We start from the raw sequence: 140,720 nt of genomic DNA, 5'->3' as shown, positions 1-140,720 counted from the left end.
TCCTGGTATTCCTCATTGTCTATGTCACCACCATCATGGGAAACCTCCTTGTCATGGTCACTGTGACTTTTGACTCCCGATTCCACACACCCATGTATTTTCTGCTCCGAAATCTGGCTGTCATAGACCTCTGCTATTCCACGGTCACTTCCCCAAAGATTCTGGTGGACTTCTTTCACGAGCCCAAGATTATCTCCTACCAGGGCTGCATGGCCCAGATCTTCTTCCACCTCTTGGGAGGCGCAGCTGTCTTCTTCCTCTCGGTCATGGCCTATGACCACTACATAGCCATCTCCAGGCCCCTCCACTATGTCACCTTCATGAACACTAGGTTGTGTGTGGGACTGGTGGTAGCTGCCTGGGTAGGGGGCTTTGTCCACTCCAAAGTCCAGCTGGCTCTGCTGCTCCCACTGCCATTTTGTGGCCCCAACATCCTGGATAACTTCTACTGTGATGTTCCACAAGTGCTGAGACTCGCCTGCACAGACACCTCTCTCCTGGAGCTCCTCATGATTTCCAACAGTGGCATGCTGGTCCTCATCTGGTTCATACTGCTTCTGCTCTCCTACTCTGTCATCCTGGTGATGCTCAGGGCACACTCAGGGCAGGCCAGGAGGAAGGTGGCTTCCACATGTACCACCCATATCATCATGGTGTCGATGATCTTCATTCCCTGTATTTATATCTACTCCCGGCCCTTCACCCCCCTCCCCATGGACAAGGCTGTGTCCATCAGCTACACAGTCATGACCCCCATGTTCAACCCCATGATCTACACCCTGCGGAACCAGGAGATGCAGGCAACCGTGAAGAGGCTAGGCAAGAACCTAGTTGTTTGGGGCATGGCGTGAACGCCAAGTAGGTCCACTGTAAATGAAAAATCTTTGTGAATTTTTGTTTTCTCATATGAAAAGTGGAGGAATTATCTTTATCATGTGTGGATGATTGAGGTTCAACTAATATTTTTGCAAACCAACTCCCATATCAGGTACTGTGTTAAGCATTTTCACACTTCTATCTTTTTCTCATAAATCTGGATATATATTATAAAATTGAATAGTTTTACAAACTATTCAAGCAAACTTAGAGATGAAAAACAAGTGCCAGAGCTTGGAGAGGAAGCTGGCTCCTGACTCTTGCTTACCTAGCAATAACAGCAGGGTAGGGTTGTGAGCATGAAATAAGGGGACAAAAATACCTCCACCCATTTTAAACCAGATTTTTTCACAAGTTGTGTTTCAGCACGCAGGCCCAAAAGAGCGTTCACTGTCCTCCAGGTGACCTCTTATTGCCTAGACTGAAAATAAGCCCTGGAAGATAGCATGAAGATGCCTGGCTCGTTGTCAAATGGACATGCAGACACGAGGGGTGCTTGTTTTTATTGCACTGGGGGACCCAGATTCAAGTCACACCAAGATTCAGCAGAAAGCAATCAATCAACTCTACCAACTTGCATTATTTATTTATTTATGTATTAAAAAGATTTATTTATTTATGCATACAAGAACTGGGGTACAGGCCAGAAGTGTGATGGGTGAGAGGATTCACCAGAGACACAGAGGGGAGCAGAACAGGCAGATCTAGAGAAATACAGTGCTGGGGGGGAGCAGCAGGCAAGACAGGAGAGGTCTACAGTGCCATGCGGGTAGCTCCCTGGCCAGGGATTGAACTCGTGTTGCAGTGGCTGCAGATAGCTTCATAATGCTTCATCTTAACCCCTTGTGACACTAGGGAGGCCCCAACTTGCCATTTTTAAATGATGTCAACTCAACTCCCCAAATCAATGTAGCCCCTTCCCCTATGTATGGGGTTGTGCAGGGGTGGGAGGTGGTGCGGGTGCAGATTTTAAGGGTTTTTTTTCCATGTCTCCTTTTTTGTCCATCTGCAATAAACTTTCCCTGCTCTAATGCCAGTGTTTCAGCATTCTGGGTTAGCTGCATATTATATACACAAACCTGAGTTAGTAAGTTTGGTATCAATTTGGTTATTCGAGGACTTCTGCAGAGTCAAAGAAATTTTGGGTAGGAGTGTTACAGGGCAGGGAGAGGGGCAGCCCAGACCCCGCAAACCTGCCTGCTTAAAATAGGTTCTGCCGTCTACCGCATCAACAGAAAACATGAGACTTTAATGAAAAGGAACTTTAATACAATTAGTATACAATACAGGAAAGGCAAAGAATATAGTTTCTAAATCAAGCACCCAAAGTTACCCGTTCCCTCGTGGGTAAAACTCCATCCAAATGGGATTGGCCCAGAGCAAGGCCCCAAAGCCTGCCACAAGTCTAAAGCATCTTCCAGTGGGGACCCACAGAAAAGGATTAGAAACAACCAGACAAGTCTGGGAGGAAAAGAGCAAAATCAAAATTGAGACAAAAACCGCCATTGTCACCTCCCCACGGGTCTCTCACCCACATCTGTTTCAACCAGACCACGACCAAAAGGCAAGCGCAGTTTCTTCACATGTCTCTCGGCTCCATGTGCCTCCTCCAGGTCTCCTTCTGGCTCCATCCTGCTTCCTCCCTTCCTCAGTCTCCTCTGCAGCTGCTTCTCCTCCCTGCTCAGCTCCACCCTTCTTTTGGGTGGGGCAGGGAACCTGGAACCTCCCCTTTTCCTGGGGACCACCCTGTTACAGGAGTACAGTTAATACATCTATCTGATGCTATCTATGCATGGAGGAAAATAAAGAGGGCTGTCCAAATTTACTCTGTTTATGCAGAGACTTATCTCTGGGAACTGGTAGTTTAGTTTCAGCATTGCCAGAAACCCATAAGTCCATCTTTTTTTGAGGTTACTGATTTGCCTGGAGGCAGCAGTCAGGCAGCTTCCCTGTGAATGCAGCCTCTTCACGGGACCCTGTAAGCTGGGTTCTGACTCTCGGCTTATGCCCCTTGGTTGAGCCCAAGGAGAGGGATAACTTTTTTTTTTAAGATTTATTTATTTATGCATACAAGAGCTGGGGTGCAGGCCAAAGGTGTGGGGGGGGGTGAGAGGATTCACCAGAGACAGAGTGGGGAACAGAACAGGCAGGTTGACCGAAGTACACTGCTGAAGGGAGCAGCAGATGAGTCAGGAGAGGTCTGCTGTACCATGTGGGTTGCTCCCTGGCCTGCGGGGATCAAACTTGTGCTTCGGAGGCTGCGGACAGTTTCATAGGTTGTGTCTTGACCCCTTGCGCCATCAGGGAAGACCCAAAGGGTAATTTCTTAATTGATTTTAGTTAACAGTTGTAGCAATAGTTACGTTTGACAATTTTTTTTAATTAAAAACATTTTATTGAAGTAACATTGGTTTTCAAACACTTTCTAAGTTTTAGGTGTGCAGCATTATAATTCAACATTGGTGTATATTACACCACAATTGTAACAGGGTAGTGCCCACAAAAAGGGGAAGTTCCAGGTTCCCTGCCCCACCCAAGGGAGAGTGGAGCTGAGCCAGGGAGGGGAAGAAGCTGGAGAGGAGACTGGAGAAGGAAAGAAGCAGAATGGAGAGCCAGAAGGAGATCTGGAGGAGGCACATGGAGCAGAGACATGTGAAGAAACTGCACTTGCTTCTTGGTCCTGGGCTGGGTGAAACAGATGTGGGTGAGAGACCCTTGGGGAGGTTAACAATGGCAGGTTTGTTTATTTGTTTTTTAAAGGTTTATTTATTTATGCATACAAGAACTGGGGTTCAGGTCAGAGGTGCAGTGAGCGAGAGTCTTCACCAGAGACAGAGTGGGGAACAGAACAGGCAGATTGACTGAAACACACTGCTGAGGGGAGCAGCAGGGGAGTCAGGAGAGGTCTGCTGTGCCATGTGGATCACCTCTCTGGCTGAGGGTCAAACTCATGCTGCAGTGGCTGCGGATAGCTTCATAGTGCTGATGCTTAACCCCTTGTGCCACTAGGGAGGCCCAACAATGGCAGTTCTTATCTAGATTTTGATTTTGCTCTTTTCCTCCCAGACATGTCTGTCTATGTCTGACCCTTTTCCATGGATACCCGCTGGAAGGTGCTTTAGACTTTTGGCAGTTTTTTGGGCCTTGCTCAGGGCCAATCCCATTTGGCTGAATCTTTACCCAGGAGGGGATGGGTAACTTCAGGTGCTTAATTTAGAAACTGTATTCTTTGTCTTTTTTGTACTGTTTACTAATTGTATGAAAGTTCCTTTCCCTTGAAGGTGTTGTGTGTTTTGTCTTGATGCTGCAGATGCAAGAACCTATTTACAGCATGCAGGTTTGGGGGTTCTGGAGTGCCCCTCTCCCTGCCCAGTAACACAATCAACACCAGCACCTAGTTCCATTCCTCCATCAGACAATGGACCCCTTTACCTGTTTCACCTACTCCCAGCCCTCTTCTGCTTTCTGGCAATCTGTTCTCTGTATCTAAGAGTTTTGTTATGATTGTTCACTTGCTTTCTTTTTTTATATTCCACATTATAAGTGAGGTTATACAGTGTTTGACTTTCTCCATCTGACTTAGTTCACTGAGCTAATACCCTCTGTAGGGTAAGGTAAAATATATCAGGCTTTTCTGCCCTCCCGCCATTAGGATAGATGACGGAACCCTACGGTCCTGAATGCATGCCTGATGGAGGGCACCTGGAGTAGGGTGTGGGCATAGGTTGATGGGATTCACCTGGGCTGAGACTGGGCTTTTAAGGGTGGCATCACGGGGACACCAGTAGAAGCCGAAAGAGAAGCCAAGAAAGAAGCAGCAGAAGCCGAGAGAGAAGCAGAGAAGGCCGGAGAGCCTGGATAGAGTGAAGACTTGCTGGGGGTTGGGAGGCCTGCCAGCCTCTCGGCCCCCCAGCACTCCTGCCTGCCATATGCCTGGTGAACCCAAATAAAAGACCTGCAAAAGCCACTAAGGACTCTGACTCCTCTGCCCAGTCTGCTGGATCATAGAAAACCTGTACTGTGTCTATTCCTGCCCCTATACCTTTCCATCCACCTTCTTGCAAATGGCAAGAGTTCCTCTTTTTTTGTTATAGCTGGCTAGCATTCCTTTGTATTCAGATATACCATATGTTCCTTATCCATTAATCCATCCATCAGTGATTTAAGTTGTTTCCAATTTTGGGCTATGGAAAATGATGCTTAATGAACACAGTGGTTCAGTGTGTGGTCCTTGGAACAAGAGCATTGTCATTGTCTGGGAACTAGTTAAGAATGCAAATTCTTGGCCTTACCATTACCAACTCAATGAGAAAGGCCGGTGCTGAGGCAGCTAACCTTTTTATTTTATTTTATTTTTTTTAATTTTTTTATTTTATTTTTTTTTATAAATTTTATTGTTATATTCCCCATACAATTGCAAACGCCCCATTCTGACCCCAATCCCTCCCCTCCCACCCCCCTAAAAGTGTCTCTGGTTCATAGTTTTTTGTTGATTTTGATTTTCACTTTCTTATATTCATTTTCCTGGTCCCTTATTTAAGTTTTCTAGATTCCTGCTATGAGTGAGACCATCCGGTATTTTTCTTTTTCTTTTTGGCTTATTTCGCTGAGCATGATCCCTTCCAGCGCCATCCATGTTGCTGCAAATTGCATGTGTTTATCTTTTTTGAATGCTGAGTAATATTCCATGGTTCCATGGTTTATATGTACCACATCTTCTTGATCCAGTCATCTATTTTTGGGCATTTGGGTTGTTTCCAAAGCTTAGCTATTGTAAACAGTGCTGCTATAAACATAGGGGTGCAGGTGCTCTTTGGAATTGATGATTCTGTGTTCTTTGGGTAAATACCTAGGAGTGGAATTGCTGGATCATATGGAAGCTCTATGTTTAGTAGGTCCAGAAATCTCCACACAGCTCTCCATAGTGGTTGGACCAGTTTGCACTCCCACCAACAGTGCAGAAGAGTTCCTTTTTCTCCACACCCTCGCCAACATTTGTTGTTGCTAGTTTTTTTAATATGTGCCATTCTCACCGGTAAGACCTTTTTTTTTTTTTTTTTTTTTTAAAAATAGAGGCATGCTTTATTTATTTAGTTTGTTTGTTTGTTTTATACATGCACTGGGTACAGTCAGAAGCGCGGGAGGGTGAGAGAATTCACCAGAGCCAGAGCAGGGAGCAGAACAGGCAGAAGGACCGAAGTACACTGCTGAGGGGAGCAGCGGGCGGCAGGAGAGGTCTGCGCACCATGTGGGACCCTCCTCCGGTGGCCGGGGAGCAGCCGGGGATCGAACCGGCGCCGCAGAGGCCGCGGGCAGCTTCGCAACCCAGCGCTCAACCACTGCGCCACCGGGGAGGCCCTGGTAAGACCTTTTTAAAAGAAGCCCTCCAGGTGATTCTCTCAAGGGTAAAGGTCACTGGTCTAAGAAATGGCTTCTTCTAAAACTCCCAGGGAATCTGTTTCTCTTGAAGAGACTCTTGTTCTTTTGTTAGAGGGAAAGGATGTTCTGAGCTAATTCCATACAGGCTTTGTGGACCCCACCCCCACTCCAGGCCGAAGCCATCAAGACATTGGGAAAGACAAATCCCGTCACTACCAAAGGGAAGGTTGCTGGGACCTGAGGGTGGAGTTAAGCAGCCAGGTTTGGTATGAAAACCAAACACGTGCGCCTTGTGGTCTCTTGCTTGCCTCTTGGGTTCAAGGTTGGTGGCTGGCGGCCAGATCTCAGAGTGCCATTTGGGATTCTAGATCGGCGAATCAGGTAGGAAACATTTAAAACTTTATCTCCCACTTTTCTCCCTGAGTTGTACATTTCCTCATTTTCCCTTCCATTGTAAATAAACCCTTTATTAACCTTTCGCATGTGCCTGCAGTAGAGTATTAATAAGTCCTTTTAAGCACGCGGATGAGGACCCACAGTCAGGCAACCCATTTTGTATCGGGGCTGCCCTGTAACACTTTTGGATCTTGATCTGAGAATCTCACACTTTACAAATCTCTCAAATTCTCATTGTCCTTGGTAAATTTGGCCCCCAAGGAGGACCTTCAAAGAAGATATGTTTTTTGAGATTGAGAAACTTTTTAACAAATCCCATTGCTCTCAGGCCCCCAGTGGTAATCAGCCCAGCTCTGCTTCCTGAGCCCAGACCCATAGTTTCTCCCTAAGGATAACCCTGGTCCCCTAGGGTCATCATAACTGAGTTTACGTCGTGTGTGGGCAGCGGCCAGGAAAATGTAGTTGCCCGAAAAAGGATCTCCAAGAAGATGTAAGACCTGAAACTCCTTCCTCTATGAGCTAGAGGTCGGGGTTTCCTTGTCTGCAGATAGATCAACTGTAAGAAGGATCCAGAAACATTTGCCAGAAGGTGGAAAGAGTAAACAAGTGACACAGGTTTGATGGTAGTTAAGTCTAGAATGTGCAGAGCAGGGGGAAGGTGATGTTGAAAGAAGAGGCCTTGGGTTGCATTGGAAACCCAGGCTTTTAACAACCAAATGAAGAATTGGACCTTTGGTTTAGAGGGAATATGCTGAGAGCAAAGGATTAGCAAATACACTGTAAAATTCTCCACATAATCACATAAAAGAAGCTCACACAATTGCTTATTAATAGTAAGCATTTTTTTTTATTTTAGCAACTGCTAAATCAGAGTTGCTGTTAAATGCGCTGAAGCTACTAAGTTATTGAATTTATGATCTAGTTAATAGGGACTACTGAAAAATGATAAATGCTGTAACAGAGGCACTTAAAAAATGCTATTGGAATCCAGAAAAATGATAGGTTAATTCTGCATGGGAGAAATGGCTAAGGAGTCACTAAGAAGTGAGATTTGAGTACTTTTAGGCTGAGAAGGTCATGAAAGGTATTTCAGGAAACAGAATTTATTACCAAAGCTACAGAAATAACTGGACATAAAACATGGTAGATGTGAGAAGGTTTAAATTCCTCGAGTAGCTGTCAGATCCTGAGTGTGGAGATACTGATTAGGATGGTAGGTGGAGGCTACATTTTGCAGCTTTTTATGACATGTTAAGAAGGAGTTGCATCTACATATGTAAGAATGTTCTTCTGCCTGAATTGATTCACAAAGCATAGTAGGTAGCTTCTAAGAGTGTGAGAGTTTTAAGCTGAGGACACTAGATAATCATTAAATGAGTTTAGTAAGGGAGAAAAATGACCAGATTAGAAAGGTTTCATTGAAAGTTGGATAGAAGAGGGACAGGAATGGAAGCAGAAGGATGAGATTAAAATGATCTTTAATGGATAATAGACTGCAGTAGGTCTGGTGAGAAAAGATAAGAGGTTGAGACAAGCAGGGGAGTGGGGAGGTGACATCACCCCTAACCCTGATACCCTGTGTCTCCCTCTCCACCTCCGGTTCCCTTCTCTCCTCAATTCCACCACCTTTCCATTCCCTTCCTTCGCTCACTCTATTCCTTCATCTCTCTGCCTCTTAATCTTTTTCTTTATTCCTTTGTCTATTATATTTCTCTTATTTCAGTATTTTCCTTTCTGTTCTGCCCTTGTATTCGGTAACATCTAAGTCTTGTTCTTTGCAGAAGAGCTCTGAGTCCTCTTCATTCAACAGTCTATTCCTTCATCCACAGATTCTCTCTGTCCTTCTCTGCCATGTCTCAGCACATACAACACCTGGGTCCAATCCTCAGTCAGTAAGGGGCCTCTGGATCTGCAAGGGCTGGGGGACACACTCTACAGCTATTCACCTGCACAACCGTCAACACTACATGTTTTTTCAGTACTGACTATGAGCATGGATGGGCGCTGCTGGGTGCAAAAATATTATAAGATTCAGATCTATGCTTTTGGGAGCTTAAAGTTGAATAATGGAAGAAAAACAGATGTGAAAATCTGTTAAACTTATAATGTGTTCATTTGTGCATGAAGAATGATTGGTAAAAGGGCCTCCTCTGGTGGCGCAGCGGTTGAGCGCTGGGTTGCAAGGCTGCCCGCAACCTCTGCAGCGCCAGTTCGATCCCTGGCCACTGGCGAGGGTCCCACAAAAAAAAAAAAAAAAATTATTAAAAAAAAAAAAGAATGATTGGTAAAAAACATTTATTTGAGACTGAGAGGGAGGATGTCTTTAGACACAGAAGAGAGTGAAAACCAGTTATATTGTAGGCACTGTTCGCGGAAGTTTACAAGTATCATTATACTTATGACCTCAGAAAATATTATAAAGAAAATACTTTTAGTCCCAGCTCATTGATGTGAAAACTGAGACCCAAAGAGATCAAGTAATGTATTCTAGTTCTGATCTCAAGAAAATGGAAAAACTGAAATTTGACTTGGGTCTGTTGGATTCTCAGTATTTTCCCAACACTACACAGTATTCCATTGACTATTGTTATGATCATTACTGGTTTACAACACTGTATGTGATTTAGGGGAAACAGGTTCACATATCCTCAGATGTCTGTCACCACACTCACCACCAAAGAACCCATAGTCTTTTACCACAGACCATTGGGCCCCCCTTCTCCCTTTGTCTCCACCCCAACTTTCTCCCCTGCTCTAGAAGCCTCAATTGAGCAGCCATAGCTAGGGTTCAATTTGGTTTAGTTTTGTACACTGACACTTTGAAAGGCAGGCTGCTTATGTCTCTGGGTGACATTAAGGTAGCTCGTGAGTGTAATTCCCCAGACAGAAGGCCACTGAATCAGCAGCTTTGCCATGGACCACACATGAGGTGTCCACCCTATGCACTGAGACAATTCGGTTCTGAGGTTCCGAGTTCTAGAAGGACTAGTAGTGGCTTTATGTATCTATGTCTGTGGTTCGTTTTCTTTAGGTGTATGGAGAGGATGCTATGGAGCCAGGGAACCTCACCTGGGTATCAGAGTTTATCTTCCTGGGTCTCTCACAGACTCCAGAGCTCCAGGTTTTCCTGTTAGTGGTGTTCCTGTTTGTTTACACCACCACTGTGGTGGGAAATCTCCTAATAGTGATCACAGTGACCTTGGACTCCAAGCTCCAGACACCCATGTACTTTTTGCTGAGAAACCTGGCTCTCTTAGACTTCTGTTTCTCCTCAGTCACTGCCCCAAAGATGCTGGTGGACTTCCTCTCTGAGAAGAAGACAATCTCCTACCAGGGCTGCATGGCCCAGCTCTTCTTCTTCCACTTTCTGGGAGGTGCCATGGTCTTCTTCCTTTCAGTGATGGCTAATGACCGCCTGGTCGCCATCTCCCGGCCCCTCCACTATGTCACCATCATGAACACTCAGCTCTGTGTGGGACTGGTGGTGACAGCCTGGATGGTAGGTTTCGTCCACTCCATCAGTCAACTGGTGCTGCTGCTCCCACTGCCATTTTGTGGCCCCAACATCCTGGATAACTTCTACTGTGATGTTCCACAAGTGCTGAGACTCGCCTGCACAGACACTTCCGTCCTGGAGTTCCTCATGATCTGCAACAGTGGCATGCTGGATGTCATCTGGTTCTTCCTCCTTCTGGTCTCCTACTCCGTCATCCTGGTGATGCTCAGGGCACACTCAGAGCAGGCCAGGAGGAAGGCGGCTTCCACCTGTACCACCCACAACATCGTGGTGTCGTTGATGTTCATCCCAAGCATTTACCTCTATGCCCGGCCTTTTGTCTCCTTCTCCATGGACAAGGCTGTGTCCCTCTGCCACACAGTCATGACCCCCATGCTCAACCCCATGATCTACACCCTGCGGAACCAGGAGATGCAGGTGGCACTGAAGAGGCTAGGGAGGCGCAGGCTGGTTTGTAGAAGTGAGTGACACGGGTATGTTCCTGCCCTTCGGCTATTTCCCATCTGTCAAGGGAAGAGAGAGTCGCTGTATCTGGTCACCTCCTGTCTTAGTTACATTCTGTGCGGGTTCTTATAGAAGTGAGTGGTTTTTTTTTAAAGATTTATTTGTTTATGCATACAAGAACTGGGGTACAGGCCAGAGGTGCAGGGGCTGAGAGGATTCTCCAGAGTGGGGAACAGAACAGGCAGATTGACTGAAATACACTGCTGAGGGGAGCAGCAGGTGAGTCAGGAGAGGTGTGCTGCACCTAGTGGGTAGCTTGATGGCCGGGGATGAAACTCGTGCTGCAGTGGCTGGGGATAGCTTCATAGGTTGAGTCTTAACCCCTTGCGCCACCAGGGAGGCCCATGAGTATGTTTTGAAATGAAGCAACTTACTCAGATTTTAAGGAAAAGAGAAAATATCCTTATTTTTGTTTATAATGGATGAATGGAACAATAAGCTATGCTCTCATGGCCCCTCGAAAGCTACCTCCTGTTTTCTGCGTTTTTGATGGGCAGTTTCCCGGTATGATGACAGCATCATAAAAATGGTCAATTTTTATGATTTTGACCTCTTTTCAGAATACCCTGTTTTGGTGTGAGTCTGGGTGTTTGAAAACAGCACCAGATGCAGAGTGTGAGCCTGAAATTAGAGGCACTGACCCATCACCTACTAGACTGATGGCCTTAGATGGGGCAGCGGCTCCTCTTGGCCTCAGGGCTTCTTCCTCAACAAACTTACTTAGTATCTGACCCTCAAGCCTCCAAGATTTATATTCAGAATCAAATTTTTAAAAATTGTGTGAGAAAGCATCGGGTAAACAACAGAACTAAATTTTTTTCCTGTTAGTCTTTTGGATAATTTCAAATTTGAAATTAATCATTTTTTCTCTTTATGTTTTCAAGGTCATATAATGGTTACAAAAATTATGTGTGAAACACATGTAAGTTATAAAATTTATATTAATATGTTTGAATACTCAATTCAAGAACCAGAAGTTACCAATAACTTATCCTTTCCATGGGGTTCTTTCCATCACGTTCATACTCAAATGAAACCTCCCCGAATGAAACCACATCCTTGGATTTTGTATTTATTACTCCATTACTTGTAAAAGCAGTTTTATCACATTTTACATGTTCAGTATGTTATTTGGTTTGTTTTTTGAGCTTATAAAATACACTGTACATACATTCTAAGATTTGTTTTTATTTACTCAGTATGTTTCTAAGCTCCACATTTTTTCCTGTTCCACTATACTTTATTCATTTGCACTGCTGTACAATTTCCACTGGGAGAATAAGCTTGGGTTGTATCTATTTTCTTACTACAAATGCAACTGTGTTATTTTGAATATTCTCTCCTTGCCTCCAGTTGTTATGTTGAGGCGCTATGGGTTATATACCCTGAAGTGGAACTGCTAAGTCTTGAGATCTTTAAAGATTTAACTTTACAGGGCCTCCCTGGTGGTACAGGGGTTAAAGACACAGCACTATCAAGCTGTTGCCAGCTACTGCAGCAGGAGTTTGATTCTCCACTGGCCAGGGAGCTAACCCACAAGGCACAGCAGACTTCTCCTGTCTCCCCTACTGGTCCCCTCAGCAGTGTATTTCAGTCAATCTGCCTGTTCTGCTCCCCACTCTGTCTCTGGTGAATCCTCTGCTTTTGCAGAGAAGATAAACAGATGACCAACAGATATGTAAAAGGATGGTTATCATCATGTCTTATTAAGGAAATGAAGATAAAAACAACAATGAGGTATTATTTCATGCCTGTGAGAATAGCTGACATCAGAAAGACCACTAGCAACAGGTTTTGTTGAGGATGAAGAGTAAGAAGCATCCTTTACCCTGGTGGTGGGAATGTAAATTGGGTCAGCCATTTTGGAAAATGGTATGACCTTCCTTAAAAATTAAATAAGTTTTTCCTTAAAAAACAAAGTAATGCTGCTTTTAGGTAGCTATCAAAAGGGTACCAAAGCATCAACTTAAAGAATTATACACACCACGATGTTTATTGTACCACTATTGCCCACTGAGAGATGATTGAATAGAAAGGGTGTGCAGTGTCCACAGTGGAATATTATTCCACTATAAGGATGAAATTTTGCCATTTGCAGCACAGTGGAGGGAACTTGGGGGGATAAATTAGATAAATGTAAAAAACAATAATAACAAAGTAAAGGACATTGATAACTGAACTGAGATTACCTGAGGGGAACAGGGTGGTAGGTAAGAGTAAGGGTGGAAGGGGTATAATGGATAGTGGTGGGTGTTCTATTTTTTTTTCTCTTTTTTAATTTTCTTAAAATTGAAAAAAATTCCTTTGAAAACTTCTAAATTCAATTTACAGAAAATACAAGGGACAGAGAAACACATTAAATACCACCACAAGAATGCAGTTGACAGAATTCAGGCTGCAGGAAACTCTTTGGGACAACGTGGTTTCTTAAAAAAAAAAATTGCAAGTGAGAAATGTAAGGGAAACATATAGATTAAAATGAATGTCAATCACTATCTGGAATTTATTTGGATCTTGATTCAAACAAACTGTGGGGGGGGAATAGAAATTAGATAGTTTTAATCAATTATTATGGATTAATTCTTTCATGAATCACTCCTTGATATTTAAAGTGTCATAAACAAACCCAAGGTCGTCTAAATCTTTTCTATGTTATCTTCTAGTTTTATTATTTTATGCTTTACATGTAGTTACATAATCCATTTTGAGTTAATTTTTGTGAAAGAGGTTCAGTCTTTTATAACTTCACTTTCTTTCAATGTGGACATCCAGTTGTTCTCCATTGTTGAAAACACAATCTCTTCTCCTTTGTATTGACTCTGTTTCTGTTGAGAGCATATTTATATGGGTCTATTTCTGGACTCTGTTCTGTTTCATTGATTTATTTGTATTCTTTTGTCAACAAAGTCTTGATCACTCTTGTTTTGTAGTAAGTCTTGAAATTAGATAGTGTTAGTCCTCCAACTTTGTTCTTCTCCTTCAGTATTTAGTTGGCTATTCTGAGTCTTTTGCCTCTATATAAATTTGAGACTCAGTTTGTTAATACTTACAAAATAACTTGCTGGGATTTTAACTGGGGCTATATTGAATCTATATAAGAAGTAAGGAAGAACTGACACCAACACTATATTGACCCATCCTATCCATGATCATGGATTATTTCTCCACTTATCTAATCCTTGGATTTTGCTCATCAGAGTGTTAGTTTTCCTCATAGATATAATGCATGGATTTGTTAGATTTATAATTAAGTATTTCATTTTACGCAATATAAATGGAAATAGTGTGTGTTTTTTATTTCAAATTGCATCTGAATTGTAATTGCATTTGTTTGTTCTACTACATAGGAAAGCAATTGAATTTTGTAGGTTAGCCCTGTATCCAGCAATCATGCATATTAGTTTAAGGAGGGTTTTTTGGTCAATTCTTTCAGATTTTCTACAAAGATAGTTTAATTTCTTTCTTTCCAATCTGTATGCCTTTCCTTTCCTTTTCTTGTCTTATATTAAACAAGAATCCTGTTATCGGACAGCCCTGATATTGAATGGGTTGCCTGGCTGTGGGTCCTCACCAACGCGCTTAAAAGGGACTTATTAATACTCCACTACAGGCACACACAAAAGGTTAATAAAAGGTTTATCTACAAGGGAAAAGGAAATAAGGAAAATGTACAACTCAGGGAGAAAATAGGGAAATAAAGTATTTAATGTGTCCTACCCGATCCGACGACCTGGAAACCCAAAGGCACTCTCAGAGCTGGCCCAACGCTGCTAGCTAGCGGAGAGCCAAAATGGGGGGGCCCCCCCAAAGCCCACGTGTCTGGCTTTATACCAACTTGGCTGCTTAACCCCACCCTCAGGTCCCAGTCACCTTCCCTTTGGTGGTGATGGGATTTGGAGTTCCCAGTGTCTTTGGCTTTGGCCTGGGGTGGGGGTGGAGTCCACAAAGCCTGTATGGAATTAGCTTTAGGACATCCTTTTCCTCCTAACACTTCCAGTACAATGTTGAAAATGAGACTTGTTCCTGATCTTAATCAGAAAGCTTCAAAATTTTCACCATTAATTATCACGTTAGGTATGCTTTTTGTAGATACTATTTTTTAAGAGACTTCAGAGGAGAAAGAGATAAGTAGAATATACAAGAGATTTCTTGAGAGCGAAATCAGAATCATAAGAAATAAATCCAGGTAATTTACTCTTTTTTTTTTTTTTTAATAGAGGCATGTTTTCTTTGTTTGTTTGTTTGTTTGTTTGTTTATACATGCACTGGGTACAGTCAGAAGCGCGGGAGGGTGAGAGAATTCACCAGAGGCAGAGCGGGGAGCAGAGCAGGCAGAAGGACCGAAGTACACTGCTGAGGGGAGCAGCGGGTGGCAGGAGAGGTCTGCGCGGCATATGGGACCCTCCTCAGGTGGCCGGGGAGCAGCCGGGGATTGAACCGGCACCGCAGAGGCCGCGGGCAGCTTCGCAACCCAGCGCTCAACCGCTGCGCCACCAGGGAGGCCCCAGGTAATTTACTCTTAATAAAGTTACAGTTAGTGACATCTGATAGTCAATGAGATTGATAAGACCTATTTCCTTTCCCCCTGTCAAACCAGGCTAATTTAAACCAGGGTTTTAAAATAGGCTAAAACTTTAAATTTTGGGAAGAATTCATATTTTAAAATCAACATCTCCTGTATGTGTGAAAGAACACAGTGTTTTTACATGCCAGAAAACTTTATTTAAATAATTGCAACACAAGAACTAGGATCCACCTGAAAATCTCATGTAGAACCAAGATCTCTGTCTAAGAAATCACAGATTCTGCAGCATATCAAGGTTATAAAGTCAGTTAATTCTAATTCTAAACAGTTTATCATAAAAGAAAATACATGTGCTCCTTGTACTAGTCCTTACATGAAAAGAACTTTATCCTGTAACAATTCATGTATAGAGTAGTAGATTCATCTGTAATGGTAGTGGAATTGGATATGGATGGGGCAAATCAACCGTGGGTCTGAGTGATGCAAGTGCCTGCCCTACCAGATACAAAAGGGAGCATTCCTATCTCCTGCATTTAACAAGCTTGTTTGCTTAACAAGTTTGTCTTCCTGCATTCTAAGGAAAAGAAAGAACATTCCTAAGCAGATAGCATGGACATTCAACACCAGGGGGTTAGCAAAGCAGAGTTGGTGCTGACTCTCACCAATCTGCACATGTCTGCATCAAAAGGCTGTGCTGAATCTTGCTCATTTCCCCTTATTTTAAAACTCCCTTGTATAAATCCCCCTACACTCTGCCAAAGAGCAAGACAGTGGTTTTTCAGACGCGAGACTGCTGCCCTCCTCAGTTTGTCGACAAAATGAACTACTTTCCTTCTCAAACTCTTGTTTCCTTTTATTGGCTGGGGGAAACTGAGGCAGGCATTCAGTATCATGGTTGCAAAATAAAAGACTTAACAGGGTTTTGGTTTCCAATGTAGTATACAAACATTTGCCCATGTATGATATTGCCCAAGTTGAGATCAATTAAATTTTTATGTAAGATATCAAAGTGTTATAGAGCAACCCCGATATTAAACGGGTTCCTGGCTGTGGGTCCTCACCCACGCGCTTTAAGGGACTTATGAATGTAACAGGGTGGTCCCAGGAAAGGGGGAGGTTCCCTGCCCCACCCAAGGGAGGGTGGAGCTGAGCAGGAAGAGGAGAAGCTGCAGAAGAGACTGAGGAAGGAAACAGGATGGAGCCAGGAGACCTGGAGGAGCCTAGAGACACGTAAAGAAACTGCGCTTGTCTTTTGGTCGTGGACTGGGTGACACAGATGTGGGTGAGACCTGTGGGGAGGTGACAATGGCAGCTTTTATCTGGATGTTGATTTTGCTCTTTTCCTTCCGGGCTTGTCCGGTTGTTTGTGACCCTTTTCTGTGGGTCCCCACTGGAAGATGCTTTAGACTTGAGGCAGGCTTTGGGGCCTTGCTCTGGGCCAATCCCATTTGGATGGACTTTTACCCACGAGGGGACGGGTAACTCTGGGTGCTTCACTTAGAAACTAGACTCTTTGCCTTACCTGTATTGTTTCCTAGTTTTATTAAAGTTCCTTCCCATTAAAGTCTCCTATGTTTTGTGTTGATGCGGCGGATGGCAGAACCCATTTAGAATAGGCAGGTTTGCGGGGTTTGGGCTGCCCCTCTCCCTGTCCTATAACATGAATACTCTACTACAGACACACGCAAAAGGGTTAATAAAAGGTTTATTTACAAGAGAAAAGGAAATAAGGAAAATGTACAACTCAGGGAGAAAATAGGGAAATAAAGTCTTTAATGCGTCCTACCCGATCCGACGACCTGGAAACCCAAAGGCACTCCCAGAGCGCGGAGAGCCAAAATGGAGAGAGAGACCCCCAAAGCCCACTGTCTGCCTTTTGTATCCACCTGGCTGCTTAACCTCACCCTCAGGTCCCAGCCACCTTCCCTTTGGTGGTGATGGGATTTGGAGTTCCCAGTGTCTTTGGCTTTGACCTGGGGTGGGGGTGGAGTCCACAAAGCCTATATGGAATTTGCTTTGGGACATCCTTTTCCCCCTAACAAAATTGTTTGATGATACTGAGAGAGAGAATTGTCACGTCAACAGAGAACTGTGAAATTTGAAGTCAGTGGTTCAAATTTCTAACATTTGCTAGAAATGCGAATTCTCAACCTCTATCTAAGACCTATTACTTCAAAAAATACTGTGTGTAGGGCCTCCCTGGTGGCTCAAGCACCGCATTATGAAGCAATTCGCAGCCTCTGCAGCATGAGTTCAATCCCTGGCCCGCCAGAGGGAAACCCACAAGGCAAAGCAGACCTCTCCCGCTGCTCCCCTCAGCAGTGTATTTCAGTCATTCTGCCTTCTCTGTTCCCCACTCTGTCTCTGGTGAATCCTCTCACACCCCACACCCCCCGCATCTCTGGCCTGTACCCCAGCTCTTGTATGCATAAATAAATAAATCTTTAAAAAAATACTGTGTGTAGTTTTTGAATTTTAACATGTCCTCCAGGTAATGTAAAGTGAACCATTGTAAGAAATGGGGCTTTCTAAAAATCCCAGAACACTCTCTAACCTGCTAATCCTATATTTCTTATCTCTACAGTTCTCAATGTCCTTGGTGGGGGTTTGCCCCCAAGGCAGACCTCTCAACACTAAGTATTTTGGGCAGACTTGGAAACTTTTTAACAACTCCCACTGCTCCCTTACCCCCAGTGGGGACCAGCTGCTTCCTAAGCCCAGACCAGTAATTTCTCCTTGAGGATATCTCCTGGGCCCCAGGGCCACGCTGTGAGCAGCGTGAGTGAGGTGCGGGCAAGCACCAGGACACCGTGAGGCTGTCTGGAGAAGACCCCCAGCAGGATGTAAGACCTGGACTCTTCTCTCCCACTCAAGCTGAAGAAGGTGAGTTTCCATCCTGCTGGCAGGTCAGCTGGAGCTAAGTGGTTGGAAACACCTACTGGAAGGTGGGGGCATTCACAGAGACCGCCTTGGTGGGGGTCGATCCAGAATGTGAGGAGAGCACTGGGAAATATTCAAGGGGAATGTGCGGTTGAAAACTGCTTCTTTACCTTGCGTGTGAAAACCAGTAATTTTAGCAACCGAGCACAGAACTTGCCTTGTGGCATAGGGAACATGGGATGAGGAAAGCCCCTAAAATTTCTCCCCCGAGTGAAGGCCATATGATCCATTACCTTCTCAACACACTAATTTGATACCATTTATTGAGCGTGTGCCATGTCAAAGTTGCTGTTGAAGTTCTGGGGTTACTGCAGATGGGAAATTGAGATGTTTGGTTGAGGAGAGAAGCTGGTGCAGATGAATGTAACACTGAGGCCAGTGTGCGCTGTTCACTTAGCCCTTGAACCACCACAGGTTCTTGTCCCACGAAGCCGTAAAAAAAGGAAATCGCAGACATGTTAGATTAGTAAGTAGAGAGAAACAAACTTAGAAAGGAAAGAAAAAGTTTATTTAAAGGAAGAAAGTAAAGACTCCCAGGTACACTGTACTTGGGAGGGACAAGGAAGCCTGTTGTGGGCCTGTGTCTAGCAGGATTTAATCCTTTGTTTTCCTCTCTTCTAAAATCTCATCTTCATATTTTGTGTTGGCTCTTCCTCCTAGTGGCTATACTCCGGGCAGATGTGCCCATTTTCCCAGCTCTTGTCTTAGAGTTCCTCTTTTTACCTTCCCTGTCCAAGGTCTGCTAAAATTTACTGTCTCAAATTTTAACCTTAAAATTTACTGCCCTCATTAGCCCTCCTGAATTTCTCTGCCCTTATCTCAGAGGCATCCCTTAATTCTCCCGAAGTCTCTGCTGTTCCTGAAGCTGCCTGTGTAACCCTAACTTGCCCTGGACTCAACACTATAACAACAGCATTTTCAAATTATTAGGAGAACTCAGAGAAATAAAGAATTCTTTCTGCTTAGCAGAAATACTGAAAGGAGTAGCAGAGTGGGTGACTATAAAGATTCTGGTCACCAAATCCAATGCTATGTGGGGGTGAGAGGGTGGAGGTAGGACGAAGGTGGTTCTCCTCACCTCCTAGGATTTCTCTGTGACACCAGCTGGATGTCCTACAACTCAACCGCTCAGTGTAATTCTGACTCTGTTTCCCGGAAGATAGCCTCAGACACCACGGGTTTAAAGCTCATTCCTGCAAGGCTGCCTCCCTCCCTCACTCCAGATGCCAATCACCTGCCACCTCTTTGGGCTTGTTCAATTTGCTAGAATGGTTCTGAGAAACATTCTACTTGTGAGATCACTGGTTTATTATAACATTCAGATGAAGAGAGGCACAGTCAGATGAAGAAAACAGTCAGATGAAGAGAGGCACAGAGCAAGGCATGGGAAAGGGGCCTGGCGCGCTGAGCATGCCACCCCCCAATACAGGAATACAAGTGAAAGAGGAACATGATCTTGATCAGATGAGCTTAGAGAGGGCTCCAGGACAGGTCTCCAGCACAGCTGAGTAGAAGGCAGACTGGAGCTGAAGCAAATGGAAGAGAAAGACAAGAAGAGAATGGTTTTCGGCAACAATAGTGTAGGGTAAAGAAAATGTCAGGCTTTTCTGCCCTTCCGCCATCAGGATAGATGATGGATCCTTGTCCTGAATGCATGCCTGATGGCGGGCACCTGGAATAGGGTGTGGGCATAGGTAGATGGGATTCAGCTGAGTTAAGACTGTGCTTTTAAGGGCGGCGTCACGGGGGGGACGCCAGCAGCCCCAGCCAGCAGCAGCAGCAGCAGTAGCAGCAGTAGAAGCCGAAGCGGAAAAGCAGCAGAAAGAACGCCAGAGAGCCCAGATAGAGTAAAGACTTGATGGGGGCTGGGAGGCCTGCCAGCCTCCCAGCCCCCCAGCCAGCACCCCTGCCTGCCATATGCCTGGTGAACCCCAAATAAAAGACCTGCAAAACCACTGAAGACTGACTCCTCCTTTACCCGGTCTGCATGGGATCAGAAAACCTGCACCTGTGCCCAGTCCGGCCCTTACAAATAGATTGCAGTAGGTCGCGTGAGAGAACATGAGAAATCCAGTCAGGGCAGGGGAGTGGGAGAAGATCAGCCCCTGTCATCTCCTACCTCCTTCACCTTGGGCTGCTCTCCCCCTACTCCCACTTTCCATCCCCTTCTCTGTCTTGTTCTATTTTCCCACCTCCCTTCCTTATCATGTCCCTTTAAATTCCTCATCTCTTTTCCTCAGTATTTTCCCTTCTCTCCCACCCTTGGGTTCAAAATCATATTCTAAAATTGCTGTTCTTTCAGAAGAGCTCACAGTCTCCTGCAAACAATATATTCATCTCTATTTCTTAATCTGATGAAATAGTCTTAAGCCCTCACGTATGCTCTGGAGGGCCTCAACCAGTAAGAGGCTACCTTCATGGAGGGGCGGGGAGAAACAGCATGTTCTGGGTACCAGCTGTGGCAAGGGCTCCTCTGGTGGATTTGTGAGCCCTGGAACTGTTCACCTACCCAGCAGGTCACGCCAGGGGTTAGTAAGCACTGAGCAAGAGCAAGCTCGGGCGCTGAGGGCACAGACATTGTACTTCCAGATACGTGCTTCTGGGACCGGCAGCTGAATTACAGAGGAGGCACAGATACGTGAAAGCTCATGATGTGTTAATGTGGCATGAAGAATGATTGGTAGAAAAATTTATTGGAGACTGAGAAGGGAGGGTGTCTTTCGAGCAGGAGAGGACACAGATGAGCGTGATAATGGTTTCTACTGTAGGCTCTGTCCACAGAAACTAACATGTGTCATTTTCCTTAAGTGCTCAGAAAGTGTTGTAAAGAAAATGTTTTTATTTCCACCTTATAGATGTGGAAGCTGGCATTCAAAGAGATTGAGTGACTTATTCAAAGTCTAAGCTCAAGGAAATGGAAGATCTGAAATTTGACTCAGGGTGTCCTAGACTCCAAGTGTTTTGTCAGACTATGCAGTGTTCCACTGACTCTTTGAAAGGCAGGCTGCTTGTCTCTGGATGACATTAACGTAGCTCACAACTGTAATTCCCCCGAGAGAGGGCCTCTGAATAAGCAGCTCTGCCATGGACCACACATGAGGATGTCCATCCTAGGTACCTGGACAACTTGGTTCTGAGGTCCAGAGTTCTAGAAGGGCTAGTAGTGACTTCATGCATTTAAGTCTGTGGTTCATTTTCTTTAGGTGTATGGAGAGGACACCATGGAGCCAGGGAACCTCACCCAGGTATCAGAGTTTGTTTTCCTGGGGTTCTCACAAATGTGGGAGCTCCAGATTTTCCTGTTTGTTGTGTTCCTGTTTGTCTACACCACCACTGTGGTGGGAAATCTCCTAATAGTGATCACAGTGACCTTGGACTCCAAGCTCCACACGCCCATGTACTTTTTGCTGAGAAACCTGGCTCTCTTAGACTTCTGTTTCTCCTCGGTCACAGCCCCAAAGATGCTGGTGGACTTCCTCTCTGAGAAGAAGACAATCTCCTACCAGGGCTGCATGGCCCAGCTCTTCTTCTTCCACTTTCTGGGAGGTGCCATGGTCTTCTTCCTTTCAGTGATGGCTTATGACCGCCTGGTCGCCATCTCCCGGCCCCTCCACTATGTCACCATCATGAACACTCAGCTCTGTGTGGGACTGGTGGTGACAGCCTGGATGGTAGGTTTCGTCCACTCCATCAGTCAACTGGTGCTGCTGCTCCCACTGCCATTTTGTGGCCCCAACATCCTGGATAACTTCTACTGTGATGTTCCACAAGTGCTGAGACTCGCCTGCACAGACACTTCCGTCCTGGAGTTCCTCATGATCTGCAACAGTGGCATGCTGGATGTCATCTGGTTCTTCCTCCTCCTGGTCTCCTACTCAGTCATCCTGGTGATGCTCAGGGCACACTCAGAGCAGGCCAGGAGGAAGGCGGCTTCCACCTGTACCACCCACATCATTGTGGTGTCGATGGTCTTCATTCCAAGCATTTACCTCTATGCCCGGCCTTTTGTCTCCTTCTCCATGGACAAGGCTGTGTCCATCAGCCACACAGTCATGACTCCCATGCTCAACCCCATGATCTACACCCTGCGGAACCAGGAGATGCAGGCGGCACTGAAGAGGCTAGGGAGGCGCCGGCTGATTTGTAGAAGCGAGTGACATGGGTTTGTTCCTGCCCTTCGGCTGTTTCCCATCTGTCAAGGGAAGAAAGAGTCGCTGTATCTGGTCTTCTCCTGTCTTAATTACACTCTGTGCGGGTTGCTGTAGAAGTGAGTGTGTTTTGAAAAGTAGCAACTTACTCAGATTTTAAGGAAAAGGAAAAATATCCTTATATTTATAATGATTGAATGGAACACGTCTATGACAATAAGCTATGCTCTCACGGCCCCTCGAAAGCCACCCCCTCTTTTTTGCCTTTTTTTAAAGATTAATTTATTTATACATACAAGAACTGGGGTACAGGCCAGAGGTGCGGGGGGTGAGAGGATTCACCAGAGACAGAGCTGGGAAAAGAACAGGCAGATCTGCCGAAATACACTGCTGAGGGTGAAAGAATTACTGCTGTGGAGGCTGAGAATAGCTTCATAGGGCTGTGCTTAACCCTTGCACTACCAGGGAGGCCCCAGTGTGAATTTTCTACACAGGTACTTTCCTACAGTCCCGCCACACTCTCTTCGAAATGGGTACAATCACAATACATTGCTGGATTTTTCAGACCTTATCCAAGTTTTGCCAAATGTCCCAAAAAGTCTTACAGGAAGAGAATCTGGTTCACAATCATGTATTACACTTTATTGTCATGTCTTTTTACACCTTTTAATCCATAAGATTAATCTGCCAGTACTTTAAAAGATTACAGGCCAGTTATTTTGTAGAATGTCCCCTGATCTGAATGTGTATGATGTTTAGACTTGGGTGATGCATCTTTGTTGCTTTGCCAGTAATATCCCAGAAGCCACGCTGTGTTCTTACTGCATCCAGTGAGATGTGTGTGATTTTGTGTGGTCCTGTTACTGATGTTCCTTTGCTTTGATAGCTTAGCTAAGGAGCTGTTCATCAGGCTTCTCACCTAGTTATTCATTTTCCCTTGGAAATTGATAAATATTTTGTGGGGAGTTACTTTGAGACTATCCAGATATTTTAATGTCTGGTTCCTTATCAAACATCTGATTTATTCATTAATTTATTTATATCTCTGTATATCTGTATTTTCTCTCCTCTATTCATTCAGTTATAATCCATTGCTATGATTACTTATTTTGATGTGCAATTTGTCATATTTGGCCAGTTGGGGTCACTTCAAGCTGTCCTCTGCGTTTTTTCATTCTTTGAGCACGTTATTTTCTGGCACAATGAAATACTTTATGCTGATCTTGTACTCTTTCAGCTCCAACTCTGGAAGCAGCTATTTCTTGAAATAATCCTGCTGTCTTCTAAGGGATAGTAGTATTTAGAAGTCAATATATGAACGCTGATTGTGTTCATTGTTATATATATCATGCTTATAATAACATATAAATGGTTTGTACATAACATTCCATCTATCTACCTATTTATGTGTCTAAAACCAAAAATTTGCTATTTATTTTCTATATGTCATCTCTTTTTATCCAATTTTTCCATTAATGCCTTCTTTTATGTTTTAAATATTTTTAGAGTATACAACTTTGATTCCGTTCTTAGTTCTTTTATTTATCATTTTATTTATTACAGTAGTGGAGATACATGTATGTATATGTGTATGTGTGTATATATATAGGATATAGGATAAAGGTGGATGTAATTTATTATACTAGAATGCAGTATTATATAACTATATAATAAATAATTACTAAGTTAGTAATATATTAAATTATTAAAATAATATTTGCTGTATAGTAATATTGAGCAGAAAATACAGAGACTTCCCATTTATTCCCGGCACCTGGAAAGATATCTCATATTCATGCTTAGAAAGAATCAACTTATTCAAAATAACCACCTTACCAAAAGCAATATACAGATTTAATGCACTTGAAATTTCACTACTTTGCAAGGAAACAGAACAACAAATACTAAAATTTATGTGGAATTACAAAAGACCACAAATAGCTAAAGCTATGTTAAGAAGAAAATTGAGTCATCATGTTACTTGTTTTAAACTATATTATAAAACAACAACAGTTAAACAATAGAGTTCTGAAATAAAAATAGACACACAGATCAGTGGAATAAAATAAAAATCCCAGAAATAAATCCATGCATATATTAAAACCTATCTTATGACAAAGGAGGCTACAATCATACAATGGAGAGAGGGAAAATCTCTTCACAGATGATGTTTGGAAAACTGGACTTGTGAAAGAATGAAACTGGATCACTCTCTACCTTCATACACAAAAATAAATTCAAACTGAATTAAAGATTTGAAAATAAGACCCAAGACTATAAAACACATAGAAGAAAACATAGTGATACATCCCATGACATCAATGAAAAAGATGTCCTTGGGGATTCAACCCCAGTCACAGGGGAAGTAAAGGCAAAAATGAAAAATTGGGACTGCATCGAATTGAGAATTTTTGCACCACAGAATTAAATATCAGCAGTTTAAAATGGCTGGCTACTGAGGAGATAACACTTGCATGTTGCACATTTGATAAAGGATTGACATCCAGGGTATATAAAGAACATATCCAAATTAACAGCAGAAAAGCCAGCAACCCAATTAAGAAATGAATGGTTGCTTCCCTGGTGACAAGGGGTTAAGTGTCAGCACAATAAAGCAGTCCACAGCAGCCACTGCAGCAGGAGTTCAATCTCCAGCCAGGGAGGTGACCCACATGGTGCATCAGACCTCTCCTGTCATGCCCACTGCTCCCCTCAGCAGTGTATTTCAGTGGATCTGCCTGTTCTGCTCCCCATTCTGTCTCTGGTGAATCCTCTCAACCCCTGCACCTCTGGCCTACATCCCAGCTCTTGTATGCATAAATAAATAAATAAATCTTTAAAAGAAAAAAAGAGGGCCTCCCCGGTGGCGCAGCGGTAGAACGCTGGGTTGCGAAGCTGCCCGCAGCCTCTGCAGTGCTGGTTCGATCCCCGGCTGCTCCCTGGCCACGGGAGGAAGGTCCCGCCTGGCTCGCAGACCTCTCCTGCCGTCCGCTGCTCTCCTCAGCAGTGTACTTCGGTCCTTCGGCCTGCTCTGCTCCCTGCTCTGGCTCTGGTGGATTCTCTCACTCTCCAGTGCTTCTGACTGTACCCAGTGCTTGTATAAATAATCAAATAAATCTTAAAAAAAAAAAAGAAGAAAAAAGAAAGGAGTGGAGGATCTGTGTAGTTGCTTTTGCAGAGAAGATAAACAGATGACCAACAGACATGTAAAAGGATGTTTATCATCATGTTTTATTAAGGAAATGAAGGTAAAAATGTTTTGGCCAACACAAATGTAAATAGTATTGTATTTTGAATTTCAAATTGCATCTGAATTGTAATTGCATTTGTTGTTCTAGTCCATAGGAAAGCAATTGAATTTTGTAGGTTAGCCTTGTGTCCAGAAACCATGCTTATTAGTTTCAGGAGGGTTGGGTTTTTTTTTTTTTTTTTTTTTGGTCAATTCTTTCAGATTTTCCACAAAGATAGTTTAATTTCTTTCTTTCCAATCTGTATGCCTTTCCTTTCCTTTCCTTTCCTTGTATTAAGCAGGACTTCCAGTAAGATGTTGAAAATGAGACTTGTTCCTCATCTTAATCAGAAAATTTCAAAATTTTCACCATTAAGTATCGTGTTAGCTATGCTTTATGGATATTATTTTTTTAAAAAGATTTACTTATTTTTACATAAGAGCCGGGGTACAGACCAGATGTGTGGGAGGGTGAGAGGATTCACCAGAGACAGAGTGGGAACAGAACAGGCAGACTGACAAAATAAACTGCTGAGGGGAGCAGCAGGCGAGACAGGAGAGGTCTGCTGGGCCATGTGGGATTCTCACCCGGCTGGCCGGGATCGAACCCGCGCTGCAGAGGCTGTGGACAGCTTCACAGTGCGGCACTCAACTGCCTGCGCCACCAGGGAGGCCCTTGTAGATAATATTTTTTGAGAGACTTGAGAGGAGAAAAATACAAGCTAGAATATGATGTTGTCTTTTGAGTCTGTGGGTTTGGAGTGCAGGGTCCTTGGGTTCACTCTGGGAAAGGTTTTGTTATAGGACAGCCCCGATATTGAACAGGACATCCTTTCCCCCTAACAGTTTCACCAGAGCTCCTGTTTCAGCGGCACGCAGCGAGTTTCCCTGGCGAGTTTCTTCACAAGACAGAGACGCTGGTTATATTTAAAGAGCAGGTTTATTAGGGAAAGGGATGGAAGAGTAAAAGACACTTGCATAGACACAAGCGGGCAGGAAGAGCTACCCCAGAAGGGACAGATGTGCTGAGAGAGGCCTGCATGGTTGCGGGGGTGTGGGGGTGGGGGGGGCCTTGAGGAGAGCTGCCTCTGCTGAGGAAGGTCAGTGAAGAGAAGTCCTGGCAGGTACAGGTCACGGGCAGGCAGGAAGGTGCTGCCCTGGGGAGGGAGAGAGTTGGTGAAAGTGTTATAGGGCAGCTCCGATATTGAACGGGTTGCCTGGCTGTGGGTCAAAGTGTAACAGGGTGGTCCCCAGGAAAGGGGGAGGTGCCCTGCCCCACCCAAGGGAGGGTGGAGCTGAGCAGGAAGAGAAGAAGCTGCAGAAGAAGAGACTGAGGAAGGAAGCAGGATGGAGCTTAGAGACACGTGAAGAAGCTGTGCTTGTCTTTTGGTCGTGGACTGGGTGACACAGATATGGGTGAGACCCATGGGGAGGTGACCATGGCAGCTTTTATCTTGATGTTGATTTTGCTCTTTTCCTTCCGGGCTTGTCTGGTTGTTTCTGACTCTTTTCTGTGGGTCCCCACTGGAAGATGCTTTAGACTTGTGGCAGGCTTTGGGGCCTTGCTCTGGGCCGATCCCATATGGATGGACTTTTACCCACGAGGGGATGGGTAACTTTGGGTGCTTCATTTAGAAACTAGACTCTTTGTCTTACCTGTATTGTTTCCTAGTTTTATTAAAGTTCCTTCCCATTAAAGTCTCATATGTTTTGTGTTGATGCGGCGGATGGCAGAACCCATTTAGAATAGGCAGGGTTGCGGGGTTTTGGGCTGCCCCTCTCCCTGTCCTATAACGGATTTGGCGTCCAACGTGATTTAGGATAGAGCCATCCGTGGTTAGTCAGCCCCATGGGGAAATTGGGCTTCCCTGTGGCGCTGGCTACCATAAGCGCAAATGTGATTTTTGGTTTCTCCGGTGTGTTTGTTTCATATGTCGTTTTGCTGTTAAAAAACTGGCTTGGACTTTGTGAAGAGTCTGTGTGTTTGTGTGTAATTTGTTTGTAGTGACTTGCTAAGAGATTTTAATTTGTGGAAATTGTTCTGTGCCAGTTTTACTCAAAAGATAAGGCAGTACATTGGACCATGTGGCCAGATCAAAGATGGCGTCTGAGGGCACTTGGCGTGCTCTTGTAAAATTCAAAGGTTCTTGTTGCTAGGACTTTGGAACTTTTTTTTCTTTCTTTTTGTAATCTCTGCTGTCTCATTAGCATTTCTAAAGGCAATAATGTTTCTTCAGTGGTATGTTGCTTTGTCTTTGGCTACTTCCTTCTCTCTGCCTGATGGATTTTGCAAGCCAATTGTGGAGCAGTGGTGTTTAAATTAGCAAATGTATGCCTGGGTGTTAAGTAAAGAGTAGCCTTAAGCAGTAACTGATAATTGCTGGTAGCCTTGATGGATTCTTGGAGATAACTTGAATTTTTGCAAAGTCTGGATCAGAAAAATTAACAAGATTTTGTCTGAGTCTGAAAGGATTTGCTGCTGTGAGTTTTGTCTACACAATTTGTTTTGGGCATGTTTGCCATTTTGAATCGTGGATTTGTTCAATTGCTGGCATAAGACAAGATTCTAAGTTTCTGCTTCCTACTGAGGAAGGTCTGTTATGGAAAGCACTCTTTAGGGTGCATCATATAACTGTACCAGGTTTTCATACCTGTGTTGTTGTTGTCCCTCCCTAGTGTGGGGGAGGTGTAATCTGTGCTTAGATGTTTAATCTGCTCTTTCAGCTTCTGTCCCAGAGTGGCTAACAGAAATAAGGAGATGACTCCTTTTAATTGAAAGTTAATTACCGATAATTTGATTTTGCTTTTTCAGGTTCTATTCCAGGAAACCCAAGGAGTGCCTGCTTGGTGGCTAACAAGAGATGACTCCTTTTGCTTAAAAGTTAACTGTTACTTTTATTCTTTCAGTTGCTGTACAGAATACCCCAGGATTGACTTCTAACAAAAAGTCTTCAACACTGAAAACCCTAAGGTGATAAACAAGGTCATGTAACTCTTGTGATTAATAAAACTTTTCCTTCCTATTTCCAAAGTCTTAGGTTTGTAGGATGATAACTGAAAATTTTTCTGCCAGCAACACTCCACATTTTTTTTTTGGACTTTGACATTTTTTTTCTGAGCCTATGGAGTAAAACTGCAGTTACATAACATATTCTACGTGACATAACTAAGAAAAAAACTGTCTTTGTCTATATGTTGTATGTCTGTATGTCCTTGTGTCTAACTGTCTTGACCTCCAGTGATTGACAAATTGGTATACATGGTGCCCATAGACATTAAAAAAAAAAAAGAGTCTCCAGTTATGAGAAAAACTAAAGGTTATGCTTTCATTGTCAACATTGTACTACTGAACTAAGCCGGTGCCTTCATAGACATTGAACATTGTTGTTTCTGTTAATTTTCTGATATTTATGGCAAAGCTTCCCAGAAATCTAAATTCAAGTACAAATTTGGTAGCCTGTCATTTGACTGATGCAAGGAAATTTTGTGGAACCTCAGTAGAGCTCCTGAGACACTCCACGAAGTTTCTCCTTTTCCTCCTGGGAAAGCATTACATGAATTTGTTCTATTTGGCTTTTACCTAATGAAGTAAAACTGGAAGGGAAGCATTGCCACTTGGGAAAATGGTAAAACTTTGGTATGTACAATATGTTAACAGTAGTATCGGGTATGTATGTAAATTGTCAAATGGTGATTGTCACCTTGTAATATTGTATAATTCAATTGTTTCACATCTATAGAAATTGTTTCTGGAAATATAGGGAGAAAAGGTCTCAACAGATTCTTATTGATGGAACTGTTGAGAGTAAAAAACTTTCCTACAAAGGACTCAATAGACCTGGAAATACACCTGACATTTACTAAGGTTTCTTTGACATACTGGAACTTTTTTTTTATGCATTTCTGTCCTGACTCCACGAAGTTTTTTTTTTTGTTTTGTTTTGTTTTGTTTTGTTTTGTTTTGAGTAACCAGGATCTGCAGAAAGGTTGCAATTTTTTTCCCAGCAAAGCTAACTTGTCACATTTTCTCTCCCCTTGATACCAACACGGCATACAAATAGTGGTAGTAATTTTGCTACTTATCTTAGAGTCTGTTTTTGCATAACTTACATAGGGATTTTGCCTGTTTTAACAAAAAAATTGGATGTGAGTTTGATTGTGTGGCTTTGTGTGGAGTTCTTCCAAAAAGTTGAAAAAGAGCTGAACCAAGAAGAGGAGAACCTGTTTGCCTTGTTTGTAGGGTTCCAGAGACCTCCAAAGAAGGTGAGGAAGCTTGCCTCCATTGGCAGGACTGGACAACCCGGCCAACGAAAATGCCCTGGTACCCTCGAGAAGAGGAAAGCCCAGGTGGAGTCTGATGAGACCAACTTCATACCTAAAGCCTACATCGACTGGATGCCACCAGTTCGCTCTGATCCTGTGTGGAGTATTTCAACAAAGCCAGCTAAAAATTGCTGTTAGTTATTTTCTGCCCTGTGATTTTATGCAAAAATAGGAAAAATGGTTTAAAAGTAAATTTAATTTGCAAATTTTTGCTATGCTGTTAAAGTTTGGGATCAAGGTTGAGAGAATTCGTTTTTGCATAAGTTGAACCATTTTAACATTTTTTTCCCTGTGATTTTGATATATTTGCTATCTTGTTTTAGCCAATGCTCCAACTTTTTTTCTTTTGGCTTGGATAATGGACTATTTTTAAGTAATGAAACTGTCATACTGGACATTCATGGACAATGCTGCTGACTAATTGTTGCTTCTCTTACACACATTGGAACCCTGAAAAAAGACTGTCTCCTAAGATTACACCCTGAGATCTGTGCCACCATAGATATGGTGGAATAAAAATTAAAAGGGGGGATTGTAACAGGGTGGTCCCCAGGAAAGGGGGAGGTGCCCTGCCCCACCCAAGGGAGGGTGGAGCTGAGCAGGAAGAGAAGAAGCTGCAGAAGAAGAGACTGAGGAAGGAAGCAGGATGGAGCTTAGAGACACGTGAAGAAGCTGTGCTTGTCTTTTGGTCGTGGACTGGGTGACACAGATATGGGTGAGACCCATGGGGAGGTGACCATGGCAGCTTTTATCTTGATGTTGATTTTGCTCTTTTCCTTCCGGGCTTGTCTGGTTGTTTCTGACTCTTTTCTGTGGGTCCCCACTGGAAGATGCTTTAGACTTGTGGCAGGCTTTGGGGCCTTGCTCTGGGCCGATCCCATATGGATGGACTTTTACCCACGAGGGGATGGGTAACTTTGGGTGCTTCATTTAGAAACTAGACTCTTTGTCTTACCTGTATTGTTTCCTAGTTTTATTAAAGTTCCTTCCCATTAAAGTCTCATATGTTTTGTGTTGATGCGGCGGATGGCAGAACCCATTTAGAATAGGCAGGGTTGCGGGGTTTTGGGCTGCCCCTCTCCCTGTCCTATAACAAAAGGAAGCACCTGCATAGTCACAGGTGGGCAGAGGGGGTGGTGTCCTGAGCCTGTGCAGAGGCTGCAGGGATATAGTCTTCCTCTGCTTGGGAGGGGCTCATTCCTTGTGAGCCTTCCAGTTAGTTGCTGATTTTGGATAACTAGAATCTGAAAGGGACCAAATCGGAGATTCCACAATGGGCTCAATTTCATATCTTTACCTTTGGGGTCTGTTGGGCTCAATCTCTGCATCTTTACCCTTGGGTCTGTGCTCTAGACACTCCCTAAAGCAGTCGGATACCTGCTTGGATCTCATGCTTTGTAATCTAAGCGTTGGCACATAAGCATCTTGGTTTCCATAGCTGTGTCAATGGCTATGCTAATCCCTTCTGCCCCCACCTCCAGCACCTGGAATTTTGTGAGCCAGATTTCTGGTCCTGCGCTCACCTCCTTTTCGGTTTTTCTATTCTGTCCTCCATCAGAATATACAAGAAATCTCTTAAGAGTGAAGTCAGAATCATAAGAAATTAATCCAGGTAATTTACTCTTAATAACGTTACAGTTAGTAACATCTGATAGTCAATGAGATTGATAAGATCTATTTTTCCTTCCCGGCCACCCCCCACCCCCACCCCCCGTCAAACCAGACTAATTTAACAACCAGCTGGGCTTTAAAATCAGCTAAAACTTTAAATATTGGGAAGAATTCATATTTTAAAATCTACGTCTCTTGTATGTGTGAAAGAACACAGTGTTTTTACATGCCAGAAAACTTTATTTAAATAATTGCAACACGAGAACTAGGATCCACCTGAAAATCTCATATAGAACCAAGATCTCTGTCTAAGAAATCTTGGATTTTGTAGTACATCAAGGTTATAAAGACTGCTAATTCTAATTCTAAACAGTTTATCATAAAAGAAAATACATGCGCTTCCTATATGAAAAGAAGGATTTTATCCAGTAACAATTCATGTTTAAAGAGTACTAGATTCATCTGTAATGGTAGTGGAATTGGATATGGATGGGGCAAATCAACCATAGGTCTTAGTGATGCCAGTGCCTGTTCTACCAGATACAAAAGCAAGCATTCCTTTCTCTTGCATTTAACAAGCTTGTTTGCTTAACAAGTTTGTCTTCCTGCATTCTAAGGAAAAGAAGGAACATTCCTAAGCAGTTAGCATGGAAATTCAACACCAGGGGGTTAACAAAGCAGAGATGGTGCTGACCCTCGCCAATCTGCATATGACTGCATCAAAATGCCAAGCCGGCCCTTGCTCTTTTCCCCTTATTTTAAAACTCCCTTGTATAAATCCCCCTACATTGTGCCAAAGAGCAGGATGGTGGTCTTTCAGACATGAGACTGCTGCCCTCCTCACTATGTCAACAGATTAAACTACTTTCCTTCTCAAACTCTGTTTCCTTTTATTGGCTGGGGGAAACTGAGGCAGGCATTCGGTATCATGATTGCAAAATAAAAGACTTAACAGGGTTTTGGTTTCCAATGTAGTATACAAACATTTGCTCATGTATGATATTATCCAAGTTGAGATCAATTAATTTTTTATAAAAGATTTGTTTTACTTATACAGGAACTGGGGTACAGGCTAGAGGCATGGGAGGGTGAGAGGATTCACCAGAGACAGAGCAGAGAGCAGAACAGGCAGATGGGCCAAAAACACTGCTGAGGGGAGCAGCAGGCAAGACAGGAGAGGTCTGCCCTGCCATGTGGGTATCTCCCTGGCTGACTGGGAATCGAACCCATGCTGCAGAGGCTGTGGACAGCTTCACAGTGCAGCATTAACCTGCTGCACCACTGGGGAAGTCTGAGATCAATTAATTTTTTAATGTAAGATATCAAAGCAGTTGTTTGATGATGCTAAGAGAGAGAACTGTCATGTTGACAGAGAACAGTGAAATTTGATGTCAGTGGTTCAAATTTCTAGCATTTAATAAAAATGCAAATTCCTGGGCTCTATCCATGACCTATTACTTCAAAAAATGCAGTGGGTAGTTTTTAAAATTTAACATGTCCTCCAGGTAATGCAAAGTGAACCATTGTTGTAAGAAATGGGGCTTTTGGACGCAGCTCTATGAGGCTGTCAGCAGCCACCGCAGCATGAGTTCAATGCCGGCCAGGGGGGTGACCCACATGGCACAGCAGACACAGCCCACTGCTCCCCTCAGCAGTATATTTCAGTCAATATGCCTGTTTTGTTCCCCACTTGGTCTCTGGTGAATCCTCTCACCTCCCCGCACCTCTGGCCTGTACCCCAGTTCTTTAAAAAAAAAAAAAAAAGGAGGGGGAAGAAATGGGGCTTTCTAAAACTCCCAGGAGACTCTCTGACCTGCTAATCCTATATTTCTTTTTTTTTTAAAGATTTATTTATTTATCTATTTATTTATTATTCATTTATTTATACAAGCACTGGGTACAGTCAGAAGCGCAGGAGGGCGAGAGAATTCACCAGAGCCAGAGCGGGGAGCAGAGCAGGCAGAAGGACCGAAGTACACTGCTGAGGGGAGCAGCGGGCAGCAGGAGAGGTCTGCGTGCCATGTGGGACCCTCCTCCGGTGGCCGGGGAGCAGCCGGGGATCGAACCAGCACTGCAGAGGCTGCGGGCAGCTTTGCAACCCAGCATTCAACCACTGCGCCACCGGGGCGGCCCCTAATCCTATATTTCTTATCTCTACAGTTCTCAATGTCCTTGGTGGGGGTTTGCCCCCAAGGCAGACCTCTCATCACTAAGTATTTTGGGCAGACTTGGAAACTTTTTAACAACTCCCACTGCTCCCTTACCCCCAGTGGGGACCAGCTGCTTCCTAAGCCCAGACCAGTAATTTCTCCCTGAGGATATCTCCTGGGCCCCAGGGCCACGCGGTGAGCAGCGTGAGTGAGGTGCGGGCAAGCACCAGGACACCGTGAGGCTGTCTGGAGAAGACCCCCAGCAGGATGTAAGACCTGGACTCTTCTCTCCCACTCAAGCTGAAGAAGGTGAGTTTCCATCCTGCTGGCAGGTCAGCTGGAGCTAAGTTGTTGGAAACACCTACTGGAAGGTGGGGGCATTCACAGAGACCGCCTTAGTGGGGGTCGATCCAGAATGTGAGGAGAGCACTGGGAAATATTCAAGGGGAATGTGCGGTTGAAAACTGCTTCTTTACCTTGCGTGTGAAAACCAGTAATTTTAGCAACCGAGCACAGAACTTGCCTTGTGGCATAGGGAACATGGGATGAGGAAAGCCCCTAAAATTTCTCCCCCGAGTGAAGGCCATATGATCCATTACCTTCTCAACACACTAATTTGATACCATTTATTGAGCGTGTGCCATGTCAAAGTTGCTGTTGAAGTTCTGGGGTTACTGCAGATGGGAAATTGAGATGTTTGGTTGAGGAGAGAAGCTGGTACAGATGAATGTAACACTGAGGCCTGTGTGCGCTGTTCACTTAGCCCTTCTCTCCTACCCTTGGATTCAAAATCATATTCTAAAATTGTTGTTCTTTCAGAAGAGTTCACAGTCTCCTGAAAACAATATATTCACCTCCATTTCTTAATTTAATGAAATAGTCTGTCCCCTTTTCATATACTCTGGGGGGCCTCAACCAGTAAGAGGCTACCTTCATGGAGGGGCGGGGAGAAACAGCATGTTCTGGGTACCAGCTGTGGCAAGGGCTCCTCTGGTGGATTTGTGAGCCCTGGAACTGTTCACCTACCCAGCAGGTCACGCCAGGGGTTAGTAAGCACTGAGCAAGAGCAAGCTCGGGCGCTGAGGGCACAGACATTGTACTTCCAGATACGTGCTTCTGGGACCGGCAGCTGAATTACAGAGGAGGCACAGATACGTGAAAGCTCATGATGTGTTAATGTGGCATGAAGAATGATTGGTAGAAAAATTTATTGGAGACTGAGAAGGGAGGGTGTCTTTCGAGCAGGAGAGGACACAGATGAGCGTGATAATGGTTTCTACTGTAGGCTCTGTCCACAGAAACTAACATGTGTCATTTTCCTTAAGTGCTCAGAAAGTGTTGTAAAGAAAATGTTTTTATTTCTACCTTATAGATGTGGAAGCTGGCATTCAAAGAGATTGAGTGACTTATTCAAAGTCTAAGCTCAAGGAAATGGAAGATCTGAAATTTGGCTCAGGGTGTCCTAGACTCCAAGTGTTTTGTCAGACTATGCAGTGTTCCACTGACTCTTTGAAAGGCAGGCTGCTTGTCTCTGGATGACATTAACGTAGCTCACAACTGTAATTCCCCCGAGAGAGGGCCTCTGAATAAGCAGCTCTGCCATGGACCACACATGAGGGTGTCCATTCTAGGTACCTGGACAACTTGGTTCTGAGGTCCAGAGTTCTAGAAGGGCTAGTAGTGACTTCATGCATTTAAGTCTGTGGTTCATTTTCTTTAGGTGTATGGAGAGGACACCATGGAGCCAGGGAACCTCACTTGGGTATCAGAATTTGTCTTCCTGGGTCTCTCACAGACTCCAGAGCTCCAGGTTTTCCTGTTTGTTGTGTTCCTGTTTGTCTACACCACCACTGTCGTGGGAAATCTCCTAATAGTGATCACAGTGACCTTGGACTCCAAGCTCCACACGCCCATGTACTTTCTGCTGAGAAACCTGGCTATCATAGACTTCTGTTTCTCCTCGGTCACAGCCCCAAAGATGCTGGTGGACTTCCTCTCTGGGAAGAAGACAATCTCCTACCAGGGCTGCATGGCCCAGCTCTTCTTCTTCCACTTTCTGGGAGGTGCCATGGTCTTCTTCCTCTCAGTGATGGCTTATGACCGCCTGGTCGCCATCTCCCGGCCCCTCCACTATGTCACCATCATGAACACTCAGCTCTGTGTGGGGCTGGTGGTGGCTGGGTGGGTGGGGGGCTTCATCCACTCCATCAGTCAACTGGTGCTGCTGCTCCCACTGCCATTTTGTGGCCCCAACATCCTAGATAACTTCTACTGTGATGTTCCACAAGTGCTGAAACTTGCCTGCACAGACACTTCCATCCTGGAGTTCCTCATAATTTCCAACAGTGGCATGCTGGATGTCATCTGGTTCTTCCTCCTCCTGGTCTCCTACTCCGTCATCCTGGTGATGCTCAGGGCACACTCAGAGCAGGCCAGGAGGAAGGCAGTTTCCACCTGTACTTCCCATATCATTGTGGTGTCAATGATCTTCATTCCAAGCATTTACCTCTATGCCCGGCCCTTCACCCCCTTCTCCATGGACAAGGCTGTGTCCCTCTGCCACACAGTCATGACCCCCATGCTCAACCCCATGATCTACACCCTGCGGAACCAGGAGATGCAGGCGGCATTGAAGAGACTAGGGAGGCGTCGGCTGGCTTGTAGAAGTGAGTGACTGTGGCTCCTTTTTTCATTTGTGAAGTGAAGAGACACTGCATCTGTTTATCGGTACGTTGTGAGGGTCATTGTAGAAGTGAATGAGTGTTGAAATTAAGCAACTTATTCTGACTTTTAGGAAACAAGAACCGGTCCTCCCAGTGGCTCAGGTTTTTGATAAAGTGCTCTAAACTCCACAACAATGAGAAGTTTTCAGGGCTGTGGAAACCATGTTCTTCCCTCTCCTGGTGGACAAGCCACCTGTGAGGAGGGAGAGTTTTTTTTTTCCAGCAAGAGCAATTCTATTTTACGTGGGTTTTTTTTGTTTGCTTTTTAAAAATGATTTATTTAATTTACACATACAAGAGCTGGGGTGTAGGTCCGAGGTGTGGGGTGGGGTGGGGGTGAGAGAATTCACCAGAGACGGAGTGGGGAAACAGAACAGGAGGATTGACTGAAATACGCCACTGAAGGGAGCAGTTGGTGAGACAGGAGAGGTCTGATGTGCCATGTGGGTAGCTCCCTGGCTAGGGATCAAACTCATGCTGCAGTGACTGTGGATAGGTGCATCAGGCTGAGACTTAACCCCTTGAACCACCAGGGAGGCCCTATTTTAGGTGTTGTGACTTCTCTCCCAGGCACCCCTTTTGGTCTTCATTCAAAGTGTGAGACCTACCCCCCAAATTGTGAGCCCTTGATCTGTAACTTATCAACCTGATGACCCTGGATGAGCCACCTGGTCTCACTTGGTCTCACGGATCTTCCTCACCCACCTGGCATGAAGCAATATGTCCCAATAATCTCACACATTTTTAAAAGATTCAAATTAATGCTGTGTAAGAATATTTTGCAAAGCACAAAGCTGATGTAAGGATATTGGTATTACTATTCCTGACATTTTTCTTTCATCACTTGAGTTTGGTTTACAAGTAGGGTAGAAATTCCTAAGTGCAGTGAGAGAAATATGGAGAGAGTGAGGACTAAACTCTAGGGGTACCATGACGTGCACCCACAGGTGACACAAATAGCAGAGTGACCCTAAAAATTGGGTCATATCTCTAAGACTCTGACTCTGACTGCTATTTGCTTCCCACTCCCATTTTCAGACTCATTCCTCTTGCAAACAGGAATGGAAATATCCATTTATTTATTTTTTTTGCTCATTCATATTTGTAAATATGCATTCGGTTCCTAATGCAGTCTTTCATGCATAGAAAGTGATCTATAACAGTTTGTTAACTTCGTTACCATCGTATCTGCTTTCCCCTGTCTCTCCCAACATTGATTTCTGCCAATTTAGTCTTTATATTCATCAGAGCTATTTTTTGTTTTTTACCCAAGTGACTGATGAGCTTTGCTCTCCCTCTGTCTGGGCATCTTTGCCATTTACCCATTTTATGTTTCCACAACTATCAAACTGGGGCTTTGGGGTCAGGTTGTGTGGTCGAGTGGAAGAGAAGAAATTGGCTGTGATTAGAGTGGCTATGACCCCAACAAGCTTAAAAAAAATAGGGGTTGATTTTATGGACATAAGTCTCCCTAAAGTTAGGTAGAGCTGGGTATCATGGGAATGAGTCAGTGCAGGGAATGACACAGATGATGTCCCTCTCTCCCCCTGTCCCTCCCTGCTGATGAAGTCCCCCTGCATGTCTTGAATGGGGACCTCCAGCCCCAGACCTGACCCTTCCATTCTGCTTTCCGTAGTCAGCTCTCTGTCTTTCAGAGACAAAGTCCTGTGATTGGCTGAGGGTAGACCATGTGTCCCAGGTAGCTGAGGGCTACACAGGTCATGTCACCTGACTGTTCAGGTCCATCTCTTCAGCAGGAGTTGTGGATGTTTCTTCCCAGAGAAGGAGCATGTGAGTACACAGACTTGCTAGACCTGTCCTCCAAGTAAGGAACAAGCAGGACACCCAATATGTGGCACTAGACAAGGAACTGCCCATCAGTTATAGGAAGATGTTGAGGGTTTAATTCATTCACTAATCAAGTAACCATTGAGTATCTGCACTCCACTCTTCCTATTCTAATTTGTCTTCTTTAGTCCTAGGTTCTCAGGGAAACTGACTTTGTTTTGGCTCAACCACAGAAAGAGAGGCCAGGAGGCTGAGGACAAAGCGGCTGATCAGCAGGGGCCCGGGCGATTGCTGTGGGAGCTGGGGTGCTGAGACCAAAAGCTGGAGGGAAGAGAACTGGAGCACCCCAGGACGATGCCCGCCGGGTACCCACCTCCAGCCACATCTACAGCTCATGGGTGCAGGAGCTTAGCTGTGACAGGGCGGGGGGGTGCATACACACCACAAGGAGGTTCTTTCTCTGTGGAGAATTTAGAAACAATAGCAAAAGTGACTAGCCGTGCTTTTTACTAGTGCCATGCCTGGGCCACTCTAAACCACGTGACCGCTAAAATCCTCCTTCCTGCCAGGCAGATTGCCCCCGTTACCCTGGCCTCTGCAGGCCTGTTATGTGTGTGGGGGGGGACAGGGGATGTATGTTAGAGAGGGGATCCTGAGAAAGTGAGGGAGAATTAGCATTGGAGACAGGAGAAGACTCAGGTTCCCTGTGAGGGAGGAGGATGTGAGCAGTTAGAAAAAGAGCCCTGCGTGCTCTCCCTGAGTCTGCACAGGCAGCAGTAACACAGCAGCGCGACTGTGGGGTGATCCCTGAGGTAAAGGCCAGTGGGGGGGGGCAGGAGGCTGAGCTGGAGTTCCATCTTCCAGGACAGAATGTGGCAGGGAGGCCCTGTACACCCACACAAGAGCCTGCAAACGGGGACCTTGAACCACAGACTCCGGGCACAAGTGTGGCTGTTGATGTAGTATCGTGTGGGTGCCTGGGTGCTAACTGGTGTCTCCATGTGGCCTGACATCCTCGCCGCATGGCAGCTGGATTCCTGCACAAGCATCCTGAGGGTCAGTGAAGTTGACTCCTTCCTGCATCCAGCCTCAGAAGGCAGTGGCCTCACTTCTACCAGATTCTATCAGTCAGAAGCAAGCTATGACGTTTGGCCCACTTTCAAGGGAGAGGAATTAAGCTCCATTTTTTGAATGAAGATTGTCAAAGGATTTGTGGACATGCTTCTAAATTGCCATTGATGTAGATAGGAGCCAGAAAATTAGAGAGTTTGAATTTTAATCTAAGCGTCATCAGAGTCTTTGGGAGAGTCTAGGTGGAGATGGGGATGGTGACAGAATCTAATTTATTCTTTAAAAAGGTCATGTTGGAGGGCCTCCCCGGTGGCGCAGCGGTTGAGCGCTGGGTTGCGAAGCTGCCCGCGGCCTCTGCGGCGCCGGTTCGATCCCCGGCCGCTCCCCAGCCACCGGAGGAGGGTCCCACATGGCGCGCAGACCTCTCCTGCCGCCCACTGCTCCCCTCAGCAGTGTACTTCGGTCCTTCTGCCTACTCTGCTCCCCGCTCTGGCTCTGGTGAATTCTCTCACCCTCCCGCACTTCCGACTGTACCCAGTGCATGTATAAACAAAAAAGGTCATGTTGGATAGCTAAGCTTTGGAAACAACCCAAATGCCCAAAAATAGATGACTGGATCAAGAAGATGTGGTACATATATACCATGGAATATTACTCAGCATTCAAAAAAGATAAACTCATGCAATTTGCAGCAACATGGAAGGAGCTGGAAGGGATCATGCTCAGCAAAATAAGCCAGAAAGAAAAAGAAAAATACTGGATGGTCTCACTCACAGCAGGAATCTAGAGAACTTAAATAAAGGACCAGGAAAATGAATAACTATAAGAAAGTGAAAATCAAAATCAACAAAAAAACTATGAACCAGAGATACTCTATGGGGGGTGGGGGGCGGGGAGGGGAGGGATTGGGGTCAAAATAAGGGGGTTGCAATTGTATGGGGAATATAAAAATAAAATTTATTGAAAAAAAAAATCATGCCCATAAAATGCAACCCAGTTTAAAAAAAAAAAAAAAAAAAAGGTCATGGCTGCTAGGCTGAGGATGAGTTATGGAGGTAAAACCTGGTGCCCTGGGTTAAGAATGTGACTTGGAGCAAGGTGATCTGGATTCAAGTTGAAGTTTCTGCACTCACTAGCTATTACCTTGGGCAAGTCTCCTAATAGTAGAAGGCGTAGAATTTCCCTTTTGCAATTATGAAAGGATCTACCTGGGGTTTTGTCCACCTGCAGACCTGCAGAGGACTGTGTGTTGTGTCTTTTCACTGTTGGATACCTGGTTTTGTGACTACCATAACCCTAATGCCCAGTACTCTTTCTAGATGTATTGAGATGCCAGGATACAAAATGGGTCAATGTGGGCCCTTTCCCGTGGTGAGAATGTGCAGTCCAAGGGGGCCGATGTGGGGTAGATGCTTCCCTCTCAGGGACCCAGCCCTTACCCCTTATTCTGCTCCTCCCTGCACCCTGTCCTCCAGGGTGGCTTCCATCTTCCCCTCCAATGGGGCAACCACCATGGAAGACTCACCAGGAGAGGTTGGGGGGTGCAGTCAGAGCAGTCCATGTGGCCTAGCAGACTCCCCTCAAGTCCCACTTAGGGGCCATCAGCGTGGCCTGCTCAGGCCATGGCACATTTCCAGCTTCAGGCTACATCCATGCCCTTGGAGATTGGGGCAGGGCCCTGTGGGAATCTTGCCCCAGTGAGCCCTCTTATTCATTATGTCTCTGACTCAGTCTGCTTCACCCATAAGCCCTTGATCTGCCTCCCCCTGCCCCCTGCCCTGGGAGTTCTCAGTCTGATGGAGGAGTAAAGCTAGAGGCTAGTAGAAGCGGACCCAGGCTGAGATCTTCTTGGCCCTGGGACTGTGACATATTGTTTTCTCTCTACATCAAATCAAAACAGGTCCCAGGTGGCAGGTCCTGCCTTATAAGTTTGTTGCGAAGACTCAGGTGAGTGTAGTAAAACACAGAACGTGGCAGGGGACTGGCAAATGCCAAGAATAAATCACCCCGCCAGCTGCAGCCCTCTCACTGGAACCGGCCCCAGAGGGCTGCTGTTACCCCACGAGGGGCAGTGCCCTGTGGGTATCTTTCCCCACTGAGCCCTCTTACTCATGTCTCTGACTCGGTCTGCTTTGCCTATAAGCCCTTGATCTGTCTCTCTCTGGCCCCTACCCTGGGAGTTCTCAGTCTGATGGAGGAGTGAAGCGCAGGTGAAGACAAAGGAGAGGGAAGGGGATGGGCACTTGCCTCAGTGGACCTGCTAGCCTGGACCTGTGTGTCTCTCAAGAGCTCACCAGAGCCCCTTCCTGCCTGGGAGGAAGAGCAGGCCCTCAGCTCTGCTCCACGGGGGCCGTTGGAGTCCTGCAGATAAAGAGATCCAATCAGGCCTGTGGCCAGTGTCCCCACCATGGCTGACGGACGGTTCTTGTGAAAGTGGTTGCAGAATCTTGAGGTTTTGAGATGGCCAGGGGAGGGCAGAAAGGAGGGGTCTTGGGTTTGCCTCTCAATGATCCCAGGGAGGGAAGACTCCTTCAGGGTCCAGGCACTGGGCCTCGGTCTGGCAGGGTCAGGTCTGCAAGGATATTCACTGATCGGGGCTGACCAGACATCCCTGGTAGGTAAAACAATGCCCAGGTCAAGAGCACCAGGTCCTGACAGATGTGCAGTTATAAAAATGAGGAGCAGGAAGACCCAGACACCCAAGTTGTGGCCAGGGGGTGCAGGTGAGGAAAGGCTCTGGAGGTCAGTAGTTGATTCTTGGATCATCGAGGCACAAAGTGCCTTCGTGGTTGAGACCCAGAGCAGGTAAGGCTAGCCCCATTTTAGGAGGGTGAAAGCCAGCGGGTTTAGAGGGCAGTTGAGGAGAGACGAAGAGGGGAGATAGACAGGAGCCAGCCTTTTTGAGCTCCACGAGTTCCTTTCCCTAGGAGAAGCTGCAGGGAAGTTTGAGTCAGCAAAGGGGATGGCCTGAAAGGCCGGTAGCAACAAGTCCTCCAAGCCTCGTATCCCCAGCTCAACAAGGAGGGAGAGAGAGCTGCTGAGGGCCAGGCCTGGCAGGGGCGTATTCCCTGTGGATGCCTCCTCCTACCTCTGGCCCTTCTATTCCCAGTCTCTGAGCAGCCCCCTCTCCTCCTGTCACCCCAAGATTGGGGTGATAGATCTCATTATAAATCTTTTCCTCCTGTGTGGCTCAGTCTTGGACTTTTCTTTTGCTCATTTCCTTTTCAGGTGGAAGAGCCCTCCTGCATGACACCCCATCTCTGGGGTCCAGCCAGGTCCCAGACCTGTAAGGGGCTCAATTCACCCTCAGCAGCAGCTTGGACTCCACCTACGCAGGGAAGAGCTCACACAGGCCTTGTAGGGAGCTGACCTTCCCAAGCACCCTACCAGAGGGGCATCCCTCTCCGATGTCCCCAGCGGAAGCCTCCATTCTCAGTAGACTGTCCATCCTCAAGACCTTGGGTGGCACCCACTCCTGCCTTCTTAGCCTTGCATGGCAATGGCTAAGGGGTGCACATAGAGCCCACCCTAAGGCTCTATGCCATCGTGGCCCCCCAACCCCTGCCTCACCCCATCTTTTAACACTGAAATTTTTTCTTCTATTTTTATTTTTTACTGTGTAACTAAAATTTGAAACTAAAAAATGAAACAAGAAATTACAATAAAATTAAATATATTAAAGCCACCAATATATAGGCAGTTTCCCCCCTTTATTTAAAGGACAAGCATGTAATTAAAAAGTATTAATCCATAACCTTTTAGTTTTCACATTGTAATATTTTATTTTTATATTTTTAATGGCATGATTATATGTACCAAGTTGTTTTTTTTTTAAAGATTTACTTATTTATACAAGAACCAGGGTACAGGCCAGAAACGCAGGAGGGTGAGAGGATTCACCAGAGACAGAGTGGGGAACAGAACAGGCAGACTGACGGAATACACTGCTGAGGGGAGCAGCAGGAGAGACAGGAGAGGTCTGCTTCACCATGTGGGATTCTCACTGGCCGGCCGGGATCGAACCCACGCTGCAGAGGTTATAGACAGCTTCACAGTGCGGCGCTCAACTGCCTGCGCCACCAGGGAGGCCCTATGTACCAAGTTTATTTAATAAGAGAGAACTTTCACACATTTCTTTCTAACCATTATTATTTATTTCATTTAATGAGTATTGCTGAAAGTATAATAATTTTTTGTGTAGAGGAGAAGACATCAAAAAAATATGTTCCCAGTATCACACTCTAGGTTGCCACTGGTCAACACTTAACTACAAGGAAAATCCGAAATTCTTCCAATGAGGTCCCGATGGGCGTCATGAGCAGCCCTTGGGGAATGTGTGGGCCAGTGGCCGCATCCACGTCTCTCCTTTGGTCTCTGGATGTGGCTGGCTCTGCCCACAGAGGAAAGGCAGGTGTTAAAGTTGACCACTGAGAGACCTGGCAGGAGCTGGCAGGACTCTGCATGGCCAGGCTTGCCCCATCATAAAGGTCACAGCCAGAGAGGGGTCAGCTTCCATACTGGCGAGCCCCTCAAGGACCTCTCCCCCCATCACTGTCACTTCATGGTTTCCAGCAGCCCTGGTGCTGGCAGCTGGCATGCCCATTCCCATGTGAGGAGGGGTGGGGCTCGGAGAGCCAGGGGCCGGACCTCCCCAACTGAGGTCCAGAGAGTGGTATGATTTGTCCAAAGTCGCTCCGGGGTCAGCTGCAAGGAACCCAGTGTGCTTTCAGGGCTGCAGAGTGGCCCTCCATCTAGGGCCCCATGTCACAGGAGAGCAGCTCCTCCCCTGCCCCCCCCACCCTCCCCACCCCCCCGCCGAAGATAAGGAGATAGGAAGAGCAGGGCCCAGACCTGCAGCTGGAGCTTGTGAAAGGGGCTGTTTCAAGAGCAACTGCCGCGGTGGCATTGGTGTGGGAAGTGGGGGCTTGGGAGGGCGTTGGGGCAGAGATGAGGGAGGCTCAGGGTGAGAGGACAGCAGACAAGGATGCGCAGAACAGGCACAAGGTCTGCTCTATGGGGACGTCCACTGGAAGACGGGGCGAAGACAGGCGGGTGGCAAGGCGTGGCAGGGAGATTCTGGAACTGTGTATGGAGAGATGAGCATAGCAGCAGGGGCTTGAAGCAGGGGATACGAAGTGTAGCACATCCAGTGGAGGGAAATGCAGGGGTGCTCTGCCCGTAAGTGTGGAAATGGAGCCTCAGCTGAGGTTGCACAGGTAGTGACAGAGTCAGATTCAAGGCCACATCGGCCTGAGACCGCTGGACTCTAAGGAAGTGACTGCTCACCAGCCCGACAGGATGTCAGAATTTATACCAGATATTCAGCACGAACCCACTACAACAGGTGTCGAAGGACATGTGGAGAGGCACTAAGCCCAAGGCAGGATCCTGCTGCCATTGTTCTGCGGCTGCGTCACCCGTGACATCTCACTGTGTCCGCAAATGGCTCCATGAGGTCGCCGCATCATCTTCACTTCCAGGCCCAGACTCAGGCATCTCCGGCACACTGGGGAGAGTTGATAGGGTTAAGGAATAAGGGGAGGGGGGTCAAGTCATAGAGCCTGCATCGGTCATTCACTCAACACGCATTCTGAGCACCCAACTGCCTAGCCTGGTGCTGGGGGCATGAAGAGAAACAATTGTAAGGCAGACCCCGGTTCCACCCTGCTGGGGAGGAGAGGAGCCTTTCTAATCATCTGGCCCAAGTCCCATTTTAGGGATGTAGAAACTGAGACCCAGCGGAGGGAAGCGACTTGACCGAGACCACACGAGTAGTTAGGACCAGGCCCCAACCTCTTGAGGCACACGGTTTCTCAGTCCCAGCAGACAGTCGGGAGCGAAGCCTGAGTTCCAGGAGCTGCTCTGTGCTGGGGATACATCAGTGAGCTCCGCAGCAAGGAGGCTGGGGTGGGCCAGGGTGCATGGGCAGGAGGAAGGACCTCTGCAGGTTGGTGAGGGGTGGGTGGGGCGGGGGGTTCAGTCTTACAACTGCCCTGAAATAAAGGGAAGTTCCAGAGCTCCGCCTCAAGAGGCTGGGCTTCAGGGGCCCACCCTTGTGGGATATAAGGGCTGCTTCCCAGCTATTTCTAGAGAAAAACAGGAAGAGGTGAGCGGTCAGCTGGGCATCCTCGAGTGACAAGGGAGCAGGGACGCCACCGGGTGCTGGTGGCTGGAGTGAACGGTGGGCCCCGCTGCGGCTGGGACCCCATTGTGGTTGGGACCCCACTGTGCCTGGTCCCCCGCTGCAGAGATGACGCTGTCCCTGGCCCTGACAGGGCTTGTAGCCTCACTCATCCTGGCCCGGCCATGTGAGGGCACTGCCCCAGGTAATAGTAATAGTCGCTCAGATAGCTGAGCAGGGGGAACACTTGGATGAGGGGGCCCCTACAGCTCCCCTGGACCCTGACTGCCTGCCCTTTCCTCTGAACAGCCTCCCCCCAGGCAGTGGAGACCACAGTCCTTCAGGACTGTATAGCAGAGGCCAAGTTGCTGGTGGACACTGCCTACAATCAGACTCAGAGGAGGTAGGTCTGGGTCTGGGCCCTGGGGGGCGGCTGAGGGAGCCAGTGAGGGGGGTGGGCATCATGGAGCAGTGTCCTGTTGGTAGAGGGTCTGCCATCCTTGCCTGCTTATATGGTCCTGACTGTCCGCCTTAGGTTGAGGCCTTAGGTGGGTGTCCTTCTTTATCCAACTCTCACTTCTGGCAGCTTCAGGCAGCGCCTGCGCAGTGGATCCGCCAGCCCCATGGATCTCCTGTCCTACTTCAAGCAACCAGCAGCAGCCACCAGGACAGTGGTTCAGGCTGCCGATTATATGCATGTGGCCTTGGGGCTGCTGGAGGAGAAATTACAACTCCAGGCATCAGGAACCTTCAATGTTACTGGTATCGCACTCCCCACAGAGGCCCCAGGGCCTGCCCTGACCCAGGAGTAGAGGAAGCCAGGAGTGGGGGGCAGGATGCACAGGCTTGGGAAGAGGGTAAAGGGATAGGAGGTATGAAAGTTCATACGAGTTCAGGAAAGAGGTAGGCCCCTAGACCCAGGATCCTGCCCTCCTGTCCCACCCCAGATGTGCTGACAGAACCCCAGCTGCAGCTGCTGTCCCAGGCCAGTGGCTGTGCTCGCCAGGACCAGGTGGAGAAGTGCAGTGCCAAATATCGCACCATCACCGGGAGATGCAACAACAGGTGGGTGCCAGGGGCTGCGCCTGCCCTAAGGGTGCCTTCTTCCCTCACCCACCCCCTTCCTCCATACTTTGGGGTCTCTGGGTTCTGAACCCTGCTGACCCTGGCCCACCCACTGCTGCAGGAGGAGACCCTGGCTGGGGGCCTCCAACCAGGCCCTGGCCCGCTGGCTGCCTGCAGAGTATGAGGACCGGCTGTCGCGCCCTTTCGGCTGGACTCCAGGCAGGAGGCGCAACGGCTTCCTCCTCCCTCTTGTGAGTTGGGGTTGAGGGTCTCTGGAGGAAGCTCCACCTCTTCCAAACACAGGGATTAAATGTATAGATCCAAGTCAGCCAGGCAGGGCTCGAATCCAGGCTTAAATCCACTAGCAGGGTGTCGATGGTCAAGTAACAGAGCTGAGTTTCAGTCTTCTGGCTGTAAAATGGCGGTAATAACTCCCCCTAGTGGGCCTCCCTGCTGGCGCAGGCGGTTGAGCGCAGCACTGCGAAGCTGTCCGCATCCTCTGCAGGGCGCGTTGGATCCCAGCCAGCCGCCCAGAATTCCACATGGCATGGCAGACCTCTCCTGTCTCTCCCGCTGCTCCCCCAGCAGTGTATTTAGTCAGTCTGCCTGTTCTGTTCCCCGCTCTGTCTCTGGTGAATCCTCTCACCCGCCTGCACATCTGGCCTGTACCCCGGTTCTTGTATAAAAATGAATCTTTAAAAAACAAAACAAAACACATTCTCTCTTTAAAAAAAAAACCCTCTAGAGTGGATGTGAATATTAAAGAAAATGCTTGCTTTACACAGCCATATAAGATGTGATCTACTACTGTCATTTTCTGAAAGAGTTTGTGTCAAAATATCTTGCTAAAGAATTATATACTTTATATCTATTGAGCTAAACGATTTTACATTTATCAATTCATCAATTTTCTATTCGGCAATATAAATACTTTAATGATGACAATCTATTATCTATCAGCATCTGCTTATTCATTTTTTTCCCGTGGATCTTTCCACCTATCTCAATTTCAATTCTATGTTTATTATCTATCACCTAGCAACCAGTCCATGCAGCTGTCATCAGTTCTACCATCTAACGATCAATTAGTTTACAAATTAATCTATCACTTTGATCTGTTTATGTCTCTGGACAAGCTAGTGGGGTTGGACTCAACCCACCCAGCCTCCACCCTTCTCTTTACTCCTGGAATCCTCAGAGTCAGGTCAGAGGTCACCCTTCTAGAAATGACAGTCACACAGGACATGGGACAAAGTAGGGACGGGGAAGGGAGGGCAGGAGAGAAGAGACTCTGTTAACTCCAGCGAGAGTGACCTGGTGACCCCCAAGTCCAGGGCTGGTGCAGACACCGGGCAGCATCAGAGATCCCACATCTCCTAATGACCTGTCTCCCTACCAGGTCCGGGCAGTCTCCAACCAGATCGTGCGCTTCCCCAGGGAGAGGCTGGCCTCCGACCGGGGCCGGGCCCTCATGTTCATGCAATGGGGCCAGTTCATCGACCATGACTTGGACTTCACCCCCACGTCCCCAGCCACAGTGGCCTTCACTGCGGGCATTGACTGTGAGAAGACTTGTGCTCAGCTGCCCCCCTGCTTCCCCATCAAGGTACCCTCGGCCAGCCTCTGGAGCCTATTTCCTGACTGAGATATGGGGGAGGGAGACCTAGCAGGCTAGAGCACCATACTTAGGAGCTGTCTGTGAAACTGGAGTGTCAGACAGAGACAAGATGCACAGCCTGGCATGCACCCCCCTGCAGTTCATGTTTTAGGGGCACAGGTGGGAACCAGGAGGTCCAGCACAGGCCTCAGGGAGCAGGAAGGCATTGAGACTGGCCTTGACCTTTGGTTTTGACTCCACAGGGGAAGCCCCCAGCCCTCTGCTCTTGGAAACCTTTAGGGTCTCTTATCTCTGGCCCTTCTCTCCTTTCTCGGGTGGCTCAAGGGCCTGCAGCTCTCACCAATTCCTCAATGGTATGTGAGAGTATGCGCTCGCTCAGGCTGAAGCAAGGATGGTGTGGAACACTGTGGAAGACAAGAGGATGTGCAGGGGAGATGGGAGACACACGTCCACCCATCCATACACCCTTAATAGGCAGGGCGACCTTCCTGCCAATTGCAACCTGACCCATTCCTGAAGCTAGGGTGCAAGCGCACCTCCTCCTCCCGGGAACCTTCCCACATCATCCCATGACCTATAGCTTTTGGCTTTTAGAGGAGCATAGCACATGCCACCTCAATTTAGATGTTACTCATGTGTGTGTCTGATATCCCTGAATTGCCAGTTTCCTGCAATTTTTGTCCTGGAATTTGTTGACTGTGAGTCTCTAAAGTACCCAGCACAGAAAAGCCCTTAAGAAATGTCTGTGGCATTGAATGAAATTAAAGGAGCATAGGGCTAAGGTCAGAACCCGGTTCTAATCTCTCCTCTCCGCCTAAACCTGTCTTCACTACCCCTCTGGGAGCCTCAGCTTTGCCATGTGTAAAATGAGGCTCTCAGACCGCATCCAGTTCCAATCTCTCGTGAGTCTCTGACCTAAAGTGCTAAGGACACTCACTGGCTAGGAACCAAGGAGGGGACTTTTGAGCACGGTTTTGAAGCAGGTGGGGTGAGGACCAAGAGGAGCGAGCTTGCTCCTCCTCCTGGGGCTGCTGCCTCATGGGCTCCCCTTCTATCTCAGATCCCGCCCAATGACCCCCGCATCAAGAACCAACGGGACTGCATCCCCTTCTTCCGCTCCGCACCCTCGTGCCCACGGAACAGAAATCAAGTCCGCAATCAGATCAACTCGATCACCTCCTTCCTGGACGCCAGCATGGTGTATGGCAGCGACATCTCGCTGGGCCGGCGGCTGCGCAACCGGTCCAACCAGCGGGGGCTGCTGGCGGTCAACACGCGCTTCCACGACCACGGCCGCGCCCTGCTGCCCTTCGACAGCCTGCGGAATGACCCCTGCCTCCTCACCAACCGCTCCGTGAACATCCCCTGCTTCCTGGCAGGTCAGCCTGGGGAGAGGGGGGTCTTCCCCTGATAGTTGCTGGGGACTGGGCCGGGGGCCACGTGGAATGCCGCCGGGGTACTAGGGTTCCCACCTCGCCGTAGTGTGTCCCTTGCTTGGTGCAGAGTCATCACTGAGTCAGTAAGTTGGAAGGAGGTCCCTTACAGATGCCCTGTGTGTGCCCAGCCACTGTCCGCTGGGCTCTTTCCAGTGATCAGCGACTCACCGCCTGTGCGTGCTCCTCTCCAACCCCAACAGGGCCTGCACACCGCTAGAAAGTGCACCCTCGTTTTCATCCAGGGTCTACCCATTGCTCTTGCTCACACTGCTGCACCTCAGAGAATAAGCTGTCTCTCACACTGTCATGCCTCTTAATGACCTGAAAGCAGCCTTACTTCCATCTATTTTTTTTTTCCTTCTCTGGGTTATATGGGGTTTTAAATTCCCATCCCTGCCCCCCACTGTAGCTAGTTACTGACCTGGTCCCATCTTCTGAATACATAATTTGCACTCTCCTTGGGGGTCTTGGTCTGGTGTGCTGGTTATAATGTTGAGGATCATCATTTCTGGTTATTTCAGATATCTAAACGTGCATCTCTAGTCCTTAGAGCAGGTCTGAAAGGAGGGAATTATTGTCACCCCCGTTTCACACATGAGGCTCTGAGGTTCAGGGACATAACTAATGAGCTCCAGGGTACAGAGTTGCAGATGGCGGAGTCATGGCAGGGACTCACGTTGGTGTCGTGGTGGGGTCTGTGCACTTTCCTCTCCACACTGCCTGTCTTTGCAAGGAGTCGGCTTCAGGCCCCTGGTCTGAGGATCATGTATTTCTTCGCGCTGGCAAGAGCACACACACCTTCTCATGTGGTCTACTGAGGAGTGGATTAAGTCAGACCTTGTCAACAAGGGTTTCATTCAAAGCCAGTAAGTGATTGTAGATGAGGCCCACCTTGAGGAATTGTCTTTCCTTGCGGGCCTCTAGGAGAAGGCCTGGCTGCAGGAGTGGGCTCCTCTTTCTTTCTCTTTCCCTGTGCTCCCCGGGAGAGTAGCTTGATATCAAGCCCAAAGCTGGGGAAAGGTCCAGCCCTCCATAGAGAATGTACACATGGCGAAGTTCACAGGACAGGTGGACTCACAATCTGAATCAGTCTGGCCCCTCCACCAGCTGCGGATCTGCTCATCAGGTAGAGGCAAAGCACTAGGCAAAGATTTTCCTGCTCAAGACCCTGCACTTTCCCATCAAGCCCAACCCTGTTCCAGTCATTTAAAGCCCCATGGCCCTGCTGTCCCCACCTCCCGGCCCGCTGTGTTGGGCTGGGGTGTGGCCATCAGTGGCGCCCACAGCCCAGCTGAGGAGATGGAGGTCCGCTGAGATGAAGGTTCCAGTCACAAAGTCCCACCACTTCTCTCTATTCCTCAGAGCTCTGGTCGCCCCAGCAGAGAGCTATCTCTCTGGGAAGCCTGTAGTGACTCTGACCGTGGGGTTTTCAAGGTGACTTCCGATCAACTGAAACTCCCATGCTGACTGCCGTGCATACCCTCTTTGTGCGAGAACACAACCGGCTGGCTGCTGCGCTGAAACGCCTGAATCCCCGGTGGAGTGGAAACAAGTTGCACCAGGAGGCTCGGAAGATCGTGGGGGCCATGGTCCAGGTGGGGAGCCCTGGGTCCCCTGGTAGATGATCTGAGGAATGAGACAATCGGCATGAGAAGCAATCTGGGGAAGTGGTGCCCTCCTTCCCTATATCCTAGGATAGGTGCTTCAAGACAGCTAGTGATTAGGGGGTGATAACTGACCTCTACTCCCATTCTGCCATTAACTGTAGGACTGTTTCATTCAGTCCCTTTGAACTTCAGTATCTCATCAATCATTTGGAAATTAATGTTGCCACACTTGACATGATGACAGAAAAGACTATGTCTGCTGGCCCTTCAATAAGTGAAAGTCCATGCAAGGGGGATGGGGTGGGTGGCTACAAGTAAGTAATGTTCCTTTCATGTCTTCTCTTCCAGATCATCACCTACCGAGACTATCTACCTCTAGTTCTGGGCAAGGCCCGTGCCAGGAGAGCCCTGGGGCCCTACAGGGGCTATAACTCCAATGTGGACCCCCGTGTGGCCAACGTCTTCACTCTGGCCTTCCGCTTTGGCCACACCATGCTCCAGCCCTTCATGTTACGTTTGGACAACCAGTTCAGGGCCTTAGCACCCAATTCACACGTCCCACTTAGCTCTGTCTTCTTTGCCACCTGGAGGGTTGTGCATGAAGGTGACCAGGTTTCCCTGAGGCTGATGGGAATGGAATGCGGGTCACACCCTCCCCCAGTTGGGTTAATCTTATTGCCAGAATGACAGGCTGTTGCTCAGGCCACTACTAATCATCTCCTCAGGACAGTGACAACAAGACAGGTGCTAAGACCCTCAGTCCCCAGCCTCCTCTACCCTAAAAGGAGAGGACACTGTCAGACTGACAGTTTGTGGGCCTATGGAGTTTGCCTTCCACAGCTTCTATTAGCTGTGGGGGGTCACCCCTTTCCCTGTCAGTTCCAGCTCCCTTCATGTCCACCTGACCTCTTTCCTGATTCTATTATAGAAGCCACTGGCATGTCTAGCTCTGAGCTACTGTGGCATCATGGGATGACCTGAGAGGCTTCCCAGAGGCTGGCCTAACCTGTGCTGCTTACATTTTTGCCACCAGGTGGCATCGACCCCATCATCCGAGGCCTCATGGCCACCCCTGCCAAGCTGAACCGTCAGGATTCCATGTTAGTGGATGAGCTCCGGGACAGACTCTTCCAGCAAGTGAAAAGGATCGGGCTGGACCTGGCATCTCTCAACATGCAACGCAGTCGGGACCATGGCCTCCCAGGTGAGCAGACTGGCCGCCTCTTCTCCCAGGCTTCTGGGGGTGTGTGTGTGTGTGTCTGTGTGTGTCACACAGCAGGCACTGAAGAGCCTGAGGGTCTTTCACCAAGTGCTCATGACAGCTGAGAGCTGTGGGTGCCCCCTGCTGGAGAACTGAGGTTGCTCCTCACCCAGTTGGCACATAGTGAGTTTCTGTTCCCCCATTACTTGTTCCATCCCAGCTGGCCTAGAAATATTTTTCTTGCAGCGTCTTCTAATCCCTACCCAAGCCCAAGACCAAATTTAGAATTTGGAAGACGGGGTTTGAACTCTATTTAATAGTAGAGTAACCCTGGAAAAGTCAAGTTCAATAGACAGCCACTGGTGACATGGGGATTACAAAGTACCTCACAGAGATGTTGGGAGGATCCTGTGGGATATTCATGGAACAGTGCTTTGTAATGATAAACTTTAAAACTCTGGTTTCCCTTTGTTCATCTGGTGAATGGTATGTGTGAGCTAGAGATCAATGGACGATGGTGGGCTGGTGTTTCTTTGGGGTAGAGTAAAGCTATTGGTGGCTTCCAACACATTGTGTGGCTTGGTCCTACTGTGGATTCCTAACAGCCAACGAGTCATTATGGCTGGTCTCTAGAAGTTTCTTGAATAGGTAAAAAAATATTTTTAAAAAACTTTATTGAGGGCCTCACCTGGTGACGCAGGCGGTTGAGCACTGCACTGTGAGGCTGTCCACGGCCTCAGCAGCGCCGGCTTGATCCCCACTGGCCGGCGGGGGTCCCACATGGTGTGGCAGACCTCTCCTGTCGTACCCGCTGCTCCCCTCAGCAGTGTATTTCATCAGTCTGCCTGTTCTGTTCCCCGCTCTGTCTCTGGTGGATCCTCTCACCCTCCTGCACATCTGGCCTGTGCCAGACTTGGGTAGGGATTAGAAGACGCTGCAAGAAAAATATTTCTAGGCCAGCTGGGATGGAACAAGTAATGGGGGAACAGAAACTCACTATGTGCCAACTGGGTGAGGAGCAAACTCAGTTCTCCAGCAGGGGGCACCCACAGCTCTCAGCTGTCATGAGCACCTGTTCTTGTATAAATAAATAAATCTTTAAAAAAAAAAAAAAAGCTTTCTTGAGCTGCAATGAACATACCATAAAATTCACCCATATAAAGTATACAATTCAATGATTTTAGTATATCTAGAGTTGTGCATCAATCACAACATTTTTATCATAAACAAAGGAATCCTTGTCCCTGATACCCACTTACCTATTTTCTTTTCTTTTTAATTTTATTTTTATATTCCCCATACAATTGCAACCCCCTTATTTTCACTAATCTATTTTCTGTCTCTATATATTTGCTTATTCTGGATCTTTCACATAAATACAGCATGTGTCCTTTTTTTGAGTCACTTTTTATTTCTTGTTTGCTCATTGGTTTGTTCATTCTACAAATCTGAAGAGTCTTTTATGTTCTGAGTACTGTCTTATTGGTACCTAATTGTAATATAGTCATGTCATTGTGGTGATGAGTTGTTAGGGGACCCGCTGCTTGATTTGCTGCACAGAAAGCACAGCTGTCCACTCTCATGGTCACTGGAAGGCAGTGGTTTGCTCTTTGGAAGGTTCAGGGCCTCGTCTGTCAGCAGGGAGCTTGTTTTAGCCAATGTTGCTTGACCACATGGTTCTCCACCAGGAACACTATGGACAGGAGCTAATGGGAAGTCAACAGGGACAAGACTGAACTGCTTTTTCCCCTTCTCCTCCAGGGTACAATGCTTGGAGGCGCTTCTGTGGGCTTTCCCAGCCCCGGAATCTGGCACAGCTCAGTCAAGTCCTGAGAAACCATAATTTGGCAAGGAAGTTCCTGAATCTGTACGGGACACCTGACAACATTGACATCTGGGTTGGGGCCATTGCAGAGCCTTTATTGCCAGGGGCCCGAGTGGGGCCTCTTCTAGCTTGTCTTTTTGAGCACCAGTTTAGAAAAGTCCGAAGTGGAGACAGGTGAGTGACCCCGGGGCAGGACAGAGAAGCACTAGCGTGTCAAGACTCAATAACGGCAAAAGTGCTCTTTTTAGCTTCATTCTTCTAAGCTCACAGGATCTAAGACCAGGGTCCTCCCTGGAGAACTTGGCCAGAGAGACCACTGCCTTGGCAAGGCTGACATTTAACATTTAACACATTTAACCTGAGCTAGACTTGTCAGTCTTGCTATCCCAGGCTCATGGTTCCCAGATAATATGATCCAAAAAGGCTAAACCTGGGGCCTCCCTGGTAGTGTAAGGGTTAAGCCTCAGCACTATTAACTCTACGGCCTAAATTTGATGCCCAGCCAGGTTACTGACCCACACAGTCTGCTGACTCCTACAGCAGACCTATCCTGTCTGGCCCACATGCCCCTCAGCAGTGTATTTCAGTGGATGCGGCTATTCTGTCCCCCACTGTCTCTGATGAATCCTCTCACCACCACCCCTATACCTGTGGCCTACACCCCAGTTCTTCTACACAAACATAAAATTAAAAAAAAAAAAGTTAAATTTGGCTTCCATACAGTAAGCTTGTGGCTTATGACCTGCCTTCTTATTGGGATTTGGTGTTTACCAAAATCCATCCCGGTGTTTACCAAAGTCCATCCCGGGCCTCTAACTATATAATTTTACTTGACCCCTGAACTGGTTTCTTCATTCATAAAATAGGGATAATACCTAATTTTAGGAATTTTGTGAGACTTGAATGAAATAACACACATAAAGTACCTGATACTGCAAGTGCTCCTATGTTTTCCTCCCCAGCCTTGACCCACAGCTTGACTGTCTTGGTAGGTTCTGGTGGCAGAAACGAGGTGTTTTCACCAAGCGACAGCGCAAGGCCCTGAGACGGATTTCCTTGTCTCGAATTATATGTGACAATACTGGTATCACCACTGTTTCAAGGAACATATTCAGGGCCAACATCTACCCCCGTGGTTTTGTGAGCTGCAGCCACATCCCCAGGTTGAACCTGTCAGCCTGGCGAGGCCGGTGAGGCTTCTGCAGGTAAGGGGAGGCCCTCCTCCAGCAGCCCTGGGCTGGCCAAGCCCTCCCAGTCTCCCCTGGATATGGGATAACTGTGACCTTTGAGGCCCCTAAGCAGAACAAACAGAACTTGTCACTTGGGGCAGGACACCCTTCCCTAGGACTTTCGAGAGGGGTAGCTTCTGGACTGATAGTTAACATCAGGGCCTAGGTCTCTGGGAGGTGGTTAGGAAGTAGCCAGTTAGCCTCAGCTTTGCCATCAGCACCCTAAAAGTTCCATTTCTGGATGCCCAGTGAGTTCTTTACTTCTGCTCTTTCCACAGGAGTCCATCCCAAGTCTCTGCCCTTGGAAACAAGGGGACCTGGGAAGACGAACAAGACTCCCTTCTCCCCTGGAAGCAACCGTACCCTGCTGATGTTTTTGCTGGCTGGTTCGTTGGCTGGGAGTGACACCCACAGCAGTGAATCCTCCTGCCTTGGAAGACTCTTAGGTATCAGGTCACGCTTCAGCTCCACATGCCAGGATTTGTGAGCCAAGCAAGGTCTTGAGGCCCAGGCATTAAGAGTCATCTCAGGGCTTTCCGGCCACTTTCTTCTCTTTCCCAGCCTGTCCCTGACTCCTGCCTGTGACTGCAAGACACAGTCCCAGTCTCTAGCTAACCATAATCGTCCTCTGGAGCCTGCAGGCTGCTCAGTGTGCTCAGCTTCTACCAATAAAGCATTGCTGAGTGCAGGGGCTGGTTTCTGTGTTGGGCAGAGGAAGGTGTGACCTCAGTCCTATGGCATACTCCAGAAGTTATGGTGCGCGACTAAGACACAGCAGGCACAATCTTCAATCTCCCCTGCATTGTTGTGATGCCCACTTGCAGTAGGGGACTGAGCTCAGGGAATAAGAAGAAACACTCTGGATTAGGAAATGGTAGAAGAGGGGGAGGGTGGCAGCCTCTGGAGCCCTGACATTAAGAATACCCTGGCAGGCAGCAACCTGAGCAGAAAAACAGCCAACAGAACATCAGTCGGTATAAAAGCATTTATGTACCCCCAAAAAATAAATAAAAAATACCACCCAGCTAGCAAAAGGACTGGGCACTGCCTTCAGCCTTTATTTACTCCAGAAATAGTTGTATCTCAAGTCCCAAGCTGTAGGGTGAGGTTATAATGGAAAGAGGAGACTGAGATTCTCAGGCCAGGAATTTAAGCTCTCTCTCACCTTCCTTCTTCCTGAACCTCCATTTGTAAAGCAAGTTGTGGGGCAGGAGGGACCTGCACCCCTGCTTCTGCTATTGAGACAGAGACAAGCCAGAAGAGAGGCTGTGTCAAGGACATTCTAACGACAGAGTTACACAGAACTGGTCTCAACTAAAAAATCTGCCTTGTGATCCATACTTGCAGTAGCTGAAATATGAAGAGGGAACCCTAGGTTCCCTCCCTGAAGGGGGCAACAGGTGCCCTGGTGTATTTCCATGTGGCAGGAAGACCCTGCTAAAGACTAGAGAGAGGGCCTGGTCCAAGATTTTCTGTGCTCTCTGGGTCTTGGCAGGTTCTGTGGTCTCCAGTAAGAAAGAGGAGGAGGAAGAACACCGACCCGAGGTATCACTCGTCTTGCCCTCTTGCAGGATGGCTAGGGCTGCAGTGAGCTAGGAGACCACGGTTCCCGAGGGGCTCACTAAGTCCTGGGGAAGGCTTTCCCGGGCCTCCTGCATGCGGCGCCGGGCTCGGCGGAAGGCCTCTATGAGGGAAGCAAATATAGCCGTCAGTGGCGTGGCGTGGGGAGGATGTGGCCATGCCGACCAGGTGGGAGGAGGGGGCACCTACCCAGTACATTGTGAATGGAGCTCTGTTGGCTGAATCCTTCCAGACGGTCCAACACACTCCGCATCCTTTTCCGGAGAGAACTGGACTCCAGGAAGGCCCTGCAGGGGAGCCCACCACATGGCCAAGGCTGCTTTCCAGCCCACAGGGACAAAGAGCCCAAAGTAGAGGGTAGGGTCACTCACCTGGACTGCTGCAGACAGTGCAAGCGGAAGGTGACGCTGCCAGTGGTCTCTGTGCGGAGCCCGAAGCGGCTCAGCCGCTCCCCCTGTGGCACACAGTCAGACAGTGTCAGCTTTCTGTGGTCTCCAGGCCCCAGCCACCAACTGGCCTCACTCCCATTCCCATTCCATTCTTGAGGAACCTCATTCCAGAAGCCATCACCTCAAGGCTAACATTAGGCTTCTGACTGTAAATCAGGAACATTCCAACCTCATCAAAGTATGAGCAGTCTTATGCGCTTCCTGCCAATCCTCCCCACCTCTGATGACTGGGCCTCAGTGATGGGCTGGAAGGCAGGGCCAGTTATACCGATGAGGACTAGGGGAAGTCTCTACATTTACTATTTTCCAGAGTTCTCCTTGGATAGCAATGTAGATATTTGTGTCTGGTTCCAAACGTGGCCATGATTTCTAGCTAAAGTCACAAGCTAAGTAATATGAAGCAAGGTACAATTTAGGGGTCTTAACCCAGATTCCATCTGCTATGGAAGAACTAGAAACATAGCGCTGGCATGAAGTCTCCCAGAGATGACAGTCACCTTGAAGGTTCCGGGAATCCGCACATAGGAGAGGTCCTCCAGTTCCAGAGAACCACCAATGAAAAACCTCCGCAGCTCAGCCACTGTGCCGAGTTCCATGGGTCTCCACGTGGAGATTGTCAGGGTGTGTGAGCCTGTGCAGGGAGAGAATGGGGCCCCTCATGACTCCCAGCAATGACACAGGCATTGCCACCACTAAACCCCTGTTGACAAACTGGCCTCATGGTGCTTTAAGGTACCTGTTTGGGAAATCAATTAGATAATTCAAATCTTAGCTCCACCCACTGTTACCTATGTACCTGGGACAAGCCTCCTAACCTCTCTGAGCCTCGTTCTCTTCATCTGAGAAATAACACACCTCAGGGGCCTCCCTGGTGGCGCAAGGGGTTAAGTCTCAGCACTATGAAGCTGTTGGCAGCCACTGCAGCACAAGTTCAATCCCCAGCTGGCCAGGGAGCAACCCACATGGTGCAGCAGACATCTCATGTCTTACCTACTGCTCCCCTCAGCAGTGTATTTCAGTGGATCCACCTGTTCTGCTTCCCACTCTGTCTCTAGTGAATCCTCTCAACTCCACCCCACCCCCCGGCATTTCTGGCCTATACCCCAGCTCTTGTATGCATAAATACATAAATCTTTAAAAAAATAACACACCTCAGAGAGTGGTTAGGAGAATTAAATGGGAAGCACTTAGCACAAAGCCTGGCACTGACCTGTTCAATTCACATGTGCTGAAGCCCATTTGCCACACAGCTTCTCCCTCAAAGCCACAAATCAAATCTGAGGAGCATGAAGCAGGCCCCAGAGAGACTCATGCTGCCAGCTTCACAGGGTGAGTCGCAATCTCACTCAGCTATCTCTAATGGCAGGAAAACACTTCCTCAAAAGGAGCAAGGAATCCGCAAGTTTAATACTTCTAATCCTTAATTATTCCCACTTCTCACTGGAAGCAGTCCACTCTTTTGGAAGTGCAAGTCTTGTTCCTAGGAGCCAGGGCATGTGGGCCATGTGAAAGACAAGAACAAGAGGTCACCTGGGGTGGCAGGCAGCACCACAGCCCCGTAGCCTTCCACGCGGTACCTCTGCCAGAAGTCCAGGGACAGGACCTCGCAGTAGAGCACAGGCCACTCTGGGAGAGCATCTGGGAGCAAGTGAGAGAAGCGGCCAGGTCACAGGAGGCCTTCGCCAAGAGGGCACCACCTGCAGAGACCCAAGGCCTAGGAGCAACTGCTGAACTACTCACCAGCAGATTCGTCCTCATGGAGGAAAGAGGCCTCAAATGTGAATGGGTAGGAGAAGTAAGCCACCTTGTCCTAAAAAAGAGGAGTCATCTTATACTTAGTGTCTTGGGGTGGGCAGGGCCTCACTTGGAATTTGGAATTTGTTCTTCCTGTGGCCAATGACAAGGTCATCTTCATAAGAGAAAAACTATCACTTGAGGTAGGAATAAGAGGCGTAGAGGTGAAGGCAAGCTGTCGCCATTCTCAAAAAGTCCAGGAGAGGCCTGGGACCAGGCAGCCCTGCAGAGCCCACACAGAAGGGGCATGCCCAGCGTTGGCTTCCTCCCCAGGACATGGCTATTAGCCTGATAGATCTTCAGTTGCCACCCCCAGGAACAGAGTCCTGTTCCCCAAAAGGTGCCCCCTCTCATCGAACATACCATTCCTATGGACTTGGTGGCACAGGTCTGTGTTATTCCTGAGAGCTGCTGGAAGGCTGGGCTAGACCAGTCTGAAAGCCAAAGACCATATAAAGAGAGTAAGTTTAGCGAGGAGGAGGGCAAGTAGTAGAGAAAAAGATGGCATGCCTTTACCCACTCATTCACTCATCTACCATGCCAATCATTTACTTAACATTCACTGAGTGTATACCATGGGCTAGGACCAGTCATTGGGATATTTTGGTGACAGACAGAAATGATCCTTATCTCTCATGGAGCTAACATTCCAGTAGGAGGAAAAGTAACAACAAATTAATAAGGCAGTGATTTGTGCTATTATAAAAGTGAAAGGCTGAAGGGATTGAGGGACTTGGAGGTTCATTGAGGGTAGGAGAGAAGACCTCTCAGAGGGGGCACTCAGGTTGAGAGCTAAACTCAAGAAAAACCACTCATGCAAACATACGTCAGAAAGGGCTTCAGAACTTGCATGTTCAAGAGAAAAAAGTATGACTTGTGTGGTTGCTGCTGCTGCTGTTGTATGCAGTTAGGCAGAGTCAGCTGAGTCAGATAATGGAGTCAGATATGGAGTCAGATATTGGAGTCAGATATTTTGCTCACAGAAGGAGGGGAAGCTGTTAGGGTTTTAAACTCAGCACATATATTTTTTTTTTTTTTAATTTTCTAGAGGCATGCCTTATTTATTTATTTATTTATTTATTATTTGTTTGTTTGGTTTATACATGCACTGGGTACAGTCAGAAGCGCGGGAGGGCGAGAGAATTCACCAGAGCCAGAGCGGGGAGCAGAGCAGGCAGAAGGACCGAAGTACACTGCTGAGGGGAGCAGCGGGCGGCAGGAGAGGTCTGCACACCATGTGGGACCCTCCTCCGGTGACCGGGGAGCAGCCGGGGATCGAACTAGCGCTGCAGAGGCTGCGGGCAGCTTCGCAACCCAGCGCTCAACCGCTGCGCCACCGGGGAGGCCCAAGCACATATATTTTCAAAGGATCAATTTGGTGATGGTGTATGTGGCAAATTAACCAGAAGAGGGAGCAAGAGGATAAGTTAGAAACTTAATAATGCTCTGGGCCAGGCAAATGATGGTGGTTAGATCAAGGGAGGACACATGATTCAGGATATCTCTGAAGTCAGAGCTGCTAAGAATAGCTGAAGGAATGACTGGCAGCAGGGGGTTAGGGAAAGTGAGGAACCAAGAATGTCTCCTAGGTTTTCATCAGCAACTAAGTGGATGTCATTGCCATTCTGCTAAATTGGGGAAGACTATGTGGGCAGGTTTGAAGCAGGAGGGGGAAACCAAGAGTTTTTTAATTCTTGTTAAGCAGAAATGACAAAGGGGTAATTAGATATAAGTCTAGAGTTTAGAGACAGGTGAAGGCTAGAGAGAGAAGTCTGGGAATCTGAGACTTGGAAACAGTATTCGAATCACAGGATGGATGAAACCACATAGGAAGACTATGAAGAAAGAGGAACAGAAGGCCCAGGTCCAGCCTTGGGTAATCTAATAGTTCAAGATCAACAGGAGACGAGGAATCAGCCAAGGAGGCTGAGGAGCCACCAAACAGAGAAAAGTAGAGCGTGGAGCCAGGAGAAGCGCTTCAGTGAGGAAAAGTGAGTTTTGCCAACTGCTTCTGAGAGGCCAAATGAGGTGATAGCAGAAAAGTCACCACAGAAATTGACAATCTGGCAGTGATCTATGAGACTGAAGAGAACAGTAACAGTCCTAGGGGAAGAGCGGGAAAGGAAGCCTAGCCAAATGCCTCCAGAAAACTATCAGAATGGGTATAAAAAGAGAGATTTATAAATATTACTTACTAGTAGCTGGTAATTCCACAAAGAAGTGGACATAGAGATTATCATACTCATAGCCTTGGGCTGAAACTAAGAGAGAGAACAAGACACATTACAACTTACTCTCCTGTTACCCTCCGTCCACCTCCACCCCCACCCATCTCATCACCCCCAGTCCTGAAGGGCCTTCACACTTCCAGAAGCAAGTTCCTGGAGAGCCAGGAACTCGCTGTGTTTCCAGGAAAGACTCACAGCTGAGATTCCCGAGTACTGCAGACAACCCAAGGTTTCCACTGGGGAGGGGTGGGCCACTTCACAGCTGTGTGGCCACAGCCCAAGCAACACAAGATCTCTGTAAGGCAAGACACTTACCTACTTCTCCATTTACAAAGAGTCGCAGGGCACCTGGGACGGTCTAAGGTAGAAAGAAGATAAGTGGGATAAGACTGGGAGGCCTGGAGGAAACAAGCACTTCTCCTGCAACCCATATACAACCCCCAGAAGACCCGACACTGAAAGTCAGATCCTGGGGGGTCATTCTCGTACTTCCTCCCCACCCGGCCATGTTCCTCAGGTCTGTTTGCTTTGTTTCTAAAGGTTGTAACATAGAAGAAAAGTAAGTAATTTAAATGGCAGGGAGGGCAACACAGTATGGGAAATTTACAGGAATAGCCAAGGGGCACAACAAGAGCTGCCCTCCGGGGTACAGTGGGAAGCTGGAGACCCCCTGCCTTTAGATGGCCAAAATCAAGACAATAGGGAATTTCCTTTTTTAACTACTTGTGTATTTATCTTCTCTAACTTTTCAACACTGACCATCTGTTGCTAATACAACATAAAAATAATGGGAGCTAATTTTTTTAGAGAGGGAAATCACCGGCTAATTCTATTTTTCTTTCCAAATCTACACAGAAATGGAATGCCTGGCATGAGAGACACAAAGAGCAGGACCACAAAACTGACCTAAACTATCTTGCTTTGTTGTTTAAGAAGCAAACTATTTGACAAATGGAAATGACACCTCTTCCCTTAGGAAAACTAGCCACATGAAGAGTAAGGAGGTCATGTTTCATCTTTACATTTATTATTTTAATTATAAAGTAAAACACGAATATATTATCAATGATAAAAATTCAAAATTACTTAACTTTAGAGACTAAGAATAAAAATCCCTGCCATCTCTCACCGTATCTCCAAGGCCCATGTCCCATCCCACTGCCTGACCCTGTCCCGGGAGAAAGCCCCCCACAGCACGCATGCAACCCAGACCTTTTGTGTGCACAGTGCTGGATTGATGCACAATGTTTTAAAACACTTAACAGGAATTATACAGGCTATTAATTTACTTCCTTTTTACACCCAAGAGTCCATTACGGGGACCTTCAAAGAGAGGTACTGTTATAGCCATAGTCGGCACACTCTGGCTAAACCCAGTTTTCAGAGGGAAGCCCAGCTACTCACCATCTCAAAGTCAGTGCCCACGAGGCTGCTGAGATACTCCTTGTGCCGACCATAAAGCTAAGGAGACAAACCAAACCGAAACTCAACAAGTGGCCCAAGCCAGGCCACAGTTCAGTGCTGCACGAGAGGGAAAAAAGTAGCATCAGTGATGGGAAATGCTGCAGAGAGCTGCCGGGAGCAGAGAGCTGGGAATATGGCCTCGGGTCATTTAAAGTGAAGCTCAAAGGCACTGGAGTCTGCTGGTCTGGGCCCAAATCTCGACTCTCACTCACAAACTCTGTGACCTCGGGCAGACTGCTTACTTCTGTTCCAGTTTCTTCAGTTATAAAATGGTAATAGTAAAAGCATTCACCTCAAAGGGTTGCTGTACAGTCTAACTGAAATAAAGTGAGAGGCCTAGCACAGAGCACAGAAAACACTGGAATAAATGGTCACTGTTGTTGTTATTATGTTATCATGGGATCAATAACTCGCTATGTCAGCAGTGCTTCCCGAGTCAGGAGAGGCCCTGTGACTGCTGTCATCAACCTCATGCGTTGGTCTCATGCCCCATTGCGGGGCTGGTCCCTTTGGTATGTGGACTAAGCTGGATCTTACATCCTTGAACATGCGCTGTTCCCGCTCCTCCTCCTCTGGCTGTGCGAGGGAGGACACGTTGTCTATCGTATACTTCCACAGTTCCTGCTTCTCCCCCTCAGTCTCGATTCTGCAAGATCCAAGCCACAAAAGAGCCAACGCTGATAATGAAAGATCCGACTCTCCAGACATGGCCCAGGGATGAGCCACTATTGGCCACACACCTCACTCACCATACACGACAACAAAAAGGCCAGAGCGACAACCAGGAGAGCGAAACAAAATGATAAAGCTGAGAGGCACCAGACTAGACTCACAGAGTACAGGTTCTGGGCCCCTTTCCACCTCCAAGTAATGGTGAAACCCTAAAGCACAACATCCTGGGCACCTAGTTGTCTTATCTGAAAAATGGACAGGTCAGCTTAGATCATGTCTAATTTACAATTCTGTTATTCTAAGAGCAAGCGATGAGGGACAGTCAGCCCAGAGGAGTCCTGGCTGAGCTCATGTTCCCCTGTTCTGGCGAGTCCCTGTAGTGAGCACAGGGAATTATTCTCATTTAACTCTACACCTGAGTTATACTTTCAGATTGGTATAGGTGCATATTTTCTGAGAACAGGATCCTCAAAATCCTAGTGGTCTATGACCCAGAATAGAACATGACTCATTGCTGGGAATTTGAAAGTTAGAACAGATGAAGGGCTTCCTGAGAATCTGCAACTAGGGGCAGGAAGTGAAGCCAAGGGAAGGAATGCCAGCCTCCACTACTCCTGTGTTTCTCCTCACCTGTAGGGTCCTTTGAGGCCAGTGAAGTCAGGTTTTACTGTGATCACACCATTGCTGTCCACCTTCAGAGTACAGAGGACATGTTCATATGCCTTATAACCAAGCCTAGAAACCAGGAAACCAGCACCAAAGTTTAGGAGTGCAGGTCCTGTCTCCAGGGAAAAGGAAGAGGTAGTCAGCTCACGTCAGAGGAGAGAACAGAGGCTGGAGTGAGAATTATCAGGGCTCTTTTGAAGACAACTATGAAAAATAAAAAGAATAGACTGGGAGGCCCTAACAGGTAGGTGCTGGTTATGAGAGGAGAAGAGGATGAGGGCCTGCAGCAGGTAATGAGAAGCTTTGCTCACTTTCCGGAGGGCCCCAGGTCTGCCATGATGTACATCGTCTGGAGAGGGGTGTTGATGACATGGTTGTTCCTGACGAACTCTTCTGAGGGTTCCCAGGTGACGATTCGTGACTTGAGGATGCCACCCTCCCTGGGAGACACCACAGGAAGGGTCAGTTCCCTGGCACCCTCTGAAGAGGAACACAGGGGAGCACCCAGGTAGAGGCCTACTGCAGAGTGGGAAGCTTGAGTTGTGTGCACACCGAGAACAGGGCCATGGAAGGAACACAAAACTCCCCACAGCTCCCATACAACCTGACTCACATCCCTCGCCTGTCCTGGCGTCGCCGCCTGACATTGGCCATTCGCTCGACCAAGAATGAGGGCACCTCATCAGTTGCCGTGGTCATCTTCTGACAGTGCTGGGAAGAGAGAGCAGTTTCCTGTAACCCGCTTGGTCAGTGCCACATGGCATCAAGCACCTGAAGGGAAGTCTTCCTTTGAAACCTCATTCAGACCTGAAGCTAAAAGGTACATACAGCCAGTTCACAACTACACATGCCAATGAGGGCAGCAGTGGCACAAACAACCCAAAGAAGATTGCTACCATACCTTAGTTTGCCCTAAACTAAACTCATATTAAAATGAGTCTGCAATCTCTGAGTGCTTATCGACCAAAAAGCTGGATGTGTTTGGCTAGTAGACAGCGACATTAACTAGCTAGCTGGGAGATGCCAAATGGGCTAGCAGTATTCTATGGAAAGTCCTCACACGGGTAACTGAGCACTAACTGCCATTTTATTTATTTTTCCAAAACAGACTACCCAGATTTTATACAACAGTAACTCACAGCTTTCCTAATATAAACATCAATCTTTCAAAAACACTTGTCGCCTGCTCCTTGCAGAGGTGTACAAGGTCACAGACAAAAACCAAACTCCCTCAAGGACTGGGCAGATAGAACTTATTAGGCAGCAACTGAAGAAAACGTAAGACAAGTCCATAAGAGTATTCTGGCACAGTTGAGGACACAGCCATTCTCACAGCTGCATGGGTTTGAATTCCTCATCAAACCTACACACTCAGAGTTTTGGCTGAATGCCTTGATGATTTTTATCTAGATGGTACTAGACTCCACCCACCTGTCTCATGTCATGATGCCTGAAGGAAGTCAAGCCCAGGGGCAGCTTCTCCCAGTTGGGTGGCTGCAAACCTAGGGACACTACACTGCCAGCTCCCCTAGGCCCTCCAGCAGCCACACCACCGCAGATATGCCCACTCCACTCCAGCCTGGCTGCCAACAGCACAGTGCAGTTTCTAGACAGGCACTTAGTTTCCCCGTAATAGTTATTTGATTTAACACATAGAACCAACCAGAAAACACAGGGAGGTAGAGGGGAAGGAAGTTTTTGGGTCTCAGAAAGCACATTACCTCCTCCAAATTGGTGTATCTATCAGAATCGGTGTAGGTAAAGATCCGTCGGTTCTTCCTGCCATGTGAATCCTCCAGTTTTAGGATCTCTTGGCGGTACTGATGATCCAAAGGGTTCTGACAGGCTGTTTCATTTTGGTACAGATCTACTTCAAACTGAGGCCACAAGGAAACAGATCTACTGAGACTATGTCAAGCTTTTTTGTTCTTATACTTGTTTGATTACATCAGCTCTGTATAGCTGATACCAATGACATTTTTTTATGGTCAAATCTCATTTCTCTAAACTGATGAAAAGGCAGGGGAGACAAAGAATGTTAGATCTAGAGGGAACCGGAGGCATGGTCTAATCCAACTTTGCTGTTTCACATGGCATGTGCCCTGGAGGTGAAAAATGCCCTACCCAGGATCATAAAGCTGGGTAACTATAGGCACAATTTTGTATTTTTCCTGTAACACTACAGAGCAAGTAAAAACTGCTACAATGTTTATGGAATCAGTTTGGCAATATGTATCAAGAATCTTTCCCTATCAACAGTCAGGTGGTAGGTTGGGCAGAAAAGGGACATCAGCTTACCTGGCTAAAGAGTTTCTCCTGCCACCCAATCACCACCTCCTCCTCTTCATCTTCATCTGGGCGGTGTCCACCTCCAGAGACCACAAAGTGAGTCAGATGTTTAAGCCAAACTAGCACCACTTTTTGTTTTGTGGTTGGTTATAACCACAAACCCTGCTTTTATATTTGCCATAGAACCAAATGGATAGCTATTTATTAAGGACTCACTCTAGACAAAGATTAGACAGGCTGTGAAGATATATAGAAGGCAGGATTAAAACCCAAGAAGTTTTAGTCACTACCCTAATTTGAATACAAGGAATCCATGCCTTCCAGCAATTATTTAATCTAATTCAGTATCAGGAACTGAAATTTATAAAAAAGCTGAACAGGGCTTCCTCAATCTCATTTGCTAGAAAGGAACCCTGACATTTTTATCTTCTCTATTCCTGAAGCCATACATCTAGAATCACAAACACTATAATTTTAGGAGACCAAGAATCAGGAGAGAAGAGGAAAGGCAAATAAACGATTTTTTTAAAGAAACAAAGCTAACACACTCCTGACTGAATATGCCTTTTTCAGAGACACATGTTTCACACCCACCAGCCCACTCTCGCCCAGAAATATTTTTGAACACAAACAACAAAATCAGAAACTAGTGACCTAACACAAGCACACTGTCCTCTCTTCCTTGCTTTTCTATAATATGGAAAACCCTAAGAGCACAGATGGTGCTAATACGTACATTTTGCAAGCCCAATTTTAAAATTGCTTTTAAAAGCGTTGATGTGTTTATTTAGAGGTTGGAACACATTTTCCCTTAGGGGGAAAAATGCCACAAACAGCTTAGGTTGCCAGGCAAAGTTATAATATAACTAAAGCATGGCATTTGTTATTTCAGCTCATTTGACCACAATTCAGATCAATATCTTGATGGCACGAGTCATATCTTATTCAATTTTTCTACACAACATAATTTTAACATAGCAGTTAAAATTTTCTGGCATCAAATCCTTGGCATCAACATCCACCAGTCATGTGACTGGGCAAGGAACCCTACCTCTCTATGCCTTTTCTCAGACTCCAGACCAGGATGGATTCTGTCTTGTCTTAAGAGATAACTACCACCCCAGGCATTTCCCCAGGTCCTCCAGGGGTCACATCACCACCTACTGGCGCTTGGGTGAGGCCTAAAAGTGGCCAAGTCTATGAGGTCCTTCCCGGGCTGGGCTCCAGGCTGGTAATGGAGAAAGTTGCTAGATGTGATTCTTTGCAGGTGGACTCTATCAGGAAAAGAGAAGCCCAAAATTCTCATTAGAGACACACAACCAGGAGGTGAACACTGAACAAAGATGGGAGTGGGGGGATATATACACAGAAAAGGAGGGGCCTGCCAAGATGGAAGGGGTGCCGGCAACTGAAGGGGTGCAAGCGGGGCATAGAGCCAGGATGAGAGAGCGTGCAGGTAACACAGCTCCTAGGAATTTGGGAGGGGCGGGGACTCGCTAGGGCTTGGGTGGGCCTGAAGCTGTGCGAGTGAGAGGGTGCCAGGTAGTGCGGGAGTGGGCGATGCGGGGAGACCCGGAGGCAGCGGTCAAAGTTGTAAGCGGAAGTAGGGGCCGCAGAGCACTGAGCAGTGAAGTTCAGGCTGGAGACAGCTGAGGGCGTAAGAACACGGCGCTCGGGGCTGGGCGACGCGACTACCGGATGCGCAGATTGCGCACAGGGTCCCGGGAGCGATAAACTGCCTCCCCGGTGTCCGCACTCCAGACGTTCTCCGCCATGACAGCCGCGACGCGCGCAGACTGCGCCGGGAAGCGCTCCGCCCCCGGTTCCCCTGGCAACGGCGACGCTGGGCTCCGGAGACGGCGGAGGCTGCGCGCGCAGCGATGCGTTCGCCCCGCGGCTCCCCTGCGCGGCCCGGTGCGGACCCGGCGTCAGCGCCCGCCCAGAACGCGGCCTCCACGCTGCGTCGCCGCTCACACGTGTGCGGAAAAACTCGCGCACGCGAGGCCGGACTTCATGCAATTTACAAATGAGGGAACTGAGACAGAGTTTTGGGGTTCCTTTCATGTGGACTCAGAAATGGTGATGGGGGGACCTCCCCGGTGGCGCAGCGGGTTGAGCGCAGCGCTGGGAAGCTGGCCGCAGCCTCTGCAGCGCGGGTTCGAGTCCCGGCCGGCCAGGGAGAAACCCCCATGGCGTGGCAGACCTTTCCTGTCGCGCCCGCTGCTCCGCTTAGCAGTGTCTTTGGTCCGTCTGCCTGTTCTGCTTCCCGCTCTGTCTCTGGTGAATCCTCTCACCCTCCCGCGGCTCTGACCTGTACCCCAGATCTTGTATAAATAAATAAATCTTAAAAAAAGAAAGAAAGAAATGGTGATGGGGACCAGACCAGGTGGTCCTAGTTCACAAGCGCCTTTTCCCAACTCACTTCCTTCCACTGAATGCTTTGAAACTGGTCTGGAAATCAGTGAACATGATTCTCAGGATGCACCCATTCTTCTCAAGGGAGCCAGGGAAGGTGATGGAACATACTCAGAAGTGAAAATATACTCTTGGAAGAAAGAAAACTATCAGTAGATTTATTAGTCCTGTTGGTAATTCACTGAACCAGGAACAAAAAAACAAGGAAGCTAACAGTAAAGAAGGAAACTGGTTTTTCCCATGTATTTGTTAGTTCTGTATTTTTAAGGTCTTATGTATTATACTGGTCTCCTGAAAAGCGAACAAAGTGCCTTTCAGAAGTCATGCTTTGTTGAACCGCCTGCTGTCAAAGGCACAACACACGATAATCTGGAGTCTTGGTCCCTTAACCTTGCCTGTGTCAGCAGTTACAGCTTTTGACACTTGCTACTCCCTCAACAGAGTAAGCAATTGTCCTCTGAACCCAGGGATCTCATGCCAGTGTGATTATATGGCATCAAGTGCCCTGGGCAACACAGCTGCTGTTGTGAAATACCAAGAATTTACCATAATAATGGCACCATTTATTTAGGATCTAATACAGCATGGGTGCTTTGTTTGCATTGTCCCTAATCTTCATAGAAATCTTTTAATAAGTATAGTTATTTCTATTTAATTGATTAAGTTAGTGAAGGCCAGGACTTGCTTAAGGGTTGGCTGAAGTTCAATTCTAGTAATTGGTAAAGGTACTTGGATTCTAGCTCATCTGTCTTTTGAAATGTGAATGAATATTGGCTCTGCCTCTCTCTCAACCTCCCACCTACCAGTTTACTCCATAATTCAAGAACGAAATAGGGGACATTACTACTGACTTTATAGAAATAAGGATTAAGAGGGATTACTATGAACAATTGCATACCGATAAATAGTCTCAAGGAAATAAATTCCTAGAAGGACAAAAACTACCAGGCTAGATGTCTACCAACATGTAAATATTTCAACAAATTCTATACACTAGAATACTACTCCACAATAAAAACAAAGTAAAACTGCATGGATGAATCTCAAAAATCCTTATGCTAAGTGAAAGACACAAAAGACTACAATCTGGTTTCTTTTATATGATATTCTAGAACAAAGAAAAACTAGAGATAGAACATAGATCAGTGGTTGCCTGGAGTTGGGTTTGGGAAGAGGGGGTGAGTATAAAGGAGCCAATGTGAGGGAATGTGGGGGGATGAGACTGTCTACCTGGAACTGTGGAGCTGGAAGTATACAACCTATGCAGCTTATGCATCACAATAAGTGGATTGTACTGGATATAAATTGTAAGCTGTTTGCCAGGTTGTGAGAGATACCTAAAATAGAATTCAGAGTATGACAAAAGGAATCAGTATTACAAATGATTCACATGGAAGAGAGTGAGAAAGGAAGGAGCCAACATAAATAGCTTTAGAAAGCAGTGTTTTGATTGGAAACTGGAAGCTAAAGACAAAAAGAACCAACTGCAAATACTGTACATTTGGTAGTAAATTTGTTTCTCAGGGGAGTATAGTTTAGCAATTCTAAAACTATTTTATATGATTATTGGTGTTTAACAGTTAAATATATTATAGATAATCAGATCCATGTTTGTCACTGAGAAATTACAAATAATGCAAGATACAAATGCAAGAATGCACCCTGTGGTGCAAGATCAGAGTTGTAGTTAACAATCTCATGAGTATTTTTTAAATATGTATAAGGTAGAGTCAGAAATGAATTTAGATATGTATGCATGCATGCGCTACTTACTATCCATACATATAGTTCCAAGCTCTGTTCGTGGAGACTGCCTAGAATCAGTCACTCCCAGGAGAAATGAGCACTCCCAGGACCCAGACCTTGGTTTCTAACTACCATTCTCTATTACTAAGAATCAGAGCTCCTGGGAGTATTGAATGATTCCCTGGATGAAGCAGAATGGAACCTCTTAGGCATCTCTGGGCTAAGTACCTCCCATAAACCAAGAGCAGTCCTGACATGGGTGCAAGTCAGAGCCTTTGACAGTCAAAATGCTTAGAAGCTAGTTGAGGGGACCTGGGCAGGGCACGTACTTGTAGCACTCTGTTTGGGGGAGGTGATTACCAGAAACACTAGATGGAAATGGGGCTAAGCCCAACTTATTTGGGGCAGCAAGAGTGTAAGCATCCCCACCTTTATCCAGCTCCTTCCAGGCATTGTGCCAACAGGCAGAATAGGTGGGGCTGCAGAGTATTACAACACCGATGTTATCAGTAGTCCACAGCAGGATAAAATAGGTTAGGCTCTAAAGCAGTTTTTCTCTATGACCCAGGCAGATTTCAAATGTTTTTTCCCAAGAAACATTCTCAGCTTATAATTAATTCCTTTTATCTTGGGCAGCCCCATTCTACCTAGTGTGTCTCAACAGGTTAGGCCAGGTCTTCAGTGACAAGTCAAGACTTGGAACAGCAGGAGTATACCAAATAGCAGAACATTGATGATATTGGCTTCTATAGCTCCTCCCTCTCTAAATTCTGGAATTTACTTTATGGTTAAGGTAAATAGATACAAAACAAATAACAAAGTAAAACATGGTATCATATAGAGCAGTCAGTTCCATAAAGAAAAACAAAGCAAGGAAGGGTGATAAGAATTGTAGGAAAAGGAAATCAGAAAATACTCATGGAGACTGAAATATTTAGCAACTGTCTAAAGATCAACAGGGAACAAACCATATGGATATCTGGAGAATGAGCATCCCAGGCAGAGGAAATAGCCAACACAAAGCTGGATAGTGGGAGACTGGATATATGTTACATCTATTCTAATTGTATTGTACTTTTGTGTGAATAATTGCTGATGAGAGGCCAATGTCAGTCATTATTGCCAGTCACCATGACCTGCCCGTCCCCCTTCCTGGACTCAGAGTAGTGTCCCTGTGCCCTGGACAGGGGTTTCCATTCCACTGTGGTCATGGCCATATTATGCATATCTTGGTCAACTTTCTTTTTTTTCTTTTTTTAGATTTATTTATTCATGAATACAAGAACTGGGGTACAGGCCAGATGCGCGGGAGGGTGAGAGGATTCACCAGAGACAGACTGGGGAGCAGAACAAGCGAATCTACTAAAACACACTGCTAAAGGGAGCAGTGGGTGAGACAGAAGAGGTCTGCCGCACCATCTGTGGGTCAACTCCCTGGCCAGGGATTAAACCCAGGCTGTAGCAATGACAGCACTGAGACATAACCCCTAAAAATCAAGGAGGCCCCCTGATTTTTTAAAATTTGCATTTAACTCTAAAGGCAAAAATTGTGTCTATTCTTAGTCCTAAGACATTCCCAGAACTTAAGTGCCCAGTGGCAAACACTTGCTCAATAAATAAACAATTGTCTTTTCATGTCTTTTGCTGCACTAACCTGTAAGCTTCCTGAGATGACCCAGGCTCAGGCAGCCTGAAGAATTTCTCAGCTGTAATGTTTTGAATTGTACTGGGCTCTCTTAAATTATCAGGAGTTACAGTGCCCAGGGTCCTGGGCTGGAATTCAAGGGGAAATTCTAGGGTTTGGACAGGGGACGCTAACAGTGAGGTTATCAATGCAGGGGGCCCAGCTACTTAGATTAAGGTGGGCCTCTTAATCTCTGCGGCCAGAGATCTTTCCCAGCCCTATCTTTCATTTCCCTGCAAACATAGAGAACACATCTGACACCTTTTTCATTTTAAGCAAACTTACCGACATTCATAATTTGTAAGCTAACTGGGAAGAAAGAGAAGTAGAAGTAAAAAAAAAAAGGAAAAACCGGGAAGCACATAATATTAAGTACTCAATAAATATCTAAGCAGGAGGTAAAAGAAAGGAAGGTGAGATGCAATGTTAATGGAAATGGAAGAATGGCCTTGACCAAAAAAAGGGATTGTCAATTGATGAAGAGAAGGACAGCATTCTGCCCATCCCACCAGATGGTTCTTGGGAATTCCCTCTACCCACTCCATCAGGGTGGTTCTTGGGAAGTCCCTCTGCCTACCTGGCTGGTCTGGTTTTGGGGTGGAGTGGGAAGCCTTGAACAAGACTTGGTCCTTCAGTCCCAACATACTGTGACTAATTGGAAAATCTCATTGTTAAATCTAACACTCCTCTGGAAGTGTGTAGTTTTGCCACTCAAGCCCGTAATGTTATGCCAACCTTAGAAGCCACCCTACAATGATGAATAGCCCACTAAAAAATATTTAGAGAATACAGTGGACCCTCTTCCTCTCTGCTGAGGAAGATGCAAATATCATCCCAGATATTATTTTTCTCTTCCACAAACCCCTGCTCACTGTGAAGGGGGCTTCTTGGCTAATGTTTCTATTACCAGGGGCACCATTAAGAAAAATTTTATTAACCCCATACCCCTCCAGGGGACAGGATGGCTTTGTCAGAACACCTGTGTTCTTCCTTCCTCTAGAGCAGAACAAGTGGATGAGTCCCCAGAAGAGTAAACATTGGCATATGGAGCCATGGCATATGGACAAGAGGTATATTTGCTTGGTATTCTGGGAAAACAACAAGAGGAAATGCATTTTAGCCAGGAAAGAAAAAAAAAAAACCAACAAAACCATCCAACTGTGAATGACAGCCAAGGCAGTGGAAGATGGGTGAAAACAGCTGAAGAAGGAACTGGCTAGTATCCAAGGAATATGGCGCCTGGAATGATGAGAATGGCTAGGAAGCCATCACCCAGAGCGCGAGCTACAACACCCTTACACAAACAGAGCTGTCGCTTTGTTACTGACCATGAGTGTCCCTTATATCATCCAAAGATTGTGTGTGCAACATGCAAAATTCTACTTCCTGCAGGGGAGAGTGGAAAGCGGGCCATGTCTGAGGTCAGCCTCATTTATACATTGCGTGTTCCTGGAAAAAGTGTGTATGTATGTGTGTGTATGTGTGTGTGTGTGTGTGTATACCATGTAACAGTGATAAAATTCCTTGGGTACTCTCTGTTGCTATTACTAAAATATCTTGAAATCTATGCACTGATACATGAGAATCTGTTGGACTTTTTAGCTTTCTGCCCATTACAAAAAGGTCAAACACAGGACATATCACATCATGTCATAACATGATCAAGACCCAGGGACAGTAAGACCTGCATTTCGCTTTTACACACACCCCTGAAGCTCACTGTATGTTACATACATAAAGGGAGTGATACCCAGCAGGGTCTTCCAGATGGAAATTCTATCTTGAAACCATTCAGAACCAACTAGGTCAAGTTCCATGAAATTTGGGTCTTGGCGAGAGCCTTGAGAAGCATGCTCCAAAATTCAGGGGATGACTAGACAAAGCAAAACAATGCTTGGCTGGGGAACAAAATTTTCTTCCAAAGGAAACAAGAAGAACCAGAAGTCCCTCACTCACCTTTCCAGGATAGCTGCCTTCTGAGACACCCAGTTCATTTTGCCTGGATTCATCACAAGAAAAGCAGCTTTTAAGTACATTTCATCAGCCGGAGAAAAGGGATATCACTTTTTGGAAGGTAAATGCAGGGGGGTGGTTTTTGTTTCAAGACTTTCGAAGAGTCTCACAGAATATTTTCAACCCAAAGTATAATTTTACATAAAGGCTTATGTTTTAAATTGTCTGAAAGAATTTCACATTTGTGCAATTTGGTTTTCTCTGAAACTTTGTTTCCTTCCTGTATGGCTCTAATGAACTTGAATTTTCAAAGTCACTGAGGGAAGGATGGTATGTGACATTATATTTGGGCTTTAACTCAATAATTTCCCAGATATCCCTGTTTTTTAAGGGACCACTATACATAAGGCATGGTAGAATCTCCTAAGAATCATCTAAACCAACAATCAATTTTATAACTAAGGAATATGAGGCACCAGAAGGTGAAGTGACTTGCCCAGGGCCCTAAAGTGACAAAGGAGGGACTTCACCTCGCACCCTGACAAGTCCAGGACCCTAGTCATCTATCTGGTGGCCAAAAAAGGGCAGTGCCTAGACATTTTGATCCCCCCAAAAGTTAATGTTTTTGAACCACCTTAAATCTGAAAGATAAATCCACTGGCTTGCAAGTGGATTAGGTGAAATACAAGTGAGGGAGCAAAGTACAGTGAGTGGTGAATGGGGAAGAGGGACATTTAATAGCTTCTCATTTAAGAGCTATTTGGATCCCATTAGGGGCCTAACAAAGACAAGCCTGGTCAGGGACTGGAGTTTTGACAAGGCAGGATTGTGCACCTAACCTGGAAAATGGGGGGAACAGCCATGGCCTCATCCAATCAGTGATGTTGCATCAGCCAATCCTTGCCATTCTGTAGTTTCCCGTGTTCAGCTGCTGAAGTCATAGGGTGTTTCCTGCTGAACCTGAGTGTCTCCTCCAACCCACATCAGCCCCTCAAAGTCTTTGCTTGTGTACCTTTCCCAGAAATAAAGTCTTGGCCGCAGGCATAAAGGCACCTCCAAGCAGAGCAAGTTCCCTGCAGCTACCAAGCAGAAGGCCAAGGTACTTGGCAGGTAAGATTCACCACTTTCACTGCATCTTTCCTGGTTTATACAATGTTTATGATGACATTTCCTAAAGACTTCTCGAAATCTTTGTACTAGGTTTGGACTTGTCGCCACTGGGCATTTTTTTGTGACAGATTCGGCTGCCATGGTGGCAGGTCAGTGGTGTTGAGACTCAGGTGATACATATGACCTCTTCACAGCAGTGAAAACTTTGCAGTCTTTCGAGGGGTTCCCTAAGCAAAGGCACTAAGATCTTCACCTTGTTTGCAGCATCTTAGACCTGCTATCTACAGCAGATCTGAACACCTGGTTGGCCCTGAATGTCTAGTCCCAGTTGCCTCCAAAGCCCTGTGGGCACCTGGCTCTCAATAGGATGCACAGATTGCAGCAATATTAGATGGGCTTCATTTGGGGGTGTTGAGTGGCTGCATCCTATTGATCTTTCTGTTATTGGGTATTCCAAGCTGTGGGACTTAGGTGGAAGATTGATTCTGCAGTAAAAGGCTTGATAAGAGCTAAATCCCACTGCCCCATCCCATTCTCCTCTTAATTCTGGAGCTACTGAAAAAAATCAAATTGAGCATTCTTGGGCTGATTGGGTGTTTCCTGCTGGTTCATCTTACCACACTGCCATTCATGGAAAAGATTCTCACTGCTTCCTTCCCTGCTCAGACCTTCCTGGTGACTCCTTGGTGATTTCTCAGCAAGCATGAGAGCCAGACTCCGGTGCTCAGAGTGTGGTCTGCAGATCAGAAGCACCGGCATCACCTGGAGTGGAAATGCAGACTCATGAGGCTCCCTTAGTCAGAATCTTCATTTAACACAGTTTTCAGGTGATTAGTGAATTCTCACACTGATACGTGGGAAACCTGCTAAGTGACCATCATCACCCTCTCTCTCTGGACCTCCAGAGGCTGAACTTCTTTGCTCTAGGAATTGAATTCACTCAGCATGTATTCAACATCTACCATGATCCAGCACTAGGCTTGGGCACAGGAAAAACAGAAACAAATAAGATAGAGCACTGATGGGGGGAAACAAAGATGAAATAGTGACACATGAGTAAAGTGCTTTGAGAGTACAGAAAAGGAATGATTCGGCTTTATCTAGAGAAATCTGGTAAACTTCACAGAGGAGGTTGCCATTTGGCCTGGGTTTTGAAGAATGAATAGGAGTCTACCAAGCAGAAAGGGCATTATGACATAGGAAAGATGTGAATAGAAGCATGGGATTGTGGGCCAGCCTGGCAATTGAGGGGCAAAGGCTGTGGCTCTGCTTCTATTCAGGGGTTCATCTCCAGGGAAAGTTCCACATTTTACTGCAAACCGAAGAACTAGGAAAGGGGTTTTTGCACTGAGCATGACAAAGATGTGGGTGAATATCTAAACACCACAGAGACCCCTTGTTGGCCTCTTACACTCTGAAGCCCATGTCCTTTGTTCTGTGCCCCTGGCTGCAGAAACTGTTTCCCCTTTTTCATACCCCTCTACCAGTGGCATGACCTCATGTTTGCCTGGATCTGCTTCTCTCCCACCACATTCTTCCTTCACACTGACCAGGAAGGTTGGCGGAGACATGGAGAATAATTTAATTTGGTCCTGAGTCCCCTCTCACCTGGCACCCCACTTGCCATGAAGGGGATTCTGAGGAAAGGAGAGGAGAAATGAGTATTTTTCTTGTTCAGATTTTCCAGCTTTCCTGTACTTGACTATATTTTTCTTCCTCAGTCTATCTTAGATGATGTCTCTTTTTCTATAGACTGGCCTTTTAATTTTGTTTTTTGATTGTTATGAAACACATTAATCGTTAAAAGAACAGTATAATGAATATCTGTGTACCTTCAAGGCCTCTTTAAAAATCACTGATATGGTTACCAGGGGTTGGGGGCAGGGAAAATGGGGAGTTGGTGTTTAGTGGGTGCAAAGTTTCCATTTTGCAAGATGAAAAAGTTCTGAGTTCTGCTGAGTAACCATATGAATATAGTTATCAATACTGTACTGCAATGGCTAAAAATGGCTGAGACAGTAAATTTCGTGCTTCGTGTTTTAACCACAGTTTAAAAAAACATCAGTGGCACTTTTTGCTCCCAAACCATTATATTTGTTTGCCTGAAAGGGCAGATTTCTGCTAGCTCAATGGTTTTCCTGAGTCATAAAGAAAGGGGGGCGAGGAGGAGAGGAGTAGGGCTTGCCTCCGAGCCACTGAGGTGTAAGGTCAGAGGCCACTGAGGTGTCAAGCCACTTGAGAACTTCTCTTGGGGTGAGGGTGGGGGTGTAAAGTGCCAGGGAAAATCTTGGCCAAAGAGGTATTTGTTCATTCTTTGCCTTTTGTTCTAGAGTTAGTGTACAAAAAGTACATTCAACAAGGTAAACATTCTTAGGGGGATTATAAACAGGCAGAGGGAAGGACTGGGGGTACATGAAGGAGGCTCCAATTACCTGATCCAGATGCACAGCTGTCTTCTGGGCTGGTCTTGTCCAAGGGTGTCTGGAAGACTGCCCAGTGGGCTCTCAGGCCAAGCTCCAGTCCCACAATTTCTGTCAGGGAGCTTGGGTAGATACCGAGGTTGATCTCCCTGGTGTGTTTCTGAAGTTCAACCAGTGAAATCCATGCTGAGGGGAGAACCTGTGCCTTCTTGTGAAAGCCGAGAGGACTGTCAAGAGTGTAGTTCAAATACACCATCCTTCTATCTACACATCACCTCTGTGGTCAGGAGCTATCAAAAAATATTCTGGGTTTACTTCGCCAAACCTAAGGAACGTTCTAAGCCCCAAAGCCCTTCATGGGGAAAAAAAACCTGTCAGGGCAGGGCAGAGTCGGACATTGGCATCACCTGGTCTACCCTCACTTGGTAGGCCAGGGCCCAGAGGTGAGAAATAACTGGTGCTACGTCACGGCGCTGGTTAGAGCAAATGCAGAACTACCTCCGACTCCAAAACTAAGTTCTTTCCCTTCCATCACTGCCTCTCCCAAGTTTCTGAGCAGTGGTCTGCACATGATAGATGCGTGACTAGTTATGTGGTTTCCCCTCCTCTGTTCCAAAGTAAGGGCACTTAGTGTTCCCTGGGCTTTGTCTGTTTTACAATCCCCTTTCTGTGACTCACACCCTCCTGCCTCCCCCAAAGAGGTTCTACGAGACTCAAAGCATGATCCTGGATCTCATTTCAGTGATGAGGGTCCTTCTCCACCTCCCAGCCCTCCTAGCTTCCCTGACCTTGCTCCAGGCCACATCTGCCACAAGTGGTAAGTGTTTCCCTGCATTGCTTTCCTGGGGCTTCTGTGATAAGGGGACAGCTAAAGACAACAGTTTAGGAGGCTAAAACCCAAAATCAAGGTGTAGGCGGGGTCTCATGCTCCTCCGAAGGCTCTAGAGGAAATTCCTTCATTGTCTCTTCCAAGCTTCTGTGGCTCCCATCAATCCTTGGTGTCCTTGGCTTATGGCTGCATCATCCAATCTCTGCCTCCATCTTCAAAGGGTCTTCTCTCTGTGTGTCCTCTGAGCAGCTCATTTGTTATAAGATCACCAGTCATCGGGGTCAAAGCCCACCCCAATCCCGAATGACTTCATCTTAATTACATCTGCAAAGACCCTATTTCTAAATAAGGTCACATGTAGAAGTCTGGTTGAACATGTATCTTGAGGCAGACACTAACCCACTACATTCCCCTCATTCAGAGAATGCATCCTTCCCCCCTCCCATGCTCCGGAGCAGTATGATTGAAAGTAAGAAATCCTACCTCTACCCTTTCCTACTTCATCCCCTTTCCTCCTTCAGGGTAATGATGATCCACTAAGTCCTTTGAGAGCTAAGGGTTCAGCTCACCAAGAAGCAGAAAAATCACCAGAGCCCAGTACCCTGAACCACCCAGAGTAGTAACACTCTTTCTTTGCCCTATCACTGGGCATTCTCGAGGATTCCTGAAGATTAATCTTGACTTTTCTATTGAGAACAGAGTAGTCTTCATTCTATGCTGTTTCTCCTGAGGATTCTTGTGAAAGTTTCCTAATCTTGACCTTCTGCCGGCACAGATGTAAGGGGTGGGGTCATGGCTGAGAAGGAGGGAGACAGAAGCAGAGGGCATGCTGGGGGAGAGGTGTATGACAGCCAGCTCCTTCCTCCTCTCCTCTAAGCGTGGGCCTCCAGGACTGCCTCCATCTCTGACACTGTGAGTCATGTCAAGGTCCAAGTCAACAAGGCCTTCCTGGATTCCCGAACCAGGTATGTGAGATATACACACAGCACACGTCCCTCGCGGCCTTCATATTAATGACAACCACATCTAGGCCGGCCCTGGCCGACTGAGGCAGAGCAATTATCCGACTTGCCTTTCCACCACCCCGCCCTCCACCTCCCAGTATGGGGCACGTAGGAATAGCAGCCCACAACTACTAAATGCCTCAGCCTATAAATCACCTTGACGAGAATGTCCAGTCAATCTCATAAGCACTCTCTTGCACGTGGCCAGACATTTCCTTGGGTCATACATTCCAGAGTCTCAGAAAGCCTATAGATGGAAGTTTTCCATGTAACTTACATTGACTGAGCAGAACCAGAAGCCTGGATGCAAGCTCAAGCAGCACTGGATAGATCTGGGGTGAGGAGCAAGGCAGGAGAGCTAAAAAGAAGAGGCTGTGAAACAAGGACATAGTTTAAGGTCTAGCTTCACCTGACCCCACCCAGAGATCTGGAGCAGAAGGTGCCCCTCAGAGCCTGTCCCACCTTGGAGCGAGGAAGCAGAGCTTTCATTTCTGGACGTACCCTTGACATTAGCTGCTGCTAATGCAGGCTTAGAGTTAAGGAACATGTAGCACTGTGTGTAACCCCTGTGGCTCCACTGGCTTGGAAACAATGGCCCAAGGAGGCCGGAGTGTGCCTCTAGCAGCTGCATCTGGTGACAGCGAGGGGCCAGACATCACCACTGTGAAATCAGCCAAGGGCACTCAGGGATCCCACAGGCACCAACAATCACCTACGTGTAGGGGCTGGGATTTCTGAGGTAGCAATGCAGACTGCGTCCCTGCCTAAGGAAGCCCATATTCTAGGTTGGGAGGCTGACATGAAGCAAGAGTACTCATTGTATTGAAGAGGGGAAAACCTAATTCTTTCCTCAACCTGGCCTTTACGCTAGACTTGGGACATCATTCCTCCATGGCCCTTGAATGAACTTTCAAGTGGTCCCATAACTTTTTCTGCTGACTTTTAGATGTTAAGATGTGCTCAGGTCACATCTAGTCCCAACAGCAGTATCGTTTCAGGAATTCAAATGTCAGCGTAAGCAGACAAAGCCCAGAGCCTATTCCCTTGGCTCAGGTGAGACAAGGGAACACAGCTTGCTTGTCCCTCTTTCCTGGACTCCCTCTCTCACCCCAACCCAGGTTTCTGGTGCCTTAGGAGTTAAACTGAGAGAAATACAGATGGCAAGACCTAAGTCTGGCAACTCAGTGCCTTGCAGGGGTCACAAGTTCCTGCCCTCCTTGAGGGTTTTCCTGTCTCTCAGAGAGTCTGTTGCCAACTCCATGACCCAGAGAAGTTTCTGGTCATTAGCTTAGAGTGGCAGCCCTCAGCCTGGGTGAACTAGCTTGCTCCCTCGCCCTTCCCCCACACTAATGAGCCAGGCCCCTTTAAGCAGGCCCCAGAAAAACAAACACCCTACTGCCTCAGGCATGTGCATTTGAGGTCCAGTGTTTCCTTGTTGGGTTAGCTCTGCTGGGAGGCACCCAGTGCCAGCAATCTCTTATTTAGTTCCTTTATGCTCTCTGGACAGCTACCAACCACCAGCCCAGACTCCAGGACACACGATGGAGCCCTCCTCTTAAGGCCCTTTGTCACTAGACTTAAAGCAAAGGGGAGGTCCATGGTGGCAGAATGGAAAGGCCTGGCATTCAGCAACTATCTCCAAATGAAAACTCTCTCTCCCTCTTTAAGTTCAATCCTTTCATTGCCCCAAGGGAGGGTGGGAGAGGATAAAGACCAAAAAAATCAGTGTTCATCACCCATTGTGCAAGTGGTACCCAGCACCTGCTTTGGAGCTTGTTGTCTTCTCGGGTTAGTTCTCAGCCTTGTACCCACTGGGTAGTTCTCATGGAGATGAAAGAATCCCACTGAAACATCTTGTTACACAGCCAACCCAGCAGAGAGCCAGGGGGATGGCATTCTAGGTACTGAGTGTGGCAATGGCAGGAAAGAGTTTTGAGTGTTCAGGAAACAGAGAGAAAGCCAGGCAAGGAGGAGTGAACACAGAGTGAGGACAGAGGTGGACCTGGAGGGCAACAGGAAGCAAATTAGGGGCTTAGGGGGAGGGGGGGAGAAGTGGGAAGGCGCTGTTTAATGAGGATGGGGTCTCCTCTGGGGGTGATGGAAATGTTTTGGAACTTGATAGAGGCAATGGTTGTACAACACATTGCGCATGAAATGCAGTGAGCAGATGGACCCCGTCCCAGGCTAAGCCAGCCAGGTGATTTAGTCAGAGAGCGGCTTGTCAGAACTCTGTTCTAAGAAGATAACTGCAGCAGCTCCATGGAGAACAGATGGAAGGGGACAGCATGGAGGCAGAAGCCCAGTTCGGAAGTTGCTTCAGCCATCCAGATGGGAGAGAACAGTGGCTAGGAGGAGGGTGGAGTTCTGGAAATTGAAGAAGAGTTCTTCCAAAGCCCTGCCCGCTCCCAAGGAGCCTAGCCTTGAGCAAAGCAGGAGGTAAGTTTCTGGTGAGCCCGTGAGGCAGGAGAGCCTCGCCTCACACAGGGTAGGGGGAGGAAGGAGCACCTAGAACCTCGCAACCCACCTTTTTTGGGGGGAGGGGAACTCTAAAATATCTCGCAACAGCCCCTTCAGGCCCTGGTTGGTGATACCAGTGGCTGATGCTAACGCTGGTGTTTGCTCTGTGCCATGTACAGCTCCAAGAACGTCATGTTCCTTTCTCCCAAGAAATCTTACGAAACACTAAATCAAACTATATGAAAGAGCTGTTTTTGAGGTAAAAAATGGTCAATTAGTTTCCCCCACCCAGAAGAAATTTTCCAGAAGCAACAGAAGAGAAATAAGAAGAGATCCCAAGGATGCCATCACTATCTGCATTTCATGGATAAGGAAACTGGGCAGAAAGAGATCCCGTAACTTGCCTGCAGGTAGATGGCTAGTAAGCGGCAGTCAGGAGCGAAACCCGCCAGTGTGTCCCCAAGTCCGATGCATGTAAACACCGCGATGACTCCCCATTCTCTGAGGAGGGCCAGGGCACGCATGGGCCACGTCAGCAGAGCAGTGGTGGAGGGACTGGGATTCTAGCCTTGCCTCTAGGCCCAAACTCTAAGTCTATGCTGTTCAACAGAACCATCTGGGTTGTCCAATACAGGCACCACTAACAAACTATCTGTGGCTCTTGAGCACTTGAAATTTGACCTCAGCCACTGAGGAACTAAATTCTTAATTACATTTAATGTGAATGCATTTCCGTTTAACTAGCACAGGTGGCCCAGCAGTCTGGCCACTGAGCTCTTGGACAGCGGCAAAGTCTACTTTATCAACTCTTGGGTTCTTTTTAACTGAAGTTGGGGCAAGTTGGAAGAGAGGCAGCCTGGTGACTAGAGCCCGGTCATCCCTGTCATGCCTGTGGCCCCTCAGGCTGAGAAATCAGGCCCCCTCACACCTGAAACAGACTTAATAACTGACAGGCCAGGGGTGGTCAGTGAATTGTACCCCAAAGCAGGGTTGTCTTTGGTGCTAATTTGAGTCACTTCCAATATTTCAGAATCACAGAGTCATGGAGATCATCTCATAGACCCCTCCCGTCGCACATACAGAGAAACCAGGGCACGGGGAGGGGGTAGAGGGTTCTCATGGAGGGACTTTTCTGATTTTGCCTCAGTCACCTCCGTGTTGTCATAAGCTTCTCAGTACCAGAGTTTTGGACTTCTCGTTTTACACATGGGAAATTAAGGAATAAAAAGGTTGAACATCTGGCGCCAAAACATGCCAGCAAAGGTTGATGCTACAGCTCACATCTAAACAAACTCCACACCAACTCCAGGGCCAGATGCAACTAAGGATGTCTTCAGGGACAGAAAGGGAGGCCCATAAACATATTATATCTAGAATTCTCTGTCCACAAAGCTTGATGAGATACCAGGGGTTCCTCTGACTGAATCAGTATGTCCTGGGACTTGGTATTTTTAACATTCCCCAGCTGATTCTGATGCAGCCAGCTTAGCTGCAACCTTCAGAATCTGACGCAGGAAGCGCTCATGTCCTAACAAACTTAAAACACACTGTAACTTCTTCCCAAGAGAGAATTTCCAGAGGCCTCAGAAAAAGAATAAAAAAAGATCTTCAGAGGATTTATCTCCTGCATGCTACCCACACCCCTGTGATTCCTCCCTGTACCCCTCACCATATCACCCTTCCTTCTCCAAGCTGGCAGCTTGAGGGGCCTGGGCATGACCCCCCCCCCCCATTGCTATCCATTGCAGGCTGAAGACCGCCATGAGCTCAGAGGTGCCCACAACTCGCCAGCTCTCGGAGTACCTCAAGCACGCCAAAGGCCGCACACGCACAGCCATCCGCAACGGGCAGGTGTGGGAGGAGTCCTTTAAGAGACTGAGACAGAAAGCAACCTTGGCCAATGACACAGGTACAGAGAACCCTGCAGCAGGAAGGGAACAATTCTTCACAGGAAAGACCAGAAGCCACCAAACCTGTATTCTCCACTGGAGCTATCTAGTCCCCAGGCACTCCTGAATCTCCCTAGAACCACAGGCCTGCAGAGGGAGGAGGGGTTGAGAGGAAGAAACTCATGCCCAGCAAGGTCACATTTTGTCCTAAGAAGGGGACACTCATGATCTTTGTAAAATAACATCTGCAAGACCTCTTTCCAGAGGAAGTACTAAAGTCAACACGCAAGAACTTCCCACCCCAAACCCCAGTGTCACCACTTCCCCCTGCGAAGGGGACATCTAAACCTCCCGTGTCAGGGGGATTAACTGGGATTATGCCACAGGAGACAAGATTTCCATCTCGTTCTGGGTAACAGAACTGAAACAATGAACAGACAGATTGAAACAGTGACCTTCTCCAACTCCTCCACCCTACCACTACCAAATGTCATAGCTCATGTTAGGAGGCCCATGGATGGCGGAGTTTGGTCCCACAGGAGGAATAGGTTGAGGTTATCCCTGGGAAAACACCAAGTGGGCACTGGACCTTGGACTTGGGCAGATTCCAAAGCTTCAACAAAAGGAAACTGGGACAAAGTAGGGAGCACTTTGGACTCTGAGATTAAAATGATGTTGGAGGCTGAACTCCAGCCCCTGACAACTTTCACAAATGGCTCCCTCTAAAGAAGTCCCCAGATTCCTTGCCCCTCTTTCATTGCAGACACAAGAATGCAATCAGGAGGAGGCAGCTGTCTTTCTTCTGTGCCCATGTAGACGCTTCTGATGCCTAAAATCGCCCCCCGCCCTCCCCCACTCCACACACACTATGTTACTCCTCGAAGACCACACCTGGGCCCTCACATTGAAATTACCTGTCCCAACACCTTTCCTAGGTAGATTCCTGCATGCTTGGTATTTTATATCAAGACGCTATAGAAGAAAAGCAGCCTTAGCAAACTAATTCATGAAAACACACACTTAATTTCTCAGTAGTTGTTTCATTCTAAAAGAAAGATCTTTGGTTCAAATGCCCTGATAGAAGAATTACTAACAATTCTGGTAACAGTGTCAGTTACTGTCTGTATAACCTTGGGCAAGTCTCTATGGGTTCAGTTTATTCTCTGTAAAAATGGGAATAAAAAGTCTTACCTTAATGAGCTGTCAGGGTTAAAATGAGAAACCACCTGAAAAATTCTTACTTAGAATACAAAATATATTCCAAAAAGTGTTACCTTTATCCCTGGTTTTCTATTCCTGCTCCCCCCACCAGTGCTTCAGAACAAACTCACCCCCTTTGGGGTCCCTTCTGTTTCAGGCCCCAACCTGGACTTTAACGCGCTCTCCAGGGAGGTGGGCTGCGGCACCCTGGTTCCTGCGGTGGCTTGCGACAAGAACAGCAATTACCGAACCATCACCGGAAACTGCAATAACAGGTGACCAGGCATGATAAGGGTCATGCCCGGCCCACCTGCCTTGCCCACCTGCCCTGTCCACCCCACCTGCTCTGTCCAGCCCAGCCAAGGCCTGTGCCGCTTGGGCATTCAAGCAGGACTCCCTCCCACCGGTATCTGTTCCCCTGGACCCTCCTCCAGGCACCCACCCACCCAAGAGATTACTTCTGCAAGCAGCACCCTTCCCGAGGCAGAAGAGCCCGGCCTTCGGGGGTGGGGGTAGTTCAGAACCGCCACATTGGCGAGGGCTGCTCAGCACCTCCCTGCCTCGGGCAGAGGTTCTCAGCCCTCCCGGGCCCCCGTGGGTTTTGAAGAGAAGCAAACCCAGGACCAGAGCGCTGCCCGGGCTAAGGGAGGTCCCGCTCGGTTGCAGGAGGAACCCCGCCCTGGGGGCCGCCAACCGGGCGCTGGCGCGCTGGCTGCCCGCGGAGTACGAGGACGGGCTCGCGCTGCCCTTCGGGTGGACGCCGGGGAAGACGCGGAACGGCTTCCCTCTCCCGCCGGTGAGGGCGCCCGGCAGGGGGGCGAGCCGCGAGCAGGAGGGTGCTGGGTGGGGGCCCGCGGCGGGGAGAAGCACCCCCCAAATTCAGGCGGAAAGGGAGACAAAGAAGCTGGGGGGGCGGGGAGAACCGCAGGCTGCGGCGTGGATGGAGCCGCGCGCGCTCCCGGCTCGTCTCCCCGATGCCGCTAGAGGGCAGCAGAGTCTCGAGCCCCGCTGCGGGGTGGTCAAGGGCCCGCTGCCCTGGGCCAGACACCCCGTGGTCTCCCGGCAGATGGCCGCCTTGCCCCATCCTGCTCAGGCTTACCCTGCCCCAGCCCCTGGGGTGCATCAGCTGTCATTCGCCTGGGGGTCCTATCTATTGGCTTCATCTGAGTTGGCAGCCCCTCCCCTGAGCCCCTCTCCTTCTTCCAGACACCTGGCCCCTCCAGGGCACTTGCTTGAGAGGCTGCCTGTCTTTGTTTCCCGTGTCAGTAGTGGAAACAGCACTGGTCTAGTCATCCAGACCCACATTCAGCGCCCCTTTGTAGGGGACTTTGGAGAATAGACCTCACCTCTCTAGGATTCAGTCTCCTCAAGTACAAAATGGGGGTAACGCCACCACCTTCACAAGCTTGTCATGGGGATTAAATAAATGCACCTGTTATGCCGTAGATACTCACTAAACTAGTTGACTCTGAATCTTCAAGCCACTCTTCCCTTCAACCCCCCGCCCCCTTCTCTCAATCTCCTAGGCTCGGGAGGTATCCAACCAGATTGCAGGCTACCTAAACGAGGAGGGTGTCCTGGATCAAGACAGGTCCCTGTTCTTCATGCAGTGGGGCCAAATCTTGGACCACGACCTGGACTTTGCCCCTGACACTGAGCTGGGGAGCAGTGAGTACTCCAAAGCACAGTGTGACCAAGACTGTATCCAGGGAGGCAACTGTTTCCCCATCATGGTAGGTTCCCAAAGTTGTATGTCCCCAACAAACCCCTTGCCACCCGGATGTGGTGGACACTCCCAGTTAGGATCTCTTGGTGGATCATGAAAACTGATTTGATAGCCTGCCACATTTATCCATCCAGCCTCTCATCTGGGTGTTTAGTACATAGACACTAATCATCTATTTCATGGCAGCCAGTGCTCTAAGAACTGGAGAGTCAAAGGTGAATAAGACACTGTTCCCTCCCTCAAGGGCAAAGGGCCTGTGTGAGAAAGGCACAAATACCCTCTAATGGCAAAATTGGGAAGCTCTGGGGATGGCCGGCTATGTCCCTGGCCCAGCTTCATGGGCATAATCTGGGGGCTTATTCAAAATGCAATTTCAAGCCCCTTCCCAGACAATGGGAAACAAAATCTACATTTTATCAGGCTCCCAGAGTAAAGTTGGTGGAACCCAGCCATAAGTAACCTGGAGTCTGGGATGGCTACTTCCAGAAGGAACTGATGGATGGATCAGAGTGAGCAGCAGGGATTTGTGGGAATTTCCAACAGAAAGGGGAGGAAGGTACAATAATGGACCTTTTCTTTTTCTTCATCAATTTAACAGTCAGAGGGTGATTTCTTCACTCAAATAACAAATCAAGGCTCTTATTGGGGTATAAAGGGTGTGCGCTGTGGAGGAAGAACAGTATGGATCTGAATCTCACATCTTTCCTTTCCCATTTTTAAGTTCTAGGGCAAGTTACTTAATCTTTCTGAGTTGCAGTTTTCTGTAAAAATGGGAATGAATTGTCTGTCTTACAGGGTTTTATGCCTGGCACATGGTAGGTCCAAGATAAACAAGTGGCAACTGTCAATACTAGTAATTATTAACAAACACTTTCCTATCCCATGTCCTGCTTCCCTATCGGGATCCCAGGACTTCCTCCCCACTGAAGTTTTGGAGCCCTATCTGTGAAAGCTCAAGTGATTCCTCTCAGCCCTTTCTCAGATGGGGTGTGATAAACGTCCGGGTTTGGGGCCCAAGCTATGGCGCATCAGCAAGAGGCTTCTGGAGTGGTTCGAGTGTACCCATATCTGGTACCAGGTTTCCAGGAGGGCACCATCGACATTTTTGCCAGCTGCATCCAGACCCATCCTGGGGCCTAGTTGTGCCTCCCTTCCCAGTCACCCTCTCCCATCTCTCTGCAGTTCCCACACAACGACACCAAGGTGCAGACACAAGGGAAGTGCATGCCTTTCTTCCGAGCTGGCTTCGTCTGCCCCACGCCGCCTTACGGGTCCCTGGTCCGAGAGCAGATCAACGCTCTCACCTGCTTCCTGGACGCCAGCTTAGTATATGGGCCTGACCCCAGCCTGGCCAGCCGCCTCCGCAACCTCAGTAGCCCCTTGGGCCTCTTGGCTGTCAACCAGGAGGTCTCTGACCACGGGCTGGCCTACCTGCCCTTTGACAGCCAGAAGCCGAGTCCTTGCGAGTTCATCAACACTACTGCCCGCATGCCTTGCTTCCTGACTGGTGAGTATAGTCTAGGAATAGGGGTTGAGGGTGGGGAGGCGAAGACAATGGATTTATTTATACTGGGGACTGAGAGCAGAGGGAGGCCAGAAAAACTTCACAAGGCCACTGGGCAGAGGCCACTGGCCAGCTTCTAGGGAGGCTGTACAACTATTCCTTCTTTGCAATCTCTGGAAAAATGCACACCCAGCCACCACTGTCTCTGGCACAGGTCCAGGACCGGCAGAAGGGCCCAGATGAATACAGACTCTAAGAACATGTGTTCACTGTAAAAAAAAAAAAAAAAAAAAAAAAAAAAAAAATTGTAATTAAGTCCAGAAAATCACAAAGAAAATCCACATAAATCCCACCACCCACATCTAATCATTCTTAACATTTGAATGTCTATCTTCACAGTACGTTTTCTATCATAGATACAGTTCTGTATTGTTTTTACATAATTGGGGCCACACTATAATTAATCCTCTATAACCTTCACTTAACAGATCACATGTCATTAACTCTTCTTCTACCTCATAATCTTTAATGGCTGCCTGGTATTCCATGACATGCATTACCATATTTATTTCATTGACCCTATTAGGAGATATGTAAGTGATTTCTAGTTTTTCTATGGTTTTCTATTTTTGTAGAGGTAATGAACATCCTTATTGATAAATCCGAGTGCTCATTTTTAATAAATTGAATAAGGTAACTCCCTAGAGGAGAAATTCCAGATTTAAAGGAATGTATTTTTTAAAGGCTTTTATAAACTTGCCACAAAGCCCCCACACCCTTCGGCCTGTGCACAAAGCTATTCTGTTCATTCAGAGGCTTATGCCCTCACTTGGCTTATGCCTTCCTTCTTCCAAAAACTCCACTCTCCTGGGACAGCCCCCGTCATGTGGCAGAAGGCGAGTCCATAAGCCAAGATCCCTTAGTAGTTCTCTCGATCCTGCGTCCACACACGCCTATGTCAATCCAAACACAAAACCGAGCGCTTCCGTGTTTCCTGCTAAAATCTCTAGAAAGACCAAGCACTGTGAGTGTTATAAACTTTCCTGAGAATTAGAGGACACAAGGAGACCCCCGTGAAACGCCCATCTCTTACTATTTAACTGAACCCCCTCCTTTCTCCTCTCTCTCCTGATAGCCCCCATTTCTGTTTTTCTCCCTTTGCTACACAGAGAAATTCTACCCTCAGGCCTCCCGTCCTCAGCCTTGCATTCCTAAAACCTCCCAAGTTGCTCCACACAGTAAAGTCCCTCATTTATGTACATGGCCATCTTCAAAGGCAGTTGGGGTTGCGATTAACATATGTTTACTGTTTAGCATGTCACCCTAGTCTTTACCACTGCCTGGTGAGATGGCCTTATTGTCCTCATTTTCACAGATCAGACTGAGGCTCAGAGATGTTAAGTAACTTAGGAATCCCCGCCATGATTCCTCTCCACCTGACTTGCCTTAAATTAACTGAGAGGAGGAGGGGCTTGGGAGAGGGCCCCTTTGGGGGCATAGTCACTTTTTGTGCAGATTACCGGGTTCAAAGGACCTCTGAGGGACCCACCTTCCTGCTGTCTGGGCTTCCAGGAGATTCCCGAGCTTCAGAGCAGATCCTGTTGGCTGCTTCCCACACCCTCCTGCTCCGGGAGCACAACCGGCTGGCCAGAGAGCTGAAGAAACTCAACCCTCAGTGGGACGGAGAGAAGCTCTACCAGGAAGCCCGGAAGATCCTGGGGGCCTTCATGCAGGTGGTGGGCCCAGAGCCCGGCTGGCTTCTGACCCTGGCTGTGCCCACTACTGGCTGCCCGGCTGCGTCCTCTGCTTCCCCTTGCACTGCCCTCCCCCTTCCTCTCCTCTGCTGCAGCTCTCCCATTGTCTCATTTTTTAAAAATCCTCCTTGCTTCTTCAGCTTCTCTGCCTCAAAATGAACCCCTGAATTCAGAGGGTTGAAGAGTCACTCACTAGTTACTCGGTGCCACCCCTGGGACGTGAGCACCCAGGCACTCCTGGGACTCACAGAGCTGTTATTTTGGTTATTTTGATTGGCTTCTTTTAAGTTCACTCCACCTAACTCAAAGGCATAATCAGTAGCTGATCAGAAAAAACTTAGAAAGATTGATATGTTATTATTAACCACACATGTTTTTAAACATTTTTTTGGAAATAACTGTAGATTCTCAAGATGTTATAAAAAAAAAACAAAAACAAAAAAAACATGCACCAGCCTCCCCCAGCTCACATTTTACAGTTCTGATACAATATCCAAAGCAGGAAGTTAACATTCATAAAGCTTAGAGCTTTTTCAGATTTCACCAGTTATACATGCCATCCTCTGTGTATGCCGTGTCTGTGCAATTTTATCACATCTGTAGCTTCATGTAACTGCTACCACGGTGAACATACTTAGCTACCATCAGCACAAGACTCTCTCCTTCTATCCTTTAATAGTTTATCCACCCTCCCCTTCCCAACCCCCAAGGCCCTGGAAGCCACCAATCTGCTCTCTCTCTATGTTGTTGTATTTCTTCCCAATGCAACATAAATGAAATCATGCATTATGTATCCTTTTGAGACCAGTTTTACATTCAGCATAATTTCCTTGAGGTTCAGCCAAATTGTTGCATATGTCAATAGTTCCTTCATTTTTGTTGCTGAGTAGTATTCCATGGTGTGTCTAACCATTCACCTATTGAAGGACGTTTGGCTACTTTCTAGTTTGGGCTCTTATGAATAAAGCTGCTGGAAACACTCATGTATAAGTTATTGCATGAAAATACCTTTTGGTTTCTCTGGGATATATATCCCAGAGTGTAGTTGCTGGGTCACATGGAAAGTTCATTTTTGGAACTGCCAAACTATTTTCCAGAGTAGCTATACCATTTGACATTCCTGCCATCTGTTTTTTTCCCCCCTAGAAGTTTCATAGTTTTAGGTTTTACATGTAAGTCTGTGATTCGTGTGGGGCCCTACTCTGGTATAGAGTGTGTATATTCTTGTATGGATGTTTGGGTCAAGGTTCATTTTTTGGCCAGCTGCTGCAGCACCTACTTGTTAAAGAGGTTTTCATCTCTTGTCTATTGACTTGCTTCTGCTCCTTTGTCAAAAATTATTTGAGTATTTTTATGTGACTCTGTGTCTGGGTTTCTATTCTATTCCACTAATCTACATGTGTGTTCCTACACCAGTGTAGTTGGGCCTCAGCAAAGATTGGAGCCTGAGACTGGAAATCATCTGGCTCTGCCTCCCCACTTATCGGCTCTTCTCTCCACTTCTCCATTGTTTCCCCCTCTCCCCCACCACACCCCCACCCTGCTCACAGATGGGTTTTCTCTGCTTTTCTGCACATGGAAAAAAATGATCGCACATGAGTCCACCTGCCCTCTCAGATCCAGCACCATATGAAACAGCCTAGAATAAATGCATCTAAAATCTAAATCCCTGCAAGAATCTGGCTAACCAGCTTGGACTGGTGCCATAGCTGGGCCAGTCCACTGTGGTCAGAGGCGGAGTCTGTCTCCTGCTGCATCCCTCAGCCTGGGGAACAGGCTGCTAATTCCCAGGATAACAACCCCACAGCCTGTACCACTGAGCAAGGCAGAGCCAACCTAAGAATAAAACAGTAGGAAGGACCCATGAGTATAATAGAATATTATACACATTCAATTACATAAGAATTGTGAGCAAGGGAAAATATGTGAAATGGTGAATGAAAAGGCAGAACACAGACATTTGCATTCTCTAGGATTATAACTATGTAATAATATGTTCATTATAGACAGATTAGAAAGAATAAAAACTGGTGGCATGACTTTTTTCAAAATCTTTTCTATTTATATTCATTCATTATATTCATTCTTTTGCATAAGACAAAAGTAGAAACTAATCTCTCCATGGTACAGGCTTTTTTCTGGAAGTGGAGATTAGATGAACGTCCTTTGTTATTATTCTGACATTCACTGTTCCTCTTGCCTGGCCTGTAGGGGGAAAGTTTAGTAACATGGCATTGTGCTATTAAAGTGTCACCCCAGAAATGTCACTTCAGCTTTAAGTTCATAAACTTAGAGCAAAGACAGTAAAGAGAGCATTTCTCGGGCCTCCCCGGTGGCACAGTGGTTGAGCGCTGGTTTGCGAAGCTGCCCGCAGCCTCTGCAGCGCCGGTTCCATCCCCGGCTGCTCCCCGGCCACCGGAGGAGGGTCCCACATGGCGCGCAGACCTCTCCTGCCGCCCGCTGCTCCCCTCAGCAGTGTACTTCGGTCCTTCTGCCTGCTCTGCTCCCCGCTCTGGCTCTGGTGAATTCTCTCACCCTCCCGCGCTTCTGACTGTACCCAGTGCTTGTATAAATAAATAAATAAATAAATAAATAAAATATTAAAAAAAAAGAGAGAGAGAGAGAGAGCATTTCTCAAGTGCCAAATTCAAATGATTAGTAGAGCCCATCTGTGTAGAAACAAATCATGATAGCTCAGCAGGAGAATCAATTAGTGATGTCTGCCATTGCGATAGGAAGGGAACCTGTGGACACATATGCCATCCAGTTGCTATGCTTGATTTTTGGTTGCTCATCCCTCTTGACTGCATTTCTCTCCACCCTCATTTTGCAGAGGTTTTTGTCTTCTCGACTCATTTTGTGTGACTTGTTTCTCTTTCCAGGTTATCACCTTTAGGGACTACCTACCCATTGTGCTAGGTGATGAGATGCAGAAATGGATCCCTCCATACCAAGGCTACAATGAATCTATAGATCCTCAGATTTCCAATGTCTTTACCTTCGCCTTCCGCTTTGGCCACTTGGAGATCCCCCCCACTGTGTCCCGCTTGGATGAGAATTATCAACCATGGGGTCCAGAATCAGAGCTCCCCATTCACACCCTCTTCTTCAACACCTGGAGGATGGTCAAAGATGGTATGTCCTTTCAGGGAAGTGCCGCCACCTGGCTATCTCACTCTGCAGCCTCCTTCTGGGGACCTGGCTTGGAAGCCACACTCCAAGCACTTGTGTGTGACACTGGGCAAGTAAATGTACCCCAGTTTCCTCATCTGTGAAATGGGGACAATAAGACAAATCTTATCTCACTAGGATTTGCAAAAAAAATTAAATGAGATACACTTGTAGAACCGCCCACAATGGTTCTGACATACTGGAGGTGGTCAATAAATATTGATTATTATATCTTTCCTCCTCTGACCTGTGGGCACTTGAGTTTTCCCTACCTCAGGTTTTTATGATTTCTCTGAAAGAAATCATTGCTTTAGTAAGTAAATGACTCTTTTCTGCTCTCCTCCAGAGCTTCCTTCTTCATTAAATGCCAACAGTGGGGAATAGCTCCCCTAACTCCCTGGGCTGTGCTGTGCTGAGACTGACTTTACTTAAGGCCTAACAAAATCAAGGCTGTGACTTCTCTTCCCATGCTCCTCAGGGGGACACGTGAAAGGAAAAGCGCCAACTTTCTGAACTAGAACTCGAAAAACCCTGAAGCTTATGTGTGCTATCATCCTACCAATGGCCCTATCTTCCACCCCAGGGTGGGTAGTCTAGACTGTCACCCCACACTGTCCCAGAACCCCTGCAGCTGCAGGAAGCTCTTCTCTCCTCTTTCCCACCTGAGAAGTTCTTTTGGCCCTACTTTCACCTAAGAGGAAATGTCTGGTGGGGAGAGGGCTCCTCTCTGCCCCCTCCCCCAGCATGGCCTCTGAGTCTCCCTTGCAGGTGGAATCGACCCTCTGGTGCGGGGCCTGCTGGCCAAGAAGTCCAAGTTGATTAACCAGAATAAAATGATGACAGGAGAGGTGCGTAACAAGCTTTTCCAGCCCACTCACAGGATCCATGGCTTTGACCTGGCTGCCATCAACATACAGCGCTGCCGAGACCATGGCATGCCCGGTGAGTGGGCCCAGGGGCTGGCAGGCTTGGGAAACTTTTAGCTACTTTCTGGGGCCCCAGGGGACTCTATTCTATAGCCCTGAGGATCTGATCAGTTCTAAAACAGAAGACAGGGGTGCCCATTTCCAAAACTCACTTTACTCATCTGTGAAACGGAATCTTCTATTCTTCCTAGTGCAGAGATGAGAGGACTCATCTGGTACTATCTGCAAAAGAACAAGGAATCAACAACTGATTTGTAAAACCAGCTGAAAAGTCTTGAAAATATTAAGAAAAAGATAATAGAGAGAAACTGATGACTCTGGCACTGTTCAGCAATGTCAATTTTGGTTAAGAGCCGGACTGCTGAGATCAAATCCCAGCTGTTCCATTTCAATTTATGTGACCTTAGGAAAGTTACCTAACATATCTGTTCTTCAGTTTACATATTTGAACCACATAACCGATTAGCCCTCTGGAGACTGAAGTGCCACAGATAAAAAGTAGTGGGTCCCTGCCTCCCTGTCCCAGAGGCTATGATTCCAGACTTTCTGGGCTGATGGCGCTGTAGTGGGCATGTCCTGGGGGTGGAGGGGGGTGGCAGGCTATTTTGAGAAGTCCTTGGGATGAAAAACTTCAGCATCTCCAACCTAGGGTACAACTCCTGGAGAGGCTTCTGTGACCTGTCACAGCCGAAGACCCTGGAGGAGCTAGATGTGGTGCTCAAGAACAAGTTGTTAGCTACGAAATTACTGGATCTCTATGGGACCCCTGACAACATTGACATCTGGATAGGGGGCACCGCTGAACCCCTGGTAGAACGGGGTCGAGTGGGGCCTCTCCTGGCCTGCCTCCTGGGGAAGCAGTTCCAGAAGATCCGTGATGGAGACAGGCAAGTGAAAGCTTAGCAGGGACGGCAGGGAAAGGTAGACGAGGGCGGGGGAGGATAGGGGAGGGTGGGAGATGATAAGGGAGGGAAGAGGAGGGAATGGGGGGGCAAGGGAGGGCCCAAGGTGGGCATTGCAACATCTTGAGGACTCAGTATATTTTCAGAGGCCTCCTTCCTTCCCCTTTGACTGAGTGGGGAGAGACCAACCACTGGGTTGCATGGGGAGACCCTATTTGTGTCCCTGCAGGTTCTGGTGGGAGAACCCTGGGGTCTTCACTGAGAAGCAGCGGGACTCTCTGCGGAAGATGTCCTTGTCACGCCTTGTCTGTGACAACACCCGCATCACCAAGGTTCCACTGGACCCATTTCGGGCCAACAACTACCCTCAAGGTTTTGTGGATTGCTCAGCCATCGACAAGCTGGACCTCTCACCCTGGGCCTCAGTGGAAAGTTAAGGGCCTGGGCCTCACAGCCTCCCACACTGTGCAGTAGAGCTTCCTTTGGTCCATGATGTCATTTCAAGCAAGTTCAGTGGCCTGGTACCTTAGTGCTCCACACCCTAGCCCCAGCCCTTCTCTTCAGCTAGGTCTGTCTACACTCGCCGCACGTATCCCTCACTCAAGCCCAGCCCAGCCACCTGGGCCTTTCAGCTCTTCCACTGAATCCACTGCCTGCTCCCCATCCCCTCTGCCTGTGCGAGTCCTTCTTTCTACCAGGACTAGACCCTCTGAGAGGCCCTTCCAGTCTAGCCTGCCAAATGTCACCCATCTTCTCCCTGAACAAGTCTTGCCTGAAGCTGAGGCTGAGGCTGGGGCTGTGGGGGCCTCTGCTCACTTATGTTTCCTCTGTCTTCTCCAACTTGATTGTAAGCTCCTTGAGCAGGAACAGTGACTGCTTCCCAGTGTCTCCGTGGCACCCCTCATGTTGCTCAGCACACAGTAAATGCTCAATAAACGATTGACTAAAGATGTTGGCTATGACACTATTCCTTTCCAGAAGGCTGGTCTTGGGTCCACTGACAAATAAGCAACTCGATGTTTATAGTTCAGACGTGTCTCATCTCTAAATGTCATGCACAGGCGTCTATAGGGGTGGGGTATGGTTTGGTGGGATTTCAGAGAGAGGAGGAGGTGAGGGGCTCCTAGAAAAAGAACCAATAGCCATGGAGTGACAAGAGAGAGGGCCTGGGGTGGTAGCAAGGGATCAAATAGGGAGGAAAAACAAGCCTGGATTCCCCTACAGCTAAGTTAACTTCCTTTCTGGTGGCCTTCCGGGAATTACCCTCTTCTTCTCAGGTAACCCTTGGAGCCCGGGAGACCTTTGAAGGGGCAACTCCAGAATATTCTACCCAAAGCATAGTCATGTGTTCTTCTCTTAAAATGACCCATCACCTCATACAGCCATAAGACAGGATGAAATACAGCCATTGTCAACAAGAGAAGGAATTTGAAAGAATTATATGCAGCAAAGGAAGTTGGAATGATAAAAAACAAATATTGGACATTCACATATCACATATTTGGCAATGTAAAACACTTTCAAAACTAGTAGACGTGAACGAATAACCTCAAGGCTTTGAGGGTAAAAGGGAGGGGGAAGGAAAAAGGAAAAGGAAACACAAGGATGGTTGGGAGAGGAGGAAAATCGTGTGTGTATGTGTGTGTGTGCATGTGTGTGTGTGTGTGTGTGTGTTGGGAAATCAAAGAGGATCTGTGGAGAGAGAGAGAGATGGGGGGGGGGGAAATGCCCCTCCAGGTAAGGTCAGGGAGACTGAGGCCTGTACATCCCCTGACTGGTGGGTGAGGATGGAGTTCCGGGCTGAGGGAAGAGCATCCCAGCCTCTGAGGTCTCTGATGAGTGCTTCCACCTCCTTGGCACCCCTCCCCTCCTAGTAAAATGGAGAGGAATGTTGCCATCCTGCTACCCAGCACCCTCCACACCTCAGGCTCCCCAGCGGCCAGTGCCCCTCCCCAAATGTGGGAAGAACAGAAAGAAGGAAAGGGAATCACCAGTCAGATATAAGGGTGAAGCTCCAGGCAAGATTATTAGGGAAATACACTCCTTCCCCTCCCTCTTCCCAGCCATCTGTTGTCCCTACTTTGAGGACCTGGCCACGGGAATCCAGGGCTCAGAAGGCATCTACAGTCTTGAGGGCCTCTGGACCACTCTGCCAGGCTGCAGGGAGGCAGGGCCCAGAGACCCCCATCACCTGGGGAGGGCCTACCCTGTTATTACACCTCCCCAAGTTTGTTGGCACGTGGCACAGACCCAACACAGAGTGAGCTTGTAGCAATTATGTGCCACAGCAGAGAACGCGCATAAGGGCTTGATGGTCATAATTCTTTTGATGGAGGAAGGTCTGCTCAGCTTAGCCTGTCCCCTGAGTTTCTGAGAACTGTCTTTGCGTGTTCAAAGCCAAAGGAGGATTCCTGGAAACTGTCACTTCAGAAAGCACTGGACCCAAGGCACAGACCACTGTTCAGTTCAGAGCCCAGAGCAAGCCTCGTGCTGAGGCCCCAGCCCCATTGCAGATCCAGACAAAAGAAGATCCTGTCAGAGGTGTTTTATTATCATAAACATCAGTTACAAACAGATGCTAGAGAAGGACCAGTGGGCCCCAGCTCCTCTCCAGGGGGGTGCCTGTGAATAAGCAAGAGAACAAGGTAAGGAAGAAAAAGGGGAGCCATGGACTGAGCCTGGCTCACCTAAGGCCATCACTCAGTCACATGCACAGCCTCACTGCTAATGGCCCTTCCCCTGGGGGTCGCCAGTCTATCTCTGCTAACCAGGCCACTGTCAAGGTATAATATCCACAGACAGAAATGGTGTCTGTTTCTCATGCCCAGCAGTGCCAGGCAAGTATGTAGCACCCCCTAAAGGAACAACTAGAGAGTGCAAATGGGCCTGCTCAGGAGCTATGTTATTTACAAAGACAAAAACTCAGGCTTAGTGAGGTTGAGTCATTTGTTCAAGGTCACACAGCTGGTGAGCTGCATCTGGCTCCTGAGCTTGTGCTCCTCACCAATCCTCTCTTGCTGCCCTCTGTATACTTAATATTCATATAAACAGCAAACACACGTAAATGGCACATACACATCACCCCAAACACTGCTGCCAACGTTCACAGGTGACACATGAAATGCAATTTATATACATTGCACAGTGCACACACATGCACACACGTGTGAATGTTTATTCATTTTCTCAGCCATCTTCCAGAACAAGATTGGTGATCTCTGGTTCCACCTGAGCCCAGGTAGGCCCAGCCTTCACTTCACTACTGAATCCCCTTACCCAGCCTCTAGGCCTTGTCACTCCAGGGTGTCAGATCCAGCGCAGGGAGTGTTCTGCAGTTGACAAAGTCCCGAGGGAATGTGTTGGACATGAAGATGTTATTCTTAGACACAATGGTGATGCCTGTGTTGTCACAGATGATGCGGGGCAAGGAGATCGTGGCCAGCGCCCGCTTCTGTGCCTCACTGAACACCCCCTTGTTCTGCCACCAAAACCTGCAAAGGGGATACCCGCAGACATTGTACCTGAGGCACTCCTGGGCATCAGCTGGCTTGAGCTGCTCCCTGGATGCTAGGGGATCACAACAGACTCTGCTCTGCAGCACAGGTGAGTCCCGTGCTCTCAGGCAGCCCATGGGGAGTAAACAAATGAAATCCCATTCACCGCAGGGTAAAGCTCAGCTGCCTGCATGCCCTGACCTGGACACCACTAATGTAGGTGAGAACTGGGTATGAGAAATGTCAGGTTCACAACAAAATGACACCAGATGCATAAGGGTAGGAATAAGGATGGGCCTGTTCGGCAGTGATAGACAGCTCCATGATTGAACCCTGAAACTGCCAGAAATAGTTAAGAATGGCCCTTCTTCTATCTTCCCTGTCCACAACCAGGGGTTCAGGTGTCTCTTTGCTGTAACCCCAACAAATTAAGAGCACATTAGGGATGATCTCAAGGCTTCCTGGAACACACTAGATGATCATAACTTCCTTCCAGCCCGTCATTTTAGAGAAGGAGATTGGGGCCCTGAGTTCAGAATCAGCCCCCACCCCAGAGGGGGCCCAGGCCTCTTGGTTGCTGCCTCACCGATCTCCATCTCGCAGCTTCCTGAACTGGGTCCCGATGAGGCAGGCGAGAAGCGGACCCACACGGCCCTGCCTCTGCAGGGGTTCGGCCACGCCGCCCATCCAGATGTCAATGTTGTTGGGTGTGCCATACTGCGCCATCAGCTTCCTGGCCAGGTCCAGGTTCTTCAGCACGGTACCCAGCTCTCCCACAGTTTGGGGCTGTGTAAGCCCACAGAAGCGCCTCCAGGCGTTGTACCCTGCAGGGGAGGAGGGGAGAATGGCTGGGGGTGGGTCCCAGAAAACCCACCTTCCCAGCATGCCAAGGCCCTGCACAGTGGTGCATGAGAGGGGAGGCGCAGAGGAGCTTATCCCAGGCTATTATCCCTAAGAATCCTGAATCCTCCACTCAAGCCAACAGGACAGCTGGCCTCTCCCTTGCCTTTCCTCCCTAAGGCAAATCTGAAATGGCCATATCTCCCGCCAGGCCGAAGAACAGGGACCTCTTACTGGAGACCTCTGAACTGTTAGGAGTATTGTGTGTCTGGAAGATTCAACTGTCGTGTAATGTTGGCACAGGCTTTGGGGTTAGGCTGATCTGGTTTTTTTTTTTTTTTTTTTTTTAGAGGCATGCTTTATTTATTTGTTTGCTGGTTTGTTTGTTTTTGTTTATACATGCACTGGGTACAGTCAGAAGTGCGGGAGGGTGAGAGAATTCACCAGAGCCAGAGCGGGGAGCAGAGCAGGCAGAAGGACCGAAGTACACTGCTGAGGGGAGCAGCGGGCGGCAGGAGAGGTCTGCGCGCCATGTGGGACCCTCCTTGGTGGCCGGGGAGCAGCCGGGGATCGAACCGGCGCCTCAGAGGCCGCGGGCAGCTTCGCAACCCAGCGCTCAACCGCTGCGCCACCGGGGAGGCCCTAGGCTGATCTGGGTTTAAATTCCAGCTCTGTCACTGTCTTGGCTGGAGAACCAGGACAGGTGCTGAATCTCTCCAAGTCTGTTTCCTCAGCAGCAAAATGGAAGTGATAAAACTCTCTTCCCCTCAAATGAAGCAAGATGGAGTGATAATGGAGAGGGAACATCAGTGGAGAGTAAGGGTATTGTTGTCAGCATGATGATGTTCCACATTTGAGGGTTATAGTAATGGGGGAGAGGCTGGGTGGAGCTAAAAATGGACCAGGAAGGCCCAGTGAGGGTAGGGGCCGGACCTCAGACTGCTTCCTAAGAGAAAGGTGCTGGGGTGGGGAGAAGCCTTGACAGCTGGGGCACTAACATGTGCAGGCACTAGCAAGGGATGGGATGGGGTGGAGGGAGTCCTGCAGCCTCCTTACCTGGGAGGCCATGGTCCCGGCTGCGCTGCATGTTCAGAGCGGGCAGGTCCAGCCCGATCCTCATGACCTGCTCAAACAACCGATCCCGGATCTCATCCACCACAATTTGGTTCTGGCGATTCAGCTTGGCAGGTGTGGCCATGAGGCCCCGTAGGATGGGATCGATGCCACCTGGGGGCAAGAGGAGCAAGGTTGAGGGAAGGACCTGGCTCAGCACGAGAGCTCAATATGAAGTCAGGAACAAGTCCAAGACGGGGTTAGGCACAGAGGGCTGGGCACATGCAGCTCCTGGTGCTAAGGTGGCCCAGCGGGCAGGTCCTCATGTGGGCATTGAAATCTCAGGGGATTATGCCATTGAGACTGCCAAGGTTGGCTGCTCCCAGCCCTTAGCCCCCTGGGTCACTGAAAGGTGGCAGTCTGAGGTCACTGGAGACCATCACAGTGTGTGGCAGAAAAGAACCTGCTCTGGGCCTCCCTGGTAGCACAGGGAGTCTCAGCTCCATCATCTCTATGGCCTGAGTTTGATCCCCAGCCAGGGAGCTGACCCACATGGCGCAGCAGACCATTCCTGCCTTCCCTACTGCTCCCCTCAGCAGTGTATTTCAGTAGATCCGCCTTTTCTGCACTCCACTCTGTCTCTGGTGAATCCTCTCACCAGCCCCCACACCTCTGGCCTACACCCCAGTTCTATGCATAAATAACTAATTCTTTGTGGAAAAAAAAACCAAAGGAACTCCTCCCGAAAAGGCCTCTCCATCCCACTCTTTAATATGAGATGCAAAGTGGTTTGATAAACTGAGGTTGGTTGCCAGATCAGACCTCCAAAGACAGAAAGATGACCTCTCTTGCCGCTGGCTCCTGGTGATGAAGCCCACCTTCACCCCACTCAGCTGCCAGTCCACTGGGTCAGGCTCACCTTCCAGCACTACCCTCCAAGAAGCAAAAAAGACCCTGCTGAGTGGAACTCGGGGGTTGATCTTCACGGGCTGGTACCGACTGTCCAGGCGGAACATGAAGGGTTGGATGAGGGTGTGGCCATAGCGGAAGGCATTGGTGAAGACATTGGCGATGCGAGGGTCCACCGAGTCATTGTATGAGCGGTACTTGGGCAGGTACTTCTTCATAGCTTCAGGCCCCAGCACCAGGGGCAGGTAATCCCGGTAAGTAATAATCTAAAGAAAAATCACTCAGGATGACCTCTCCACTCACCTGGCTGTAGTCCCGACTTGTGGGAGCCCCCTCCATCATCTGCCTGTGGCCAGGGAATTATCATCTGTACCGCTGGGTCTGGGCCTAACAGAGAGGCTGAACAGACCTCTACTTTTTCTGGCTGTGTGACCTTGGATCAGTCCTTACTTCTCTGAGCCCCAGTTCCTCAAATGAAAATTAGGGTAATTATAGTGCCTCTGCCTTAGCAGATTACATAACAAAGCACTTTGCCAGTCATTGCAATAGCTCCCTTGCCCTTCAGTTATTAATGTTTCATTTATCCTACTAATTTATAAACTCCTTGAGAACAAGGGCTTTATCTCATTTCTCTAGAAATTACTCAGTGCCCAGCAAGTGCCTGGTTCAGGGTGGGGTTCGATATATGCTTGTGTAAAGAGGGACAGCCACAAGGGGAAACCCCCACCACCACCACCACCACCAGACGATTTCCCCCAGTGAGAAAAGAAGATATGGAACAGTCACATCAGACTCCAGACTCTGGAATTTCCTTTGAGGTTTCAGTGAAGCTCATCTAAGTTTTTAGTGCAATCAAACAGTCACCCTCAGTACCTGCAACTCTCTCCTGCTCCAGAGTGTAGGAGTATGAAAAAGGGGTGTGTGTGTGTGTGTGTGTGTGTGTGTGTGTCTTGGGCCAGGAATGGGGGTTTTGGAGCATCAACTGGGAAGGAGAACCAGGATCACTGTCCAGAGATAAGCAAGTATACAGGGATTGGGTGAGCATGGTAATAACATCTGAAAGAATGGGCAGGTATGTAAAGGAGCTGAGGGTGACAAGGACATGAGGGAAAGGAAAGGAAAGGCATTTACTGAACAACTGCTCTGCACCAGTCACTTTAGACTCACCTGTTTAACCCTCACTATCCCATTCACAACAGACAGGGCAGAAGAAAGGGAGGAGAGTGCCTGGGGTGGAGGGGGTGGGAAGCTGGTAACCCTTGTTTGGCACTTAGCACTTCCCAGGTATTTTCTTATATGTCCTTTTATCCTTACAGCATCAGGGATGAAGAAACTGAGGCTCGTGAGAGTTAACTTGTCCAAGGTGGCACAGTTGGGATGCCTGCCCCAACCCTGGCATCACCAGTGCTCAGAACTGTCTACCTGGACCATGGCTCCCACGATCTTCCGGGCTTCCTGGTAGAGCTTCTCTCCATCCCAGCGGGGGTTCAGGCGCTTGAGCTGCGTGGCCAGTCGGTTGTGCTCCCGCAGTAAGAGTGTATGCATGGAGGTGAGCTCTGGCATCTCGCTTGAGCGGGTGTCCCCTGAGGGACATAAAAACTACCATCATTCCTAAGACCTCCATCCCAGGAAGGACTTGATCCATTGAAACTCCCTCCGAAGCCAAGACTTGAAATGTCCCCTGCTCAGTTCACTCCACCCATCTTTCCACACCAGGCTCAGTTCACTCCTGATACCCTGTCCCACTGCACTAGCTTCTTTCTCTGTCTGGGGGCATCGCTGGTCTGAGATGTTCACTCAGTAGGGCATTGGATCTAATATATGACTTGCCGTTTTTTTATATCTGAGACTGTAACTCCTTGAGGACAAGAACTATAGCTTGCACTCTTTTGTATTCAATCCTCCCACCAAACACACATAGACACAGGGAGTTTAACAGTGTCTGGTAAAAAGTAGGAAATCCACGAACATGCTCCAGTTAGCTTGTTCTCTTGATTCAGGGAATCAACAGTAACATGCATACTGGCTTTCCCTACTTTCATGCCAGGTCAGTCAGACACAGCTAATGATACAGCACTCTCTCCTGCTACAGTTGGATGCAATCAGAATCCTTCTCAACACAGGTTTCTTTTTTTTTTTTTTTAAGATTTATTTATTTATGCATACAAGAACTGGGGTACAGGCCAGAGGTGTGTGGGGGGGTGTAAGAAGATTCACCAGAGACAGAATGGGGAGCAGAACAGGCAGATCACTGAAATGCACTGCTGAGGGGAGGCAGTGGGCGAAGCAGGAGAGGTCTGCTGCGCCATGTGGGTTACCTCTCTGGCCGGGGATCGAACTAACACTGCAGTGGCTGTGGACAGCTTCATAGTGCTGTATCTCAACTCCTTGCACCACCAGGGGGGCCCCTCAACACAGGTTTCTAAAACGTCACTACCATCTTATCAAAGTGGCCATCCCCACCTCTACGACACACTAATTGTGCAGCCTGCTAGGACACAGGATGTTTGGAGTCCAGGCCATTTAAAAGGATTGAGTGAGACACTCCCCCACCCCAATCTCTCTGGTCTTTCCCCAAATCCTTCTCTAGCGTGCCAGATAATTAAGGTCAGGACCATTTCAGAAGGACACAAGATTCAGTTCTCATCAGGTCTAGAGGTTGATGAGAAGGAAACTCTGAGAGCAGCTTGCTGTTGCCTAAGTTGCCAGCAGTCATGATGATCCAGTTCTGGGACATGCCACTTAATGCTAGGTGGGGGCAACCATGACTGACTGAATACAACTCCTCCCCACTAGCCCAGAACAACCTACATAACCTTGATTCTCTTCCCCAGTGTCCAGCCAGGGAAGGGATAACCAGGAGGAAAGGGAGGGAAGCCAGAGGGATTTTGGTTTCATCAAAAACACTGGAAACTTGGGGCCTCCCTGGTGGTGCAGGGGGTTAAGTCTCACCACTATGAAGCTATTGGCAGCCACTGTGGCACGGGTTTGATCTCCAGCCAGGAAGGTGACCCACATGGTACAGCAGACCTCTCCTGTCTCACCTACTGCTCCCCTCAGCAGTGGATTTCAGTCAATCCGCCTGTTCTGCTCCCCATTCTGTCTCTGGTGAATCCTCTGACACCCCACTCCTCTGGCCTACACCCCAGCTCTTGTATGCATAAATAAATAAAACAAACCTTTAAGAAAAAAACACTGGTGGTGGTAGGATAAAAAACTGGCAGTCCTGGGGATATAGTTGAGACAGTGCCTGTGCACTTTTAAGTTTAAATGAAAAACTTAAAACATGTGAATGACTAGTGATTACCATATTAAAAACCGCAGCTCTAGAGAATGAGGGCGCTACATGGCCCTCAGTCCTTTTAGTTCCTACTCCCTGGGGAACTAAACTCTCCTTTCTGCTAGAGTCTGGAGGGAAACAGAGAGACAGAGCAAAGGATGGGCAGAAGGACAGAGGCCCCTTTGTCATCTGTGAGCCTCCTTCTTAAATTTGGGCTTTGGGCCTTTGATTTGGTTTTGCCTTCTGGGCTCAACTCATCACCAAGGCAACAGGATTACTATCATGAAGCTGGTGAGGACAACGTCTCACATGAGTTACTCAGAAACAGGCTCCCTGTCACTCCAGCAAGGACCACCCCTGCCCCACACCAGGCCCCCTCCCCAGGCTGACCTGCCAGGAAGCAGGGGATGTTCACGGAGCGGTTGGTGAGGAGGCAGGGGTCATCATGCAGGTTGTCGAAGGGCAGCAGGGCGCGGCCGTTGTCCTGGAAGCGATCATTGACCAACAGCAGCCCGAGCTGGTTGGTCTGGTTGCGCAATCTCATGGCCAAGGGGTCCTCGCTGCCGTACACCATGCTGGCGTCCACGAAGGAGGTGAGCGCGTTGATCTGGTTGCGGATGGTAATGTTGCCCCCTGTGCAGGCCGGACAGGAACGGAAGAAGGGGATGCAGTCACGTACATTCTTAATTCTGGGGTCGTTGGGTGGGATCTGCAGGACAGAGAGAGATTGGGTTGACTCACCAAGGGCAGTGAGTCCAGCCTCCTGAGGCTCTCAATTCCACCTCAGAAGCAGCCTGGAGCCCAAGACCAGAAGGGGAAGCCCAAACGCCCAAACCCAGACACTTAAGGATTTCCGGTCCCTCGGTCTGCAGAGACCCACAAGGGATCACTGCCTGAGTCTCCACCAGCAGAACGCCTCTGGGTTTCAGGGTGACGACTAGAATGCTGGACTGGGGAATGTGGGTACCCTGGAGCGGGGCTGATTTGTTCTCTGAACCCTCCCCTAAACCTCTCTTCTCTCTTTCCTCTGTGCCTGTTCCTCCCGCCCCTGTTCTCTGGATTTGGTCTTTACGGGGCGGGGGCTGGGGGGGGGTGTTCCTCTTCCTTTTCCTTCCCTTTCCCACCATCTCCTCCCTGTCCCTTTCCTGTCTCCCATCCTGGTTCCTGCTCTTCTGCGTCTCTTTCTCCCCTCCCTATCTCAGCCTCTCCTTCTAGGCTCTCCTCCTTCCCTGCTGAACACAGTCCTCAACCAACTGGGTTCCTCCAATGGGAATCACACCTGCCAGGAGCTAAACAGCCACCTGGGAGAGGCAGTTTATGGCTGGTTGGCAGCTGACTGAGGGGCTGCCTCTGGAAGGGGGGAGGAAGGGCATGGGTGGACAGGGCTGCTCTTCCTCAGGAGCTGGGGAAGGAAACCTGGGGCCCTATGGAGGGGCCACTTCCAGGCACCCTGGCCCTCTCGCGCCCTCAGGACAGCCAGCTAGGAGTGGGCAGGAAGAAGCCAGCACCTTGAGGGGGAAGCAGGGCGGCTGCTGCAGGCAGCTGGTCTCGCAGTTGATGCCAGTGGTGAAGGAGGCCCGGGCAGCTGGCTCGGGGGCCAAGTCCAGGTCATGGTCCAGCAGCTGCCCCCACTGCATGAACATGAGTGAGCGCTCCTGGTCTCGGGTCAGCTGCTCGTTGGGGAAGCGCACAATGGCGTTGGAGACAGCGCGAGCCTGCGGGACACAGAGTGTCAGGGGCCGCCTGGGCACTGCCCGGAGGTCTTGGGTGGGCCTCACCCTTCTGCTCGCCATACTCACCAGGGGCACCGGGAAGCCGTTGCGCTTGACCCCGGGCGTCCAGCCGTAGGGCACTGAGACGCCGTCCTCGTATTCAGCGGGCAGCCAGCGCGCTAAGGCGCGGTTGGAGGCGCCCAACGTGGGGCTGCGCCTGTGGGGGAAGGCGGGCGCTGACAAGAGGCTGCACTGACACAAGGTGGTGCCAAGGGCCAGTCAGGGACCCAGGGCGCCGCCACAAGCCCCCCACCCCACTTCTCCCACCCCAGTCCTGGGCCTGCCCCAGCCGGCGCACCTGTTGTTGCACTGCCCGGTGATGGTGCGGTACTTGTCCTGCTCTGGGCACCTCACCCCCACGTCCTGGTAGGCGCAGCCGCTAGACTTGGCCAGCAGATTCAGCTGAGCTGGCGTCAGCACATCTGGGAGCCAGGAGAAGGGGGTTGTGAAGCTAAGCCCCCCATTTCCTACCCTAGGCTGGGGATCCCTGAGGACATTTGGTTTGGGGCAACCATCTGAAGACATGGAGAGGAGACCAGGATGCCCCTAAGACTACTGGAAGGAGGAACTGGGAAGGCAACTAGGGTTACTAGAAGGGATCACGAGGGGAGCAGGGGCTGGGATTTTAAGGGCAAATTACCAGTGACATTGAAAGGGCCTGGCCACAGGGGCCGCAGCTTCCCCTTCAGCAAGTCTAAGGCCACATGCAAATAGTCAGCAGCCCTCACAGCTGTCCTGGTGGCGGCCACTGGCTGCTTGAAGTAGGACAGGAGCTCCATGGGGCTGGCTGAGCCACTGCGAAGCCGCTGCTTGATGCTACTCGGAGAAGGGAGAGGTAGGGCCAGAAAGGGGGTGCAGAAACACTCAGAAGAGCCTCAGCTCAGGAGATGAACATGCAGGACAGTGTGGACAGAAAGGTCTCTCTATATAAACAGGGTATGGACCTGGGTATTCAGACTGGCAAGGTCATGGGAGGGAGAACATTTGAAGATGTTCTCATACCCAGAGACACAAGCACTGACAGAGAGTCCCCACTTACACCCACAAACCCTGCCTATTCTTTCTCTGAAAAGCAGCCTGGTACACATCTGGGCAGTACCCAGTGCCCACCTTTCCCGTCGATCCTTGTAGGCCTTGTCCACTATTCGCTTGGCCTCTTCCATGCAGGTCAGCACCACTGAGGTCTCCACCTGCCCCAGGACAGCTGCCCAAAGCAGGAGTCAGAAAGTCAGGAGTGGACCCAAAACCTCCCATCAGGCCCCAGAGCCAACATGGCATGCAGGGAGGGAAGAAACGCCTGGAACTTTAGCCCCCCACCCCCACCCCAATACACCAGATTTTCCCTTCTTTCTGAATGGTTACCTGAAGCAGCACTCTCAGAGGACTGTGGCATGGCCAGAATGACCAGGAGCCCTGCAAGGGCCAGGAGCAGCTTCATGTCTGCAATAAGAAGCCCAGCGAGGTGAGTGTCCAAGGCCCGCTGGTGCGCCTGGGAGAAGAAAGTCCCACCAATCCTCTCCTCCCACCTTCATACCCAAGTCCCACCTCAATGAATCTGGGCCACCTTGAGGGTGGGGTTCACAGTACCCCCTTTTTTGCTAGCTTTAGTCACTCAGTCTCCAAGGACACCACCTCCCAAGTTTATCTGGCATTGGCAAAATCCCTCAGCTGGATCTGGCTTTTATGGCCTCCATGTTGGGGGAGGGGCGGGGCAGACAGAGGCCTGCCCCCAGAGACTGAATTCCCTCCCCCCACTGTGTCCCGGGTGCCCAGAACTCAAGGTCCCTGATACGGGAAATTAGAACAGGAAAGGGAAGGGGTCAGAACTGTCCCCAATCTTCGACTTAGCACCTCCACCCCCAGAGTTTCTCAGCTCCCTATTGTATGCCTAGACCAGTACTGTCCCCAGTGGCTACAGACAACTAACCCCACTCCCAAATTCTGATTGAACTGAGTATCTGGGGTTTCTTTGAAAGAGACTCAAATCAGGAACCAATAGGCCAAGGAATTGTGTGACAGAGTGATCCAGAGGAGGAGGGAAAGGGAAAGGGAGAGCTGGAGTCAAGAGAACCTCCTCAGGAGGCCATCCTGCACCCCAAAAGCAACCTGGCCTCTGAGGCCAGCCCTGGTGGACAGCCCCCCGTTCTCAATGAGGGTTAGAGGCAGGAAATCTGGTTGGAGACCGTTGGGCTTCACAGGAAGGAGGACCCTGGGGATTATGGGTTCAAGACCAAGGTAACTTCCTCTGTCCCTCTCCAAGTCTCCTTTCTTTTTCATTTTAGTAGGGGGCCGTCCACCACACCAGCTAGAGACTCCTGAATTTCAGGAACCAGGGGAGAGCAGAACTGGTTGTGGTTAGTGATCAGTTGGGCAGCGCAACCCCAGGGCCTCTCTGGGACAAGGTCAGTGCATTTCTCCTAAATGCACTGGGTTAAACTTCAGGAATGTTCTGAAATAGAAGAGGGGGAGTTTCTCCCTGGAGGAAGACTGGCAAAGGGACTGACATTCTCAGGCAGGAAAAGTACCCAATGGCTTCTGACTCTGTCTCCCTGGGCTCCCATCAGGCTGGCCACCTGCCCACCGTGGCTCCCATGTCCTGTTTGGTCTGGCCATTCCTCCTACCTCGGCCACCCTCCAGGTACTCACTATTGTCTTCTATGCCCAGCTCACATCTTGGCCAAGGAACAGGGACAACAACACACCCAGAACACCGTCCAGTGCGCCGTGCCCAGAGATCCTGTCACTCACTGGGATGCAGAGCTCAGGGGCCCATGAGAGACCATTCCAGGGTGATGTGTGATGTGTGATATCTGAACTTGGACAAATAACTCCTTGTGAATCAGAATTTTCTAGAATTTTTGTAGGATTTTGAAAATTCTTTTTTAAAAACCTATATGTAATAGACTTTCATACCTGAAAAGTTAGAACACAAGGAAAATAAAATAAATCAAAATTACTCATAATTCAGTGAGTGATTTGCATCCATTTTTTTTTTCTTTCAGGTCTGCCCTTGTTTTTCACATAAATAAACAGCAGGAAGGAAAATAATTTCCCATAATCCGACCACTCACTAATCACTCCATCAAAAAATTCAGTATCCTCTATGTAGATATAATATGTATTTTTAAACAGTAGTACGTTAAATGTTGCTTTATAACCTGCTTCTATTTAACACTTTAGCTGAACATCCCTGTGTCAATATAGACTTGCTTCATTTTTATGTCTGCATAATATCTGAAATGCTATAATTTATTCATTAATCTTTTCTTGTTAGATACTTGGATTTCCTATTTCCACTATTATAAACAGCGCTAGGATCAATATCTGTGAAGTTAAATCTCTTGTCGCATCTTCAAGTGTTTCCTTTGACAAGAAATGCTGGAATAAATCCACTGCATATTTGGATACCCATATTTTTAATTGTCAAAGTCCTTTGGAGACTGCACCCCACTTCTTACCAGCCGGCATGGGAGCCCCCATTCCCCACCACCCTCAACTCTTGACAATCACTGTCTTTTTATTCTTTTAGGGCATTATCAAGGCTCAAGAGGGAAGAGACATTAATATTGGCCCCTCATAGGACAGATGACAAGGACAGAGCCCATAGGAGATGACTTGGCTCAGGGCAATGTGGTACAGCTCGAAATAATTAGCTGTCAGGTCTCTTGACTTTGAAACCAGCGTTCTTCAGCAGATGGGCTTTGCATGCTTTCCCCTGACCTTTCACTCAGGCATGTATTCAGTGAGGGTCCTTGCATGTGCCAGGAACTGTGCGGGCCACTGGGCATGCCCTGCTGAGCAAAGCGCAGGCTTCATCCTCCAGGAGCACAGGATGCAAGTCAGTGGCACCCAAGGGCATTAAAGATCAGCATTTGGATAATGGGGGGACTGAGGGAGGCTTCTTGAGGAATTGATGCTTGAGACTGCCTTGAAGAATGCTTAGAAGTTGACTGAGTAGATACAAGGAAGAAAGGACATTCTGGACCCAGAAAATGACTCACGAAAGACCTCAAAACAAGTGGGCTGCATTCAGACAGTTTCAACATGGGGTGGGGCAGGATGGGACTGGTAAAGCAGGCCTACATACTCTTGCTCACCTACTGAGAAGTTCTTGCCCTGAAGGTTCCCAAGACACCTGAGGTTGTGAAATGCATGGTCAGTTAACATTTTAGAAAGCTTATTCAGACAGTGGAGTTGGGGGTGCACTGTACAGTGTACCCAGAGGCCTAGAGCTGGGGTAGGACATCACAGAAATTCACGGGGGTGGGGAGAGTGCAGAATGCTGCCTGCCTTGGGCCTATTTGTCAGGCCTGAGTGTATTTTCCAGGTGTATTTGAAGTTCAAAAGGCTTCTCAGGGGCCTCCCTTGTGGCACAATGGGTTAAGCACTGCACTATGAAGCAATCTGCAGACTCTGCAAAACGAGTTCAATCCCCAGCCAGCCAGGGAGCAACCCACATGGCGCAGCAGACCTCTCCTGACTCGCCCGTTGCTCCCCTCAGCAGTGCATTTCAGTCAGCCTGCCTGTTCTGCTCCCCACTCTGTCTTTGGTGACGCCTCTCATGCCCCAAATCGTTAGCCTGTACCCCAGCTCTTGTGTGCATAAGTAAATAAAATCTTTAAAAAAAAAAAAAAAAAGGCTTCTCAGAATACAGAGTAACCAGAAGAACATATCTGCTGCAGGAAATATTCCCAAGCCTTGTCTCATAAAGTACCCTACAGCTCCTCATCGTGGGGGTGGCTTCTAGAGGGCACTGCTGGCACTGCTACTTCTCTATAGTCATTTCAGGGTTCCCCACCACCACCACCACCTACATGCACACTGCCCTCCCTTCTCCCCACTTATCTTTCCCAGACATCCTCACCCCCAAGGTGAAGACCAACTGCCTGTGGGATAACGGGCCCTCTCTGGACTGCTTGCCAAATAGAATGTTCTTTCTTAATGCTGTTTAGGAAACAATTCAGTTGGGATTACAGCCAGATTTCCTGTGTGTGTGTGGTTGGAGAGAAGGAGAGTATGGGAACTGGGGTGGGAGGGCAGAGGCAATGACTACTCAGACACAGAAATTGCGCCCAGCTCAAAGACCTTGCTTTCTCTCTAAAATTATTTTTGAATTATACAGGTAATACTTGGATATATGTTGAATCAAATGAAAACATCACAGATTAAATTAAAGCATTCTTTAAATTATGGCACCATCCCTAGTTCCAATTGCCTTCCTCTACTCCTTAGACATAAACACTTGTCATTTTTTTCGTGTTGTCCTTCCAAACCTTGTCCTTTACATTCATTTTACTTTATATACACCATTTGTACATAGGGGTCGCATTTTCCATCAATGACATCACTTTATACATTTTGCTCTGCAATGTGCTTTGCTCATTCAACCATACATCTTGAAGATCTATTGTGTGCTTAGAATAGAATGCCACTTTTTACACAGTTGGCTCGTACTCCTGAGTTACCCTTTCGTTGCACCACCCTTCTTCGATTGATGAAAGGTTAGAATTCCCTTTTTTCACGTTAAAAGTAAAGCAGCAAGAGGCCTTCTGTGCACACTGAAGAGTTCTCCAAGGATAAAGACTGTGAAGTGGCTCACAGGTTGCCTGCATATTAAATTTCTAATAGATATTACCAGATTGTCCTCTAAACTCTGTAAAAGTCTCATGGGGCCTCCTGGTGGCACAAGGGTTAAGACACAACCTAGGAAGCTAACCACAGCCACTGCAGCACGAGTTCGATTCCTGGCCAGGGAACAACCCACATGGCGCAGCAGACCTCTCCTGTCTTGCCGGCTGCTCCCCTCAGCAATGTGTTTCAGTCAGTCTGCCAGTTCTGCTCCCCACTCTGTCTCTGGTGACTCCTCTCACCTCCCCCCACACATACCTCTAGTCTACACCCCAGTTCTTGTATGCATAAATAAATAAATCTTTTAAAAAAAAAACTTGTTTGGGGCCTCCCTGGTAGCACAATGGTTAAGCCCTGGGCTGCGAAGCTGCCCCCAGTCTCTGTGGCGCCAGGTTGACCCCCGGCCACCGGCAAGGGTCCCACGTGGCGCGCAGACCTCTCCTGCCGCCTGCTGCTCCCCTCAGCAGTGTACCTCGGTCCTTCTGCCTGTTCTGCTCCCTGCTCTGGCTCTGGTGAATTCTCTCACCCTCCCGTGCTTCTGACTGTACCCAGTGCTTGTATGAATAAATAAATCTTAAAAAAAAAAAAAAAAACTTGTTTGTGTTTGTTCTCATATCAATCTATCTGATGCTTTTTTGATTATTTGCTGGTCTAGAGGAACCCAGAGCAGGACAGGATGGCTTCCTTTGCATCCCAACAGCTCCTAGGTCTTCTTGGTGTTCATTAATTTTGTGCCAGTCACTCTAGGATGTAGCTTCCAGGTTCTAAAGCTAAGAGTGCAAAGCCCAGAATGACATCCCCCTCCAGGAGTTCTTTGCCCCAGGTAGAGCCCAGCACAGATTTTGTGAAAATAGACTTTATTATAATAAAATGTCTTTTTAAACAAATGCTTCCCCCATTCCACACCCCTGGAGACCAAGGTGGGGTGGGGTTCAGTCAAACAATCTCCCAGCACTGGGAAGGTAACATGCAGAGACACTCACCCAGCTGAGGGGTATGGGGTGGTTAGGGTAAGGGTGGAGAGCCCCCCACCCCACTCTGAACAGGGAATGTATGAAAATAGCTACATAAATCTGTCCTTCTCCCTAGCCCCTGAACTCCAACAGGGGCCAGAAGAAAATGATGCAAAAGAGAAGTTGAATCCGATGAGCAAAATAAGGCAAACCCAACTCCTGCTTTCTGCCTGCTGGCCCCCTAGGTCTTTGGGGGTGGGGACACACAGGGGCCAGGAGGCTGCACTGGCAGGGGGGCGTGGAGCACTATGGGGCGGGGTCAGGCCCGCTTTGGCATGGCCTTTCTCCTTCTCGGGCCTGTGCAGTGGAAGCGAGATGGAGGAAGCTGGACTGAGGCACTGAGTATGTACATATATACATGGCTGTGCCCCACTTGCCCGTGAGGAAGGGGACACAGGAGAATCCAGTGCAAACTTTCCTTCAGGGGAGGGAAGACATGATCAGGATAGCCAGTGCCATAAAAGGGAAGAAGCCCCTTTGTCCTTCCAGGACCCCCCAATCTGGGAGTGGGGAGGGCCAGAGAATGGACTAGCACAGTGTGGGGAACTAGACGTAGGTAAGAGGACTGGGAGTCACGAGTCCTGGGCCCAGTCCCGGCTCTGTGACTGAGGTACTCAGCGACCACGGCCGAGTGACTGCCCTACTCTGGGCTTCAGCTTCTCCTTCTGAAAGGGGAAGGTGCCCATCCAGAGGATTCATCTTATAGATGCATCTAGATGTGACCTTCGCTGAGTCTCTGATTCCCATCCCAGTGCCACAGTGTTAACTCGGAAGAGTCCAGGGCCTTCCCAACAGGAGAGGGATCTAGGCCTCAGGGGCCACTTCTGCCTGCGAGATGAGCCACCGTGTCACTCCTTCTTCCCAGAGCTCAACTTCCTGAGGAGCTGCTTCCCCTTGGAGAGGAGACCTCGCACCTTCTCTCTTGTGCCCTGTGGACCCCCCAGTTCAACCCTGGGGAAGTTGCCAGGGCCAGAGGTACAGGGCCAGCCTGGGGGTGCCAGGGGCGCTTGTGTTGTGCTAGCCCAGTCCTGGAATATGAGAGAACAGGGCAAGGTCAGGGTCCAACTCCTTGTCCCACCTGGATTCCTTTGCTCTGCAACCTCAGGTGCCTTTAGCTCCCCATGTCACAGAACCCCCATGGAAAATCAGAGTCCACCACCCTGCACACAGAGCACGGAGGCCATTGGGTATGTAGATGCTGAGGGAACGCTGAGCTAGGAGTCACAGTTCTGCTTCTTCTCACTTGAGCAAGGCTGACAGAGCTTAAGTGTGCTCAGACTGACCTTTGGATGGTGCCCCAGAGCCCCCATGTCACAGGCTCCCAGAGAAGGCAGAACAAGACCCAGGGCCACCAGGAGAGGAAGTCCCCACACCACCTCGTAGCCTGTCCCTCCCAGTAGATGTGGTGCCCAGGGCCTTCAGGGATGGAGCCAGGTTCAAGCACCGGGGAGGAAACTGGGACTTTCCCCTGAGGGACCTCTGAGAGGGCTGAGGGAGCTTGGGGCCAAGGGGACTCACAGTTGGGCATCACTCACGTCCCCCACTAGCTCTTGGAGGCTGCCCCATCCTCCTTTGGCATTTTCTCCCTTACTGGATCTCCACTTAGATCCATTCACCATCTTGAGCCACTCCCTCTGCCACAGGCCCACCTGGTCAGTGCTGTTAGTGGCCTAAGCACGGGAGGTTGGATAAACCTCCCACACCCCCATCATCACTTCCCATGTGGCACAGCCCAGTCAGTTTTTGCCAGCCTATAAGTCCCTGCCCCCCCATCCTCTGCCTCCCTCAAACCCCTGCTTACCACCAGAGCTTGATGGTCTCCTGGTTAGACCCAGCTACCAAGCCCAGACCAGAGGCTAGTCTGTGGCCCCACACCCAGTATCCTGATGATCTAAAAGCTGACAGGGAGCTGGGGAGGCCCAGGCCTTCCCCACCCCTCCAAAGACTTCTTCTACAACATTTCAGGAGGGATTGCTGGGAAAATAAATGGTGGGGGGTGGGGGTGTCTCAGAGTCCTTGAGACAAATGGCTTCGACTTACCTAAGGACCCCAGCTGTTTCATTCCCCATTTTATTGACCACCCCACCCAGCAAAGAAAACTGAGCATTGGAAGTAAAATCATGCATCTGGTCCCTTAGAGGTCAGGATGCAAAGGACAAGAGTGCGGAGACCATTATTACTGGTGGCACACAGTGTCATCTTTCTGCCACCAATAATAATCATATTATCATACCATTATCATATAGTATCATAATACATGGATGCATTATAATGTGGATGTCATGTAATATTCTATAAGCCGCATGTGCTATAGAATATAAAGAGTCAGCAAACAAGGACATGATATACTAAGATGATATGTGCTCCTATGACAGCTGGCACTGCCCAAAGGCAAGAGAGGAGGTGACCCTAGACCCAAATCTGACAAGTTTCCCTCCCCATTCTCTGAAAGAAAGTGGAAAAAACCAGGTGAGCTGCAGTATTAGCAACAAAGGTGTGCTGATTGTGGTAATGTGAGGATGGAGGTCACATGGACATAGGGGGCCAGCCCCACTTACATGTTGCTCTCTCTACATATATCTATCTCCATCTAGCACTGGACTCTTCTCCTCCTCGTTCTCTGAAGAACAGGGAACAAAGAGAGGAGAGGGTTATGGACAGACCCACATGCTCTCACCCCGTCACCAGGTCACCCGGGTCACAGGGGCTGGTCCCGCTTGGCACAGCCTTTGCCTTTGGAACTACTGCAGATGAAAGCCCACGGCTTTCCAGTTGGAACCTGGCCTCTTCATCCTCTCCCTACCCAGTGAGGCTGGAGCTTCATTGTACTCCACCCCCAAGGAGAACCCAGAAAGCTGGGCCTTGCTGGGCCACTGGCTTTAAAAGCCTCCAAGAGATAGGGGTATCCAGCAGGGTGGGAGAGTCCCTGAAACTGGGGCTATGACTATTCATCCACAGGGCACCCTCACCAGCATCAACCCCAGGGGGTGGGCAGCAGGGTCAGACGGGCTGGGGACGAAGGTGGCAGTCATCCCCCTCTGTAGAGAGGGACACCCGCTGGGCAGGAGCTGGCCCTGCCTGGCTCCCTCTGGTGGTAACAGTGGCTCCCCTGGCCACAGTGCCCACCTGGAGCATCACTGGCTGCTCCCCTCCCCAACACTGTCCTGGCCCCAGCACCACACCAGCAAATGCCCAGCTGGGAGCCCAGCCCCTCACTGACCTGACGCTCTGTCTGCGGTGTCCCAGGATCCCTGTCTGAGCCACTCGTCTCAGGTCCAGGGCCTTCGAGGAAATTGGATGGAACCAGGCCCCTCTGTCCATTCAGTTCTCCCTGGAGAGGAAATGCTGGTGAGACTGAGACCAAGAAAAAAGCCTCATCCCGAGTCCCCTGATCCTGAAGCCTCTGAGAGAACCGCTGGGTTGACATCAGTGTCGTGGGAGTGACCTGGCCCATTCCTCCAGGCTCCCATCAGGAACCCTTGCTCACCCCCCTCCTCTCACTGAAAGGGCTGGTGAAGTGGGGCCCGGCACATTCCCCACCCCAATGTCCTCACATAGTAGAAACCGTCATCATCCATGCCCCCGAACACAGTGATGACATCCCCTGCCCGGAAGGGGAGCTCTGCCTGTAGAAAGATTGAGACACGGAGTTAGGCCCAGGGAGGCCCTGCCAGCGCCCCCCTTCTCTGGGATCTCTCTGAGGGACCTTACCTCCACATCCATATTGGGGGAGCTCTCCCGGGGGTTGTAGTCAAATGCAGCCACCATGGAATGGGGACTTTTCAAGCTGGCAGCAGAGACCAGCTGAGGGGTGCCTGCAGGGGGAAGGGGAGAAGACTCAGGGCTCTCTACCACACACTGCTGGCCTAGTCACCACCTCCCTATTGGTTGTAGCCTTGGAGAAAGACCAGAGAGGCTGTCCCGCCCCATCTCCCTGCCCAGGTCAGTCCCTCACCTGCACAGTGCTGGGCAGGGCCTTCCAACTCAGCTGTGGGGAGAATGAGTATGTGAGCTAGTCCTCTCCCCTCCGTATCCCAGGCAGGGGTGGCGCACGGCAGGCAGGATGCTCACCCTCACACAGGGAAGCAGGAGAAGGAGGTTCAAGAAGCCTACCAGCCCAGCCCTTCTGGATTTGGTAGTGAATTAAGGCCCAGAAGGGACCCAGGACTTGCTTCCAGAATTTACAGTTGGGAACACAAGTTCTGGCCAACCACTCGCCACCCGAAAAGAACGAAGCTCCCACTGGTAGGATGGATATGGGTGAAGGTCTGCCCTGACTCCCTTAACCTGCTCAAACCCCACATGCATCTCCCCAGAGTGCCACCTCCACCCCACTCATCCTCACAGGCCCCCTAGGGTGCATGGGATCTTACCCACCTTTCTTGGAGCGGCGGGGCTTGGGGGGAGGCCCAGATGTTCGGGCTGTGGAGTACACAGAGGAACTATTCCCTGATCCAAGAAGGCAAGCAGATGCAAGAGAGAAACTGAGGCAGGGGAAGGGGTAGGCCAGTAACTGGAGTCTCCTCTCAGGGGGGCACCGGGGTTCTGGCACTCAACTTTTTAAAGCACATTCCTCCCCCATCCCTGACCTCCAGGACCCAAAACACAAGGCCCATCCCCTCGGCAGCAGAGACCCTCTGCCCACTCAATATAGCAAGCTAAGCCCCCCGGCCTTTGTCTGTGAGGCCCCAGCAATTCTGCTGTGGAGGTGACAAGTGAAGTACCCAGGCCACTCCAGGCACACAGATAATCCAGGAGCAGGCTGAGTGGGAGCGGGGGTGGCCCGAGGCGGGTGAGGAACACGAGCGGGTCATACCTGAGCCCTCAACAAGAACATCCGGAGACAAATATCCCCACTGGGCCAGCTGCTGTTTTCTTGCAGGACTGTCCACAGCCACCTCGGTGACCATGTTGCAGGGGATATAGCCTATTCGGCCCCCACCTTCGCCCCGGTAGAAGCCGTCAGCATCCTTGTCCCCAAACACCTGGTGGCAAAGACCAGTCTCAGAAGGCCAGTTTAGCAGCACCTGTGCCCCTGGTCCCAAGCCTGGCAGCACCGCGCTTGCATATGCAAGGCAACAGGAAACAGAATAGGGAACAGAAGGAAAGAACCAAGAATAAGAATCAGAATCAGAGGGATGAGAGATAATAGCTCTTTCCATATCATCACCCCCTGACTGCGCATCCATTGCTTCAGCCCACCCCAGACCAGATCACCTTAATCTCAGGGCAACAGCAAAAAGACTTTACTGGGGCCTCCTTGGTAGCACAAGGGGTTAAGATGCAGCCTATGTAGCTATCTGCAGCCACTGCAGCACGAGTTCCATCCCCGGCCAGGGAGCTATCCACATGGCACAGCAGACCTCTCCCATTTCACCCGCTGCTCCCCTCCGGAGTATATTTCAGCCAATCTGCCTGTTCTGCTCCCCACTCTGTCTCTAGTGAATCCTCTCACCACCACCCCCACACCTCTGGCTTTTACCCCAGTCTTGTATGCATAAATAAATAAATCTTTAAAAAAAAAAAAAAGATTTCACTGAACACTTGAAGGTAGAATAAAAGTGGTGATGCTAACAGCGCAGCTATCATGCCGACCATGTGCCGGGAAGTGCAAGCACTCTGTGTACGGAGTCATTTCATCCTCAAACCACCACGAGAGGCAAACACCAACACTGTCTCCATTTTACCAGTGAGGAAACAGAGGCTTGGAGGAGTTAATCTACTCAAGGTTACACAGCTGGAAGGGCAGGGTCAGGATCCAGTCCCAGGCCATCTGGGTCTAGAAGCTGTGTTCTCACCCGTGCATGACTACGCCACCCCCAGTGCAGGAAAGTGGGGAGGAGGGAAGACCAGAGGGTGAGGCAGCCACCTTCAGGATCTGGCCTTCCCGGAAAGGGAGCTCCTCTTCCCCTGCATCCGGGTTGGGCGACATCGACACAGGGTCATAGTCAAACAGAGCCACAAAGAACCTGACAGGCAGGTCCTGGGAAGCCAGTACTTCTGGAGGGTTCCTCAGAGGAACTGCAGAGAGAGTTAAGGAGAAAGCAGTGACAATAAGCTCTGGCCAAGGGGTTAGGAAAGGCTGTCTCGGCCTAGCCCAGTCCCCACAGGCCTCACCAAGCTGGGTGGTGCTGGGTCTGGGTGCCTGGCCCCCTTTCCTCAGAGAGCCCCTCCGCCCAGAGCTGTCCTGCCCTCTGGGCTCCCCAGTCTCTGTTGCCTGCAAAGAGAAGGCAACAGATGGCAGCAGTGACACACCATCCCTCCGGCGTGTGCCTAGGCAGGGACAGGAACCCGTGCGCTCCCCCAGCTCTGCCCCCATTAGCGTAAGCAGCACAGCAGAGCAGGGACACAACATTCTTCTCCTGGAGCCTTGACCCAACTTCGCTGGAGGTGTCAGACCCCACCCCAGAGGGGAGAAGGCGTGGGAGGGGAGGCCCCAATTCCAGGCACCCCAATAGGTAGGTGCAGTGGGAGGGACTAAGGCTAGATCTCAGAGCATGTGAGAGCAGGGCCTCTTCTCAGCGTCAGGTGCGGGAGAGGCCGGACAGCAGAGTCAGGGTCCTGAAGGTGTGACTAGCTAGTGGAGGAAAGGGCCACCCGCCTGGAGGGCACCCGGCGACTATGATAACAGAATATTGTGCATCCCAGTTCCGACTGGCAGAAGCAGCAAAGCAGTGGAATGCGGGTGGGAGGAGGCAGGCGAGGCCCAGCCCCACCTCTGCTGATGGAGGCGGCAGCAGCGTGGAATGGGAGCAGCTGGTGGGCAGCAAGCAGAACCACCAGGCGAGGCGGCAGCAGGCAGGGGGCTGCCCAGGGTGGGGAGTAGGCACGGACCCGGGAGGGTGGCTCCTTGGCTCTGCCAGTTGTACTTCGGGCTCTCTGTTCTGGCTCCCCTTTGTCCCAGGCCGGGAGGCATGGGTAGGGGCCAGGGCCTGAATTGGCCTTCACAGGCCCCCTGGGCCTTCCTAGGGGGGCTGTGCCCCAGGCCTCCCCATCTCCGGGATAGGAGTTGCCGCTGATGCTGATGCCCCCGCCGCCTGCCTCCTGCTCGTCCTCAGAATCATATTCAATGCTGATTTCCAAACACTTGGGGGAGTGGCAGCTGGCCAGACCAGATTCTGGGGCCCGGCCACGGGGGCATCTCCGGGAAGGGAGTGGACGCCCTCTCCCACTAGCCTCTGGTCCACCCCTGGTGCCCTCGCCCACGGGAGAGCCACCCCTCTCCCATGTGGGGCTCGGTCGTCCAGAGGCCTGGGGCCCTCCATTGCTGAGAAGTCGGCTGCAGTGTTCACGGGGATCTGGGGACCGCCTGCGGTTTGGGGGCTTCTCAGGGGAGCCACTTCCTCTCCACCGGCTGCTTCCACCAACTAGTCCAGGCATGTCCTCCAGGCAGTCCCCCACCCCGCAAGGTTCAGGAGACAAGGGACACGGGCCAGGTCCTGGAGGCTGACTGCTGTCACAGCCCAACCCCAGCGCCGCAGACTCAGGCTGGCCAGGGTCTCTGGAAGAGCAGCCTGCCCCAGGTTTCTCCTCATCCTCTTCCTCGTCCTCCTCTTCCTCGGGGATGCTAAAGAGCTTCTTGCTGCAGAACTGCTGGAGGGGCAGCTCCAGTATCTGCTCCAAGATCTCCTCGTCGCTGTCAGTCTCACAGAAGGAGTCAGTCTGGGGCTGGGTGGGGAGCAGCAGGAAAGAGAGGTCCATGGGAAGAGGAGAGAACTATGATCTTTACCCTCAAATGAGGGCAGGGGTTGCAAGCAACCCCATAGCCCTCCCTCAACTTCCTCCAAGAGGAAGACCAGAGAGAAAGGGACAACCCAAAGCCACACAGCATGTTCAAGGTAGGGCTAGAGGAAGAATTAGGGAACAGGCTGCACAGACATTTGGGCCCCTGGGGGGCAGCAGCATGAGGGAGAGAGTCATGCCTGAAGTAGCAGGGATCTCCCTACCCCCTCCCAGAAGCCCCCTACAAAAGGACTCAGATGGCTGCATCTGGGGGGCTGGAGTGGAAGACGGTGCAAGAAGAGCTCCTCTTCCTCCCTCTCTTCCCAGGAGGGTAGAGGCCAATCCTGAACCACTTCCTGTCTGCTGCTTAGGATAGGGCCCAGGCCACACCTAGAATGTTGCTGGCACTCTGTGGTGGCCGGAGCAGTTGCTGACACACGGGGTAGAGGCCCCTGGAACCCGAGGTCTAGGGCCCGCAGCCCCTCCACACCCCGGTACCTTGGCCCCATCCTCCCTGATGCTGTTGCCAGCGACCTGCTTCTGGAAAGAGCAAGTCCTGGAATCCAGCTCCTCCCTCTCCTCCTCTTCCTCCTCCTCTGCCTCCTCCTCCTCTTCTTCCTGGATGTCTGACAGATCTGAATTGCGACCATGATCCACAAGGGAGTTCGACAGACGACCCCCGAGCTCTGCTGTGTCCTCCCTCTGCAAGATGAAGGACAGGAGAAAGGGCGGCCTCTAGCAGGGTCAGCCACAGGCAGAATAAAAGAGGCCCCTTGGCAGAGGGAGAGAAGGTCATGCCCTCAAAGGGTATGCACAACATGGGGGTGGTGGGTCAGGGGGTAGTTGTAAGGGAGAAGGATGGGAGACAAAAAGGAATCTGAAAAGATAAAGTGACAAACAGCCAGAGCAGAGAAAAGGACAGCAAAAGGGAATGCAGATTTGGACTGGCAAGAGGAAGGTTCAGATTCTTTGAGGTGGCACAGTGTGTCCCCAATCCTGTACCTCAGTCCTGGGCCTCGGCCCAGACCCCATATCTCCTCCGTGGCAGGTCTCAGCGCAGAGCCCACTCTGGGCCAATGCTCCCTGGGTGGAGCAGGGTGCCTGGTGAGCCTCTCCTTCTGTCCACTCAGCCTCCTCCTTGGCCAGTGAGGAAGTGGCAGTGGCAGGAACCCTGTCCCCCAGGGTTGACTCACTGGCCCTCCTGTCCTCTGAGGCACCCAGCACAGCTGGCCGGACCTCCCCCTGGAATGGGAGTCGATGAGGAAAGCCCTTCTCCCAGCCTCCACTGCTCCCCCTCTCCCCAGCCATGGTACCTGGGAGCAGGGTGCTGGAGGCTCCTCTTGGGATCCTTTCAGCATCTCTCTGGGAAGGCTTGCTGGGGGGCCTCCTGGGGGCCCTGGAGTTCCTTGGGAGTCAGGGCACCCGAGGAAAGAGTTGGGGTCTCCAGACCCTGAGGAGTCTGGAACAGGGGGTAGTCGGGCCTCCAGACCTGGTCGTGGTGAGGGACAGGAGACCCTGGCTGGCAGGCAGGCTGCAGTCAGGGCTGGGGCAACAGGAGCCGGGATGGAATCAGCCGACTCGCCATGGGGTGACATGGTACGCACAGCCACCTCGCTGCACACCTGCAGCAGCTGCAGCTGGGACACCTCCACCAGCACGCTGCCTGCTGTGGGTGACGCCACCTCCATGATCTGCGGGGTGGAGGGAGCACAGGATGGGAAAGAAAGGTGGAGATGGCTAGACGGCAGGACATAAGGACAACAATGGTTCATATCAATAGCACTCTGCTATGCCCTTGGCATGACTTGTCTTGTTTCATCCTCCTGGCTACATAACTGCAGAGCTGCTGTGGTTTTTGAATCCCAGACATCTACTACAAAACCCCTGCTCTTAGCCAGTCTGCTACAGAATGCCAGATGCCAGGGGCTGGCCATCTCTGTGCCAGGTTGGGGAGACTAGGCTTCTGAGCAAGGCAAGGAAGGACCAACATCCGGGTCCCAGGGCACAGGTAGCCAGAGTTCCCAAGCCATACCTTCTGTCCATCAGCATAGATGGCATAGCCTGTGACCCGGACACCATTGGAGGTGCCAGCAGCATCAATGGTTACTGGGAGCCAGCTGATGATCAAGATTCCAGGGGAAGGTCCCGGTTCAATCTGCACATCCAGCGGGGCATCAGGGGGGCCTGGGAGGAAGGAGACACAGACCCAGTAGTGCAGAGCACTCCCCACCAGTGACATCAGCCCAAGTTACCATTTCCCTGAAAGTGCCAGTTGCAATGGCCTCCCCACTGCAGACACCCACAGCCTGGCCTCCCGCTGTTACAGTCAACATGCAAAGCTGCATACCTGCTGGGAGTGTGGTGAACTGCAGGGTGGCAGCCCGTTGCTCTGGCCTCTCCCAGCCTGGTTCCCAGGATCCTCGAGGTGGGAGTTGAGCCTCCACTCGGGCCTGATAGAGTGTACCAGGCCGCAGGTGGCAGAAAGTGGCCCAGTAGGTGCTAGGGTGAGCAGGGGGGCACTCTTCCCCATTGAGGTAGATGGCATGGGTCAAGTTGCTATTGCCGGGCACCCAGGTGATCTCAGCAGATGTGGCTGTCAGCCGGTGGACCCGCAAGTGACTAGGGACAAGTCCAGCCCGGGCACCCACTGCCAGGCAACAGCGCAGAGGGTCAGAGCTGCCCCGGCTAGTCAGAGCCTGCACAGAAACATGGAGGTGCCCAGCCCGCAGGTCCAAGTTCTCCAGCACAGCCTTGGGGGGCGCCCCGGGCCCCAGAGCCTGATGCAGTTCCCCATTCACGCAGATATGGTACCCTTGTAGCTCTGCTCGCTCAGGAGGAGGTTCCCAGGCCAGCACCACGCTGTGGGCCAGCTGCTTGAGGACAGCCAGGCGGCGGGGGTAAGGCACGGCAAGGGTCTCGCCCAGGCCCTCAGGTGCAGGGCTCAGACTGAGCTCATCCCCTGCAGCCTCATCCTCCAGCCTGGGCTGGCTGCGGCCCCCACTGCTCTGGCCCCCGCTACTACTGCCACCCCCACCTCCGCTCAGGAAACTGAGTTCGGGGCCTGAGCTATGGGATAAATCAGCCAGCTCCGGAGGGAGGGAGGTCAGGAGGTCGTCGTCAGACACACGCTCTACAAAATTGGAAGGGACCAGGCCCCTTCGGCCATCCATGAGCTCCCCTGGCAGAGGGAGAGCAGGGAAGGGAAAGAGAGAGGAGGCAGAGAAAAAAAAGGTCCAATAAAAGCATTTTAGCAATGGTTAATGGACGATCTTAAACATTGATTCAAGTCAACATTTAACTGTCAGTATATGAGTCACCTGGAGGTTTGTTAAAATCCAGACTCTAATTCAGTCAGATGTGGGTGTGACTGAGAGTCTACATTTCTAGCAAGGTCCAGGGAATGCTAAAGCTGGCAGGACATAAGACACTGTGCAGAGTCTAAGGGGATGCATGTGGAAGTATGTTTGGTCAAATGTCAAGATGTCTACAGCTTTGAAGTTGCTTTTCTTTTTTTCACCTACATCTGCATGAAATGAGTATGACACAATATTAATAATTGTTGATTCTAGGTGGTAAATATATGTGTTCATTGTACAATGAACAATGTACAATTAGCTAATTTTGCTGTTGGAGAACTTTCATATTAAAATTCTGGGAAGGGGACTCCCTGGTGGCACACGGGTTAAAATTTCATAGCTATCAAGCTTTCACCAGCCATTGCAGCCTGAGTTCGATCCCCAGCCAGGAACTAACACACATTCATGGTTCAGCAGACCTTTCCCGTCTCGCCCGCTGCTCCCCTCAGCAGTGTATTTCAGTCAGTCTGTCTGTTCTGCTCCCCACTCTGTCTCTGGTGAATCCTCTCACCTCTCTACACATCTGGCTTGTACCCCAGCTCTTGTATGCATAAATAAATAAATCTTAAAAAAAAAAAAAGGAAGGAAACTTGAAGAAACTACAAGGACTTTCGATCAACTTGATGATAAAAGCACTGTAGTGGCTTGAAGGGTAAAACCCCACCCAATATGTGGGTGTTCTCAAGCATAAAGCCTGTATCCTGTGAATGTGACCCTATTTGGAAAAAGTGTTTGCAGAAATAATTAAGTTAAGGAGCTTGAGGTGAGATCATCCTGGATTATCTGGGTAGGTCCTAAAATCCACTGACAAGTACCCTTATAAGAGAGCACAGGACGGGCACTGAAAGAGGAAGAGGAGGCCATATGACTGCAGATGCAGAAATCCCAGTGAGGTGGCCACTAGCCAAGGCATAGCTGGAACCCCCAGAGGCTGAAAGGGACAAGGAATGGAACTGACCCTAGGCCTCTGGGAGAGTGATGTTGCTAAGATCTTGGTTTTAGACTTCTGGCCTTCTGAGCTGTGAGAGGGTGCATTTCTGTTGTTTTAAGCCACCCAGGTGGTGGCCATTTGCCAGGGCATCCCAGGAAACTGACACAAGCACTGTCACTGAGGAGTGAGGCATCACAGGCAGGAGACTTCACTCTAAATGGACCCACAGTTCTGCATGGCTGGCACTGGGGCCTGGGCTGCAGTCAGGTACATGTTTCCGAAGTTCCCAACCACCCAGAGAACAGTCCAGGTGCCACTTGAGGTAGTGTGAGCTAGTTTTTTAGCTAAAGTTTGATGTGGAATAAAGCATACTCCACTCAGTTGTCTGCATGCCTATAAATCTAACCCATACTGTACAGTCAAATTCTAGTAAACTGATGTTAGTTGATACTCATATTTTTGCGGCCCCCCCTCCAAAAGAAAAGGTGTAGGGTTTGGTTTTGTCTTTTTTATTAAAATAATAATAATAATTATCAACAACAACTTGGTTTTCTGGTAGCTATTTAAAGCTGTTTTCCATTATTCCCAGCAGCAACTCAAATAACAGACATAGGGTCCAGGGAATGCCTGGCCTCACAGACCCAAAGCTTTGGGTGATACAGACCAAGATCTAGCCTGTCCTAAATCTCTAGTTACAGCTCTCTCCCTGCCCTGTCTATACCTCATGCCAGTCTCCACACAGTGCCAGCTTCCCTGCTGCTGAAGGATACAGTCTGGTCCTCAACCAGGGCCAGCCTAGGGTGTCTCCCAACACCATTTCTTCTGCAGGTCCCACCCTATTGCCCAATGTTAGTAATGAGCCTTCTCCCAACTTCCCTTAGCCCATGGCCCTCCCAAACCCCCACAACTGCTAACCCCTTACTAACACCCTTTCCTGGGCTCTGATTCCTCCTCTTCTCTGCCTGGAGTCCAGCATCAGCTCTATGCTACATGTCTGACCTCTCAGCACTAGAGTAAACACCGCCATGGCCTAGCTGCCAGCACAAGGTGAGATCAGGCATAATTCACTGTGACACTCTGTCCACCATGTGGACAGTGGTAGGTCCTGAACTGCCTGCTCGGGGCGGACCCAAGCAGATACCTGTCTTCCCTTTTCCCATGGGTTGCCAAGTCTCTGTAGGCCTTGAAGCTGAGTCTGAAAAGTCTGGGTGGGCTGAGCATGCTATGGAGAGGGAAAGATGGGTAGGGAAGAGGATCTTAAAAGCAGGGGAATGAGCCTGCTACCTTCCTACCTTCAAAAAAGCCATCCTCATCCATGTTGCCATAGATGTAGATGTACTCGCCGGCAGTGAGTGGAAGCTCTGCCTCTGGATTCTCATTGGGGCCCTCGAAGGGGTTGTAGCTGTTGGGGGAGGCGCAGGGGAGGAGGACAGAGACTTACATCCCACCTCCCTCTCTGGTCTGCATTAGATATTTATTAGGACCTATTATCCACTTACAGCCAAGTAGAATACTCACTGAGCGCCCCCTAGCCCAATTAGATTAGGTGGGCATCCCTATATGTCCAAGTGGGATTCCTATGCCCTACCTTCCATTTCTGCCCATGCACCCCAAATGCTGGAGATAGAAGCAAGGGTATGGGGCTCACCTATAGCGTGCTAGGAAGACCTGAATCCTGGCTCCTCCCTGGCTGCCCTCCGAAGCAGCGGGAAGCAGGGAGACACTGTCTACCTCCAGTTCCTCCACCTCGCTGGCTGTGTCCACCTGGAGGCAAAGAGAAAGGGCCAGTTCCTCTCCAGGACCCAGGACCAATGGCAAAGCAGGAGGTTTCCAGTCTTGGCCAAAGGAGGACTTATATCTTCAAGCAAGTAAAGCAAGCCCATGCCACATGAGGCCCAGGTGTTTTCTAAATTGGCACCTAAGCCAGCAGGTTCTGTCAGAGCCCGGATGCCCTGGGTAGGGGAAGTTGGGGTAACCTGGATCCCTCCCCCAGTTCTGGCCTCTATTGTACCAGTCAGCAAGTAAGACCACTTTCCCTCAGAAATGGGCCAATTCACTAGCATAGTGGGCAGCCAGTGGCAGTCTATCTCCTCCAGGCAAAAATGCATCAAAGGGTTCAAGTGTAAAGAGCTGGCAGCAAGGAGACAGAAGAGGCTGAGGAGTTTCTGTGAGCAGGGGCCTAAGCGGGTAGCCGGCAACGCCTCCACCACAGTACCACCTTTCAATCCCACAAGGGGGCAGTACAGGCCTGGGGCTGGTTCTTGGAGAGCAGAGCTGCTGACTGGCCGCCGCCACTTTCTGGGGGTTGGGAAGTAGAGAGGGGTGAGGTGATGTGAGGAGTTGTGACACCCAGAAATTTGGTAATCATGATAGCTGCCATGGTTAACCATCCACTATGTGTCCCAGAGCACTTTCCTTATGTTTTATCACATAATCTTCACAACAGCCTTATAAGGCAGATTTTATTAGCTCCAAAATCCAGAAAGGAAACAAGCCCAGAAAGAGCGAGTGGCTTGCCTAAGTAAGAGGTGGGATTTGAATCTCGCTACCCATGCTCTTTCTCACACAACCATCTGCTGCTGCCACAGACGTTCTCACGGCCTCATTATGTGGATACCAACGCCAAAGTGTCTTCTTCCACCCCGCCCAGGACTCCAGGGCCTCTCTGGGCCCCAGAGGGGTGGGGTTGGGAGGCCCCATGATGGGGCCTTCATTCAGGCAGGCCCTGGAGAAGGCCCACAACAAAGAATCCACCCAATTCCTGGGAAATTCCCCTTACCCAAGACAGCCAGAACCCCTGGCGCCTCCCCACCACTGACCTCAGGCGTAGGGCATGACTTGGGGCTGTTGTGGATAGACTCTGAGCGAGAGGAGTTGGAGAGAGACTCTGCTTTCTTGGCTGTCCTTCGAGGAACCCCAGCAAAGGTGGCTGGGGCAGGCTCAGAAGACTTCGGGGTGCAGCGACCCGGAGAGCCAGGCGGGAGGTCAAAGTCTAGAGAGCAGATGGTGTGTGGGTTTGGAATCTGTGGCCTGAAGAGGGACCAGGGACCAAGGGTGGAGCCTCTAGGATATGGGGTCAGAGACTCCATAGCTGGTTTTCCTTACAAAAAGGGAAATATTGGGAGGGGGACTTACTAAGTAGAGGTGGAGGTGATTTACATTATTTACATTATTATTTGACAGGATCATGAGAGCAACATGTTGAGGTACACTAAACTATTCCTGTCTCCTAGTTCAGGGAGCCATGCCAGAGGCTTCACAGCATGCTCAAGTCACTGTTACGTGAGTGGAGCTGACAGCACCAGATCTGACCGATGCCCATTCCCAACACTTCACAACCCCATATGGCCTGCTGTGGACTACCAGTGCTAACTCCAGCCATGACCACAGAGGTCTTACTTCAGAAGGAGCGAAGGCCTCAGAAGCCTAGGCCAGACTCCAGGACAACCACTCCAACAAGTTTATTTTTTTCCCATAGGAGCCCGGTTCTAGCCAGGCCTGGCTCTAATTTACTATGTGACTTCAGGTGGGGATTTCAGGCTAACATCACTGGGGTCCATCTTACCTTTGGGGCCGGATCCCCGGCAGGGCTGGGGAGTAGAGCAGCAACAGGGGGGTGGTGGGTGGTCCCCAGGGGTACTACAGCCCAGGGCAGAGGTGAGCAGATCCAAGGGACCGGGGTGCAGGCGGAAGGCCTGGAGCTCCTGCGCCAGGAGGCTGAAGCGCTCGGTTTGGCTGCGGCACTGTTCTTCAAGTTCTCGAACGCGCACCTGGAACAAGACCCACCGTGAGCCACCAGGCCCAGCAAAGCCGCCCAGTGCAGCCTGTGCCAACTCCAGATAGTCCCACACTGGGCTTCATTCCCATCTGCCATGCCCATGGGCCTGGGCACCAACGTCTGGCCCGGCTGCCCCTTTGTCCTTCATAGTAACTGAGTTGAGGCTGAAGTTCTGCAGCTGTAGAGCATCTTCACTCTACAGCCCTCCTCTGGAGAAGGGCCAGGGCCTGCCTCACACACAGCACGCCCTCAGCATGCCCAGACAGTGGCCCTTCCTACTTCTGGTTGCTTTCTAGGCCAAAAGGAGTGACTCCCACCCCCATCACCAGGATCACCTCAGGAGTTTTCTCAGCTCCACTGCTAGCCCTCCCCCCGCCCCGCCCCAGACAGTGACTCAAATCCCGGCCTTTGGAGAGGACCCCAGAGAGATCCCACATGGAAACTGAGGACACCTTTGTGACAGGATTGGGCCAATACTCAAGAACTTTTTAGGAGAGTCCCCAGTGTGGGGCTTGCCCCAACACCAAGAGGGTTGTAAGTAAGAGTGGTGATGGATTTCCTCGAGGGCTCAGTGCCTCGGTTTTAGAGGAGGAAGCCCAGGCAACTGCCAGGCACAGCGGCAGGTCTGCGACATGGGGACGGCCCTTATGTCCCGCAGGAATCCCAACCCACAGGGTTTCTCAGCTCTGCTACCAGCCACACCCTCCTCTGTTGGACCTAAGTGTTGGGAACTCTTGGGCCTGAGGGAGGAGATACAGCTCCATCTGCCTGGAGGGGAAGGGACACCGAGGAGGTGGGGGAGGAAGCTGTACCTGCATGGAATCCAGGGTAGACTGTGGCAGGAAAAGAATGCAGAGGAGTTAGACACCTTGGCCCTGTGGGTCACACTCAGAGAGGGGAGGGAGACCCAAGTGGACCCACCTGGGCTCAAGAGCAGGCCCTCAGCAGAAGGGTATTACAGGTGAAGGCAGCCTTGGGGTGGGTGGCAGCAGGAGACTGCTGCCACCAGACCCTGAGCCCCTGCCACCTGTGCCCTGTCCTGAGAAACAGGCCAATGATGGAGGGGATTCTCCCAGGTCCTGGGGCACTGAAGGACTCTTCCTGCAACCCCACATCCCCACACTGCCCAACCCAGCTTTCTCTAAATTTTCCATGACAGCCAGGACACTTCCCAGGACCCTACCTCCAGCAGCTGCACGGCCCCTTCATGTTCCCTCTTGGCTTCTGCCTGGGCCTACAGGGGAGGAGGCAAAATGCTGAAGGGGAAGGATGAGCAGTGGGGGTGGGGTAGAGGAAGATGGAAGGAGAGGGTAGGAAGGGCCAAAGGTGGGGAAGGGAGAGGAGAGAGAAAAGGAAGAGAGAAGGGGCGTGGAAAGAAGGTGGCTAAGGGACTCCCCCCCAACACCCACCCTCCTGGGTTCCCCTCCTACCGCTCCAGACACTCTTTCTTAGCCTTTCTGACCTGGCTTCTACCCCTTCTGAATGTCAGGGTGCCATAGGAAACACTGGACCCATTTTATACTGTACACTGTCCCCCAAGCTGGGGGTGGGGGGATCCCCATCTAGTCACATGGCTCATCACATTGATGACTTTAAAATGTGTCTCTTAAGACCAAGTCCCCAAGACTCCAGACTCATACCCAATGTCCTAGGGACATCTCCACCCAAGGTTTAACACACACCCCAAATTGAGCAAAGAGAACTCAGGATTCCCTACTTTACTTCTCCAATCTGTTGTCCCTTCATCCCTCACCTCCTGGGGGGTAGAAAGTCCACTTCCCATCAGGGTTTACATAGCACATGGGAGACAGAGCCGGGACGCAAGTGGAATCCCATAGTGTGTCTTGTCAATTCTACACCCAAAACACCCTTCACATCTGTCCGTGTCCCCATCCATTGTCTGCACCCTCGTCCAGATGGTCAGTACCTCCCACCCCAACCGCTGCAAGAGCCCCTTCACCCTTTTGCCCTACTTCCAAGCCCACCCCCCAACCTCCCCCCCACAGTGCTGCCACATGCTCTTCTCCAATGACAATCAGGCCAAGATACTCCCCTGCTTAGGAGAACAAAATAGCCAAACTCTTTCCAATCTTAAAGGCCTGTAGCACTTGGGCTGAAACCGACTCCTGCTGTTCTGTCCATCCTGCTATACTATCCACTGCACACTGCAGCGGCTCCAGTTCTCTGCCCCTGGAGTACTTTCAGCTGGCTCCTTGCCCCTGGGGTATCAGAGATCTTCCTAACCTCTCCAAAGGGGACCCTCACCCCTTCCCAGCCAGTCACCCTGTCACATCATCCTGTTCACTCCTTCCCCTAATCCCTACCCTGTGCTTGTCAGAGTCTGGGATCATCTCACTCATGAATCTGCTTCTTTGCTGATGGGATCCAAAACTTGGTCCTCAACCACCACTCTCTTCCAGTGCCTGGCACAGGGCCTGGTACACCTGGGTGCTCAGTAACTGTCCATCAGACTAAGCGGGGTCCAGCAGCCTACATGTCCCCGGGCACTCTGCCCCCACCTGCTGCAGCCTCCGGACCTCCTCCTGCTTCTCCTGCAGGCTGAGCCGAGCCTGCTCATGCTCCACCTCCAGCTGCTGCCGCCGCTGAGCCACCTCCCGCATGTGCTGAAATACAAGACTCCAGGTCAAGGCCTGAGCCCCACTCTGTTCTAAGGAAGATCTAAGGTGAGGGAGCCTCAGCCACTATGTGTCCCAGGTGCACTCTATTAAAAAAGAAAACTGAGGCCAGAGAAGGAAAGGGCCTGCAGCCCCAGGACAGAGCCTCAGACTCCAGTGCCCCAGAAAGAGTTATTTACTGCCTCATTTACCCCCAGGCCCGACACCAATGCCCTCCCCTTGCTTACAGTCCCCTCACCTTCAGCACTTGCTCCAGGCTCTCCAGCTTGCTCTGCAGGCCCTGGCTCTTGAGAAGGGCTGAGTCCCTCTCCTGTGTCACCCCCAGAAGCTGGTCCCTCAACTCAGTGTTCTCCCACTCCACCTGGAGAAGGGGGTGTGGCAGGGAGCTGGGTGTGTCAGTCTTGTCCCATCCGCTCCCTGACCAGGAGCTCTAGCCCAGTTTGGGGGGCAAAAGGGGTGCTGGAGGAGACAGCCTGGGTCTGCACAGCTCCTGGGCAGAGGGGTTACCTGTTCCTTCTCTGTGGCTCTCCCACTGAGCCGAGAATTCTCCTCCACAAGGCGGGCATTCTCATCCTGGGCTTCTTTCAGCTGCAGTTCCTGGGAAACCAGAGGAGTTCTGGAGAGGAGGCCCAGCAACCACATTCTTTCTCTCCCCAAGCTCCCGACAAGGCCTTCCTCCCCAACCTGGAACTGGCAGCAGCCAGGAGAAAGGAGGTCTGCAGGATAGGAGGGAAAGTGTGTTCTTGGGGCAGGAGCTGAGAGGGAGCCCCCAACCTGTTTGCCTGGGAAGGACACCCAGGAAAACTCACCAGCTCCTCACATCGCCTCTGCTTTTTCCGGGCTTCCTGCTCCAGACTCTCACATTTCTTCCTCTTCTTGCTGAGTTCCGATTCCTGCGGGGCCAGAACCGAGGCCTTCTCACGTGGGAAGGCAGATCTGCCCACGCAGGTCTCCTCCAGCCCTTGACCTGGGACTTACCAGCTGTTGTACCCTCTGCTGATTCTCTGGCTCCCCTAGGACCACCGGTGGGCTTTCCACATCCTCCTGGGGCGTGGCCTGGAGATGCCCAGGGGCAAGGGGCTGGCACCTGAGAATAGGGCCACAGGGCAGCCTGCCCCAGCCCAGCCTGTCCATGGGAGGTCCCCACCCATCTCAGTCAGCAAAGAGAACCCAGTTCACAAAAGGGGGGTGCAGGGGAAAGGGTCCTGCCCTCCCCCTCCCATCATTTCCATTGACATGGAAATGCAGAGCTTACACCCCTGTGTCCTCCAGTCCTAGCATTTGAGTCCCAGAGACCCAAGCACGCCAGGGGAGATGGGTCCCTTATCCAGGCCAAAGCTTTCCCTTTTTAGCTTCTAGCATCAGCCCTGCTCTGCACTCAATAACTGTCCTGCGTGTCCTTCAGTGACTGATGGAGGAGGAGGAGGCTGCCTGGGCCCCCAGGGATGAGTTGTTCCCAGAGTTCGGTGTTCTGGATCATCCAGAAGCTAGAGTAGTGTCTCGGAGCTGTGCAAACCTGGCCAGATCCTCCTTCTGGCTGCCCCCAACCCACCCTGTGGCACTTCCCATTGATTCTGCAAGCTCTGGGGGAGGACAGGTCTTGATGGAGGTCTCCCTTCCTGGGCCTGGCAGAGGGGCAAAACCTGAGGGAGACGCACCCCCTCCCTGAGGTCTCGGTCCCACCCTTCTTCAGAGGAGGTGGACCCAGGTGCAGACCAGCCGAGGGGAGACGAACCAGACCTCCAAGTCCTGGGGATCAGGAGTGGGTCCCTCGCCCTCAGCCCAGGCGCCGCCTGAGCCCAGCGCCCAAGGCGGCGACCCATACCTGAAGCGGGGGGCGGGCGCAACGCAGCCAGGGGCAGCAGGGCCGGGCCTGGAGGACCCCGGGGCGGGCGGGGGGTGCGCTGAGGGGGCGTCCCGCGCTAGGGCGGCAGCAGCGGAGGCGGTGGCACCGGCTGGGCCCCGCGCGGCTGCCAGGGCAACCAGGGATTTGCAGCCGGGCCGTACCACTGGCTGCGCGGCAGGGGCGGCAAGGGCGGCGGGGAGGGCCCGCGGGCTACAGGCCCCCGAGGGCCGGACCCCAAGCCCCCGGGGCGGCTACCCGGCAGGTGGGACCGCAGACAGCACTGGAAGGCGAACTCCGCCTCCGGGGTCCAAAAAGGGCCCCTGCACTTGGAACGCTCACTCCACCACCCGGTCTTCGGGCCTCGGAGCTTGGCGCAGGGAGCCCCGGAGCCACCGCTTTCCAGCCCTCTGCACACACCCGCGCGGCTGCCCGGCGCCGGCGCTCACCTCTCCCGGGGCCCCGGGGGCCGGCACCTCTGCTCCGGCCCGGGCGGCGGGGCCCGGGGCCCGGGGCGGCGGGAGCGGCTCCTGCTGGTTGCGCAGGGCGATCTGCCTCTGCAGCCGCAGTACCTCCCGCTGGGACTCGCGGAGCAGGCGGTCGAAGTCCCGCACGTGGAGCCACTGCGGGCCCTCCTGGGGGGGGGGCAGGGAGGGGCATCAGGTCCTACCCCAGTCCCCCCCACGGTACCCCCTGCAGAGCCCCGCCTCCGCCTTGCTGTAGAGGCTCCCACGCACGGAGACGTGCACCTCCTTCCATGCATACAGGCCTGGTCATTTGTGCATGCGTGTGCAGCCACATGCCGCTGCTAGCCCAAGTACAGACATTCGCAGTAACTCATTTACTGGCACTCACGGCGTGCCCAGCACTGGGCTAAATGCCTCGTGAACATCGCTCCACAAATGTGAGGTATGTGTGGATTCATACACATACCCACTGGCATTACAGCCTCATGCCAGGAGCACAGAAATTCCCAGGTCTGGGACTCATGGCTCCTCCCCCTTCAATTCAGGCTCCCTCTCCCCGCTCCCACCTGGGCCGTTGCCAGGGGAACCTACTACCCAGCAGCCCCCACCTTCCCGTGCATTTGCATCTCATTAACATCTCCTTCACATCCCAGACACCGCGCTGGCAGCCTTGCGTATGGATGAGTTGGAAAGGGGGACCAGCGCCTCATCGCACCTTGCCGACCAGAGTGAGCCTGGCTTGCAGCTCCCTGCACTCCCGCTGCAAGGCAGCAATCTGCTTGTCCTTAGCCAGCAGGGCGCTGGCTGTCTCGCTGAGGTCCCTGGCTCTCTGGCGGGCCAGAGCCTTCCTGCACAACTCCAGGCTGGCCCCAGGACGGGGCATCGGGGCACTCACCTGACCAGAGGAGGGGTAAGGATGGTCATCTGAGGGCTAGGGCACTTCTCCCACTGCTCAGCTCCTTCCAAAGGAGGGTTAGGAGGAAAAGCTAAAGTTGGGGCCTCTTGCTTCCACCCTCTCTGGAGCCTCAGGGGCTAGGCAGCCTGACTTGACCCCATTGAAAGATGAACTCCACGTCCTTGTGTAGGTCCCAAGGGTGCCAGTAATGGAGGAGGGCTGCCACAGAGCTGGGTCTTTATCCCTGCCCCCATGGGCTCTGCACCCAGAGATGAGCTCAGCGGGAGGCTGCAGCCAGCACCAGCACGTGGTAATCCAGAATCCTGCTCCCTGACTGCTCACGAACTCCCAGCCCAGCCCTGCCCTCCCTCCTGTAATTTCAGAAACCTTCGACCTCCTTGCCTGACGAGCATTTGCTCTTCCTGCAACTTGGCACCTGGTTTCCTGCTTTCTGGGTGCTAAGCGTTCATGACTCCCAAGCCCCAGCCCCACAGGCCCGGCCAAGCCTCCCCTTTTCCTTGATGATCCAGTAGCCTCCCATTCTCACCACCCTCAGGTTAGTCTCTTGCAACTTCCGGGCCCTCTCCTCCAGGCGCTTGGCAATGACGGCCAGCTCCGCGTTCTTCCGCTTCAGTCTCCGCACCTTTTCCTCCGTCTCGGGGAAACTGCTCTTCCTCTGACAAGGGGTTAGCCAGAACAGGGGCATGTGGGAACACTCCCAACAGATCCTCGTCCTAACTTGGGCTGGATCCCTGGGCTCACGGCGGGGTCCTCGGCAACTCTAGATAGGGGTTTGACTTTTTGGGGTTTGGGAATCTTGGTACCTCCACGCAGCCCTCCGCTGGAGGGTTATTCATGGCATGAGAAGGACACTGAGGCAAAGAACCTGAGTGTTTGAATCTGCTTTCCCCCAGCTCCAACCAAGACCCAGGACATGGCTCCAAGCTCACCAGCATCTGGTTTTCCTCCTTAAGGATGGCACAGCGCTGCTGCAATTCCCCCAGGGCTCTCAGCAGCTCCAGATTGGATCTGTCCCCGAAGCCCATGTTCAGCTTGGCCTGGCACGGCAGAGGACAGGACACAGTGCCTCAGGACCCCGCAAGGCTTAGTCAGAGCCCTCCATATGGAAGCATTCCCCCCTCCACAGTCCAAAGAGTCATGGAAATGAGATGGCTCCCCCCCCCAAGTCCTAGGCAGAGTTAGGGAGGCCTAGAGGGCAATTTATTCCTCCCTGCCCACACAGACATTCCCCCCGTCCAACCTGGGGTTCTCTCTGCAAGTCCCTGATTCTTCCCATTTTCCCTCCTAGAAAATGCCAGCTCTAGCTCCCATCATCACCCCTCCAGACTCCCCTTGGCCCCTGAGCTCCCTTCCTTCCCCCAAGCTCTGGTCCCTCCATCTTTCACAGGAGACTGCTCACACCCACCCCAAGCCTGGTCTCCCTGCCTCAGCCTGGCATTGAGCCCCCTTCTCTGAATCTGCTTCCAGACTATGATTCCACCCTACATCTCCACGTAACCCCAGTATCTTCCAGCCCCCAAGGACAGAGACTCTGGAAGGAGAAACAGAGGCCGTCAGGGCGACTCACAGATGGTGGAGGGGACAGGGGCAGAGCCAGATGTAGACAGAGAGGCAGAGTCAGAAGGACAGTCAAATTGACAAAAAATGTGATTCCTGCCCAAAGAGGGAAGACAATCCCAGAGAATGAGCCACGGAGACAGGCCAGGAGAGAAAAAAAGTGGGCAACCGGGTTGCACATCGTGCCAAAGCCGGAGGGCAGGGTGGGAGCCCCACCACCTTGCTGACCCCGGTCCTCCACCTCCTACCTTAGGAAAAACCTCCACCACCTCTTCCTCCAGTCTCAGGCAGTCAGGTCCGGAGCTCTCTGCTTGCTGCCCCAAACTGGGCAGCCCAGTTTTTGTTCCTTCAGGATCAATGACCCCCACAGGCCCAGGGCTCCCGGCTCCCTTGGGCTCTGGGCTCTCCTCAAGCTTCAGTTCTCCAACCTGCAGAACTGCCGGAATATCAGCAATACTTGGGGCTGCACCTCCAGGTTCTCCCCCCTGGCCTGGAGTCCAATTCTGCCAGATGGGCACTGCCCATGGCTCCATAGCTCTGGGGTCCCCAAGCCGTGGGAGGGGTGTCAATTGCTCCATGGTACTGCCAAGGGGCCCCAGGACCTGGACCAGGGGACATCACCCAGCCAAGTAGACGGGCTGAAGAGGGTCATGCCAGGCCAGACCCTTTCCTCTCTGAGCTCGTGGCTTCACCGGGGTGCCATCCAGGATTGGCTGAGTTCTTCCTCACCCACAAAGGAGGCTGCAGAAGTAGGGGCTGCCAGAGCTGGAGCTGAGGGTATGTGAGCTACGTTTGCTGTGGCTGTGTGTGGAGGAGTGAGGGTGTCCCCGTGGGGGTGGGGAGGGTGTGCAGAGGCCACTGACAGCAGCGCCTGGCGGGGGTGTGCGTGTTCCTCCAGGTCTGTCTGAGCAGGTCAGCACTGTCTGTGTGTTTGGAGGACGGCTGCCCCCAATCGTGTGTGTCGGCAGGTCGAGGGGGCTGTGTGTCACTGTCTGTGCCTGTTTCAGAGTTACCAGTTGTTTCTGTGTGTGTGGGTGTCTGTATTGCAGTGTGGCAGTGTGTGATGCTGTCACTGGCTGTCTCCGAGCATCTCAGTGTTGTGCAGCTGTGTGCATCTGTGTCATTGTGTGTCCGTCAGCGTCTGTGAGTCCAGCTATCCATCACGATCCCTCAGGCTGCCTAGGGTCTGCAGGAGCTGAAGAGGATGCTCCCCAGTGGTTCGCTGTGGTCCTTTATCTCCTGCTTCTCTCTCCGCTGCTGCTTGGTTGCTTGCTGGGTAGCCGGGTTGTTCCTAAGGAGGCCTGGGTCGGTGGGCTCCTTGCCTCATAGTCTCTGCCTTTGCTGGTCTCAGCTCTGGGTACTGCAGGGGTCCCCTACAGTCCGGAGCACTGAGGTGGTGGGCATTGACACGGAGGAGGGTTGAGCCTCGGAATGGATGGTGGTGGGGGCGGTGAGCAGGAGAGAATCAGCCCTCTCCTCCCCCTCCTCCTCCCCTCCTGCCCACCAATAGGAAGTCAGCTGCTGGTTTCCATGGTGATGGCGCTGGCCTGGTGGGCTGGACCAGCCGGCAGGGTCGGGCCAGAGGGAAGAGCAGGTTCCTCATGGGATCCCAGCCCAGTGCTCCCGACATGTGGCCTCCCACCCATCCTGCCCACACCCCCACCCCAACACACACACACACCTTCTGGATTACAGAGGCAGTGGAACTGCAGAAGGGCTGCCCCACATCAGCCCCAGCCTGGTAGAGATGGAGACAGGGAATGTGTAGCAGATAGAGATCCTGTCACAGGAAAGGGCAGAAATAGAATAGATGAGAATTGAGATGAAACAAAGAGAGACAGAGACAGAGAGAGGAGAAAGGATGAAAACAGGAAGACAGAAGCACAGAGACAAAGGTAGAAATAGACTGAGAGAAATGCTTCATCTTCCTCCTGGCAGTATGTGTTTGGGGGCAGCCTGGTCATCTTCAACGGAGGATGGGGAAGAGACCACGTGGCCTGTTGATTTGGCTTTGCTCCAGACTGACAGGAAGTTCATCTTCTGCCTAGCTTTAGGTCTTTTTGCTATGGGGAAATGACTTTTTGGGACAAGAGGGTGTGTACTCTCCCATTCGCAAGTCAGTACGTATGTGGGAGGATAGGAGTATTGGGAGCACCTCACGGAGGCAGCCCCTGTCCCCTCTCAACCTGGCACCCAGTTCCTCTCCACACAAGACACTCTCTGCCAAGGTCAGAGGCCCTCCTGTGGCACCCCTGGGGAATAGCAGCAGCAGCATTGAACTGGGATCCCCTGACTGGCTCCACCCAGGCCAGGCCAGAACTGATGGATCTAGGGAGGTGAGGGGGATGCTGCATGGGAAAGAGGTGAATCCTAGCTTCCTTAAAGCAGTGTAGCTCCATATGCACACCACTACATGACATCTATGTCAGGGTATATATGCATGTGCTTGCATGAGTATAATATGCATATTTAGAATAAACATTTAATCTCCATAATGTCTACAGGGTCATCATATTTTCTGTATGTACACACATGTACCTATTTACGCATTTGTGTGTATGTATGCATGCTGTTATATATCTTCAAATTGCAGAAGGTAAATCCATTTGTATGTTTCTGTGTGTGCCATTGCATGTCTACTTGCCACTGTCTGTATAAGGCTGCGACTATGTAAGCATGTTAGATGATGTATGTGATTGTATCATTATACAATACATGACACTTTCATAGTCATGTAAATATGTGGGATGGCAGTATGTAGTTTTACTTCTATCTATATCTAGATATCTCCATTACCATGTAGCTATTGCATATCTATCACCATGTATGATTTATAGGAACAATGGTTCCTATAAATGACTATACACTCTATTGTACATATATAGTATGTATGACTATATGTGTATGACTATACATATATATATGGAACCACTGTTTATATATAGGAGCCTGTATTTAGTATGTGAATGTCACTGTATATTTCTGTGCTCTTCTTTGTGGACACACGTCCTGTGTGTTTTTATAATTTCTGTGTATATACTGTTGAATGTGTCCTGGGTGTGCTTCTGTCCCTGTGTCATTGTGTGACATGCCAGCCACGTCATATGTATGTCACTGTATATGTGTGCACTTGGTAGACTAGTCTGTGCCCTTTCCTATGTATCAGATGCTGTGTGTGGGGCCACAGTGTGCTTGTGTCCTGTTCTTATTCTAGACTAGACTTAGGTTAGAACGAAGGTAGCCAGGCTTCATTTTGGGGGTATAGAAAGTAAATGGATGGCAGGGCCAGAGCTAGAGTAAAAGGCCTAAGAATCCCTCTATCTTGCCCCCTTTCCCAAGGAGGTCTTCACCCAAGCCCCCACTTTCTCCACTGGCTGTGGCCTGGCTAGGCCCAGAGCCCTCCTCTGGTCTCATAGGAAAGGCCAAACCCATTTCCCCCAGGAGAGTAAGAACCGTTCTCTCTCCAGCCGTTGGAGGTGCCCCCCCATTCACGTCACTGTTAGCCCATTCCACCCTCTTTACCCCAGCAACAGAGTCTCACACAAGAGAGAAGCAGAGTTCATTCTTTATTAGCATTTGGTGTCCCTGCCACCACCCCTCCTTTCCCTCGCCCTCCTTTCCCGCCTCTTCCTCTTCCTCCTCCCGGCATCTGTATGCTCAAGACTCGGCCCCCATGCCAGGGTCTCTCCTCAGCTGCAGCAGGTCCAGACGTCCAGCCCTCCCAAACCTCCGTGCAGCAGAGGGGCCCATGTGGCCATTTCTCCAGCTGGCAGCACCCAGGAGGGACAGTGCCATGGGGAGCAATGGACGCCTTTCAGGGGTCCGGGCAGAATGAGAGCACGCCTCGAGTGCTTACCTGTCACACAGATCCTGAGCGTGGATGAAGATGGCGGCCGCGGTGGTGGTGTGGTCTCCGAAGCCCACAGTACACTCATCCATAAAGTAGGAAACACTACACCCTCCAGTGCTGTTAGTAGTGCTTTCTACTTTATGGGTGACTGCACTGTCTGTCTGTCCGTCTGCAGCACTCTTCAAGCCGCCTGCTCCTCCTCCAGACTCCTGCTTTGTAAGCCCCCCAGTACTGCCCAAGGCTTCCTAAGACCTCCACCACCCTGCCCCAAGGGCCACAGAGGACCCGCCCTGTGCCTGTGGGCGGTGACTCAGCATGGCGCCAGACCTCCTCTACCTCCCTCCCCCCACTTCCTCTTTGGTTCTCTCACCCCTTCCCCCTGGGGCTCCACCCCCCCTCTTCCAAGGACACTCAGGTAGAGACCACAACTACTCTGGTGGCCTCACCACAGTCCCCAGTACTCTAAACCCCTAGGTAAGTCCTCCCAGCCCCACTATCCACCCTCCAGAATTCAACTGAGGCAGCCACAGCCTCCTCCCCTCCCCCTCTTAGGCCTCCCT

The 140,720-nt window shown here is 49.6% G+C and overlaps 9 protein-coding genes across 12 annotated transcripts in view; 6 read left to right on the top strand and 3 right to left on the bottom strand.

Annotated features, from left to right (window-relative positions):
• Positions 1-851, top strand: part of LOC311173870 (olfactory receptor 4D1-like) — a gene marked incomplete at its 3' end in the record, with an annotated part of 943 nt that extends 92 nt beyond the window's left edge. Inside the window, exon 1 of the mRNA XM_084237955.1 lies at positions 1-851. This exon is cut by the window's left edge and continues 92 nt beyond it. Coding sequence (XP_084094081.1) covers positions 1-851 — 851 coding nt within the window.
• An 8,849-nt stretch (positions 852-9,700) lies between these two features.
• On the top strand, positions 9,701-10,636 carry LOC311174646 (olfactory receptor 4D2-like; the record flags this gene model as incomplete). Its single annotated transcript, XM_084239233.1, has 1 exon — positions 9,701-10,636. One exon carries the CDS (start codon positions 9,701-9,703, stop codon positions 10,634-10,636), a length of 936 nt encoding a protein of 311 aa, XP_084095359.1.
• Positions 10,637-21,358: 10,722 nt separating this feature from the next.
• On the top strand, positions 21,359-22,294 carry LOC311174647 (olfactory receptor 4D2-like; the record flags this gene model as incomplete). The annotated part of the gene is made up of 1 exon (XM_084239234.1): positions 21,359-22,294. The coding sequence occupies one exon, from the start codon at positions 21,359-21,361 to the stop codon at positions 22,292-22,294; it is 936 nt and encodes a 311-aa protein (XP_084095360.1).
• Positions 22,295-35,336: 13,042 nt separating this feature from the next.
• On the top strand, positions 35,337-36,272 carry OR4D2 (olfactory receptor family 4 subfamily D member 2; the record flags this gene model as incomplete). The annotated part of the gene is made up of 1 exon (XM_084237241.1): positions 35,337-36,272. The coding sequence occupies one exon, from the start codon at positions 35,337-35,339 to the stop codon at positions 36,270-36,272; it is 936 nt and encodes a 311-aa protein (XP_084093367.1).
• A 9,158-nt stretch (positions 36,273-45,430) lies between these two features.
• On the top strand, positions 45,431-55,247 carry EPX (eosinophil peroxidase; the record flags this gene model as incomplete). The annotated part of the gene is made up of 12 exons (XM_084238828.1): positions 45,431-45,506; positions 45,611-45,704; positions 45,888-46,063; positions 46,249-46,366; positions 46,488-46,617; positions 47,766-47,972; positions 49,045-49,363; positions 50,855-51,015; positions 51,376-51,631; positions 52,061-52,231; positions 53,990-54,227; positions 55,046-55,247. The coding sequence occupies 12 exons, from the start codon at positions 45,431-45,433 to the stop codon at positions 55,245-55,247; spliced, it is 2,148 nt and encodes a 715-aa protein (XP_084094954.1).
• Positions 55,248-56,874: 1,627 nt separating this feature from the next.
• Positions 56,875-68,230, bottom strand: MKS1 (MKS transition zone complex subunit 1; the record flags this gene model as incomplete). The annotated part of the gene is made up of 18 exons (XM_084239407.1): positions 68,121-68,230; positions 67,590-67,699; positions 66,435-66,505; positions 65,858-66,013; positions 64,750-64,847; positions 64,448-64,576; positions 64,101-64,205; positions 63,336-63,444; positions 62,739-62,795; positions 61,650-61,692; positions 61,302-61,367; positions 59,470-59,540; positions 59,053-59,122; positions 58,843-58,950; positions 57,810-57,943; positions 57,235-57,317; positions 57,053-57,150; positions 56,875-56,966 (listed from the first exon to the last, which is right to left on the bottom strand). The coding sequence occupies exons 1-18, from the start codon at positions 68,198-68,200 to the stop codon at positions 56,875-56,877; spliced, it is 1,680 nt and encodes a 559-aa protein (XP_084095533.1). The 5' UTR covers positions 68,201-68,230.
• Positions 68,231-78,473: 10,243 nt separating this feature from the next.
• LPO (lactoperoxidase) lies at positions 78,474-95,552 on the top strand (the record flags this gene model as incomplete). Its single annotated transcript, XM_084237954.1, has 12 exons — positions 78,474-78,570; positions 79,460-79,547; positions 83,792-83,952; positions 85,290-85,407; positions 85,799-85,928; positions 86,659-86,865; positions 88,041-88,365; positions 89,935-90,095; positions 92,999-93,251; positions 94,056-94,229; positions 94,863-95,100; positions 95,345-95,552. The coding sequence occupies 12 exons, from the start codon at positions 78,474-78,476 to the stop codon at positions 95,550-95,552; spliced, it is 2,160 nt and encodes a 719-aa protein (XP_084094080.1).
• Positions 95,553-98,398: 2,846 nt separating this feature from the next.
• Positions 98,399-107,916, bottom strand: MPO (myeloperoxidase; the record flags this gene model as incomplete). The annotated part of the gene is made up of 12 exons (XM_084238827.1): positions 107,826-107,916; positions 107,574-107,667; positions 107,104-107,279; positions 106,762-106,885; positions 106,491-106,620; positions 106,200-106,406; positions 105,082-105,400; positions 102,834-102,994; positions 101,422-101,677; positions 100,506-100,676; positions 99,196-99,433; positions 98,399-98,606 (listed from the first exon to the last, which is right to left on the bottom strand). Exons 1-12 carry the CDS (start codon positions 107,899-107,901, stop codon positions 98,399-98,401), a joined length of 2,160 nt encoding a protein of 719 aa, XP_084094953.1. The 5' UTR covers positions 107,902-107,916.
• Positions 107,917-115,694: 7,778 nt separating this feature from the next.
• On the bottom strand, positions 115,695-136,888 carry TSPOAP1 (TSPO associated protein 1; the record flags this gene model as incomplete). 4 transcript variants are annotated; one of them, XM_084237238.1, is made up of 31 exons in its annotated part: positions 115,695-115,724; positions 116,325-116,435; positions 116,659-116,730; positions 116,816-116,919; positions 117,060-117,092; positions 117,482-117,553; positions 117,921-118,089; positions 118,974-119,125; positions 119,222-119,321; positions 119,939-120,772; positions 121,325-121,528; positions 121,829-122,068; positions 122,140-122,517; positions 122,859-123,010; positions 123,174-124,004; positions 126,406-126,515; positions 126,762-126,877; positions 127,933-128,105; positions 128,679-128,883; positions 129,704-129,724; positions 130,075-130,125; positions 131,411-131,515; positions 131,766-131,888; positions 132,035-132,124; positions 132,337-132,420; positions 132,506-132,583; positions 133,820-134,005; positions 134,553-134,732; positions 135,280-135,408; positions 135,683-135,790; positions 136,559-136,888. In XM_084237238.1, 31 exons carry the CDS (start codon positions 136,886-136,888, stop codon positions 115,695-115,697), a joined length of 5,571 nt encoding a protein of 1,856 aa, XP_084093364.1. The 4 variants fall into 4 exon arrangements, with proteins under 4 accessions (XP_084093364.1, XP_084093363.1, XP_084093365.1 ...); XM_084237237.1 differs by lacking the exon at positions 117,060-117,092 and having other exon boundaries at positions 116,816-116,952; XM_084237239.1 differs by lacking the exon at positions 117,060-117,092 and having other exon boundaries at positions 116,816-116,952; positions 117,482-117,526.
• Positions 136,889-140,720: the final 3,832 nt, after the last annotated feature.

The sequence above is a fragment of the Talpa europaea genome (assembly GCF_964194135.1).
Source record: "Talpa europaea genome assembly, chromosome: 7".
NCBI classification, from domain to species: Eukaryota; Metazoa; Chordata; class Mammalia; order Eulipotyphla; family Talpidae; genus Talpa; species Talpa europaea.
This window is presented reverse-complemented; position numbering and strand designations above follow the sequence as displayed.